The sequence below is a fragment of the Condylostylus longicornis genome, unplaced genomic scaffold, assembly GCF_029603195.1.
Source record: "Condylostylus longicornis isolate FDR11 unplaced genomic scaffold, ASM2960319v2 ptg000163l, whole genome shotgun sequence".
In the NCBI taxonomy this organism is placed as follows: domain Eukaryota; kingdom Metazoa; phylum Arthropoda; class Insecta; order Diptera; family Dolichopodidae; genus Condylostylus; species Condylostylus longicornis.
Genome location: NW_026578131.1, coordinates 1,185,323 through 1,307,218, shown reverse-complemented (window position 1 = coordinate 1,307,218; position 121,896 = coordinate 1,185,323). Strand labels below are relative to the sequence as shown.

The 121,896-nt window shown below is 24.8% G+C and overlaps 5 protein-coding genes across 10 annotated transcripts; 4 read left to right on the top strand and 1 right to left on the bottom strand.

Moving 5' to 3' along the window:
- The first annotated feature begins 303 nt into the window (after nt 1-303).
- Nucleotides 304-37,989, top strand: LOC129616237 (histone-lysine N-methyltransferase, H3 lysine-79 specific). 5 transcript variants are annotated; one of them, XM_055531770.1, is made up of 10 exons: nt 304-490; nt 20,154-20,821; nt 21,090-21,673; nt 21,954-22,129; nt 22,392-24,359; nt 24,440-27,239; nt 27,306-28,396; nt 28,735-28,884; nt 30,783-31,166; nt 34,614-37,989. In XM_055531770.1, the coding sequence occupies exons 2-10, from the start codon at nt 20,546-20,548 to the stop codon at nt 36,179-36,181; spliced, it is 8,997 nt and encodes a 2,998-aa protein (XP_055387745.1). In that variant the 5' UTR covers nt 304-490; nt 20,154-20,545; the 3' UTR covers nt 36,182-37,989. The 5 variants fall into 5 exon arrangements, with proteins under 5 accessions (XP_055387745.1, XP_055387747.1, XP_055387749.1 ...); XM_055531772.1 differs by having other exon boundaries at nt 304-1,010; XM_055531773.1 differs by lacking the exon at nt 304-490 and adding an exon at nt 1,020-1,376.
- Nucleotides 37,990-42,879: 4,890 nt separating this feature from the next.
- Nucleotides 42,880-44,935, top strand: LOC129616210 (GTP-binding protein Rheb homolog). Its single transcript, XM_055531716.1, has 5 exons — nt 42,880-43,117; nt 43,260-43,331; nt 43,988-44,195; nt 44,281-44,410; nt 44,484-44,935. The coding sequence occupies exons 1-5, from the start codon at nt 43,069-43,071 to the stop codon at nt 44,571-44,573; spliced, it is 549 nt and encodes a 182-aa protein (XP_055387691.1). The 5' UTR covers nt 42,880-43,068; the 3' UTR covers nt 44,574-44,935.
- An 886-nt stretch (nt 44,936-45,821) lies between these two features.
- LOC129616235 (B9 domain-containing protein 1) lies at nt 45,822-47,140 on the top strand. The gene is made up of 5 exons (XM_055531765.1): nt 45,822-45,972; nt 46,078-46,186; nt 46,254-46,336; nt 46,437-46,664; nt 46,964-47,140. Exons 1-5 carry the CDS (start codon nt 45,918-45,920, stop codon nt 47,059-47,061), a joined length of 573 nt encoding a protein of 190 aa, XP_055387740.1. The 5' UTR covers nt 45,822-45,917; the 3' UTR covers nt 47,062-47,140.
- A 1,230-nt stretch (nt 47,141-48,370) lies between these two features.
- LOC129616254 (atrial natriuretic peptide receptor 1) lies at nt 48,371-102,736 on the bottom strand. Of its 2 annotated transcripts, none has more exons than XM_055531810.1 (9): nt 102,673-102,736; nt 63,948-65,196; nt 57,430-57,544; nt 56,488-56,632; nt 55,903-56,323; nt 55,122-55,838; nt 54,881-55,036; nt 52,090-52,279; nt 48,371-51,791 (listed from the first exon to the last, which is right to left on the bottom strand). In XM_055531810.1, the coding sequence occupies exons 2-9, from the start codon at nt 64,849-64,851 to the stop codon at nt 50,069-50,071; spliced, it is 4,371 nt and encodes a 1,456-aa protein (XP_055387785.1). In that variant the 5' UTR covers nt 64,852-65,196; nt 102,673-102,736; the 3' UTR covers nt 48,371-50,068. The 2 variants fall into 2 exon arrangements, with proteins under 2 accessions (XP_055387785.1, XP_055387784.1); XM_055531809.1 differs by having other exon boundaries at nt 63,948-65,319; nt 101,753-102,723.
- LOC129616255 (cytochrome c-like) lies at nt 52,548-53,052 on the top strand. The gene is given in 2 exon segments (XM_055531811.1): nt 52,548-52,758; nt 52,761-53,052. Coding segments are annotated over 2 exon segments (303 nt in total). The 3' UTR covers nt 52,853-53,052.
- Nucleotides 102,737-121,896: the final 19,160 nt, after the last annotated feature.

Genomic DNA, 121,896 nt, shown 5'->3' with positions numbered 1-121,896 from the left:
AATTCAAAGAGTATTTCCAAATTTTTGGAATTTTATTAATTTAAAAATTATGAAATGCGTTTTTATAAATAATATAAAATAAAATATAGAAAAGTTTTATAAATTGTTCAATTCAGGGAAATTAATATAGATGAGTATATTATATATATAGAGTATACATACAGTATAAGTTAATATACAAGAGTTTTTCTAACGCTAAGTTCATCAGGAAAAAAGTAATTTGTAATTTCAAGCATATGATTATTAATACGAAGTAACTTTATTTGACAGATAAAAATTTGGTACCTATATATCGATTTGACTTGTATTCATTCGCTTTTATCAAGAAGTCCAAAATTTGGACGGGTGCAGTAGCCGCGTTTGGAAAAGAAATGAAAAAATTTGTAGACTTAATTATTTTTTTTTTCAATTTTAATGCAATGTTGTTCAGAATAATTAAAAGAAATTTATAAAAAATAATAAAATTTAAATTTAGTTACGTAATTCTGATGTAAGTGTCTATAATAAAAGGTGTTTTAGAAAGATAAAAAAAAAAATCAGTGAAAAAATGTCTTGTGTCTTCCTCAAATAGCGCTCCTACTACCCTAGCAAGAAAAATTAAAATATTATAGATATAAAAATTTTTAGAAAAATTTTTTTTGTGTGTTAAAATATTATTTGCCCAATGAAATTAAAAAAGGAATTCGATTTCACTTAAGACTTTGTTATATAAATAGACTATTAATTTATATTTTTGGAAAATGAAAAATAAAAAAGAAAATTTTTATTTTTTATGTACGACTAAGTTTTAAAAACAATTTAAAGACTCGTGCTTGTGAAAAACTGAACCTTTTCCCAATCAATTTAAAAAAATTTAAATTAATTTTTTTTATTTTTTATCTAAAAAGTTTAAATTAATGCCAGCCAGTTACAGAAAATAAAAATTATTAATGAAAATGATAATCATTTTTACAATTATTTTCGAAAATTTTCACCATAAGGCAGCAGACATCTTGGATCATTTTTTTTCGGTTTGTGAATGTGTTTGTGTTTATAATTTTTTAGCTTTTTTTTAAGTTGAATAATATATATACATGTGTAAACATATAATTAAATGAGTGATATATATATAGTATATAATATAATATGGAATATAATATGTACATATAAAAGTACATATGATTAAATATGTATATGCATCATAAAAATAAATATGTTGAAAAAATACAAACGCAAGTATGTAAGCAGCATAACAAAATAAAAAAAAAAATAGAAAACAAAAATAAAAAGTAAAGAAAAAAGTATTCTGTAATGTTACACCCGCGCCGCGCCTGTAGAAAGTTTGAAACTTCTACTACATTATATACAGTGGTGGTGAATGCGAAAAATATGAAGAGGTCAATTTTTAAAGAAAAATGTGGGTTTATATAATAATATTAATTTTTTTTTGTTGCATGATAATCAGATTTTAATGTTTAAAACAAAAATATTCTACACGTATTAATTTTGCTTGTTTTATTAAAAAAAATTTATGTATATATATATATGTGCGTATACAAAAACAACTATAATATTTATTGTTTACAATATACATATATCTTTAAAGTAAAAAACAATAATAAAAATTACAAAATTTTGTATTTATCATTTTTCCTTTCTATCAAATCCCTATTGTAATCATTTTAAATTTTTCAATCATTTTATATATTATTTTATATTAAATATTCATTTTTAGAATTAAATAGCTACCTGCTTATCTATCTATATACATTTGGATATGTAACAATGCAGTAAGAAAAAATATATAATCTAAACATGTTTTGTGAAGATGATTTCAGTCTTAATAAGAATCTGTACCTGTAAATGTGAAATCAATATTTATTTTTGCATTACTTATTTATATATACATATGTTTTTTGTTTTAAGTTTTAATTTTATATAAATGAATAATAAATCTTTATTTAAGCGTGAAAAAAGTGTAAGTAAAAATGATTTATATATTGTCATATTCATTATTTATTACGCCTAATATATTCACGTATGTATATATATGTACGTATTTGCAAAGAACATTCAAACAACCAAAAATTTATAATTTAATTTAATTTTTCAAATATTAAAATTGAAATTCATTAAGTAAAGTATATAGGTAGCTTCATCCTCACATTTAGGTAAATAATGTAAGTATTAATATTTTTGTAATTTGATCCATATACATATAAAAAGTGTTATGAAAATTTGTTTATTCCAATATGTCCAAAATATTCATACGATATTGATTATTTTTAGGCTGGTTATTTTAGAATAGTTGAAAACGTTTGTATCCTATTTAACAATTGAATTTGAAAAAAGAATGAAGAATCTATCTACTTAAAGATGAGAGGAGAAAATTATACCTAGTTATTATGTACCTATATTATTCTTACGAAAAATAAAACTGCTATATGTATTTGATTTTATAATTTTAATTTTTATTTAATTCCTATTCTAATACCACTTATCAGTTTTTTTTTTCTATGTTACAATGTTTTTGCTATGCAAAAGTGTCTTTAATAACGCACATATCATGTGCATACATTAGTTTTTCGATCTTGTTTTGTTGTGGAAAATGAAAGCAAAAATTAAGTCCCTAAAGTTTTTTCCCAATTCTGAAACTACTAGAAGAAATTCAAATATGTAAATTTTAAGTAGAAGTAATTATTTTTAATATAAATTTAACATTTTTTATTATTTTAATTAAATTTTTAAAATTCAACAAAACTTTAACTAATATATTAATACTCGTAATATGAAGCTATCCAGGTAAGTTGTCCGTAGGCCATATGTATCTATATTCGGATTTGCATCATTGATCAAATGAATTAATTAAGTAAAAAAAAAATTTTTGTTTTAAATTGGAGTCTTAAAGATGAACTGCCTTAAAATATTTTGTTCTAATTAGTGGTAGATACAAGTACTTCGGTAAATTTATGCGGTTTGCAGCATCGTATTAATTTCAAACTGATTTTTAATAATTTACTTAGTTTACAAGAACATTTTTATGCGATATATGATTTCTTTGCGTCTAATACTAAAAACCTCATTCCAACATTTTTGTAGAATAAATTATTATTTTATTCTTAATAAAACTTTATTCTTAATAAAAACTGCTTAATCTAGATTTCAATAAACAAAATTGAAATTTGAGAAGGTTTAATGTTTTTTTATTGTCATGTTTGTTCGTATCACAAGAGAGTAAGTTATTGTGTGTTTTTCTGAAACATAACACATTTTGGATTCCTTAGGTTTTAATAGATGTCTTTCTTCCAATATAGTCACCATTTATATAAGAAATTTTCATTGGTATATATAAACATAATGAAATTCTGTTGATTTGAACCTCCAAACAAAGTTTTGTTTTTTCATTCATAAAACGAGGATAAAGTTGATACTTAAAGCGAAACATAAAATGAATTAGACATAAAATAAAAACAACAACTTTGTTAATTAATACAATTACTAAGGCATAAAGACTATATATTACGCCTACCCCAAATATTATAGAAACATATTCATTTTCTATAAACAAAAACAGTTATAAATAACATATATCATGTACGGCAAACCCTAAGGTTAAGTCTTAACTTTAAGGTTAAGTCTGCGATGAATTGTGATAAAACCCAAATAGGTCACAAAATTAGGAAATTGTGCTTGGAATATGTACAGATTATGTCAATGTATGTAAACAATGATGAACACACTAAATTTTGGCTCATACGTATTTGTTATGTGAGTTATAATTTTGTTATGTGAGTTATAGTATACATATTTTATATACGTACAAATATGTCTATTATACGAGTACATTATTGTAAAACGCATTAATTTTTAACAGCACGTTATTCATTCAAAGTAATTAAATCAAAATAAATTTGCTGGAAGCTAAAATTCTTCACAATATTCATCACAATCATAATTCTTTTTTAATTTTAAATTTGAAAATTCTGTGAAGCAGGAACGAATTGCGTGAAACAGGTGTACATGTTTGGTTCAAATTTCATATTAAGATACTATTTTATTTTGGTTGCACTCAACGTAATATTTTTGTTACTAATTTATTTTCATCGCCTTTAATATTACTATGTGATATTCATCTATATATACATAGACAACAGTATAATATAGGATGCAATACATGCCTAGAAAAATCTTCACTTTATGATCTTATCACATGTTAGTTCTTCAGTTTTCTAATGTTTTATAGTATTGGATGTGTACTGTAAAACTTCGTGTATGTATAGTTTCATTATTTATATACATATACATATGTTTAAATATAAGTGTGTATATCACTTATATTCTTTTAATTGTCTTTCGTTTTTTATTTTTAGTTTAAAGTTTTTATTTATAAAAAAAAGTGAAAAATAAAATTTTTATATTTATTTCTCTATCAACTTAAAAATATTTTTAACCGATTGTGTTTATGTATACGTTTAAATCAACTGTCTCTAAAGTTCATTCAACTGTCAAAAATTAAGAATTATACTTGTATATGATGAATTTTGTATACCTTCGTATAACAAAAAAAAAGTTATTTCGCGTTTTCATACACAGTTACAATTACGTGATCTTGACCGCAAGTTATTTTTAAATTTGAAAACATATTAGGAATTGGGAAGACATACGAAATGTGATTTTGTTATCTACTTTATTTTGATTATTACTTTAGTTGATACATAGGTATCTACTCGTATTAGTACAATTTTAGTGCATTGTTGTAATTTACATTAAAATAGTTTCAATATTTAGAGTATAATATTTAATAAAAAAAAATAGTAAATATTATACATAAAATAAATATTCAACACAAAAAATTAACAGAAATATTCTTTTAGGTGGTAAACTTCTGTTTTTAATAAAGGTGCACATTTTTGAGATTACCAGTTGAGCTAATTAAAAGATAAGAACAAAATTACTTAACTATGCTCCTAAGAGTGAAGAAGGAAAAAATTTGCAATTAATTTTTAAAAAATTACAAAATGCTTGATTGCTTAATTGCAATCATACAGTTGCATGTATGCACGCTTAACTATGAACTGGTGGAATATAAGTAGGCTATTGAATACAGTCACAAAACAACAAATTTTCAGTTGATGCAGCTTATTAAATAAGGAATTTTAAAAATTTTTATGTTTCGTTTTTCATTGCCAGCAAAAAGAATAAATAGGCTTGCATTCTCGGGTTCGGTATGGCAAGATTATTAGTAAAGAGAGGCAAGATCAAAATTTCTTTCGTTTTAAATCAGAATAAATAGATAGATGGTTTTTTGTTATAAAATATACTAAGAGTAGTGGATTTGAGACCATTTTATAGTATTTTTCAAATCGCTTGAATGCAAAAAACAGAGAAATTTTCGTTTGTGAAATTCTTGAAACATTTTTTCGAAGGAACAAATTTATAACACAGATTTAATGCTTATACTACTTACATATTTATATTATGTTTGTAACGTATATGTATACATAAAACTCTTTAATGGACTATAGGTATTTAAAACAGAAAGACTTTTCTTTTATAACTGAAAAGTTTTAAAAAAATAATTAATAAAAATGAATACGAATATTTGAAAATAAGTATAATGATTTAATTTTGTACATATACGTACTTGTATTTGAAAGTATGTAATTTATTTTTTATATATATATATTTTCCTGAATGTTTAAAAAATATTTTATATTAATAAATAAATTCTTGAAATTCTTAAAAAAGTATGTAATTCCATATACAATGTATTTATGTGTTTGCTTGTATTCTTATATCGAAAAATTTAAATAATTTTACATATTTATGTAAGTAAAAATATTCATGTGGTATTGTATATACAAATGTATATGCATATTATTATATACAGAAATTTGGTTTTATTTACGTAAGAAACATAATTGATGTAAATACATATACTCGTGTATGTATAATTGAGTTTATTTCGTACGTATGTACATATATAATTTGCATATTTGTAACTTACACTTTTGTAAAAACTAAAGAGACTGTATATGTATATACAACTTATGCAGTGTAATATAACGGTTATACAAAAATACTTTCAAAATATAAATTTATTTAAGGGAAAAAAATTGCTAAATTTTTTCAATCTTAAATTGTATATTTTTTTTTATTTTTGGTTTTGTACGTTACATTCTAAGTATATTAAGAGCAAAGGCCTACAATCATGGATTACTTACATAAATAAAGGCGCACTAAGCAAAAGAAGAACAAAATTCTAAAATGAAATTTTACGGTTAGGATCCTTTTTTCTTTATTTTTTATATCCTTACATTTTGTATTTACGTAATATGTATCATGTTATTATGTTTATAAATATATATAATGATATATATATGTATATATATTCATATATAAAGGGATATATATATATATGAGTTTTTGTATGTACAAATAAGAACTCAAAATGGAAAGCTTTTCCAATTATTTACGTATATATATATATATATATATATACGTAAAATATTAAATATTTACATATATATACATTATGACTATATATATGTGTATACGTTATGTATTAAGGTTGATAAAAAGAAAGAATTTATGAAAAGGCTTTTTACATTTAAGTATATTAAGCAACATGAATTTTAATATAAAAATCTTACAAATATCTACATTTTGTACATCGTAGGTACGTACCATAATTTAATATGTGTATATATTTATATTTGTTTATATACATCCATATATACATTTGAATATAGTTAAAAAAAGGTACATAATATTATTTTTGTTCGTTCTTTAGAAATTATAAAAAAGTTCAAGAGAAAGATCAGATATTAAGATTATACAAGAAAATTTAATAGAAATGATGGTGAACATCTCACAAATTCAACTTGATATTGTACATACATATTCATATACGTATGTGTATATGTATACATAAATGAGAAACTGGTATATAATATAGAATATGTAAAATTGTCTTAGAAAAAATTTAATATTAAAATAAATAATAGAAAGAAGAAACGACAAATATATTTTATTTCATAAATAATATATTCACATACGTGTACATATATCTACATGCACGTATAATATTTTTAATATTGCCATGTTTCCGCAAATATTAATTAAGTGAAAATTAAATGTGAAAATGAAAAAAATTAAATTCAATTCATATTTTATTAAAAGTATACTTAATGAACAAATTTTCATAGGTTGTACTCTTAAATTCCTGTTTTTTTATTCGCATAGAATTCAATGAAGATTTTGCGTGTAAAGTGAAAACTTAAAATATAACTAAAATTAAAATATAACTAAGTTCGAATTATGGGGCTATGTATTTGAATATAGTGTTGTGGTAAATTCTTAAACGTCAAATTTTACAAAATCTGAGTTGTCTGAGTTTACGGATACTCTACTACGTTTTTACTCTCAGTCAAAGTTTAAATTCTTAAACGTTTAAAAAAAGTCAATTAAGCGTCAAAATTGTAGATTTTTTTTTTACATGCACACAGTCTGACGTAGTAATTCAGTAAATAAATTTGATGTATTGAGTGACTATCATTACGTTAAAAATAATATAAAAAATACTTTTTTTATTAATTTTTAATATGTAAGTATAAAATTATTTTAAATCTAAAAAAATTTTTTTTTTGACGTTTACGGATGATCAAAATTCAAAGTCAATTACGGGTAAAAAGTTTACTACATTTCTGTCCGTAAAAGTTTTAGTTTCAGACAGTTTGCAGACTAAAATCAAAATTTTGACGTTAAAGAATTTGCGGTTGAACTCAATAAAAACTAATTTTAAACTCAAATTTTAGAACAAGATTTCTTTTATAAAATTTTTACCTAGAAACGAGATTTTTAATTTAAATGTTACTTTTATTCCACATCTTTCATATTAGAATTTTAAACTCAAATCTATTTTAGACTTTTTTTTGTTATTATTTGTACATTTCTTTGCTTGTATAATCTCGTATAATTTAAACGAATTTTAGTATTCAAAATTCTGAAATATTTCTGAATGTTATAAAACTACCATAATATTTCAAATTGTATTCAATTAAGATTGTAGGATATAAAAACTCATTTTATTGAATGCGAAAATTGAAGTTAATAAGTAAATAATGGACATAAAACTACATACTTAATACTTCAGTTTTATTCAAGACTATTAACATGCAAAATTTTAATACATTAAATTTTGTATATACATACATATATTTAGGTTATGTTAGATTTTCTTCAGAAAATTTTCTCATTCTTCTTTCGTATAATATCCATACATATGTATGTATCTATTATTTTGTAATGTGTTGTAATAAAAAATATATATATATATTATATATATATTCAAAATGAGTGAAAAAAGCAAAAAGAGTAAAGCGAGAAGAAAAAAAAGAATAAATAAACTTTACATATACAAGAAGTAGGAGAAAGGAGGCGGGAAAAGGAAAAGGAAATAATGTGGACATATTATATACATACATACCTATAAATACAAATTGTATAACTAACCACCTTATATACTTAAGTTTATGTGCTTGTTCTATTTGCTAAGAATAAATATAGTCAGGAAAATCAATAAAATCAAGGACAGACAAAAAATGTGTGTGGAAGCATAAAAATTTATGAGAAAAATTTTTTTTTGTATTTTCTTTATGTTTCCATTTTTTTGTTTTTTCTATATATTAATGAAAAATTTGGTACAATACATTTGTTTTACTCTTATTTCATCATTTTTTCATCATTTTTTTGTTGATGTTTTATGCTTTTTTGAAACTTTTTTCCTTTAATAAGTGAAAGATACCATATTTTATTTTGGATGCTGCTAAAGGATAAACATATAATAAAAATAATTTTGTTGTTGTTTTGTCATTATGTATAAAAAATTATTTAGGAATTTTTTTTTTGTTGAACTTTTTAAATTATATACATAGTATGTATGTATGTATGCATGTATTATGTAATATGTGTACGTTGTGTATGAAGATTAAAGGAAATTATGTTTTAAAATATATTATGTATGTATATATGGAAGAGAGTATTATGAGCTTAATCCTTAATTTAATTTTTTTTTAAATATAATGTAAATACTTATAAATATATATGGATGTGTGTTTATGGAAAATAAGAAAATGAATAATGTACGAAATAACCGAAGTGAACCAGAAATTAATTATAATTTTCCAATGTAATATACACACGAAATTTGTTATTTAGGTACCTGTATGTACATATATGCACTTTATTTACTTATTTTAATACATAATACACATTTATTTATGTTTTTCTAAATAATTTACATAACGTGATTTTAAATATGCATTAAGATTTTGTTCACTTTTTTTAAGTTTATTTCTTTGAAAAGAACACCAATATGCAAAATTATTCATTAAATTTTATTTATTAAAAGTAAAGAGTTTAAAAATTTAAAGGCAGATTTATTATTTTAGCTTTGCTATATGAAATACTTTGTAAAATTTTGAAAAATTCTAAACAATCAAAAGAGAAAGAATTCTTTTCTAATTTGATTTCGTCTGTAATTGGTGGTTATTCAATATTCATGGTTCGATTGGAAATTAACGTAAAATCGATTATCGAAAAAAACTGACAAAATTAAATTTATTATAAAAATTATGATAGGGATGTTTAAAATATTAAAAATATTGAACGCAAACCCATAAAATATATATTTATTAATCCGTGAACGTGAATTTGCCTCTAAAATTTTAAATATGTACTAAGTATGTAATAATTAAATGTTTCTTTTGTCACTTTTTTAAGTATGTAATATTTAAAAAGGGAAAGTTAATAAACAAGTGGTTTCAGCAATTTATTTTGTTTTTTATTCATTTTATTAAGAGATGAATAATTAAGATTAAAGATATCGTATCTAACCGTTTAACCTTCTGGAATTTAATTAATCATTATAACGCGCCTTTCTACGACAAACTTCACGAACTGCTTTATTGCTTACAGATCTGTTACTATAATTATACTAACAAATTACTATAAAATTTCTATTAACAGTAGAATACTGTTACGTATACTAATAATAAAATTTATTTTGAAAAATTAAAATTAATCAGTCAAATTGTAGAGAACCATACAAACATTACATAATGTACAATTCGGTGTAATTTCTATAAAAAAAAACATAATACTTGAAAATAAAATTCAAAATAAGTAAATAAAAAAATTAATAATTAAATAGCTTCACATTAAAAAATTTTTCAATCTAATTCGGTGTTAGAACATTAAAACCTGTTTGAAACGTGTTTAAGGAAACATCTCAAACAACCTTATCTATGTATTTTATATGTTGAAAGAGAATTTAGTATAAATTTTAAAATTGGGGAAAAGTGAAAAGTACCTAATCTTATAAAATTTCATTAGACAAATGCCAGAAAACTTAAAAAATAATTTTCTTTAATTAAAATTGTTGTGCTTCCATTTCCTTTTTTATTCTTGCAAGTCAATTTTTTTTGTGTATTTACCATTATTAAACCTAAAAAAAAGCAAAATGACAATTTTTTGTAGGAAACCAAAAATTGATTTTTCCACTTTATATACATACATACATGCATACATACATTTATATAATATTACACAACCACCACATTGATGATTGTGAACTTATAAAATAGCGAGATACTGAATACTGATGCTTTTAACATCATAACAGTATGTGTTATTGTCAGAGTTACCACCTTTATAAATTCATACAGTAAAATATAAAAATGAGAATCAATAATAACATAAGATTTTTATGAAAAAAAAACACTAAGAAAGAACTGGTTATTTTTATTGTTATTGGAAAGAAAAAAGAAAACAAAATTTTTATTTTTCTGCCTATTATTTTTCTTACATTATATTCAGTTTGCTTTTAGAGACTTTAATTCAAGTAAACATTAATATGATTATGTCACTGACTTTAAATGTATATATAAATACGGGTATGTGAAACTTTAAATGGATTATGACCCGTATTAAAAACAAAAAGAACTAGAAATTGACCGAGGGTCATTGTACTGCTGTCAAAAATTTTTAAATCAAGAAATCAATGTTAGCCACATTACTAACTTCTAGTAAATGCTAACCTTAAAAAATTGAGGAAAAATTCAGTAAACACGAATTTTTTTTAAATCTAATTAAAAATTTGATTACTAATGGAGTTAAGTATGACCTGGAACATCATCATTAAAATTGACCTCAACCGTAAATTGTCTTGTTACTATTCTTATTTGATATTATTCTTGACTTGTTATTGCTACGCCTTAGTAAAAAACCTAGTACGCTCATACATTACATATGCATATATATATTGCATTGTTCATGCAGGTTATACAACATGCATGAACAATGCTATATATTTATGTATTACAAAATATTTTTCGATTCTATTTAATTAGTCTTATGCACATTTAATTTCTGCATAAATAGTAATTTGAATTGCAGCCAGTGTATGTGTGTTAATAAATGATTGTTTTGAGAATTTTGGACTTGAAAAAAAAGTTTGTTACTGTATTGTCTAATCCACATCTAATATTGTAGATGTGGTAACATTATTTAAAAAAAATGGTGGAAATAAGGATAAAATGCAAGACTATTTGAATGTCCTTTTTTGCTTAGTTTTTTTCACAGTTTTTTTTATAAGTTTTATATTTGTTTTTTTTTAAGGGTGCCATGATAAATATTAAATATCAGGCAGAAATTTTATGTTGCCTGTATATATTTTTAAATGAAAATTTTCTTTTATTAAAAATTTTAATTCAAACACGTATATTTATGTAAAATTATTCTATGTATGTAGGTCAGGAGACAAGAAATGATTTTCATTTTTAAATAACTTTAATAGCAGTTCAGACCTGCTAACTTACTAGGGCAGGGACGTAAATATTAAAAAAAATCATTGACACTTGGATTTGTCTAGATTTATATCACAGTGGAAAAGCTAACTTTTTCCGTGACTTAATTCTTCCCCATGGGAGATCGATAAAATTAATCTTAAAAATTTTAAAGTCTTATTGTTCTTTTTTGTTATTCTAAAATCTTTGCATATACTGCGGCCGTTTGATTAATACTTTAATTTTCTCTTACTCTCTGCAAAACTTAAGTTGTTGATAAAACTTCTATCCAGGATACATATAACATTCTCGTGAAAAAAGCCCAATTCGAAAACTTATTTAAGTACATATTTATATTTTCTTACAAAAAGTAAAAAGTTTCAGTATTGAACAGTAAAGTTGGCAAAATGTAACCATATCAGCTGCTGCACCTTTTGCTAAAAAACGTTTCTAATTGCCTTTATTCTAGGGTTTTAATTTTATTTATATTTTCAGTAATTAAGTACTTCATTCTATTGCGTCCTTTATAAATAGTATGTTTTATTACTTTTATATTGATTGTATAGAAAGTTTCATATTTCGCAACTCTACTATTTCAATTTGTTTATTTATTTGTTGTTGTTTAAACTTACTTTTCAACAATTAGCTTGAATTTTTTAAGAGAATTGGTTTTAGCTGAATACAATTATAGAAAGGAGATGAGTAAAACCTCAATCAGATATTTTGCGGTGGTATTCGAATGCGTATACTGTTTCGCGCCGTTTTGCAGGAGGCAATTTACCCGATCAACCAGAAAAATTCACCAGTAATAATTCAAAATATGAAAGAATTGAAATTTGATGGTGACTTTGGAAAAAAAATTGTAGTTCCATTTAGCTCTGGATTATCTTCTATTCAAACACTTTCATGTTATACATACCAAAAAAATTATTGAATATTTCTAGTTATTTTTAAAAGATATATGTAAATGTATACATTTACGGATAATTTAAAAATTCTATTAAAATTTAATCCTCAACAGTGTGATATTTTGTGCTTTCTTATTTAATCGAACGTCGTTTACGTCGATTTTCCATGTTACACCATGTTACTATAACTATTATTTAATTATATTTTCTTTCTATAATGCACAAATATATTTATATATCATACATACATATAATAGAAAAATATATATGTTTGTGCATATATGTGCATATATAGCCATATAATTTTCTCCTTCTGCAAAAGCATATTCTGTTATTGATTTTCTGTTTTCTGATTCTGCCCTCAGCCTTGTTAAAAATTTATGTGTAACGAAAAAAAAAATGAGGAAAAAATAAAGAAAAAGAAAATTAGACACAACAGTAAAAAAAATCTTGTACTTTATGGTGAATATAAAATTTTTTTTTAGGGAAAAAGGAAAATGTTGAGAAAAATGGGGTAATGTGGGTTGTTGTAATGGTCCTGCTGTAACGTTGGTAGTATTGGTAATAATGATAGTGGTGGTGGTGGTGGTTAATGTATTGTATAATTATATAGAAAAGATAACTTATTTTCATTTTACATAAGTATAAACAGAAAATCTACGATGTAAAAAGGAATGTAAGAAGAATTTTCACTAAATATGTATGCCGTATGTATTTTTTGTACTTACAAGTCTGTATGAGTATATTTTGCTTTTGTATTTTAGTATGCATATATGTACATAAATATTTTGCTTTTCTTTGTATTTTTATTTGATAAATGATAAAAGCTAATGACAATATAAAGGGGGTGGTTAGGAATAGGTTTTTTTCCTTCAATGTTGACTTTAATTTTCGTGTTTTTTTTTTGACTACATTCATATTTCATTTAATTAGGTATAATATATAAAGTGATTCTTATTAAAATACTATAAACTGTATATTTAAAAAAAAACAGATACATACATAAGTACATATATATACAACACATATTCTGTGTTATTTTCTTTGTTCTTCCCTAAAATTCGAATTTAATAATATCAAATATATAATGTAAGTAAGCAGGTAGGCAACAAAAGATTTTCATATAATACTGTAAATTCTTATATGTACATACTTACTTACCTACTATGTAATATAATTGTAGCTTAACGCAAAAATGAAGTTTAAAAGGAAAAATAATAATGATAAAAAAATGTATGAAATTCGAATAAGTACTGAATTTTATATTGTGAAATAAAAAATACGCACGCTTATAAAAAGCAAGACACAAGGCATACACAGCACTTGTAACCAGTATATTTTACGGAAAAAGAAAAGGAAAACAAAACAGAAAAAAACTTACTTATATATTTTTGTTTTTTATTGTGCATAAATATATTTACACGACAATATACATAAACACAAAAATATATTATTATTACGCTCTTTTTTTTATTTTTGTTTTTAAACTGAAAAGTCATTTACCTACAGTGCATTTCTAAATATAAAAAAAATTTATAAACAAGAAAGTTACAAAAAAAAAAAAGGAAAAAATAAAAGAAAATATTTTCTCCTTAATATTGATAAACAACAATAACAATAACAATTTTATAATGAAAAAGAAAAAAATATGAAAAAAGAATAAAGAAAAAATGTGAATGAGAACGAAAATTCAAAGTAAAATTTTATTTAATACTTTAAGGTTAATTTTTCCGCGCTTTCATACGCATACACAAATATTATACACTATAAATAGATATATGTATCTATGTATATATAAATGTGTGTTTATACAAATGTGTATGATGTATTTCTATAATTATATTATTTCTTTAAATAGTTGATAGACAAATTCATGTACCTAAATACAGATTTACAGAAATAATAATATATTTTAATTGTACTCATGTATTTTTATTACTCATGTATTTTTATTACTCATGTATTTCATGTATAGGTTCTAATTATATCTGTTCTTAATATTTAAAAATAAATATAACTTATGCATACCTACATGCATAAAATAGGTAAAATTTACATACAGTGTTTGAAATCCAAGTAATCAATATTTTATATAGGTACGTACATAGGTGCATACATATATAAATGTGTGAAGGGATTGTATAACACAATTTTTCGAATTGAGTCGAGTAGTTTAATAACTTTAATTTTTAAAATAATTATGTAGTAAAACTTTAATTTTAATATTAATATTTTCTTGAAATTTCTCAATATTTTTGTTTTTATTACAATTTTACATTGAAAATTTTAAATTTCAAGAAACCTAATTGCGTATAAACATACATATTTACGTGTCACTAGTGACAAAATTAACCTACTGTTTTATGAATGAATTGATTTTTAATTAATAATAATAATTATACTTTTTAGTCGACTACTTAGTATTGCTTAAGGTGGTATGATGAATATTGAAGGTATGATGAAGTGTTCATAATGAATTAAAGCAGAATAAATCAAAATAAAAAAAAATTATCTGAATGGAATATTTATTTTATATATTAGGCTATTTCGTTATAATAATAATTATAATAAATTATAATAACCCACGACAGCTCAATTACCAGCTCTATTACAATTTGGGACAGAGTAAATATCATGTCTTCATCCTAAAATTTGCTTAATATTTCATACAGAACAGATAGACATATTTACATACATATTATGTACGTTCACCAAAAATATTATTCACTTTTATTTTATTTATAATTTAAACTTCACAATAAATTTTATTTATATGATGTCAAATATTAAGTATTAATCATTTCTTTAAATATATAAAATAAAACTACATTGATACATCCAAAATTTTTGTATACATATGTATGTATGTTTATTATTGGTTTAAGTACATACAATGAAATTACTAAACTATTTAAAATTTTGAATTTTATTTTTAAATTTATGAAAAATTTCCAAGAAAAAAAATTTTATTTTTGAAATTCATTTTGCTGGAATTTCATAGATGTTTTTAATATTATTATTGTTGTTTTTGTTTTCTTTTGTTATCGAAAAATGTTTCATGTTACAGTTCAATAAGTCAACAGGTACCCTATGTTTTGGATAAATATTTCGTGTATTTTCCGTAGAATTGAAAATTTCTAAATAATAATGAATTTTTTTAATGAAACTTAATGATTTGCAAAATATTGTTTGTTGACGCGAGCTTAGGGAACCCCTAAATATTTGCTTCAAAAACGATTTTAAATAGTAATTTCAAAAATTATTCACATTTTTTTATTAATAAAATTTTCTTTTTTAAAAGAAAAACATTAATCTTAAATGTGTAAAATGTACTTATTTAAAATATATACAATATGTATGTATGTATGTATTATTTAATATAAATATTGTTTTAAACTTTTATATAACATGTTCAGTGTCTTATATAGTTGAATATATGCATTTATGAGTAAGTATATATTATTAAATTGGTTTTTGTTCAAGAACATAGCATTTAAAATGGAGCGATGCATACATGTAGGTATGTATGAATGAATGTGTTTCTGTTTTAGTACCTCGTTTTCTTTTAAAACCTGAAAAAAAATACATATATTAAAAATATAAAAATTAAAATAATTATTCAAAAAATAATAAAATGTTGCGTTAGTTATATATATAGTATATGTATATATAAGTATATATAAATATGTATATAAAATAAGTATGTAAACAAAAAATATGTATATAAAATAAGTATTTCTTTATCTTTTTGTTTTTTCCTAGTTTTTACATTTTATATTTTTATTTACTTGACCCCATTTTTTTAGCTTTATGGAAAAATAAAAGCTATATATATAAAAAAAATTTCACTATGCTTTTTTTTTGTTATTTTTCTCACTGTAGACGATGATTTAAAATTGCACACACTAGTCATACATGTACATATTATATTTCATAAATTCTATTTCTAGGGTTATTAAAATTGAAGAAGAAGATGAAGAAGGAAAAGGAAAATAAGATCTGTATTTTTACCCCAGTTTTTCTTTTCTCTTAACTGATATACATACTAAATTTATATTAATAAATTTCATACTACTAATGTAAATACTTCGTATATAAAAGTATAAATAAAATATTTTATAATACATATATAAGGTATATTGTATAAAATTATATAAGATATATATTTACATATGTATGTGCTTATGCTATACATACTTAAAGTCTCAAATTGTGTACATAATGTGTATTTATGTACGTATGTATGTATAGTACGAATTATTGTGTATGTATACCAATTTTAAAATATAAATTCTGAAAAGTAAATATTTTCTCTTTAAAAACTTTAGTACTTGTTTCTTTAACTATAATGCAAACAATATACATATATGTATATACTTATAATATAATAGATGTATGTACATATTTAAGTACATAATATACATTTGTACATATATTTAAATTAAAAAATAATTTTTAAAGTTCAAATAAGTTTACTTGAAGTCTATGAAGTTTTATACAAACTAGAAAATGAAAAGAACAAAGAAGTAATAAAAGAAAAATTGCATTTAATTTTCTTTTTAAATCTAAAGAAAATTGAGTAATTTTTTTTTATTTTGTGTTTTTCTACACAGAAATAGAAAAATTCAATCTGTACTGAAATAAGAATGAATTTAAAATGATATTTTAATAGAAAACAAGAGATAGAGGGAGAGGAAACAGACGGAAGCGAAGAGAGAAATATTAAAGATAGTAACGTTATGACACTTACGACGATACTAGAATGAAAAGATATATGAAATTTCTATTGGAAATTTAAGAAAGCAAAAAACGAATGTGTCCATTGATTCATTTGTGAATATTTTGTGTTTGTAATAGGGGATAATTTTCTTGAAGGGCGACACAGATAAACATTCATACGTATAAGTATATATATATATATATATATATATGTATGTATGTGTAAGAATATAGATATTTTTATTGATTTGTATAGGTGACATAAAAATTATCAATTATTTCATTGAAATATAAATTGTGTTATGAGATTTTTTCATAATAAAACAGAATGAGAATAATTTAAATAGTAAAATCAAATTTTTTAATCAAATATAAATAAAAATAATAACATATGTAAGTGAAAAGATTTGAAGAGTAAAAAGTAAAAAAAAAATAGTCTTGGTCTTTGCTAAAATTTGGAATTACCGCCAATTGTAATTTAATTTTATCTTAATCAAAAACTTTAAAATTGATAAAATCGATAAATGTGTTACAAATACTTTCGAATTAAAAACTAGATACTAATTATTGAAATTTTATTTTTAAAAGAAAATTCTCAGCAAAACTGAAACTTTGGAGGACCGGTTTTTTTGAGATTTCGTAATGACTTTTTCAAATCTCGTTATGGAACCTTGTACTTGAGGAACCAGTTCCAGTTCTAGTGGGTTAATCTTGCCCATTTTTAATTTGCGTTTGCCTACTTGTTATGATTTTATTTGTACCAATTTCTATTACTTATCTACCTCTTCCCGTTTTCGATGGAGTAGTTTGATTCGGAGCTGAGCTAAAACTTTATGAGATCGTAAAATTTTTCTTCTTTGCGTCATATGAAGTATGACAAATTTAATTTATTCTGTAAATACTTATAAAATTTGAAGAATATAAAAATCTTGTAATTGGAAAAAATTAGAAAAGCGAGAAAGCTTCTGAAAATCTATGAAAATTAGTAATCTTCAATTTAACACACTTCGAAAAATTTAAATATTGTTCTTAGTTTGTGTGTTAATATGGCTCATATTACCACCGGACTCTTTAAAGGGCTGGATGTTTGTTCATTTGTTCGGCTGTTAGAAAATATGTTTAGTAAGGGTTTATTACTTTAAATTTGTAAAAATTTACGATATTTTTTCAGTACATCAAAATTTTATCGTCGTCGTTTCTATAGTTAATTTATATTTAAAGTTTTCAATGTATTCAATTGTATTGAAAGTTCATTAAATTGTTATTTATAGAAAAAAAATTTTGATAAATAATCAATTGGTATAACTTTTAATAATGCCTACAATAATTTAATCTATTTTAAACGTTAAATTGAATTTTTTTTTAAATTACGTAAAATTGTTAACGTGATCATTTCGAAGATGTTTAATTATTTTATTTGTATGTAAGTATCCTTATCAAAAAAAATTACATATATTGAGCAATGTGAATAGCAATTAATTGAAAAAAATAAATGGAAGTTTTCAAGTATGCAAAATTGTATGAAAAGAAAACGGTATTATGTATTAACTATACAAGAAAATATAAAAGTTATTAAAGAACAATGCAAACAAATTAATTAGATAAATTTATTTACTTATAAACGTGATTAATTGGTGTTTAAAATCAAATTGAACAGAAGTGAATCAAATGTGTTTGGTAGTATATATATATATATATATATGTATATATATATATATATATAATATATGATATACTATATCATAAATATATAAAAACATTAAGTTTTCAATAGTTTAGTTTTTCTGAACAGCAGAATTGACATTATTGTGTGTTGAATTTTTACTTACATAAATTATTAATATATCAAAGGCACTATTTTGTGGTTAAAATCAATTTTTTTTTGAAATTTAATTTTAATTGACAATTTATTTGATATGATTAAAAGCGTTTTTTGTTTTTTATTAAATTTTGTATATTTTCAAGTTTTATACAATATTCTGATTATATGCATATTCAAGGACCAAGTTATTAGAAATGTTGTATTAATCGATTGTTAAATTTTCCCTTAAAAAATTTAACTATAGGTGATTACTTTAGTAATTCGTACAAATAATGGTTTCGAAAAAGCGGATTGTTTTCTATTAATTTTCTTTAGGGTGCATAAAGAACTAAATCAAATAATCCTGATTGATGAAAAAAGGCAAATTGTTCATTTTTGGTAGTCATTTCACTTTTTAAAAGTTTTTAATATGGGTATTAAAGAACACTAAGACTTTTTTTATATACATTTATAAAATTTGTATTTATGTATGTATATTAAGGAATATTAATTTTCTATATACTTAAATTATAATTTTATGATTTCATATAATTAATTTTTTTATCTTTTTTTTTAGTTTGAATCTGCAAATTGCTTTTAATTTTTAACTTATATTCAGTTCATAAACATATTATTAATGAAATATAATTAAGATGTTTCTTATTTACAATAATCAAGTTTTAATTTCATTTCAATATATTAGACTACGTTCGCAAATCTAGCATAAAACGGGAAATGGAAAAAAACTATTTCAATTTAACAGTCAAAGACACAAGACACAAGTCACAATTTCTTTACATAAATATTTTAGTTTTCTTATTTGTGCTATGCTTAAATTTTTCATTTTATTTTACACTTATTCATTTAGTTATGTAATTTTTATTTTGTTTTTTCTTACAGATTTTTATTCTAAAAAACCCCGAATAAGATAAAAGAAAAAAAAAAAACAAACAAACAAAAATAAATAGTAAAAAAATGCCTTATTTAAAACCGGCGATCAGGATGTTTTTTATACCAGAAACGTAATTAAGACACAAACAAATAAAATATCTTAACATTTAAAAATGTATTTCATGAAAATTAAGAACATAATAGCTATTAAACGTTTATATTTAATATTAGGAAAATATTAAATACGTTTTATTTAATAAGTATAAAGGCCAAATTTTGATAAATTTAAATTTAATATATAATATATATACAATTTATACGTAAAAAGATACAAACCGTAATAGAAGTAAAGTTATAAATAAAACACAAAAAAAAAAAATAAAAAAGAAAAAACAGAAAAAATGGCAACACCACAAACAAAAGACTTAATTTTACATTCACCAGCTGGAGCTGAAGTAATTCGTTATCCTTGGCCACTTCAAATTGGATCTGGTTCGGACAAACATGACAATGGTATTGATATTATTGAAACAATACGTTTTGTTTGTGAAGATATACCTGAAATTAGATCAACATTCGAAGAAATTAATTTTAATGAACTGGACACTGCCTGTTATAAGACTATGACATCATTTGTCGAAAGATTTAACAAAGCAATTGATAGTATTAAAAATTTGGTAAGCCAGAAACTAATTTAAAATTACCTTAAAGCATAACCCTGTGGTGAAAAGAAAAACAAAAATGGTGTAGACGTGAAATTTAATTTAAAGATACTCTTAAACTTATAATATTAAGTTAAACTAGAAAAAAATATATGTATCTAATTTATTTAATGTATGGTTTTAAAAATTAAACACCAACACCAATGGGCTAATATTTATATTGTGAAATAAAAAGAAAAAAAATTACATATTCAACAATATATTTCTAAAATTTACTTTTTAGGAGAAAGGAACATCACTGCCAACGCAACGATTAAATAAATTTGCTTCTCCAAATCTTCTAAGACATATATTGCAATTAGTTTATAATGCTGCCGTTATTGACCCAGATAAATTAAACCAATATGAACCCTTTTCACCTGAGGTATATGGAGAAACATCTTATGAATTGATTCAGCAAATGATTAAACAAGTTAATGTACAATCAGATGATACCTTTATTGACTTAGGTTCTGGTGTTGGCCAAGTAGTATTACAAATGGCTGGTTCAGTTGAATTAAAAGCATGTATAGGTATCGAGAAAGCTGATGTACCATCATCATACGCTCAATTAATGGATTCACATTTTCGATTATGGATGAATTGGTTTGGAAAGCGTTTTGGCGAATATCATTTGATCAAAGGAGATTTTTTAGCAGACGAACATCGCGAAAAGATAACTTCATCAAGTTTAGTATTTGTTAACAATTTTGCTTTTGGTCCTACAGTTGATCACCATTTGAAAGAACGTTTCGCTGATTTACGAGATGGGGCCCGAATTGTTTCGTCAAAAAGTTTTTGTCCTTTAAACTTTCGAATAACGGAAAGGTAAAGGTTTTATTTTATTTATCATAAGTATAGTTATAAAAGCAGCATAATCTTTAATTTGAATTTTAATCAAGATATTCGACAAACTGATCGGCTAAATTACAATCAAAACTATTAAAGTAATATTTCGAATATCTTATACGAAGCCAAATTAAAATTTTTCTGTTCTTAAAAAATTATTTAGGTAGTAACAATGTATTGGTTTTGTTGAAAAAATTGATTATAGGAAATAAAATATACAATAGAATTTTGTTATTAAAGCACTTCGTTTTAATTTTAGAAATTTAAGTGACATCGGAACAATTATGCATGTTAGTGAAATGACCCCACTTAAAGGTTCTGTATCTTGGACTGGAAAACCTGTTTCTTATTATCTCCATAAAATTGATAGAACTAAATTAGAAAGATATTTCCAACGTTTAAAAATACAGAAAGGAGCTGAGCATGATTCTAGTGGTGAGTTATTTCAATTCAAAGAAAGTTCATTTTGTAAATTTTTTTGTTGACAGTCATCAAATTCACGCATTATTATTTGCTTTAAAATCATTTTTTTAACTTGTTGATTCTGTAAACTAAATTCAATGTTTTCTTTATTGGCCGTTGAAATTATGTGAATGTATTTTATAATATGTCAGTTTAGTTTTGGTATAATTTTAAAATAACGTTAGAAAATAGTTTATATTGAATATTGCTGTAATGAGCTTTTTAAAAATTTTAGGCACGACCACTCGTACAACTAGAGAGCGTTCTAAAAGGAATATGGCGAACAGTGCTGGGAACAACAATCAAAATAGCCATTCAACTAACAACGCTTTTGGCAGTAATAATAGTAATAATAGCACCAATAATAACATCAATATTAATAATAGTAATAATAACAACAATAACAATAATAGTGACATTAATATTGATAATACAAATAATAATAGTAACGACATTTCAAATAATAATAATAGTAATAATAATAATAATAGTGATAATGATAACAATAATAACAGTAATTATAATAATGATAACAAAAATAATAATAACGACAGTAATAGTAATAGCAAGAACAATATTATTAATAATAATAATAGTAACAATAATAATGATAACAAAATTAATGTAAATGATATTTGTAATAATATTAATAGTGGCAATAATAAAAATGACAACAATAATAGTAAAGAAAATAATAACCAAAATATAAACAATGGTGAACCTTCACCAGTAACAATCAATAATAACAATAAAAACAATAATAATATTGCTAATAAAAATGATAATGATAATAGCAACAGTAGTAATCAAAGCAGTTGTCATGAAAACAGCGGTAAAATCAACCATGTAACTAATAACATCTGTAACCATGCCAATAATAACATCACTACTAATAGCAATAGTAATAAAATTAATAGCAATAGTAACAGTAATAGTAATAATGACAACAGTAGTAATAATAAAAATAATAACAATAACATTAACATTAAAAAAAATGCTAATGTTAATAATACTGTAAATAATAATAATAATAATAATGATAATAGTTTTGATAAAAACATTGGCAATAATAATGATAACAATAATAATCAAAATAATAAGAATAACAATGATAATAGAAATAAAAATAATAACAATAATGATAAAAGTTGTAATAAAAATACAAATAATGATTTTGGTAATGAAAAAAATTGGAATAATAATGATAATATTAATAATAACAATAATGGAAATAAAAATAATAGCAACAATTCTAATAATAAACTTTATATTAATAATAATGGTAATAATACTATAACTAATAATACTACAAACAATAATAATCATATGTGTAATGATATTAATAATGAAAATAGTAAGGATAAAAATCATACTATTAATAAAAATAATAGTAGCATTGAAAATAATGATAGCAGTAATAATAACAAGAGTAATAATAATGTCAACAAAAATAGTAGTAACAATAATAATAGTAATAGTAACAATTTAAATAATATGATCAAATCTACCACTCCAACGCCTGTGGCAATACCGACACGAAATTCAACTCCTACCGTAACAACGTCTACATCTGCTTTACCAATAACGAACTCAGATAAACATTCAAATACAAGTATAATATGCAGCAGTTCCATAAACAATAATAAAAACAACAATATTGTTAAAACTGATGCTTTAGTTCCAATTAAACAAACTGAAAGTGATTCGTCTTCATCAGAAAGCGATACAGATCAGCCAGCTGGAACACAAACTAGGCGTGGATGGTATGAGTGGTATAGCAGTTCTAAAGATAAAAGTAGTCAATCAGACGAAGAAGAGAACAATAATTATAGAACAAATTCACGTAATAATGGTCAGAGAAAAGGTACAGTTACACAGAAGAAAAGAAAAAAGTTAATGAGAAAAGCAGCTATTACCGCAGCTACCAAAACAAGTCAAACTTTAAATAACTCTACGAACGTTAATAGTACACAAGAAAAAACTGCTCCGGCTATGCAAACAAATAAATCTACACCAGTTGATACAATTTTTCGTAGCACGAAACGCGGGCGAATGAAAAAAGGACGTGGAAAAAGATGTTTAAAAATCACTGGATTAGATATTCTACATACACAAACTTTGTTAAGCACTAGTGCTGAAATGATGAGTAAAAAATTACCTCCAGCTCCTGGTTGTGTTGATCAACAATTGACTTCATTGTCAGGTATTTAATTTGCTTATGCTATAGAATTTTTAAAGTAATTTAAATTTAAAATATAACTTTTTAATCAATTTCCATTTTAGGAAACATGTATCATGAAGAATTGGAAATACCAAAGGAAACTGATACTCCTTATTCATTACAAATTTTATTAGAAAATTTTAGAGCACAGTATATGGCTGTTTTAGAACAAATGAAGAGTAGTAGTTATAAGAAATCAATCAATGATGAAATTAAAAAGGAACAAGATCATAAAGAGATATTAAAAAATCGAATAAATCAGCTGGATAAACAAATAAAGGTTTTAATTGAGGATAGCGTCAATTTATTGAAAGCCAGAATGAATGAATTGGGAATCAGTATGACTTCCCAAAACGATTTGTTAGCCAAAGCAAAAGAAATCGTTGGACGACATAAAGAGTTACAGTTAACCACAGCAAAATTAACAAATCAAGTTAATAAAATTGAACAAGAACAGAGAATTCTCATTGAAAACAATTTGAGGGCATTGATGTTTAAAAGTAAACTCAAAGGAACTAATGGGTTACATTTACCCAATAATGATATCACTTTAACTAATGATTTGACTCCAGCCGCTTCGCATGAGTTGGTTTTAAAAGAAATAGCAAATACACTTTCTCAACGTAAAAAATTACATAATCAAGTATCAAATTTGGAGGTTGACATAAAATCCATAGAAAAGGCGGCTGAAGAAAAGAAACAAGCAGCATTAATTTTAGCACAACAAAGCCCACATTTGACCGTTACAAATGTTACTACAACGGTTAATAATCTTCATCGAGAAATTTTACGGGAACGAGACAAAGATAATCATGTTAATAATCAGTACAATAACAGTCATCATAACAATCAGCATAACAGCGGAAACAATACAAGTTCTCACAGCAGTAGTTCTTCCGAGCGGTCCTCAAAATCATCAAAATCTTCTCGTAGAAATCGGGAGCACAGAACTCGTTCGCAAGAATGGCCAGATGTTCCAGATGTTGGTAAAATTGAAGAAAATAATCCTGAAATTTTGGCACAAAAAATTTTAGAGACTGGTAGAAAAATTGAAGCGGGAAAACTAAATGCTGGAAATATTGGAGGTCTTAGCAATGCTACTTCAGTTACTGTTTCCTATTCTAGTAAACATAAAGATGAAAGAAAACATAGCAATAATACACCAAAAGATGTACATTATAATCAACATCTTCCTCAAGTTGGTCCCGACAGTGCTTTAATGCCAGCTCCTCCGCCATCTAATATAAAGCAAGCTCATTCAGAACATCATAGACCTAACTCAGATTTAGTTAGAGGAAATTTGCATCCGTCGCCGAATCGGCAATCTTCAAAGTCAAGTCCTATTGTTATTAGTCCCATTAATACCAACAATACGCAACCTCAATTGCAACAGCCACAAGTGCAGCCAGTATCTGTTACACCACCAACAGCACCCACAGCGAAATTAATACAAGAGTCTCCGAAAGTAGTTAATTTTGAAGATCGCTTAAAAAGCATAATTACCTCCGTTTTAAATGAAGATCAAGAACAAAGGAAACAAGCTGCTCATCAAACTGGTGACACCAGAAAACAGTCTCAACCACAACCTCCGACTGTTCCGCTTAGTGCTTCTAACAAATCTGCTTTAAACCAGCAACAGCATCAAACCTTGATAAATGATCAACAGAGAATGGTTCAACACCACCAATCACATATATCTAGCAATATAAATTCTATTTTAAACGTTGCCACCCAAGGCCCTACTCACTTGAATTCAACAACAACCATTTCACCCATAACACCACCACCATATGGAGGTCAGCCCCCTCCCCCTCCACCGCCTCCTGTAGTAAATCCTCATCGGCATGAAATAATATCTGGTGTGTACAAAGGTAATCCTTCAACATCTCTTTATGGGAGTGAAAGAAATTCGAACAGGGAAAAAGATCGTCCCGCGAATGTACCATCTCAATCCGCAGCAGCTGTTATGTCAGCCGCAATGCAATCTAACGTCGTTTCTATGCAACATGCTGTTCATAGTACTGTTTCAAACAATCTTCAGAAATATTATTCCAAGGGTTTGTCTGTTAATGTTTCACCAAGTCAACCACCTCATCAAGTGTCTCATCAACATCGTGATCCGGTTCAACATCAAAGTTCACATCAACTTCAACAACCATCTCAACATGCAGCACAGCATCAGGCTTCCCTTCAAACTTCACATCAATCTCCACGTCAGCCTCCTCATCAAGCCGCCCATCAACCACCTCATCCCCTTTCCCATCAACTTCCTCACCAACCTTCGCACCAATCTTCACATCAACCTCCCCATCAGCTGTCACATCAATCACCACATCAATCCCCACACCATCCACAACATCAATTTTCACATCAACCTTCGCATGCAACCCCACATCAGCCTACACATCAAGGTCCACATCAGCCTTCACATCAAGCACAACATTCAGTTTCCCATTCTTCGACGCATCAATCTCCACGTCAACCTTCACATCAAACCACCCACCAATCTCCACATCATCATCCTCACCAACCCCCACATCAATCCTTACATCAATCTTTACATCATACGACACACCAAATGCAGCATCAGACAGTACACCAGTCAACACACCAATCTCCGCACCAATCCCCACACCTGCCATCTCATCAACAAAATTCTGCACATCATATGCAACAGCACCATCCCCAACCACATCAAAATGTTTCAACTTCACATGGTTCTACGCATCCAGCAAATCAATCGCAAACTTTAGTGTACGCAACACAGCAACAAGTCACAACTGACCTAATGTATCGAAGAAATTATGAACATTGCTTAAACTCCCAAGAAAGATTAGAGTTTAAGACCCCAGAGCAGATGAGGTAAAAACTTTGAATTAAATATACTGAATTTTAATGCAAATTATTTTATATTTTTCTTAACTTCAGGTATGAAAAACAAGGATTTGTTGAAGAAAATGTTCGTAGTAATTCAGCTTCTTCTGACTCAGCTATGTATTATTCATCCAGAGATCGTGATCGCCAGATTTCAATCGGAAACTCTAATAATAATTCAGGTAATAACATACCTCAACAGTCGCAACAACAACCAAGTCGCCCAAGTTCAAGCTCTTCGCAGCCAGATTATACGCAAGTTTCTCCAGCTAAAATGGCGCTTCGTAGGCACTTGTCTCAAGAGAAATTAAACCATTCGGGTAATACTTTACCATCACATCCATCTGGCATGTCAAAAACCATTGGTGATTTGGTAAATGGGGAAATAGAAAGAACCCTTGAAATATCACATCAGAGTATAATAAATGCCGCTATTAACATGAGTACTGTTGGAACGTCATCTGAAAGACTACTAATCAATCCAAATGCTCAGAGACCAGAACGTGTTAATGTGCGCTTATTGGATGACGCGTCTCCATATAATTCTCAAGTGATTGATCCTTCTAACAGACAACATCCGCAACAACTTCCGCATCAACAACCACATCAACAGCAACCAACTCCACAGCAACAACCACAACAGCCCACACATTCTCAACATCAAATGCAACGAAATAGCAATGTCGATCTAGAGAGAAAGTCTCCAATGCAGTATAGTGGAAATTCTCAAAATTCAAATAGCCAAAATAGCTTAACAACATTAGCTCACGTTGCATACAATCAAAAAATACAGCCACATCAGCCAACTCTTTATAATAATAGTAATCATCACGCAAGCGGTGGTGTTATTAGTAACAATAGTAGTTCTTCTAGACGTCATGTTTCACCATCTTCTTCACGTAGCTCATTCAATTCAAGTTATGACAGACATTCATCGCAGCAACAGTTAATGCAGCAACAAACGCATTCTCAAACGCAAATTGAAAGAAATGCCAGAAACGTAGAAAGAAATTATTCGACAGTGTCGCTGCCCCGAACGGAAATCAAACCATACTTAGAATCATATTTTAATGATGAGCAAAAACCGTCAGAGGAACAGTTACCTTCCACGAGAGTATCTAGGATGATAAATCCCCCCCTTGAAGGTAAAAATTATTACAAAATTATATATTTTATAATTTTTTTTAAAGTTTTTGGTTTCTTAAAATTTTTTCTTCTTTCTTTGGAAAAGGGTATTCTGCCTTTATTTAAAATCTTAAAAATGATTCTTTGGTTTTACGTCGATTTTGTTCAAACATAGCTTTTTTTAAATTTCAAATTATGTAATATATAATTATTCTTTAATTTTCAACAAATTCTTCTTTCTCGTTGCATAATTTCTTCCTTCTCGCTAATTTTTTGTGTTTATTTTTTTTCACATAAAAATACACATAAAAAATAATCTAAAATTATAAAATTTTATTTTAAAAATTTTTAATAACAGGGTTAGCAGCTTCACTGCAAGCCCGTGTTATAGCATCTCTTAAAATAAAAGAAGAAAACGAAGAGAGATTAAGAAGATCTGAATCGAATTATTCCAGTTCAATTTCATCAAATATTTCATCAGTTAAAGCTTCCCATTTAAAAGCCGAAGGTAAATTAATAGCTTAGAAAATAAATTAAGTATATTTTTTAAAAATCACAATCGCTTTAAAAATTTGCAAAAAGGCAACAAAATTACTTAAATACAGAAACAATCTATGAATACATAAACACGAAAACATTATATTAGACTTCTGATTCAAAAGTTATTTTTATTATGTACAATAGAAAGAAAACAGTAATATATATATACTTGTGAATCTGAAGATCTAGCTAGTACTAAATTAATGCAAAACAATAGATGTTATCAAAATTAAAATTATTGTATTAAAATGATTTGGTATAAAATTCATACATACTATATGTTAATCATAAATATCTAAAATTGTTGATCAATTATTTCAGTTTATTTATTTTTTCTTTAAATGTTATAATTTTGCGTGTTGCATGATAAAGCTGTTACTTAAGTTATATTTTTATTCTATTCAGCATTTATTCTTGAATTATTTATTGAATATAATTGAACTTTAAGTTAACAAGTTATTAACTATAATTTTTTTTTAAAAAGGTTGATAAATTCATTTTTGCACATAATGCTGAATTCATTTTATATTTCTTTTCTGTAAGTCTATAAGTTATTCTGAATTCCTAATAATTTTATACTTTATAAGACGCATTTGTATAGGAATTTTAGATACACGACCTAAGCAAAAACATATTTTCGCTGAGTTATAAATTGCAAACAGACGTAATTTTTACAAAGTACCACCTTCCATATTCCGCATGAAAAATATAAACAAACTATTTCTAACCATATTTTTTAAAAAAGCTTTTCAATGCGTTGTAAAAAGCGTCCTGAAATTTCGTGTTTTTTATAAACTTTCAAGTAGTGTTGCAAGTTGGCAGTTTATTTTACTCATTCCATATTTTTCTGCCATAAGCCTTCTCAGATTTGTTTTACAATCCGCAAGCCACAATCTTTAATATACTATCTTGCAGAAGTAATAGACCAAATAATAAAATATTAAAATATTATTCGCTCGCAAGAAAAAATGCAAATATAAAATTAAACATGTTAATGTTTTGTTTGTCTATAGTGTATTTTTTAGTTTTGCTCTATTGCTGATGTTGTTTGAAATATATGCCCAAATTTAAACTGAACAATAATATTAACTTTAATGCATGTTGAAAAAATTAAAATGCAAAATGCATTTAAATAAAAATTTTATGCATTGGTGATATACATATCTAATAACCGTCATTTTTAAATATTTCCAATTTCTTGATTTATAGTAAAACGAAAATTAATATAATTTAACGTGTCAACTCTGTGATACCCGTACGAATAAATTATTTTAAATGTCGGAGATTACTTTTTACATGTCTAGTGCGGTTTTATGCCCATTTAATCTAAAAGAGTTTTACTGAAAATGATCGTCAGATCACAAAGTTCCTTTTTCAACATTCTAGCTTTGTAGACTTATGAAGTTGTATGGCAGCCATCACAGGCGGTCGAAAAATTTCAACAACTTTTATCAAACATAACCGCCCTTACAATGTATTTGCTTGTGTAAATTTTTAAAACTATGCGCTGAATAATTTCTGAGACATGGCCAAATAACTTTTGAAGTTGTCTGCCATTTTAATAATCGTTTTTGCAAAATTTCAGTACTGTAGGTTGAGAGTATAAATATGAGCAACAATTAAAAAATTTCAATGATGGCCACAAATTTTTAACAAATTTTAATTTGTCAAAGATGGACACATCACCACAATTTAGTGATACGGCCATCATCGTAATTGTTCAAAAAGTACTTTGTTCAACTAAAATATTCATTTTTAACATTGTTATATTTAAAACCAAGCATTTTATGTCACAGAATATTTTCAATATTGAAATTAAAAACAGTTTTTCCTTAATCTCAAACTTATCTTTAATTTCTAATTTAGTTGGTATGAAAAGAACATCTCCAATTGTTAATCATCACAGGCCACCAAAAATGCCTTATTATTCGGATCAACAAAATCTTGAAAATCTAACATCAGCGCCGGTAGTAGATATTTCACCTGTTAGACTTTCTAACAGCTCTATTTCAAGTTCTTATTCGAACACTACAACTAGTGGAGGTGGTTTAGGATTAATTGGAAATCATAATAGACATCAAATATTAAGAGAACAACATCCCAATTCAAATATAGTAATGGAACCGCCATTGATGAGCCCTGAAATAAATTCACTGGCAATTGAAGAACGTGTTGGATCTGCTGGTCCTGAAAGAAGTAATAGTGCTGCTTCAAACATGACTAATTCCCGAACAGGTCGTAATGAGGATGGTAAGTTTATCTACATTAATTCAAGTTAAAAATTAACTAGAGCTACTGTATACATTTTCTTGATTTGTTAATACTTTAAAAAAAAAAAAAGTAAAATTATATTATACTTTATTTTTTTATCTCATTAATTTTTTTTATTTGTTTTTTTTTTTTATTAGTTTAATATTATTTTTTAGTAGAACTTAAACTGATATGTATCTTTATTTTGGCAAAGGCATTTAAAATAGGGTGGTTCAAATAAACAAGAAATGAAATTGATATTTTTTGAATTAAAATTTTTGTAGAAACTGGGTCCTTTTTTAATAGTTACGGTATTGTAATATTTAAAATATACATATTCTAACTTTACAGAAAATTTTAATTTTCATATAACGTATGAAAAAAATTAATAACAAAGTATTTGAACCGTCCTTTTTTTGTAAATATTTATATTTTTTGTTACTAAACTTTGATTACTTTTAGATTGATTTTATTATCTGTATTCAATTAATGCAGTAGTTTTATTGAACAATAGTAGCACGCTTTCATTTTATTTTATATTAAATTTTTTATTATGGTTTTGAAAAGAAAAGCTGATAATAGTTGCAATTTTGTGAATTACTAACTTATTAAAAATAAAAAATAAAATTATTGATTTTATTCTTCAAAAAAATTTGCTTTTTGACTATAAATTTAATTGAATTTTTTCTCACATATCACAACTCATAAATCTTTCTGTACATACGTATTTCATAAAAGAAAAGCTATGTTCCGAAATGCTTAATATATATGAAATCTTATTATTTTTCGCTGGAAAGCATGAATATACGCATGGTATGCGTTTATCCGTATTAACTGCCTTTTTTCACAAATTTTAGAGTAAATTTTTATAGACTTTCAAGCAAAATTACAGAGTTATCTTATTCGAAAACTTAGTATTTCAAAAACAGATAAACATAATGAATAAAAAATTGCTTAAAAACTTATTATGCGTTTATTTAGTTTGGTCTTTTATTTTCACCTTAGCGTTAAATATATTATTTTATTATTTCCAAACTTAAGTACTTTTTAATAATTTGTTTTTCTATTTTGATTTGTTACAAGATCGTATAACAATTTTAATAATGCTTTCTTCTAATAATATTTTTTGCATAATTTTTTCAAAATTAAAATTCTAACTTCACTCTTAAATTAAACTGACCAACGGCAAAACCGGTAAAACTTAAAGGGATAGACATATATTAAATTGCCGTTTTATATGGGATTACTTTGCGAAAAATCTTTTGGAGGCGCAGTAACAGATATTTTTATCACAAATATAACTTCCATGTTTCTATTATACTCGTAACTATGTTTCTATATATATTCAAATTCGAATGTATTGCTTTTCATTTTTCACAATTTTCATTTTTTTATGTACATGATTTTTTCATACAATTACAACATTTTAAAAGTTTAACTAAATTTACTAGACATTCAGAATTGCGGGGTCTTTCCTAATATATTTGTCAAAAATCTAGTATATCTATTTGCAGTTTGCATTCCTAAAGGGGGCACTTATGTTGTTTATTTTGGACTTGATATAATTAAAAATTAGTTTTGTTTGACTTAGGAAATATTTAAACATTTTGTATTTTTTAAATTTAGGTACTTTTGTGTGTTAAATATTATATTCAAAATGTGATTTGAAACAGCATTATTTGGGGAAAAACTTTGTTTGAACAATAAATTTCAAAATATTTTTGACCACGTATTTATATAAGTATTTGCTAAGTTCATAAATTTATTTTATTTTGTTCTATTTTTTTTTTTCATTTCTCACATTTAGTTGTTCATCGCAAAGCAATTTTTATTCGTGAGATGAAGGATAACATTAATAAACGTGTATACATTCGCTGTAAAAATTATTATTTAATTAAGAAAATGTGAGATTATATCGTGAATAATCATTCTTTTTTTCCTTATGTCCGACCAGACGATGTACACACATCTTTAACTGAATTTGTATTAATGAAAGCTATTATTTTTAACTAAATAAATATTCATGTGAATAACTCTGAATTTTTGGTTACATTTCAAGAATCAACTAAAATATTTTGAAGAAAATTGATAATTAAAATAAACAGCAAGTCTAATTATTATTGATCCTTAAGCATCATTTACACGAGTTTCGCTTTATAGAAAATATCACACTAATAACAGATAAATATACAAATTTATAAACGAGATAATTATTCTTAAAATTGGTACCCGGATTGTACATTTACATAAAAATACATATAATAACTTTTACTATTTTGTATATTTAATATTTTTTAATATTTGATATGTATTTTTTTTCAATCTATGTACATACATTTATAAAGAAAGTATGGTTTTCTTTTCATATTGCTCTAAAAATATCTAATTTATAAATTGCAAACCTGGGATTTGTATCTCAAACAATTTGCGTGTTTGTTATTAATAGAGTTCAATAACATGCTTCTTCTGTTATAGTTTTTGAATATTATTGCTTAGTTGTTTAGTTGTGCCTATAAAAAAAGAATTTTTAATTTGTTAAAACATTTTTAATATTAAATTTTTAATATTTAAAGTTGAAATAATGTGTTATGATTTTTATTATTTAGTTTTGTTATTGAACAAAACTTTCATTTACATTATAATTTGTTTTAAAACTCAAAAATAAAAAATGCTCCTAACTTGACCAAATATTTGTTTGAATAAAAATGGTTTTGTAATCAATATACGTCTTAGGAAGTTCAAATATGTTTTAAGAAATTTTCTATTAAAAGATGTCTAGTACGATTATTATTATTATTAGATTACTAAAAAATTTACTTCATTACGAAAATTTTCATTGAATGCATTACAATATACTAAAAAAAACATCATAGTGCTATTAAATTAATTAATGAAAAATTGTTTTGAAACTGTATATTTTTGTTAAGTATTTTGGTAAATAAAATTTACTAAAAACTCATCCTTAAAGTGTTTAAAATTTTTTATTTTTATATTATACCAATACCTTAAGTCGTACCAATAAACTACTTACGTTTCTAGATATTTAATATGTTTTATAATAAATTATCGTTTAATTTTCAGATAATTGAATCATTTATGTTGCACCTACATTTAAAGCAAAAAAAAAAATCACTTTTTGTTTTTTAAATTTTTGGAGTTGGTTTTTTTCGTTTTATTTTTTTTTATTTTTTTTTAAATATACAATTATTAAGTTTTAATTGTGGTGTCTTGTGCCTTTTTCTTATTTTTTTTGTTTATTTATTTTATTTTCGCATGAATTATCATTGATTTCATATTGAAAAAAAAAGTTATGAAAAAAAAAAATTAAAAAAAGAATGAATTATTAACTGAAATTAAGATGACAATTTTAAATTCAAATAATTAACATGAAAATTGTTATTGAGTTAAAAAAAATCGTTAAAACAACTTCATTCAAAATCAAAACAGATGATGTTCTACCAGACGATGAGACTGGTTGGCAAGATCGTATCAGTTCTGGATTTGATCGTCTAGTTGCTTTTGCTTCAACGGAATTAGATAAAACAAGACGTTCAATTGATAATGATACAGCTCCCTCAATAAGTTGTAATACATCACCAGATTCTGGTATTGCACATAGTAGTAGCAGCGATGCCAGAACCTTTCTGTCAACATCATCATCTTCATCACATTTGGATTTACCAGTTGTACCTGGGGGTAATAGTAGTGGTGGTGTTAGTGGTGGATCATCTTCAACGTATTTGTTGTCATCGTCATCGTCAACAACAAACGTTTCTGCTGTTAAAAATGTAGGAAATGTACATGTCAATATAAATGAGAACTTATGTAGCGGTAATAGTATTTGTAGTGGGGTTAGCGCTGGTAGCAATAGCAGTACAAATAGTAATAGTAGTGCTGAGCAAATAAATAACAATAACACTATTATTCATAATAATTATAATATACATAAAGGACATAATAATAATAACATTGAAAATAGCAATAATAGCAATAACAATAATAATATCATTAATAGTAATAACAGTGTTAATCAAAATAAAAGTGATAATCAGCTTAATAGCATTATCAATAGTAATAATAATGGAGCTAATATTTATAATAACAATAATAATAGTAATAATATTAATATTGGGAATAATAACAATAGCAATATTAATAATAATAATAATAGCAGTAATAGCAATAATAAAAGTAACGTTAATATATCAACATCAGCAACCTCAAGTTCAATAAATTTAAATCAACATCGTTTGAATAATTATCATGGCAATTATTTAGATGTGAATTCGTGTAGTAAAGTAATTAGTAATAATATTATCACGAACAGTAATAATAATATTAATGAAAATAGCAGCAGAAATAATAATAATAATAATAATAATAATAATGAAAATAACAATTGTAATAATAATGATAATAATGGTAGAAAATTATTCGATCACACTCCTTCTATAATTAAAACTGTTTCAAATATTGATCGAGAAAGCCCTTCTCTATCTGAAGGTTATTTACCAAGAACACCAAGTCCATCAGCATCATTAGCATCATCTGTCTCCTTACTACCAACAAATTCATCTTCCATACTGAGTACTTCTACCGTAGGAAATCCTGGTTATGGACAAGTAAATTTGAAAATACCTTTGAAATATCAACGTCAATCTAGGATTCCGTCAGAAAAACATTATAAAAAGAAATTTCGGGAAAGAACATGGGAATATGATTATGATGATATTTATGAACCAGATGTCAATCCAAGTCAGCCTTCAATACCTCATGCATCATCAACGTGTAGTAGTGATAATTCCATGAATTCAGAGTTGATACCGCAATCTCAATACCATAATAATGTGAAGACATATTCAAGTGAAGAAAGAACAAATGCTGTGAGCAGCTATGTTAATAATGATACAACATTAATGCCACATAAAGCTTCTAAATTTAGACCAAAGGGTAAAGATTGGGGTTGGTCCAATGAGAAATCTAAAACGAATACTGAAGATTCTGTAGTTATGTAAAAAAAAATTGTAAGACATAAAAAATTTATTTCTCTTATTTTTTCACTTCTTGTTATGTTCCTTTATTCACTTAATTCAAATGCAAACAAAGAATACATTGTTAGGTTTCGTTATATTTTTAGTTAGACTTATATACATATATGTAAAAAGAAATACTGAATTGTTTTACTATTTTTTATTTTATAATATGATTAGCTTATTTTTATTTTGTTATAGTTTTTTCATTATTTTAAACAAAAAAGGTATCGTTATAAAGAAGATAAAATAGTTTTGATTTAAAAATTGTAAAAAAAATCATTAGTTTTATTTTCTTTTCTTTTAATAAATTTAAAAAGAAGGAAAAATAAATTCAATTGCAGAATGTATTTTTAATTTCAAATGTGATTAACAATTTGCTTAAAGGCAAAGAGAAAAATTATTAATGATAATTTCCTAAATGACGATGCCTTTATTAAATTATAAAAAAAATTGTAGGAAAACTTTTCTCATTTACCGAAACTATAAGATAAATTATAATGAAATAATCAGTATAAAGAAATTTAAAAGTAAAATTTTAATTATAAAACACAGAAATAATAAACAACAATAACTTTTAAGAATTCATATATTAGGAAATCTAGTAATAGGGACCAATGAGAGTACAAATAAAGCTACTTTTTCTTTTTTTTTTTAAATTATTATGTAATAACTTTATATATTGAAAATTGATAACAGGAATATAGATTAAATAAAAAAATAAAAAAGAAAAATTTTAAATAAGGAATTTAAAAAAAATTAAATGTATGTAGCATGCAAAAAAGGCGATTAAGAAAAAGTTTTCCTAGAATACACTTTTTAATAAAGATAAGAATCACTCAGATAATTTTTTTTGTTTTTTCGGAGTACGAATCTAACAATACAAGCTAAAAAAATTAGTACTAAATTCAATTTTGCAATTAAATTAAATTTTAATTGATTTAGCATTTTTTTGCAAAAAGTGACGTAGTTATTATTTCTTACAAGCACTCTAATAACAATAACATTTAATTCTCATACTCACTTTTTATATTTTATTATATGTGATCTTTGTGCAAAATATAGAATTTAATTTTTATAATACAGAGAGGAGTCGACCTTGTGTCTTTTTCTTATATAGATTTGGTTAACGTAAAATTAAATTTCGTCATTTTCTCTTATTGTAGCTCATTGGCTTAAAAATGATTATAGCATGATATGAAAAATATCTTTTTAGATGGAAACATTTATATTTTTTGTTAATTAGTGTATAAATATACTTTTTATATTATGTTCCAAATCTAATATGTAATTTTATTTTTTATTACAATTAGGAATGAATTGTAATAAACGCAGTTGACATGAAAATTAAATATTAAATTTTGCGTTTCTTTTTGTGTGTTCTATTAAATTGCTTAGATTCGTACTAAATGTTATTTTTTTTTTTTTTTCATTTTTAAATTCATATTTTTTATGTTGATTATAAATTCAATTTTTTTTAAACTTTTCTCTTTTGTAATAAGAAATATACATAATTTGTTTTTTTATTATTTTCTCGTTATACATCCGAAGTTTTTCATTAAGTTTTTTATTTTTTTTTTTCTTTAAATAATTAACATGACTTTTAGTTAGTATGTACAACTATTTTATTTCATTTGTTTGAATCTTAATTTTTTTATAATCAAATTAGGCAATTTGTAATATAAAAATTTGTTTTTTTTTAATGACCCTTACCTTTTGAGAGTAAGAGTATTTCAAAACTATGATTTTTTATGTTTTTATATATATTTTATTCAAAAATTGTACTTCAAAAAAAGAAGAAAAAAAAAGAAATTAGAACTAAATTCTAAAACGAAAAATTTATCGATTTATAATAATTAAATATATTTTATGTAGTTGAAATTTACTTAAAATATGGCGTTGAGGTTTGTTAAAAGAAGGAAAACAATTATTTATATATGTATAAATGTATATATGATGTGTATATTTAAATATATAATTATATAAATTACACAAATAAACATTTTAAATTAAAAATATCATTTATATAATATATACATATATGTTTGTATTTAAAATAAAATTAGATAGTAGTTGTAAGTAAGCATCAATAATTTTTGTAAAAATAGAAAAATAAATTAAATAATAATTTTAATATATCAACATGTAATTATAAAAGTGAGATTAAGTGAAAATTATTTATTAAAAAAAAAGTAAGTATTTTTAAAATTGGCATAAAAGTTATAATTGTTTGCTTTATTAAATAATTAAATAAAAAATTGACGGAAAAAAAGTTAATATTTATATGTAATAAAAAATTTTATTCAAAATTAACATCAATTTATTGCTTATTCAGTTGAAAAGTTTTTCTTTTTCCTTATAAAATAATTGTAACTAAAACATGTTAAAATAGATTTGTTTATTAAATTAAAATGAATTATAATATTATGTAAAACTTTGATACAATATTAACTAGTGTGAAAGATGAACCTCCTTCCTACAAAACATTTAACGATCCTATTAATTTTTTCATTCCGAGCTTTTATTGAAAATTCGTAATTTTTTTTAAACTATTGTAATTAGGGAAAATATAACATCTTTATTTAAATTTTTACGTACTATTTATCTTCATATATCAAAGTAAAATTTTCTTTTGAAATTCTAATTTTTTTGCACTTTTTGCGAAATTTAAAGTTTACGTAATATTTTTTAATGAAATTAAAAATTAAATTACGTAATATTTTTTAACGAAATTCTTTGAAATCGCTAGAATTAGTCAAATTTTTTTACATTTTAACTTAAAAAACATTCGCAAATTTTATAAATTTTAATATTTTACATAAAATTGAAGATTACTTCAATATATCATGTTATTGATCTCAAAATATATAAAAAATGGGTAACATTTTCAACGATTTTATTTAAATATTTACTCTTGTTTGAGAAATTTAATTTTAACTATAATTGATTTCTTCATTAGCATTTAATTATTGTTTTTGTTAGAAAATGTATTAAAAATGATTAAATAAACGATTTGAATTAAGTATTTAATGTATTTTTTTAAGGATTTTTCTTTTTATATAGAGAAAAATTCATATAATTTTATATAATGGAAAATTATTTTATAAAATTACAAATTTTGTTTAAATTGCAATAATTGACAAATTTTTGACAAAGTTTAAACATTAAATTTTCGATAATTTCTTCACTGATTTCTTGAATATAGACCCAAAGTTTCCTATGTATATTTTTAAAGTTGTTTAACTTAATAAGAAAATCTTTTAATGAAGTTTTAAAATTTTTTTATTTTTCTGTGTATTAAGTAAATGTGAGGCGTTAACAGAAAAAAAGGAGTTTAAAAAGTTTAACAAAAATTTCAAATTCAAATAAGCAATTCAGGAATATATCTGTTTTAATAATTTTTTGGAAGGAATTAGAACAATGTTCGAAAAATGCACTCTTAAAATATATTACATAAAAATATTAATTTTGCGAGGAAATAAAATTTTTTATTAGAAATTCTTTTCACTCATATAATATACATACATATTTTTTTCTTTTTCTGGTATTAGAAAAAAATCTCAATTTTTAATATATTTACTTAAAAAAAGCAATTTGTAGCAAAAAAAAAATTAAGTCCTATAAAACATTTAATTGCATGTTAACCAAAAGTTGAATTATATTAAGATTATACAATTTATAAAAATAATATAGACATTGATAATCAATGTGTAAGTAATCATAATAGAATTATGCTATTGATCCTTCTTGAGTAGTATAAACATTAAAATTTTTCAATTTTCACACTATTTGTTTAATTCTTTTTCATTTTATAAATTATTAGCGTAAAACATAAATTTGTATGAATTAAATGTCACAAATTGAAAATTTTATTTATATGTATTAAAAATTAATTTTTTATTAAAAAGTAAAATAATTATTAAAAATTATTAATATAAAGTTAAAAAAAAATTAAAAGCTAGTGTTGTAGTAAATATTAATTAATGACGTAAGAACAAAATTATAGAAAAATTACGATAAAAGAATAAGCAACAAAAAAAAAATTGAATAATTGCTGGAAAGAAAAATATGAAAACAGTAAATAAACAATTTATAAACATTTTCTACTAATGTTTTTAAAACTAAAAAAAAATAATATTAAAGAATTTTTATTAAAATTATAAAATTAAAAACAATAAAAAAAACATGTTATATAATGTGCACATCCTCGCAAATGCATGCAATTTATATGGATGTTGTTTAAAAAAAAATAATAATTTGTATATATTTATAACAAAAAAAATTAAAACATTTATACAAAGAATTCTTAAAGCATACAAAAGCAAAATTTTACTATATTAATTAATAATTAAAATAGTGTTGAAAATATCAGAATTAAAACAAAAAAAAAATAAGATCACACAAAAATTACGTTAAACTAAAATTATATTTATAAGATACTACACATCTACAACAATACTTACATAAATGAATACATATTTTTATGTATATATAATATGTTTGCATTAACATTAATCTAAATATTAAATTACAGTATAAATATAATCATTTATAAAATAATAAAACAAGAAAAAAACAATTAATAAAACGCTATTAATTAAATTTATTGAATACAATATAATTGGATTAAAAATAAATTATTTATTTAATTACTAATTAATTTCATTGTATTATGTAATTAAAAATTATATATTATATTCATATAGTTAAATAAATTGACAAAAATTAAAAATTATCATCTTAAACATGTTATTTCATTTAAATGATTATATTATGATTATATTTTTGGCTTCAGAAATTTTTAAAAAAATATGCAAATTCACTCAAAAGGGACGCAAAGGGTGGCTCCTTTGAGAAGTCCGATGATCTTCGAGCTACTAGCTTTGTTTATAGTGCCATTAAAAAGTTTTTATTGCTGCAAAAAATTTGACAAAAATAAACCAATAGTTTTTCTGGAAAGTTTATATACATACATATGTTGGAGTTTCAATAAATATCTTAAAGTTAAATATGTATTTTATTAAAATAAAGTTTCGTAAAACTATTTTTATCAACCATTGGTAATAATTCAGAATTAGAGCACTACAAATTAATAGAAACGAAAATAACGGTATACAATTGCCATTTACTTTTTGATTAAAAATCTAATCCCTGGACTAATGATATATACATATGTATATCTATCAGGCAACAAAGCTGAAGTTATTTTCCGAAATATTGCAATCTGAAAACGTTATCAATTCTTAATGTTTTATGCATGGATGTACAATGAAATATGAATAGCTAGTCTTATTGTTTTTCTTAAAAACAAAATGAAGCTAAAATATAGAGTCACAGTGTCCTTGACAGTTAAAAATGTTTTTCGTATTGCCATCTCTAAAAATTATTAAAATTTTGGGAAAAAAATTTATTTATGTACTTCATTTTTCATTGTACTTTTGCCACCGAAAATTATGTTTTTATTTAAAAACAATTATATTTAAAAAAACGCCGCGAGATTAGAAAATCCATTAGAAAAAACAGAGAATTCTGATTTGAAAGTGAATAAAAAGTGAGTAAAAAGGCAAAATACACGATCAGGTTGTACATACATATTTCAAGAGGAGGACAAAAATGGTCGTTTTTACCAATAGTCTGCAAATGATTTCATTTCAACCGATTATCTTTTACCCTGTTGGCATATTGCACATTATCCGCATTTTTCGTAATAACTTATTCTCACGAAACTTTTTGAGTAAAATATACAGACAGACGATCAGGCCCGTAACGTCATTTGGGGGGTAAAATTAAGTAAAAAAAATATATTCCTTTGAAAAAGAAATTTGAAATTTATAATGTATTCAGAATGTATTCAGAACGTAAGGCGAACATTCAATTTCATTCGATTTAGCAAATTCGTGAATATGTACAAAAAAATTTGCTGAAGCAAATTTTTTGCCCCGATTCCATTCGAGATGTTTTCGAACACTCTTCAATTTAACAGATTTAAAAAAATTTTGATTTAATTGGGTTGAATTTGTTTTTACACACACTTTATACACACTTATTTAATTTCAAATAAATTTCGAATGTTCGAATGTATAAAAAATATAAATTCCAAATAAATATTCAAAATATGATTTAAAGTATCCAAAAAATTTTGTAACTTTCTTTTTTTAAATTATATATATTTATTTGCTTTAAAGTAAATGTGAATTATTATTTGTTTTAAAATAATTATGTATGCCTGAAATTTTTTAAGTAAATAACAAGTCTGCCCAAATTCGAGTATAAATTTTTGAGTAATTTTTCACATGGTATATTTTTCTGTAAAAAAATTATATGAGTAGCTCACATATTTCTCTCAATTTTATGTTGTTATATTTCTATCTTGAACAGATAATCATTATAATAAATTACCTATCTTGGACACGATTAACATATTTTTAGTACATAACAAATAAACTTTCTGTTGACATTTACCCTTTGACAGATAAATATTCAAAATCTGCGGTTTCAATGTGCAGTCAATATTAAGTTGAATACATAATTTTATATATACGGCAACTCCTGAAAATTTTACTTTGTTTTCGATAAAAGAAAGCGGCAGTTTTTTAATATTCAACTTTCATATTATACAGACATCTTTGTTTTCTATCATATGACTCTTTTTGTACTAGAGTAAATGTCAAATACAGGTTGACGTGAATGTTAAATAGTAATAGTACACAATAGGAAAATACATAATCCCAGTTCGTGGAAGTATTGACCATTTAACAAAAAGAAAATTTAGAAGACGTTTTTATCAAAAAGTGGAAAAATTGTGCTTTATACAAATAACATATTAATTAACAAATATTCAATTGCTGTGATAATACTATTAATATCAAAGAATGCCTCCTAAAGAAAGAAATATAGCCATGATGGGGTATCGATCTGTTGGTGAGTACTATCAAAAGTTCACATTGATTTATCATTATGCATGCTGGAAAAATTAAAGAATGAAGAACTTAAAGCTAATATTACTATTTCAAATATAATACAATATTTTAAACTTCAATTCCAATTTTTTTTTTGAAACAAGGTAAATCATCATTGAGTATACAGTTTGTTGAAGGGCAATTCGTAGATTCTTACGATCCAACAATTGAAAATAGTAAGTAAGATTCCATTAAATAAATTAAATATTTCATAAATTTAAACAAAAATTAACTTCCAATCGTCAAGTACCAAAAATTATTGCTTGGGCTTACCTAAAACTCAATTTTGATATTTCGATTAATAAAAAAATTAAAATATTGCAAAGTTTATTTTTTTTTTGCTGTTTCTATATTTTTTAAAGCTGTTTAACTCAGGATACTTACCTATATGAGACTAAACTTTATTTTACGCAATTCTTTGTATGTATTTTAATGCGCAAAATATTTGTTCGTTTTGTGAGATCATTTGTATCACTTAAATTTTTTTTAAATAACAATTAGAAATTTTTCTGCTTTAAACATTATTCTTTCGTTATCTTTCAATGTGAGAATTTTCGAATAATCTCTAAAGTGATTAAACACCCGAGCAAAGTTAATATATAATAAAATAAAACAAACCTATCAATAGTAATTACAAGTTGGAAAAATTAACTGACCCCGTGGAATGTTGTTATTACGTTTTATCTATAGACACAGATTAAGGAAAACAAGAAAATTTTTTTACTGACAAGTCTTGTTATTATTCTAATATATTTTTTTGGAGTTTTGTAAGACAATATATGTATAATCGCAATTAAATTAAATTTATTATTTAACCATTTGATTTTTTTAGCGTTCACAAAAGTAACTCGCGTTAATTCACAAGACTATGAAGTTAAACTCGTTGATACTGCTGGTCAGGATGAATATAGTATATTCCCAGCACAATACAGTATGGACTTCCATGGCTATGTATTGGTTTATTCCATAACAAGTCAAAAATCTTTTGAAGTTATTCAAATCATTTATCAAAAACTTCTAGATGTTATGGGAAAATCAAAGTAAATTATTTTCTTTCGTAAAATTAGTATAAATATTCAATACTGCCTAAATACATTACATTTCACCTATATAATTAAATTTTAGTGTGCCAGTAGTTTTAGTAGGAAATAAAACTGATTTACATCAAGAACGTGCCGTTTCAACAGAAGAGGGTAGAAAATTGGCCGAATCCTGGAAAGCCGTTTTTTTGGAAACATCTGCTAAACAGAATGAAGTAAGCTATACATTTCTTAAAAATACAATAAATAAAGCTACTTACGTTTTCAATCATTATTTATATATTTTAGTCTGTTGCTGATATATTTCACAGCCTCTTAATTTTAATTGAAAAGGAAAATGGTAATTCCCAAGAGAAAAGCAGTTGTATAATTTCATGAAACAACTCTTTGTATAACTTTTTTTACAAATATTTTTTTTTTATGTTTAACAAATAACATTTACTTAGATAAGTACAAAATTGAACACACAATGTTTACAGGAAGATTTAATAAACAATAAATTCATTGTAAAAAATGAAAAAAAAATTTCTGCGTGCAAATTTCGTACATATCTTTGTAAAATTATTTTTTTGAAATTAATTAAAATGATTTCTAAGATGGTTACTTAAAAGAATATGTATATTACACTTTATTTTTGCTTTATTTCGTTTTAATAAAATTTTGAAATAATTTTTAAAATTTAATTTTTTTATTTTGATAAAAAAATTTTGAAACGCAATAAGAATAAATATAGTGGAAAATTAAATTTTAACAATCAATGTATATGTACGTATGCAGAACGTATTTGTATGTTTTTAGTAAAATATAGTTATAATTTGGAAAGAAATATTTTCAATTTTAATTTAAATCAATCTAATAACAAGAAATTTATGTTAAAAATTGTAGTTTTATTTCGAAGTGTTTAAAAATTGCAAATAAATATCTGGGTTGGATTATGGGCTCAGTTTTTTAGCAATTTTAAATTAATATCTATCATATACTATAGAAGATATTTTTATTTTAAAAATTTTAAAGCTATTTAAGATGTATGGTATAAACTTATGTTGTTCATTAAAACAGGTTGCTCTTAAGAACTGAAAGTCTTATAATTGGTGTTCTTATGGTTAGAGCTGCAATGCTTTTAAAGCGTCATGAACAAATTAAACGTAGAGCTTTTAAAGATCTGCAGTATTAATCTTAAGAACTGTATTTTCAAAAACACCCAATATGATACATATTTGTAATTTCCTGAATTTCAGAACTACGAACGAAATTCATAACATGGCTGACTATGTACGTTTATGAGTCATTTTTATATGTATATTTTCTAAAATTTGATTGGATTTTGTTGAATTTACTGAAATTTATAATGTGTAAAAAAGTTTAATTTGTATAAATGCACGCTTTCAAAAATATGTATTTGGCAAGCCTAGAAAATGTAAAAAGCTCATATCCACAATGTTTATGTACAAATGTATATAATATGTATGTTAACATGTATTTTGTTCATAACGAGTTGTAGTAAAATGGCAACAGATGTCTCCTTTTCTATTTCAATTGCATCTTAAATATCTAAATGCATGTAAATAAATGTTCATGGCATTTGTTTATTCACACTACAGAAAACGCAAACCGTTGATATGGAAACGAAATAACGAAGAACACTTTTCTGAAATATTATTTATGGTGGTAGTTTTGCTGAAAACGTATAAAAATATCGATATTTAAAATAGGCAATCCCAAATGGAAGAAGTTGCTTCCTGTTTTCATATATTTGTTACTGGTCAAATTGAATATGGTAAGATTATTTTAGAATAATTAATTTAAATATTTTTGAATTATATTTGAATAAATTGTGATTTAAATCTAATTATTTTTCAATAATTTTTGGATTTTCTTGTAGCTGCATTTCCTATGGGACCTAATGCGTCGGAAGTGTTTTGTCGTTTTGAAATATTTGCAGGAAAAGATTGGGAACATGTTAGTGGATTAAAAAATGGTATTTCACAAAGGTATGAAGAAAATAAATGCATCTGTATAAAAAAAATATAAACTTACCTTTTTTGTCTTTTTTATCAGCTCAGTTGCCAAAAGGGGTTGTAAAGAGATAACTTTAAATATGCCGATAGAATTTGTTTATAAATCTACAAACCCATATGGATGTATGAATGTATTTTAATTGAATATTTCGTTTTCTTTTTTAAATACTTTTTGTTATTATTGATAGACCATTATAAGAAATCATAGTTGAAATATTTTTAGGGCCAAAATTAGTTTTTTGTGTTTATGGGAAAAATTTTTGGGGAGCTGAAACATCATTGGGTTATGCTCTCATTCATGTTCCAATATTTGGTTATAAAAGAAAAATAAAAACGCCAATTTTAATACCAAGATGCTCAAATTTACTTGCGGAATTAAGCACTTGGATAACTGGCAAGAATCCTGAATTGAAAAATCCGGAGGTAATTGCAGAAGGAATTAAAACGAAAGGTGACATTCAATGCTTTACTATGTGTATGATTGTTAAGAAATGTTTTTTTTTTTCAAGTTTTTATTAAAATTTACTCATTTAAGAATAAGTACATATATACGCTAAATGCCAAGATTTAGATTAATAAAAGCTAAAAATTTTGCCAAACATAATTCTTTGTTGTTTGGTTTGTGGAGATTTAAATCAAAATCGCTTTAGATTTCCAAATACAAACATACATAGCACATTCAGTTCATTAAATCGAATATTTTTATTTAACTTTAACCTAATTTATTAAATGTTCAAATATTTTTTTAAGGTCTTCAAGTTGAATCTTACGGAGAATTAGTTCTGTCTCTACAAACGATGTCCCGTGGTTCAAATAGAATGGGTTATGATTCAGGGAAAATTCAGTAAAACAAAGGTGTAAAGGAAAACATAATAAAATAATAAGACGAAATTAAATCAAATTTTATATTATTTAATTATTAATAAATTTGTCTTCCGTCATTAACTTTGATTTATTAGAATGTAATTATGTTCCGTTTTAAATTTAAAAGATTCTTCTTTTTTTACGTCTTTATAACAATCAAGAATATAATATGCATACATTAAGCACTATTAAATTATTTGAAGATAGTTTTTTATTTATACAAACATGGTACTTGCTATGAAATAAAAAAAATTAACAAAAATTTAGTAGGACAAGGTTTTAAATTTTTGTTTTAAATACAAAAATATACAATATTTGATAATACTGAAATGCTAAAATTAAAAATATTTACATACTTTTGGATTCGTTAAGTTACCAATTTTACTTTTAATTTTTAATCGGGATTTTCGAAAATTCAGTTCTAATAAAGTTAAGAAAACTACAAAATTTTCAAAGGTAGGTAGGGTTAAAAATATTTTTACTACAAAAAAAGCACGTTCGAAAATCGTAGCTCGCTTAAAGTTCTAAAACATTTTAAAATAATAAAATAACTAAAAACATTTTTACTTGGAAAATAATCACATAGAAAAATCTGGAAAAGTAAATTAGTTAGTTCCTGTAGATCTGTAATAATGCAAAAAAAAAAAAAGAGTTTAAAGATATAAGTTAGAGCTTTAAGTGCTTATCTGAATAATTATCGAAAATTCCCGATATTAAAAATAAGCTCTAATAATTTGAAAATAATTAATTTAGATTATAAAATTTTTTGTGGAGACTAGATTTAAATCATATATGTATGTATGTATTTACATATTAAAGTTAACATTTCTAATATAAAAAACATAAAAATTTAGAATTCAGCTTTTAAGTATACATTAATACTACTATAATATAGACTAAAAACAATCATTTGTAAACATTTTTTAATTATTTTAATGGAAATTTTATTTTGCCTAAAATATTAACTAACAGCATTTATTCATTTACTTTATTAAATTGAACTTTGTACAAATTTTTAAAATTCGAATTTAAATTTATTTTCTTAAATTTAATAATTTAGAAATTTAATGAATTTAATTTTTACTTTGAGTATTCACTTTTGTTTTATAAGTTTAAATAAATTATACACCTATACTTTGTGTATATTTAATAATACAATTTTTTTTCTTAATATTTGAAAATTATAATTTTAACAAGTATTATTTAACATATTTTAAAATAATTTATTTCTTTGGTTTCATTTAAAAGTTTCTATCAAATTTTGTTTTAATATATGTACTTGTTTCTATTTACAAAAGTTTATATTTTTTGTATTTATTGAATTAATTTTTTTTTTAATATAAAATTTCCTCAATCATTGCGATAATCTTGATTTGATTTTATGATATTCTGAATAAAATTTATTTCTAGTAATTTCAAATATTTTCCTTGTTGAACGAAATTTATTTTTAATATAAATCTGAAGCAGTTTATTGTTTCTTTTTCAATAATTCAACTCTAACTTAAGTCATAATATGGAGCATGTTCGATAAATCTAAAATGCAAAATCGTCAAAATATGAAATTATAAATAGATATTAAAGATTTACCCGAGTATGTTCTAAATTTGCAAAAAAAAAAAATATTCAGTTTTAACAGATTTGTAAGCATGCGGGAAAGAACTTTTAAAATTTAATTTAGAACTTTCAGTGCATGTCTGAATTATTTCATATTCCCATGTTACGTGGAATATATACGTATAGTAAAAAAAAGTAGCATCTGTCATTTTATGTATAGTATAGAAATGTTTTTTCTCAGTGTTTAAGGTTCTGGAACCATTTTTATGAACTATAGAGTATGTTGCGTTTTAAAAAAAATCTAAATATAATATGGAGTATCTTTTCTCTAAAATATGCAAGCCAGCATTTTTTAAAAGTGCTAGCATTTATATTAAAATAGTAGTGTTAATGAAAACGTTATCAGTTAAAGTAAACTAACAGTAAATAAATATGTTTTATTTAATATTTTTCTTAAGGTAAGTTATTTTAAATGCATATATTTTGTAAGTCTTAAAAATACTATACAGCATGCTTACACCACATATTTGTATGAGAATTCAATTACGGGTTGTCATTTCAAAAATTTCTTTGCACTTAGTTTTGCTTTTAAACCAGCTTTTTACTATTTTATTTTTATTAAGATTTTTGTTTTTAAGTTTCAATTAAATCTCATTTCGAAAATATGCAAATCCAATTTTGTTTTAATGTTATAAGAATCATTTTAAGACTTTTCTCATTATAACTTAAAAGTACATCCACGGATCGTTTATACTCAAAATCTACATAATTTACGCTCTTAATAATTTGGTTGTATTTAAAAATATATAATAAATATTTTGTTGTCAAAATTTAATGTAAATGATGAGTGTTTGTATTATTTAATATTGTTTGCAAAAATGTACATGAAATGGGCCTCTGTTCCGTTGGTTCAAAAGTAATGTAAATCCACATTAAAAAATTATTATAAGTTAAAGTTTTTTAGCTTACTTTAGGGTATAAAATTTCTTCAAGTATATTTTTTTATTAAGTATTGTATTAATGTTCTTTTTTTTTTATTAATTCAAACTGAAACAAAAAAATATGAATTAAAACCAAAGATTTAAAATATTTTTGCAAACATTTATTGAACGGAGCTATTTATAAAGCAATTACGAAATAAATTAATATAAAACTAAATTGTTTAATTTATTTTAAAATACAGTTTTAATTTCAGTTCAAAAGTTGATTTCATTAAAATATCCAAATAAAAAAATATTATACGTAAATTTCTTAAAAAAGTTTTTAATGAATTATTATTCGTAATGGTAATTTTTTAAGATGATTTTTTCTTCACAATAATGAGTTTTATTTAATTTTTTTTATACCTAAGATTAAAAACTATTTTAAAATATTATATAATATTTAAGTATATATATGATGTATTTTAATAATTATACGAAAAAAAAAATTCATTCCTATGTATTAATTTTTGCTAGTAATGGTTGTTTAGCACTCTTGCTAACACTATCATCATTCGGATTACAAATTATTTTTAAATTTTTAATATTATTTGTTTTAACAATATTATTAAAATTAACACTATTATTGCAATTACTATTATTACAATAATTTTTATTTAGTAAATTACATTCACTACAATTATTATCATTTGTAACCATTAGATTATTACTACTGCAACTACTACTGTTATTACTATTAAATGATGTTGGATGATCAACCGCAATACCTAATTCAACTTGTTGATTATTATCATCGTCATTATCATTGTTGGGACCACTTGTTTGCGAGTTTTGTCTAGAAAAATTTTTCGATTGTTGATTTTGTTGTTGTTGCTGTTGTTGATGATGTGGTAGTTCATGTGTTGATGATAGTTGCTGACGTTGTTGCTGTTGATTTGGACAACTTGTAATATTATTTGATAATTTGTTATTATCACTAATGCATTCGTTACAATCAGCATTACTATTTCTTAAATTAGGTGTTGTTTTATTTAAAATATTTAAACTTAAATCATTAAAATATTTTTCATCCTCATTTTGATTTATATTATCAATATTATTATCAATTTTATTTCTAATTTCACTGGATATGAATTCATTAGGATTATTAACAAATACATTTGAAGTTGATGAATTATCAGTCTTAATTTTACCATTCATTTTCAATGGTGAATTTAAATTGTCAGCAGCATCAAAATTGATTGAATTTGTGATAGCTAACGTTGTTCCTGTAGGTGTTGATGCTGGGTTTGTTATTGAAAAATTTGGATCACTATTCATTGAATGACTATTACTTAAATCAAAATTATGTTTTAGGTTATTTGAATTTAAAACAATATTTTTTTGTGAACCCCCTAATAAACTTTGAGCACTACGTCGATTATGATTTTGTTTTAAAAAATTTCTGGCATCAGTTATCATTGGTAGTTTTTCACCTTCTAACCAATATGTTCTCATTTCACCTTTACCTTTCATTGGTACTAAGCCGCGTTCTTTCATTATAAATGAACCAAATTGATCTAACAGTGTTTTTGTACTATGACTTATATGAATTTTTAAAGCTTCACCATTTGATTCCATTCTTGATGCTGTATTAACGGTATCACCAAATAAACAATATCGTGGCATTTTCAAACCAACAACTCCGGCAACACACGGCCCTGAATGTAAACCAATTCGTAATTTCAATTGATCATTTGGTCTATGATGAATTTTAAAACGATGTACTGAATCTAATAAAGCTAGTGCTAGTCGGGCGATTTCTCTGACATGTTCGGTACCATTACGTATTGGTAAACCAGATACAACCATATAAGCATCACCAATTGTTTCAACTTTATATACATCAAAATTATTTACAATTGAATCAAATTCCGTATACAAATCATTTAAGAATTGCACAACTTGCATTGGTGTACTTTCAGCCGATATAGCTGTAAAACCAACAATATCACTAAAATATATAGTGACTAGATCAAATGTTTCAGCAAGAACTGGTTGTCCACGTATTAACTGTGCTGCAACACTCTTTGGCAATAATTGATATAAAACTTCTTCACATTTACGTTTCTCTTCTAAATAATCACGTGTTCTTTCTTGTACCAATCCTTCTAAATTGTTGGCATATCTTTCCATACGCTTCATTAAATTATCTACAATGTTACCAGTTTCATTTTCTCTGTAAAATTTGTAGAAAAAGAAAAAATAACAATTGTAAAAAAAATAAAATAAAGAATAAAAATAAATTTTAAATTAAAATTTAATTAAAAAGAAAAAACAATTTAAAAAAAAAATTAATTTTCAAAACTAAACACTTGAAGAAAGAAGGAAACATAAAATTAAGCGAATTAAGAAAGATCAAACGAAGAATTTGTAGAAAGAAAAATTAAAAAGTTTAAATTTTTTTTTCCGAAATTTTTTTTTTTAGATAATTTTAAAGAATATTAGAAATAAAAAAATCAAATTTTTATTTATACTTGTTAATTCTTCGGATAGTAGATTTTAGGCTTCCGAAATCTGGACGATCAAATGGATCTTCTGCCCAACATTTTACCATTATTTGATCAATATCGTCATACGTATTTTCACTTTCATCAATGTATGGTCTAAATGGTTGTGACGGTTGTTTAGCTGAAGAAGGTCCCAATGTCACCAATTCGATAATTTCTGTGTGAGAAAAAAAGAAAATAAAAAAAATTTTTTATATGAAGATTGTTTTAAAGTTCATATTATCATTTCAAGAAGACCAGCTAACCGTTTGTAAGGTTTCTTAGAAACTTGGAAATTAGTAAATATAAAACTTTTAAAATTGAATATGTACGTTACTTTTAAATTTTTACATTTTTATGAATGGTATTTTTATAATTTAAATTTCAATATTCAAAGTCAAATTAAATTTATAAAAAAGCAGAATCAAACAAATGGAAAGAAAAATATGTCAGCAGAAAATGGTAAAAAAATTTTTATTCAAAAATGTGCTCAATGTCGCACAGTTGAAAAAGATGGTAAAAATAAAGTTGGACCAAATTTAAGTGGTATTCTTGGAATAAAAACTGGTATGACAACTGGTTTTGCATACTCAGATGCAAATAAATCAAAAAATACTACTTGGAATGATAAGACTTTATTCGAATATTTAGAAAATCCAAAAAATATATTCCTGGAACAAAAATGGTTTTTACTGGTATTAAAAAAGCCGAAGAACGTAAAGATTTAATTGAATATTTAAAGAGAATATAAATTAAATTTAAAACTATAAAACCAAATTATTCTTTTTTTTAATTTTAAGGTTGAAGGCGTTCATATGCAAATTTTTGATGTCAATAATATTATCAATTTTTTTTTACTCTTCTGATAAAATACAATAGAGACAACTACACATAGGCCGAAACCCATTCAAAAATATTGGATACATAATAGGTTCCAATGTGATGTTACTTAATTTCCCTAAAGTTTTTTTTCAAGAAAAGTTGGTCTTTACATTTGACTTTATTAAAAGCATTTGGGTTAGAACATATTATATCATATCCATATTATACCCATATTCTTATCACATTGAGACGCAGTGGACTATCAAAAAAACCCTTCGGACTTACGCTTTCTTGTTTGTTTTATCGTTGATTAAAAAGTCGTTTATTTTAACAAAATACAACCTGAAGCAAAATCAAATATAATAAAATATAAGTTGGTTTAAATTTTATTGTTTTTTCGAAATGTAGCTCAGTTTAAAGATTTTAATTGATTTTAAAAAAAAAATTACTTTGGAAGTATGCACAAAAAATTCAAAGCCGGGTTATCGTAGCTTTAATTTAGATTATTTCTTTCTAACTTAAATAAATGGTTCGTTATTTACAAAGTGAAATAAAAGGAATCAAGCAACAAGTACAAAAATTTCCATTCTTCAATTTTTCATAGTTTTTATTATTTTTCCTTTTTATGTTTCTTTCATTAAGCGATATCCTGCAATTTAATCGTTTTAATTTAATAGATTTTTCATTTTCTAAATCACGGAGCCATTGAATACGACTTGTTGGATTCCAACCAATTTTATTTTTCCTCTCACAATTAACATTTGACTCGGCATTAATTATTTCCCAATCAGTTAATTTTTTATGTTCTTAAAATAAATTTCAATTAAATTTTCTTATTTAATTTAATTTTCTTATTTAGTTGAGAAGTAAAAATTTCATTTTATAAAATTGAATTGCAATGATTAATATACAATTTAATAATAAAACTTAGCTAAATAAATAATTAAGTTTAATTAATTGTATAATTAAAAAATTGTAATATCAAATCATTCTGGATTAAATTCTGAATTGATTTGTCTTTTTAATATTAAATTACTAAAGCATATTATTATAATTGTGGATTTTATTATTAATGGTGGGGTGAAGTTACAAAAATTTGGCAAATGCAATTTTGCATAACATTAAATTAATTAAAAAGTGTTTTATAGTTACTTGAATTTAGCTCACAAAATGAACTTGAATGTTGGACATGGAGGCGTAAATAAAATTCTTTTTCACGACGATTGTAGTGATGTTTATGATGATGACAATAGTGACGTTGAATGACCATTTTTGGTAAACCCATATAATTATTCGAAAAAATGTCATCAAACTTTCTTCTTCGGGAGTTGTTTTTCAATTTTCTTTTTAATTTAGGGGCATATATGAGTGTTCTTTCTAATTTTATATGCATTTTCCTAAAGAACTTTATAAATTTGACGCACAGATTTATTTGCCATGAGTTTTATTACAATAAAATTGTATTTTTTATCAAATAAAAAGTGAAATCGGTACAATAAATTTTAGGAATAAAATCTTTACGAATTCTCAGAAATTTCTAAGAAAGAGAAATTTCTAAGATTTTTCTTGCTCTAAATAAAAACTACATGTAATATGTAAATGAAAATTTAAAATGACATTGGGTTTCTGATTAATTTTTAATTGATTGATTTTGTATTTTTACTTATGTATTTCTTGGTTATAATCTGATTGTTGACTTTTTAATCAAAGTTAAGTATATTTTGTAAAAGCATGACGATGAGATAAAGCAGAATTTCAACAGGAAATTTAATTCGTCGCTTAAAAGCACATATAATGCTTCATAGCATATTTGAATCAATATAATAATTTTATAACTTTAGTTTAAAAGTGTAAGAAAACTATCAAAACTGATATATGTTTTATCTTTATCAATATCTTAGCATTTTTCACCATGGTCTTTTGTATAATTATAAAATATCCTTATTAGTAAATTTACCTTTTGGTGACTTATCATTTGATCCTAAATAAAATGTACCCTGTCTTGTAACAATTTCATGTACAATTATACCAAATGAATACACGTCACCTTTTTGTGTACCCTCTCTTGGTGTATTTTGCATTCTTAATAATTCAGGTGCAGTCCAAAGTAATCCTATTAAAGAAAGAAATATAAACAAATTTTTCTCCAAATACACAAACAATTTATGAATTTATTTTTAAAGTACAAATTGACTTACTCTTCCAATAAGCATAACTATTACAATTCTCTTCATCATCTTCTATACTGGCTTTTCTTAATTGATGTAAACCAAAATCACAGATTTTAAGAACAAAACGCGAATCTACTACACAATTTGAAGATTTTAAATTTCCATGAGATCTTATTTCAGAACAATGTAGAAAATGCATTCCACGTACAATATCATGCATTAAAGATAATTTAAACATCCAATCTAGTTGAATTTGTTCATTTTCCAAAATATCTTGAAGGGAACCTTTAGGACAATATTCTGTTAAAAGAAAACATTTTGGTGGATCTAAACATGCACCAAAAAATTTTACTAAATGCTCATGTTGTATATCTTTCATTCGTTTTAATTCTAACATAAGTGGACGATTTAAATTAACATTGGTTTCATTAATATATTTGATAGCAACTTTACAACCACGATAGAATGCAATTGGTATGTATAATTGACGATCACCAGGTAATGATACTTCTTCTGAATATATTGTTAGTTGACTGCCCCGTTTTGCTAAAGAATGCATTGAACCTGTTCTTGTATGGCGTTCGTTTGTTTCGCATGGCAAAACTTCATTATGATTTACTTTCCATGTCATAGAATTAATTTCAGCTTCATTTTTATAATAACGAAAACCAATGAAAGAAACTATTATTAAAACTATAACCGATATCCCAAGTACAACTGATAGTATTGCATAAATTGGTGGAGCTTAAATATTTAAAAATAAAAATATTTTTTATTTGTGTGATTTAAAGATTTTAATTATACTTACGAGCACATAAAGAACCATCGAAACCACATTTTGGTTTATCAGGTGGAGCTTCTGTTCTACCACCAGCCCAATGAATTGTTTTACCCTCAACAAATTGTAATTGATTATCAGAGAAATTCGCAACAATTTCAAAATATCCTGTTTCAGGATTCATATCTAATAGAGCATACGTTGTAACACGATCTCCATTTGAATCAATTTGGATTTTACCGGTAATGCCTTCAAATGTACGATTCCACATACGTCTTACCATATCACTGCCATTAATTGGATGATATATTGTTTCAACATTTTCAGTGACACTTTCATTCAATGCTGTTGCATATAATAGCACTGCATCATAAAATGATGTGACAAAAGTTGAAATTGATTCATCTGGTTCATAAGTTTTGTTATACTTTTTTGTTGCTATTGATTTGATCTAAATTGAACCGAGGAAAAATTTGGAAAAATATGTTAGTTTTGTATTAGTATTTATGCTTTTTACTAAAAAAACATCAATAAAAAAATTAATCCTTCCAAGTTTAAGAAAAATGTAAAATAAAACGAAAACATAGGTATCATTGCTAGGGTCTAAGTATTTACCTCCTCAGAGAACTTAGTATATTCATCGTTATCTGGTTGTTTTGGAGAAACAGTTAAAAGTGCAGAAAATGCTTTTTTCGCTCTTTCATTGTTTTCTTGAGTATCATTTGCATTAAACCAGGGTTGTGCCTTACCTTGCGGGACTCTATAAATAAAAACAAAAATTGAAAATAAAATTTGTGGGTATTGCAAAAATCATTTAAAGAACTAAGAGAAAGTTAGTACGAGTTATTTTTGTTTTAAATTTGCAATTATTTTGAGAAAACTGATGATTTTAATGAAGTATGTAGCTTCAATTGCAATGTTATCTTGACAAAAATATTATAGTATTTTTATAAAGTATATTTTAATAGTATTTCTGTCAGCCGTCGATGTTATGCATCATATTTTTAATATTGTATGTGTAGTAATATCCATACATAAATACTAATTACATATAACATATCCGGAACAAAATTGAGAGAAAATGATGACGTTTTCATTTTCTAAATGTTTAAAGTTTTTTCAAGTTTTGTAAAGTAAAATTCAGTGTTTTAAAAACTTTTAAAATCTTAGAGCTGTCAAAACATATGTATGTTTTTCTTGGTTATGTCAGAAGGTTTTTTTTTTTTATTGTCGAATAAGATTTTTTCATCAACGACAATTTTTTATTCAAATTTGTTTTTTAAATTTATTTTTTTTTTTATAAAAAATAAAATAAACCAAATGACTTTTTCTAAGTTTCATACTTTTATACGAGTAATCCAAAACCCAAATTTTGGGTTTCTGTATAACACAAAAATATTTTAAAATTTGACGTTTATCGCCTATTTACATAGTACATATAAAGTTTTTAAAAGTTTTTTTTCACTGTTTTCTTTTTCAAAGCTTTTTCAAGTTTTATACTAGACCAGTCTATTTTATTATGTATGAAATAACTTGTATTTATTTACGTAAACTTACCTGGAAAATAACTCAATGTTAATGAAGACATATTCTCCGCTATCAATCATATTTAATTCCTCAGCTACTAATAATATTTCTCTAATAGACTCTGGGTCAGCGCACATAATTACAACTGTAAAAAAAAGAAAACAACTCAAGGTAAATAATTTATGACGAAAATATTGCATAAAATAACTACTTATACTTATTATATAGATATAATTGGCAACATTTGAGTAAATTTATGTATACGTTATGCAAAATCAGAAATATGTTTATTACTTTCTTGCATTCATTTTGATTATCAACCTAGTTGGGGGTTGCATTCATTATAAGTTATTAAATAATAAAAGAAAATTTTCCTATTATTTTCTTGTTATTTCTTTTGCTTTAAAATTGTTACAATTTACAATTTTAGAATTCACCTAAAATAAAATTAAGTTAATTATAGTAATTTAAAAATGTTGTTTTTTTTTTGTATAAAAATAAATACATAACACTGGGATAGATTCATATTTTATAGTTATATAAGGTTTATAGTAGCATTTTTGCTAAATTTTATTTTGAATTTTTTAAATTAAGTAGTTTAGAAAATTTTCTCAGTATAAAATTACATAAAATTATACATTCAGATATATAAATGTGGGGTAACAAAGCTAGTTTAGTGAATAGTTTTTTTTTGGAAATCTGGGTTTATTATAAACTGTAGGAAAAATATCCTTTCATTCCCAAATAAGCTATAGGCGTTTTACAGACTCAAAGATAAATACCATACCTTGATATACATATGTACTTACATTTGCATAGATATCATCAGGATGAAATTGGAGTAAAATTCTTTTAAGAGAAATAGGGACATTTAATAACAATTTATAGGTCTGAATTGATCAGTTCAGTTTACTTTGATCTGAATATCTCATTTAAAAACGAAAATTGTTTTTTTTCAAAACACTTATTTTAAATATCAAAATGGTTTCGGATCTTGTTTGATATAGAAGAAACTAAGAAATAATAGAGATATTATATTACACATAAGAAAATCCAAATGAATGAGCTTTCGAAAAAACACGAATATGTTCCTTTCAAAATATATGAAAATTGCAGAAACGCATATACGAGTATACATATGTATTTTCCGAATGTTTTTAAACGCGTCAGCTGAGATTTTAACACTTTGATGTAGGAACAATTAAACTATTTAAACTATTGTTTAAAAAAGACTCATTTGAGAAGGCAATTATGGAAAATCTGAAGAAAAATTTCTTTTTTAATAATATCATCAATACAAAATTATTAAATAAATACGTATATAAATAAATAAATGAAAAAAATCCAATAAGAAATATTTCTGTAACAAAACTCAACATTATCACTCAAACACTTTTATTATCATTTGTTTATTCTATGAAGTTGAAAAGTTCATTTTATAAAATTCAAATTATGATAACAATAAAAAGTTAATTACACCTTATATAAATACCACCTATGTGGCTATAAATACAAAATATTAGATTTCTTAGTTTTACAATATTAAAAAAATAATTTTGCTGCTGCGCGCTTTAGGATTTTTAAAAGATAATTTTCTAAATCACGTCAAAGTGACAGTGACTTGAACATACAGTATTTGATTCTTTATTTTTAATTTTGACGTAAGTACCTAAAAATTTAAAAAAGCGTTAGCTTGCTAAAAGTGTCATAGTGCACATAACATAATTAAATAGTTTGTTATTAAATGAAAATGAAAAAATTTGGTTTCTAAATATAAAACATAACTTTTTTAAGATGTTACGATAGATATTAAGGTCTTTGTTTATTTTCTAAATTAATTAATAAATCATTTATTTAATTTCAGCTATAAATACACTAACCGTGCATATATTAACATATGTATGTAGATATATGTATAAGTATAGTATAAGTTCTTATATACAATTAGTATACATTGTTTATACAAAACGATGGTTAGAGTTTAAAATACAATATTTCTTTATTGTGAAAAAAAAGTGATTAATAACTTTAATGAACTTTCCCGAATTCTAAATGAACGAGATATGAGCAAAAAAATTAAAAAAAGTTAAAAGATTAAAAAAAAAAGTGGTAATTAATGTCCTGCCGAACATTTTGTTAAACAGTATCATCTCTACAAATAATACCAAAACAAAGTGGTAAATGAAGTGAAACGACATGTTTTAATTTCGTACAACGTGGGTTCATGGGTTTTACTTAAAAAATATTCATAAATAAAATATTTCAAATTACATTTTATTCAAATTTGATTGACATAAAATGTTATACTTTTATAAAATGAAAATACTTTTATAAAGGTGCCTTTATAAAATGAAAATAGGAGGCGGAAAATTACAAAAATTACGTTTTTCAAAATTCGTAAGGCAATAGAAAGGGGCGAGATGTGGTTTTGATACAGCAACCTGTCCAAAACGCCTTTCATTTTCACGATTTTGAAGAGTTATAACTGTTTAAAACTGTGAGTGAATTGATTTAAAGAGAAAGTTTATTTATTTGAAATTTTTACCTCTCCTCAATTAATAAAAGTTTCGTAAATTGAGGAGCAGAAGCACAGGCAAACAGATTTTTTGAAAATATGTTAAAATTTGTTTGAAATTAAAGAAGTAATTATTGTAAGGGATTTCCTAAAATTCACTATAAGTATAGTCAAGCATATTATGAAGTCTCACTTTTAAATGCTTATGTGGTTTCTGTTAAATTACCACATTTTGAGTAATGTTATAAATCGATGTTTCATATAAAAAGCTTATATTCATAATATGGAAAAAAAATTGTTATTAAAAGCTTGTTTTGATCTTGTTTTTCACCTGAATCTTATTGGGGCCCGTAGCCATATTATACTGTACAATGCAAACCTTTATTAATACTTAAGTATAAGATTTTTTTGTTTTAAATGTTAACTAATTATTTTTTTAATGGCTTTGAACAACTTTTTTGTTTTTATTTGATTTTTTTTATGGGAAATGTTCCGATAATGACCTTAAAGGTCGCGTTATTTAAATAAAATGTTACGAAATTCGAAATTATTATTATTATGATAAAAGAACAAAGATTAGACTCTTTTGAAATCGAATTGAGCATTTAAAATAACAATATATGTACATAAATATATGTTAAAAGATAAATTAACAGTTGCTGTACCTGTACCAGTAAGTATTTTTATTTTTTAATAAGAATTTGTGTAGAATGAGAAGAATTCTTCCAGTTCAACATGAAGCTTCCATGAAATCAAAAGTAATATTTTTTTAAAAATTATTGAGCAATTTAAAACTGATTCAATATTATTTTTCAGTTTTCAGAAAATAATTCTAATATTAATTTCTGACTGTTTGTATTGCATTTTAAATTTGCATAACGATTTTACATTCTTATAAGTGCTTGCGTCATAAATTAAAATAACAATATCCATAATAGCGTTGTACAAATTTGTTTTCAAATTTAGTTATAAACTTTTTCAAAACATATTGATAAATTTTTTAGGAAATACCTTTCTACCATTTTCCGCTAACCTTTAATAATGTTTTTTAAAAAATTTTTTTAAATATTTTTATTTTAATGCTTTCCTTTGATCTATGCGAAAACTTAAAATATTTATTTATTTATAAGGAAATCGGAGTGACCATAACAATTAAAATTGATAATGAAAATAGAACAGTAGGAGTATCTGAGTGAAGAAATAGAACCAATGCGATGTAAAGCGACGGCATACTTTTTCCATTTTTAACACAGAAAAACAGCGTCAAACACACATGGAAATAGACGACGCCAAAAAAAACTGCTAGCTATCAGTCATATTCGCGACTGTAATTTCGTTTCATTCTAAACAGTCCATTCATTTATGTGTATTATATATGAATTTTGACATTTCGCCGCCGAAAATCGTTCTTGTTCTGTTTTCACCTTAAAATAGAAACAGTACTTATGTATATACATATTATATTAAATTTCGAAAAAGATTAAAAATATAATAAGAATATTTTAGATCTCAATTCTTTTTAAAAAGTGTTGCATTAATGTTTGAGTTGCATACTGTTTTGACATACTATTTGCATACTATTTAATATATTATAATTAGTATATGGTGACTAGATAAATATAAAAGTTAAGTGCAAAACATTTTTGAATCAAAAATATTTCAAAATGTGCTAATAAGCACAACAAATATGTACGTACATGTAGATATATGTATATTTTAAAGGGTATATCAGTAGACTCACAAACCCTTAAAAGAAAGGTTTCAAATCTTATGACCTTATAGTGACTAGTATAACAGATTTGTTTCTTAAAATCAACTTGTCGCAAAATTTTGAAGAAATAAGGTATAATATTAACAACCGACGGCACAAGTGCAAATTGCACGATCAATTTTAAAGATTCAAATACTTTTTAAAAGGACAGAACAGTATGTGCTGCTCATTTAGTAAGTATGTACCATCTAAGTAAAAGAGGCACCTTATACTATTTCAATAAAAATAAAATTTTGTTTTTCTTCAGAATTTTGAAAAATTACTCAATAAATTCTAATACTTAGGTTATTTAAATTTTTTGAATTTTGCTTTGCTTTCGAACGGAATGCAATTGTTTTTAAAATTTATTCATTATTTAATCTTTAAAATTCTTTACATTAATGGAATAAAAAAAATGTTTAAATACATACACGCTTGTTTATCTTGACATGAGGTGCAGTTAAATATAAGGCAAAAATCTTGCCAAAAAAAACTTTGTACTTACATATATGCTTTCAGTGCAATACTTACAAGCAAAAATTTATTTTTTTATACATTAATACTATTTTAACGAATCTATGTATATATATATGTATGTATAGCAAATATTTCTTTATTAGACAAGTTGGTGCTACAAAATTTTTACACAATGTCAAATTTAAATTAAATTTAATTAAATTATTATAAAATCTTTTATATTACATTGACATAAATATATTAAATAAATATTTATATTAATTATATAAATGAGTAGAAACTCTCATTCGTTTCCATTGTAAATTGTGTATATATATTGTGCATGTAAATAGAAGGACAACTGTGTGGTTAATATTTTCGATTAGTCGATTGATTGTACTGAAGATAGATATGGGCAAAGGAACTCGTCCTCTTCGATCGCCGCAGCCACACATGACTTATTGTAGCTCTTCCATATTCCATTTATAACCCTCCGCTCCAAATAAATATGCGGAGATATCTTTCAGGGAGTTGGACGTGAGCTAACCAACATTGAGAAAGTACCACCCAAACCATTCGCGCCTCCTGATGGCCAGACCAGGACTTTCACACAAATTCGTTCCGGCAGAATCTACACATAGGGGAGTCCAGTTTAAGACGTTTGTGCATCCCCATAACAGCTTCGCATTATGATATCTCCAGTAGCCTCCCAGTGAAGGTTTAATTTCCCCTTAAGCAGAAAGCCAATGTTCTGTTCCTAATGGCAGACATTGACAGTCTCGTTGCTCCTGTACTCCGGCAATCAAATAAGCGTTACCCTGTTTGTTGATGCAAACTCCACCAGTGCGAGCACACAACTCCAAACCAATTTGGATGTGACATGAGCCGATTGGAGCGCCAATGGTGTGATTTTTATAGATATCACGCGTGTACGTCCGAGTTAATACTCATGTCACATGGACATGTTCATTTAATATATTCTTTAAAAAACCACTATGCTTGAACGTTTTCGTAACTATTGATAAATCAAAACTATATTTTTGTGTTCATTGACTTGTAATTTTTTGTTTTAGTGGAACTGCAATGTACGGTATGGTAGTAAGTAAATTCACTTACAAAATTTTCATTTATGTCAGCTTCAATTATAGTTATTTTACTTTTTAAATTTATTTTTTATTCACGATAAACTTTTAATTAGAAAGTTATTAAAAGTTTTGGCATTAAATGGTAGTAAGATTAAACCGTGAACAAAGATAATCGAAAAGAAGTTTCGTGAATTCTTAATTTGTTACAATTATTCATACAAGTAATCAATTATTAATTAAATACAATTATTTTTAGTAATTAAATTAAAAAACTATGAAATTTTCAAATATGTACTTATATTTTCTGATTATTATATACATTTTTGAAACTTACTTATGAAGCAAGTGGTGGATGAACAAGCTGTACTAATTATATGTATGTATGTACATATATAAAGCTTTTATTATAAAAAATAATAAAAGTGCTAATAATAGTGCTCTGTAGACTACTTGTGTTCCAAAAAGTCATTTAGTTAGTTGAATAAAGGACATGTTGTTTATTGAAAAAATTAAAGCAAGCAAGATCCTTGCATATTAATACAATGCAATCGAATCTTTAATAAAAACATAGCTATTGTAAAAATATGACCGAGTTTACTTATAGGAGTTTTAACTATTTCTTTATTTTTAAGGTTTAGTTTAGCTTAATCGAATTTACAATTAAAATTTGACATTCATAATTTATGTTACTGTGGTTGTTTCTTATTTAACCATTATAATTATTCATTAAAAATACACTTACCTCTTGTAAATTTTGAAAATCGTTGTAAATATTTTGTTGCATTATCCTTATCCATTTGTGTATTATAAAATTCATTAACAAGTGACATATCACCTAATGTATGTTTAACAGCACCCAAACAAAAATAACAAACTGAATTACCAGTTTTTGTTGGATCTTTAATAATATTTTGACCTAATATAGCTGTTATTGTCCAATTATAATGATTTAATAATAATTTCACAGCATTACCAGCCATATCGGAACTACCCATCATACGTGTTAATGTATCATAATGATTTTCTTTAACATTAAATGATATTGCACGTCCAGATGTACTTATAACTGGTATTTCCCAAACACCAGCATAACGTGATATCGGTGCTAATACATATTCACATGATAAACCAAATATAACATTTATTGTTGGATATTGTGAATAAATTTCAAATAGACCGATACCACCAAATGTTGATTGACAAAATGTATCACGTGCAATAACAGTTACATTTGGTTTATATACTAAATCACTATTTTCTTGAATTTTTATAATTGCCAATTCAATTGTTGGCATAACATTTGACATTATACAATCATTAGCATTATCGATTTCATCATATGTCAGTAATATAACAAATACTAAATTAACAATTGGTAACTCATTTTTTATACTATAATCATTATTGTTATTATTAACATTATTTATATTATATTTCATTGAATTTATATCATTATTATTATAATTATTATTTATTTTATTATAGCTTTTGTAATTATATATATCATTTGTTGGACTGTAAGTTTGATTAACTTGTGTCAATAAACTGCGATCTTTAGACCGTGTTCGTTTGGATGATGTTAAAAATAATGATGATGATGAGATCAAATAAAATATAATGAATTCGAGTTTAAATTCGAAATTCATTTTTTTAATATTTTCTGTTATTTATTTATTTTTTTTGAGTTAATTTTTATTTTTGATAAATAAATTTAAAATAAATTTTAACTTTTCTCTTCTTTGATATAATGAAACACTTCATATTTTAGTGTTTTGCTTTTATTTCACTCTTATCAAATTCTGAATATTGTGAATTTCACTTGTTTTATTTATTTTTAATATTTTTATTTTATACACATACATGTATAATTCTAATTAATTTTTTTCCATTTAGTTTCAATAAGTTTCACGTTATATTTATTTTTATTTCATTTTCATTTTCCTTCAATAATTCAACGTACTCAAAATATTCAAGTAATTTTCCGTTTAAATCTATTGAATTTTCATATACATAAATTATTTTTGCATTAATTTTACATAAATTTTAATTATCATTAATACTTTGAACACATTAATAAAACGGCTTGAATAAATTCAGTGTTATAATGATGAAGGCTATGTGTAGGATAAAAACGATATAAGAAAATTTATGTTGAATGTATGTACGTACATTCGTATTGTAAAAGTGTAAAGGTTCCCCGGCAAATAAAGCGTTTCATTGTACATTTAAATTTGTGTAATCAATAACAGTGACGTGACTTTATGACTGAGAAATGATTACATTAAAAATTTAATTTACAAATGTTCAAGTTTTGCCAATATGGTTTGCTTTGAAATTTACATTAAGACCGTATTATGTAAGCACCTAAAATTAAAATAAATTGTTGAAATCACTTTCCCGAATGATAATTGAATAGAAATATTTTGACACATTTTCAAGGTCTGTTCTTTATTTCGATCTGAATCTACAATGTCTTTTTACAGTATAGATAAAATTTTTCATGACTTTTAATTTTCATTTAATACTGTGCATTTAGAAAAAATAATTAGAAAACTCCTACAGTAGTGCGTTAGACCATTCATTTCTACATATTACTATGTAATACTATACAAGTATTCGAAATCGAAATATTAATTTTATTAAAAAGTATGTAATTTCATTTTCAAATCCTTCAATATTTTTTATAATATATTTAAGTATGAATAATAATTATTAACTTAATTACAATACACTTCAGATAAATATCAAAGAAAAATTAATTATTACTTTAAAATAAAAATTTTTTTACAAGAGCCACTCGATTTTTATATAAAATCAATATGATTTTCGCATTATTGGAAATTTTTAGGTCAATTAGATTTTATAAATTATTATTCTCTTTATTTTAAGCCACTCATGTATATAATTATAAAAAATTCATTTCAATATAATATAAAAATAATAATCATTTGGTTAAATGATATAAGAACCTTTTATTTTACTTTTCCAATTTTCTAAACTACATACATAGTTGTGTATACCAGTTTTACTTAAAGCAAATTGAATCGATCTGAATGAAGTTTTAAGTAAACTCAATTAAATGCCATATGCTCAGTATTGTCGAGAAATAGGTTGACCACGAAGATTTTGCTAAAATTCATTCTAAAAATAAGCTGTCATTAGTCAAAACTTCAAAAATGTCAAATGTCAGTATTCGTATAGTTCTTATTGTGCAGATCAGACGTTAAAATTAGAATTTTTCTGTATAAAGCAAAGCGTAGCTTTTATAATAATTATTTACTTTCGATTATCTACCTAATTCAATAATAATTTAAGTTTAAATAAAAGATCAATATTAATAGTTCTGAATTAGTAAAACCATGTTGCATTTAAAATAAGATTCATACAGTGTCTTGGTAATCATATCTCAATTTTAATATACATATGTATATATAAGTAATATATTAAATTATAAATCTTTACACTATACAAATAAATAAATTATACATAATTTATTAAAATTATTAAAAAATTTAAAAGAAAAATGTCGAAATTAAATTAGCATAATTTTTTCAGTAAATTAATCCGGAACATGATTATATTAAAAAGTTGCAAAATTTCAATTTAATTTTATGAAAAAAAAAAACTTATTTGTTGGTTTTTAACAAAATAATTAAATTACGCAAAAGTTGCATTATTTATTTTTAAATAAAAATTGTTGAAAAATATTACGCTCTAAGGACTTTGGTTCATTGTATGTGTAGGGGTCTTTGCATGCAAACACATACATATACAAATTATTTATTAATTATTATCAAGATATATGCATATAGTGGGTTTAAAATGTGATTATGGTTTTGGTCATAATACTCATAAAATTTTTAAAAATGTTTATTTTTTTAATTTAGTGATAAAAATTTGATTGCAATTAATAATTCTTTAAAACCATAAAAGGTTGAAGTAATTTTTTAATTAAAAATAAAATATCGTTTAAATTTAACCTTTAAAAGTTTTTTTAGGAATTTCCATGTTATTACTTAATTAATATTAGATGCCCGATATCCACGGAAGGTCTCTTATCCGTAATTCCCATTTATTGTTTAAAATTTTTGTCTCTTAATTTTTGGGTTTCGGACTCTACTAAAGGAAGTGTATGTATGTAGAATGTAGATCATAAAATTTAACATTTTTACTCATTCTGTAATTTGATTTAGTGTAAAAACAGAACGAAAGTGTAAAACGGCGAAAAATTTCATATGTTAACACAGAATAGAGAAGTGGCTAAATCACCTCTTCAGTACATTATCATTCTTATATAAACAAGGGTAAATTCGTATTAGTAATTTCGCTTAGTTCTTGGCAGTTCCATTTAAAAACATATGTGTATTTCATGTGAATTTTTATGTTTCGCCGCGAAAAATCGCTCTTGTTTTGTTTTTCCTGTTACGAGTATATACTTTTTTTTCTAAGAGTAGGAACATTTCAGTTTTTTCTTCGATTTTGATCTCCCATGAAGAATTTTATTGTGTGTATTATAAATAATTGTTTATTCATTTTTCAAAATTTATGATCAAATCAAATAAAATTTTGTATAAAATATGAGGTAAAAGTAAAAAAATCATAGAGTGTTTTGAAAGCATCAAATGTTTTTTTTTCAATAAATAAAAAGCAAGATATTAATCTACAAAAATAAACTTTGAAGGAGATAAAAATTTGTTTTTTTTTATGTTGTTTTCTTTGAATTTTTGTGCTATATTTTTGCTTATTTAAAAGTATTTTTAGATATTATGGCGAATATTTTAATTTCAGAATAAAAATAATCTAGTTGACTATAGAAAAATTGAGTTTTTCCTGAATTTTTTTTTCCTCAATACTAATATTATATTTTTCTTTTGTTGATTATAATGACACATATTATATTTTCATTGTCAAGAAAATCAAAACAAATTTTAGAAGAAAGTGAACCTAGACGGACCGGGAAATATTTGATAAATTTTTTGAAAAATTATAGAAGAAACAACAGAGAAAAAAAACTATAACATGTATAAGAATCTTGTTTAATAATTAGAAAGTAAACAATAGCTATATACATCATAGAAAGAAAATAAAAGAATTCAGATTTACATATGTACATACATATATCGAGAATGCTGTAATAATCCGAATGAAATGTCAACTTTAAGAAGAATGTAATAGGAGAGTGTAAATTTCGCAGAAGAAATTTCATCTTTTGCGGAGCGATTATTTCAGGGATTTGGAGAGAAAAGTTTTACATAAGTGCATTTGTACATATATATATGTATATACTTACACATAAATGTCTATTTTAAAACAGAAACTTCACTAAAAAGAATTTGCTTTTATCCTCCTTATTAATATTTAATTTTAATAACATTATTCAATGAATATCTGGATTTGAAACTTTTTAATTAATTTTATATTGGTAAACCTAATTTCTTTTTGAGTACAAATAATGAGACTAATTATCAAGAAATACAATGACAATTGTAATGCAATACTCATTTGTTCGAGAAAGTGTAGATGTGCTCCAGATTGGCAACTTATTAGTAGTTTGAACATGTACATAAATTAGACGCTGGTATTTTACTTGAATTTTCAAAATATACGGACACGTTTGTCGTACATGTCACTCTTAAGCGCATCTGAATTTTTCTCTTTTTGTTTGTGTGATTGTTATAGTATCGAAATTCTCATATAAAAGGAAAAAACTTGCCTATACTTTAAATGTTATTAAAGTAATTTTTCGATTTTAAATATCAGAAAGGTCACTCAATTTTTTGAGAGGACATTCATTATAATGGAAGAGTTTTACAATAAGCATAATAACCTTTAGTATTTTTTTTTTCAGTGTAAATTATTATATCACCACTCATCACAGGAACAAAAAGTTTTTTCGCTAGAATTCAAAGATTTTTTTTTTGAATCGTCTTAAAATAATTGTACAAAATATTTTTGATACTCAAATATAAATTATTATGTAAGTGTAAAAAAATCATTTGATAATAATAATGTATTACATTTATATATGTATATTATATGTATGTATACGTGTAATATAAATATTACTACATAAATATGTGCATAAGTAAGTGATTTTAATTCAATAAACTTTTAACAAAAATAATTTTTTTAATGCTTTAAATATGAATTTAGCACGTGCTATTTAATATGATACCACAAAAACTTTTAAAATTTAAATAATAAATAAATATATATATATAGACATTGTATTCTGCTTCATATACATATACATTAAATTTAATGCTCATTTATATAGAACGTATACAATGGACATGCGATGATATGTAAGCACTATGAATTTTAATGTACATACACATGTAAGTATATATGCATATGTGTAAATTTTTGCTTAAAACTTCATTAAAATTCTATTCGAATACGCGATAATAAAAAGAAAAACAGAAGCAAATTTATTCTAAAATAAGTAGAAAAAAAATTAAATTAAAAAACATAAATAAATATTTTTATTTTTAGTACAAATGAGACGCCTGTATTATGTTTAGATTTAGCTGTAGTCCGAAAAATTATGCCGAAAATATTTGAAGCATAACTACGTTTAATAATGAATAAAAATTTATTGCAATTGTTATGGGTCAAGATTTAAAAAAAAAATTTATTCAAGAATTTATTCATGTTTCTTTAGATTATGAATTGATCGCTTTAACTTTTTGAAAAGATTTTTGCAAAAATTTAAAAAATGCGCATAATGTTTTTAAATTCTCGTCGGTTTTAAATTTACTACGATAAAATTATTTTTATCATCATATACAGTTTCGTAAAGTTTAAAAAAAAAGGAGAAAAAATGGAGTTGATCATGTCAATTCTGTGATATCCGAAGTTATCATCCTATTGGCGACTTTATAATACCCATCGACATATAAGTTCGCACGAAAATAGTAATTGCAGTATAACCGCGCAAAATTTCAGTACTGTTACTTCAATAGTTTTATATATATTAAGTATATGACAAAATAACTATTGAATTTGTTCGACAGCTGGAGTCAAAAAATTTCAACGATTTGTATCACACATAACAACCCCAATAATATATTTGCCTGTGCGAAATTTCGATATTATAGCGTCAATTTCTGGGATATAGCTGAATAATTTTTTAGGTTGTAGGACACACTTGTAGAACCCGAACCACTGTCGCGACCAAATCCCATTTAAATAGGGTTCTGACACTTAACATTTTAAATTATTTATAAGAATATGGTGAACTTATCTCAATAAGTTTCTGAGTTATTTTTTAAAGTACCGATTTTCATTTTCAAGATGCAAAATGCTTTTTTTACCAACTTTACTAAAAGAAATTTGACATTTGAGTGCAAATTGCACATACATTTTTTTCCTGATGCGGAGGAAGAACGCAGCATTCATCACAGCATTTGAAACCTTATTAAGGTAAAGATTTTATTAAATACATCTTCTTATTAGAAAGAGCATTCATTTTCTTTAGCTGGAGTAAGATACTCCCCTACAATATGCAAGTTTTTTTTAGTTATTATTGATAAGATCAAAAAATGTGTAATATGAGTGTAAACTGTGTAATAGAATAAATTAATTTGATATTTTGTTGCGCTATAATTAAGTATACATTATATAAGTATATATATGTATATATATACATATTAACAGGCTTTGAATAAATTTCTTTACAAAAAACTATAAATGTAACAAATTTAAGTGCAAAGTTCATTAACATTAGTCTGCGTGGCGATCATAGTTTTTTTTTAAATTCGAACTCTGGTATATATTCAACATTCTAATTGTAGTTAACATTGTGTCGATAATAAATACCTATTTTCAGATTGATATATTTAATTAGAGCACCTTTGTTATGAAAATCTAATTGAATAACTGAGGCTTGTAGGGATCAAAACTGAAGCAATTTGATAAACATATTATTCAATTACGTGTGTATAGCTCAAAGCAACAATGAATCATTATTGTAAATCAAATATGAGATTTCATATAACTTTATATTTATATTTTCTTTATTGATTTACATACATATGTATTTCAAAATTGAAATATATAATCAGCAAAGTTTTCAATCAATTTTCGCTTAATTTAAAAAAAAATTATGTAATTAGTATAAAAAAAGGCATACGGTGTCTATTATATTTGAAATAATAATTAGCACTTTTAAAAAACCGGCACGCACATTAAGTATAATTTTTTTTATTCTTTTTAACTTTTACATGCTTCCTTATTCAGATTTCTAAAATATTGAAATAAGGTTGGGTTTTTTGTGAATTTCTGTTTTTGATAATTTTTTTTTTTCACTTTTAAAATAAACATTGAGCTATTTGTATTATTCTTATTGCACTTTTACTACTTTAACATTACAATCACAGTTATTTGTAATTTTAAATAATTATTTATTATAATTATTGTGTGCAAAAGTAAATGAATTTCTAATTAAGGAGGATGGAATAATTAAAAATTTGAAAACAATACTAAAATTTATTTAATTTATATACATAGGTGCTAGACGAGTATTTGTTTTCATGTAAAGATTAAGAGTAAAAGGGGAAGTATATGAGCTCAAGAATTTAGTTATGATGAAGTCATTATCTGTAGTCAACTTTAACAGCGAAAATCAAAGAATTTTGACTGACATTAATATTATAATATTTAGTATTCATGTCAAGATGTCAAAATATCATTTCATAAATAGTCCTCTCCGGGGGTCTACTCCAAGTACATAGGCTTGGCGATTTCCTTCCATATTCCGGAATGAGCTCTATTGGGGTTCTACCTGAAAAAGAAGACTTCGGAATGCTTCTTAGTACGTACAAGTTACTGCTACGTGACGGGGCAATTAAACAAGCCTATTACAGAAGGACGAACAGAACTGCATGCAAAAAGACCAGAGACTATACCCAAGTTAGGGTTTGGGTCGCAGTAGGTATCTGATGTCTCTCTAATGGAGTTGACATAGAGACTCTGGATCTGTGATAGAGGTCATCTCGAACGTCGCCTTATTGGCAAACATGCCAGGAGCCCTGCGAATTATCTCTGTAGAAGTTGCTGTATGGAGGAGGAGGAGGAGGAGGAGGCGGCGGTGAAAAACTCGGGCTGGATCTTGTGCGGGCGAGGGATTTAGTGGATCAAGCGGTATCACAACGGACCTATTTGGCATTTGTGTATCTTACGGTAGCCGCCTCAGCCTAACCAAACCTAAACAGTATTTGGAATTGTGTGTAAGAGATTCATTTGAAATGTAATGCCGTTCTGAAAATGAAGTTGATTAAAAAAACTATCATTGCATGGTTTTTGCGATTTCAATATTTAAAAGCAATTTGTTTTGAATTACTTCTCCTTTGTAGTATGTGATTGCTAAAAAATCTAGAATATAGAGAGTATATCTATACCACTTAAAGATTTATATGAATATGTATAGATATATGGGTACAGTTTGCTTATAGTAGTTAATTTATTTATATTTTTAACTAAAGGAAGGTTATTTTTGAATATTTAATTGCAATATACTGCACCAATTAATCTAATTATATATTTTTTCGAATTTAAATTTAAACTGTATGTATTTCAAAAATACAAGCATAAGAAATTCATTAGATATAGAAATTATTGAACGAGCCGCAATTTTTGTTCTTTTTTCTTTCTTTTGCTTAAATATGTAATTATAAATTTAAAATTTGAAAACCTCAGGAAATTTTCATGTAAGAAAATGGAATTGACAATGAAAAAGCTTATAAAAACAAAAAAAAAACAAGAATTTTAGTATTAATATTTTTGATTAAAATTCACACCTTTATTTTACCTATAATTTATTTCAAATTAAGTTATAATAATAATCATTGAATGTGTGAATAATCATTAATGAATAGAATAAACTGAGTTAAAAATTAAATAAATCTAGAGTAGATAAGTGTCGAAGACAAAAAAAAACTTATACAAATGTAAGTATACATATGTATATAGGAAAAAAATTTCAATAAATATTGGTTAATCCATTTTGGAAATTTACCGATTTGGTTTTATGAACCGAAAATAATAAAAATTTTTCATTCATTATCTGTAATAATTACATGAATACAGGTAATTTAATTTCAACTACAAAGTGTTTCGGCATTTATATTTTACTGTTACAGTAAAGCCTGTCTAAGAGAAGATTTGCATTTGCCAGGAGGGTCAAAAAAAATTCCGTCTAAGACAGAGTTCTGTCTAAAACAGACTCAACGAAAAACTGGCATGGACAAGTATTAGTGAAAATTCACTAGAAATAAAGTAAATTTAATGTCAGTTTAGATGTCGGTTAATGTAGAAAATGTGCCTACATAGGAAATAATAAAATGCTATTAAATGTTATAAATATTATACAATTTGTCTAGTACCTTTATCAATAACTCTGTGTCAATAAAAAACTAATAATTTTTAAATTAAAATTTCAGTCTCACCCACCTTACAAGTACGTATGTACATGAACATCCATTTTTGTTTTCATAAATGAAAGATCACCCTATTTCGATATTGCTATATACCTACTCCGGTTAATCATATACTCGAGTGGAGGAACTGAAAATTTAATGCATTGCAATTTTTGAAATAAATTTCTAATTAATTGCATTGCGCAGTTAATGTGTATACAAAATACATATGTGCATATCTGCATGCATGTACATATAATAATATACATATTTAATTTATTTTATTTACTTATATACTTATATGTATATACACTTTATATATGTAAGTATGTGAAATGTTTAAATATACTTTTAATATCTTGAATATTAATAGTTTTTCTAGATGGGCGCGTGTAATATGTTTATTTTATTTGAAAAATTTTAATTAAAATGTGCTTTCTGTTGATAACTGCGTATATTTACCGACCGCATTGTATACAATAAGGAAGGCTATGTGGTTGCACCGAATTTAACATGTCAAGTTATCGTCGGAAATGCAATTTTCAGTGAGAGGGAAGCATAAATAAACTTGTTTTAGAGAGATGTCTGACAGTCAGTCTGTTCTAGTGCAATCTATATCTCAATGGTTTGATCAACTTTTGGAATATGTTAGGTCTCCGGAACTTTAAGGACTGATAAATTTTAAGAAAAATATTCCATATATCCTAAATTCTGGTAAAAATGGTACCAGCAGTTGGATTTAAATTCAGCGTGTTAAAAAAATTAACTCACAAAGTTTATAAACCGAATCGGGAGCCGATTTAACGTTTTTTATCATATCTAAGGAATCAATTGACGGGATTTTGTTACTTCATTTTTTAATCAAATTAAAAAATTTAATATTTAGTTGTTTGCTACCGGAGGTAACTGACGAACTTTTCAGAGAATTCGGATGGTATAAAGTTAAACTAAGAGCTTAATTCACATTTTTCTAGGTATGTTAACTAAAAGCTTACAACCCCCTTAAAATTGAAAAGAAATGTTTAAAAGGCATTTTCATAATCTTAATTAGATAACACGCTTGCAGTCGGTTATGCGTGGTTCACATCAGCACATTATTTTCTATTTTAAATAATGATAAGCAAATAAGCAAATACGAAACAAAATCAGATGACTTTTTTTATTCTCAATGGCAATTGCATTTTGTTTAGGTATTTGTATAAAATTTTCATGTGTTTAATGTAAGCAAATTTGAATTTTTTGATTTTATTAACAAAATTGCCAGTTTATAAAGCAAGAAAAAATGAAATAGTATTCTATTGGCAGAAATTTAATTTGCAGAGTAATTTAAAATTGAATAAAAATTATTTCATTAAAGTAATTGAGAATGTTTAAAAATTTGAACTAGTTGTATTTGATTTTATATAATTACATTTGCATATACTTACAAATGTACATGTCCAGACATTATACCAATTTAATTAAAAAGAGAGCACTTTGAATTAGTTTTTATTTAAAATAATAAAAAATGTTTGCAGTTGGAAAATTAATTACATGCAACTATACGAGTGTAATCAAATTTTTATTGATTGTCTATACGCCAAGCGTTTAAGTTGCGTGATCAGTAGGTCAACTACATATAAGTAACATATTTTGATTAGTTTTTGTGCTATTACTGTGACGTACAGTAATTAATACAAATGAATTCACCAAAATTTACAAAAATTGCGTGAAATAACCAATGCTTTGAGTTACTACCATACAATTTCATACAATTACAATTTTTGATAGTAAAAATTTGGAACAATTGGTTGAAGTGGTTCGGGTAGTTACGTTTCAGTTTTAATTTTATCGTATATGTATGTGATCAAATTTACCTGAAAGCATTTTTAATACAAAAGCTTTACTTGACAAAAACTAAATTCGAAGTATTTATACATGTTTCTCTTTTTGTTTAATTCATAGATTTATATAGCCATTCATTTGGATACCAAAGAGTTGATATGGCCAGCTCTATCTATTTTCATTTTTTTATTGTACATACATATGTACATATATATTTATAATATACATCGAAATATTATACATATGTATATATATTATACACAATAATAAATCATTATTGATAATTTTTTTATTATATTCAAGTTCAAGTATGTTCCGGTTTTCAAACAAAGATATTTTCCATTAAAATTATAATAATAAATAAATAATAATTTTTGGCCACATTAATGAAGAATAAATGAGAATATACATATGCTTACACATATACATATGTATATAATATATACATATATGTAAGAACGTAATTAAATACTTGTGCATATATCCAAAATTAATATGAATAAATTTTCAAATGAAATTTTGCAAAAAATTCATGTTTTTTTTGTTTACAAAGAACATATTAACGCCTGTGTTTAAAAAAAAGACGTATGTATGTTAACTGTAAATGTAAATTTTCTTTTCTATCGATATACTGTTGGAGTTGTGCTGACTAGATATGCCGTTAAAGTAGCAGACTCATTTAAAATTGTTTATGATAAATTAATTTATTGTTTAATAATATTTAAATTAACATGAATATTACGCTACGAACAAGTCATCCACTTAGAGCGTGATCTACATACATTCATACACAAGAATACATTCATACAGTCGCATTCTCGTATGTTAATTCCCAATTTTATATACAGACATACATGACCATCTGTGCATTTGTGTGCATTGGGAAGAAAAAGTTGGCTTTTATGCATTTTAGTGATGATATTTTGAACACATTATATGTAGTTGTTTTACTGCATTATAATTTTGAAGTAGAGAATTGGATTGTTGTTAATATCGAATGTGTTTACCTGTTTTTTTTAATGTTTAAAGTGTACCATTTAGTCACAGACACAAATTAATTTTAGGAAAAAAACACGAACAATAATGAAATATGAATTTTGGCATGAACTGTGGCCAAGCTAGAAAATCATTGATTGAAAGTTCATAAAACATTTTGTTTCTATTACTTATGTATATTAAGCAGTACGCATTCACTGTTGAATGTAAAACAAGTTTGTATGTTAATAAGTCACATTTTTTAATTTGTTTAGTAGCAGTCTGAATGTCTAGTTAATTCATATGAAATTTATGATTATAAAGAATTTTTTATAAATACATATAACAAATTTGAAATAAGAAGTACGTTGCATTCATTATACTCAATGAAATGTAAATATTGTTGAACAAGTTTATATTAACATACATACATATGTACATTGTATGTATATAAACATATTTATTTAATGTTTAGGTTGTAATTAAAACTTCCACCTACATTCAAAAGATTAATTGCTATTTAGTTTAACATTTACATATGTATGCATGTATATATGATTTAGCATATTTAATAACTCACGTCATCCTGTTTCTTTTAAAAAATGCACAACTTTTTATAAAATTTTTATAAAGTTTCTTTTAATCTTTTATACTAAAATCGAAGCCATATTTATAAGATTTAAATTTTGAATAAGAGCTTACTAATACAAAAGTTCATGTCACTTAAAATACTGTAGAGATTCTAAAAACTTGAATTTGACGAGCCGTTGAATATGACGGATAATCTTAAGTATAACATCAGCCGTATTATATGTAAGAATATAACTTTGTTATGTGGCCGCGGGACTAACATAAATATTTCTTTTTTTTTCACGTTTGATTGTAATTTATAGAATGGTAGTAGGAATTAAATGATTAAAAAATTTTCCAAGAATTTTGTAGAATATTATTAAATGAATTATGTATGTATACAAAATTCTTTTTGGTATTCTGTTGCTTATGAGTAATTTGTCTATCTAATAATCTATAATCTGCAGGTTCTTCTTAACCTATATTCTTTTTAATCAAAATACGTACCTTATACGGTTAGTAATAAAATTACCTAGAAATGTAAGTTGAATTTTATAATTTTCATTTTTCATTTAAAATTCAATTATAAATTAAATGATTTGAGGGTAATTTAGTACATACATACATATTTATAAAGTAATGAAACTGTGTACTAAAATTTTAAACAACTTTATATCTGAGTTCCTTTATACTATGATTTGAGTTATTTTCGGTTGTGTGATTTAAAAATTTAGTAAAAAATAAATTATGATCAAATATTAAGAATTTTGTCAGTTCCTATATTATTACAAAATGGTGCAAAGAAATCGCGAAAAAATCACAAAAAAATGCATTCTATTTTTGAAACTCAACAATAAAAAAACCATCAAATTCTTATTCCTGTCTTTCAATATAAAAATCTATAAAAAGATTTGATGATGTAATTGGAATCTGTTAAAAAACACGAGATCTTATTCAGGTGAATACCTTAAAATTGTTCTAAAATTGATCATATTTTGCTACATCATTAAAAAAAAATTGTTTTCTTCTTTAAAAGTATTTTTGTCAGTATAGTCAGACGATTGCGGTCAATATACTCATTCATTTAAAAAAAAAGTTCTAGGTTATTTTTGTAGAATTATTTTTTATACCAAGGCCTTTAGTTGTACATACTTATATATATATATATATATATATATATATATATTTATGTATTTGAAAATGTTATTTTAAAATAAACTTCTCAGAAAAGTTCAAAATTGAGACTACGTTTTTTTTTGCAAAGGTTAATATACCATATGTTGTTTAATATCTTAATTGTATTTCATCAAAATGTTATTTTTCTAAAGATTTTGTAGAAATTTTTTGAATATCCAAAATTGATCATAATGATAGCAATTTTATTAAAAATAATGACAATAATGATTCATTTGATTTCTACTTTCCATCGATATATGAGTATAATAGTTTTCAATAATATGAAAAAGTTATATTAATGATATATTATATTAAATCGGCGGGTGTGTAACCTTTTTATCCAATGACAAAATCCAATGACACACGAAACTGGGGCACGAATTATATATGCTCCTCATAGGAGTAAAGCAGAGAAAAAAACTGCCGATATGAAACTTTTAAGTGTCAATTAAATATTTTTTTTATTTACACAATTATGCATTATTATTTCAATTTAACTTTATTTATTATGTTGAATTTGTAAAACAATTTGTAGCGATGCATGTCAATTGTCAAAACATTGAAGAAAAATGAGACAAAATAAAGTTGATCACGTGAACTCTGTGATATTTCTACAAACTTGTTGTTCTATGGGCGAAAAATTTGCCATTACTGATGATGGCACATCCATATTAATCCTTTTGCATCCGGCTGTATTCGACAATTTACTCAGGAAATAACGAAAAAAAATCACAGAGTGACGAATTTATAATACTCTTATAGCATACGTTCGTCCTCAACGATTTTTATCACACGATATTCAACGATTTTGATCACACATGACTGTCCAAAAACATAGTTAGTTTCACTATAGTTTTAATAATTTCTGTGTCTCTAAATAACCCTTTAAGTTGTAGGTAGCTACCCGCGCCACTTCCTCGGTCACATATAATTCAAATTGGGTCCCAACATTTATTATTATAAATCATTTTTAAAAATGTGGTGAGCTTAGCTCAATAAGTTTTAAAGTATCATTGGGACGAATGGACAGATGTCATTAAAATAACTCGGAATTCGATGATTATCAAATTCTTATACACTTATGTCTATATCTCACACCATTATTTCTTAGCGTTACAAATAGTAAGGTAAATTTATAATAACTTTCGAACATACGTTTGTATATGCAACTACATATGTGATAGTTGCTTACTTTCTTCTCACTTTCCGAGTAAAATAGCGAGATAGACGATCAGACCCTAATTAGAAGGAAAAAAATGTGGTATTAAGAACTCACCGTTGAGAATGTTTAAAAATGAAGTTCAAAAAGGTGGTATTCTTAGATTAACAGTAAGCTTGAAAGGGATAAAAAGAATAATGACAACTGTCAAGTTAATATTTTATAAAGAGAAAAATAAAAGTTTTCAAATTCACAAAAGTGAATTTGTATTTGTCAAGTAATTTAAAAAAAATTGAATAATTTAAATTAAAATAATTTTCAATTTAATTATTTTTGGTATAATATAGATACAATACTGCATGTGTTAATGTATGTATATAAGTGCATTATTTAATTATCATTAGCCAAAAGTTGTAGTTATGTACATGTATTTAAATTTAAATTGGTGTATCACAATATCAAATTTTATTTGTTATAAATTTTTTGGTTGGTTCATTTATTTTAACGAATTACAGTTCATTAATTTTAATTAATTTACCATTAACTTATGGCCACGATATTTTATACTTCTATGCAACATACATACATGTTTATGTAGTTGTATTGTACAAATACATATTATAATGCAAAACACGAAAATCTACTTTGCAAAAAATTGTGAATTTTCTCTTATTGCTATAGTATAGAATATTGACATTAAAAAAAATTAAATTATAAAAATAATTAAAATTATTTATAGCCTTAGTTATTTGGAAAACGTACAAATAATTATATTTTCCTCTAAATTATCTATAATATTTATTCATTCAAAAATTTAATAGAACTATGAGACAAATTGCGGTATTTGAGCAAATATTTAATTTAATTTTGATTCATAGATTCATTTAATTTCTTTTTGATTTGACTTTATAGGAGCAATATAATTATATGAGTGTTCAAACAAGGAGCATGGTAATGATAGTATTGTATTCAAGGTATATTCACAAATCATGGTAAGAATTTTTTATTAACATGTTGATATATGTACATACATATTATATTATTCTAGATACATATCTGTCATTTTTAATACTAAAAATTTATTGACAGAATTTTAATAATCATATTAATATTGTAAGTTTACAATTAATTTGACATATTACAGTCAAGGCTGTTATTTAATTGCACAAAAATATCGAGTAATTAATGCTAACCATATAATGAAGAAAAAATATTTCAATTGTAAGGATTTATTTCCTTTTTAATCCAGTATTGGAAACCGTAAAATGATTTGTTTACAGCATTTTTTAAAAAATTGTTTTTCCCTTATTTAAATTTGTAAACAAGAAAAACGAAGTTATTGTTTCTAAGAATGTACACGCAGGAATTTTTTAAATTAAAAGTTTTGAAATTAGAAAGAAAATCTCTTAATTAAAAATATGGAAATTTTAGTCAAAAAAAAAATTTTAATCGCGGCATTTTGATTCAATTATCTAAAAAGAATTTGAAAAATTAAAAATGAAAAAAATCTAAAATGCATGTGAAAAACGGCTTTTATTGTCAAATTATTTTCTTCTTCTGTCAAATTGGTGGCTTCATTTGCTGGAATTAAAGTATCTGTTTTCCAATAGACTTCGTATTATAGACTACAAGAAGGATAAATGTATGTATGCAATTGCTTGCCGAAAACTTGTATTTTTTCTTTCCCCTGCTGTCAGATATGACTGAGCGAATATGTATGTACATTACCGAAGAATATATATAATCACGATTGTTAGAAAGAAAAATGTATGTATATAAAGGTATGTTACATCAATAACAAAAATTGGAAAGTTTCTTTTGTTCTCCAAAAATTTTTTATACTACAATACGGAAAATATGCAAATTGAGGATTTTTAAAAATTAAAAAAAAAAAACAAAAACTTGCAGGAAATAATAATTCCCAATTTGTTTATTTTTTAACTTTAAATTTCATGGAAATCCATAAGTAATTTATATTTAGGAAATGTATAGACTCATATTCTATAGCTATGGATAAAATAACAATAAAATATAAAAATAGAGCGCATTAGAACACAAAGTTCAACTTAAATTGCTTCTGCAAACTTTTGTTTGCATTCTAAATAAAAAGTTACTCAAGTAAATATTGAAATAATTTTAATCTATATGTATGTATATGTGAGTAAATATTAACATGTTTAAAAAAAAGAAGTAAATAGTGTACGACCATAATAGCTTAGCTTTTTTTGAAAAAGTTATTGTTACCGACACCGCGATCGTCGCGATATTTGGGTGGTAGAGCTTCCCACTCAATACAAGCAGTTTATTCTGTTCGCTTTCCCAGATGTGGCGGAAGCCTTCAATAATGTTAGTTTGTGGGCTATTGGTTCGATAGTATATATATACTGCAGTTTACGACCCATTTTCGGAGCTAACTGGCAGCTGCACATCAGTAGAAAGACGCCCCCAAGAAGTGAGAGGGGAGGTTCTCTCACCGCTACTGTGTTTTATAGTATTGAACGACACCATGGTGAAACTTGATGTGAGGCGAGTCAAGACGGTTGCATATGCAGACGATCTTGCTATACTAATTTTAGCGTTTGACTTTCAACGATCAGCAGTGTCTGGGGAGGATAGCTGACCGATAAGAGCTGTCGGGGCGAACATATTCTTTGAATGTAAAAAGCCTTGACCCTGAGTTATAAAGTCGACTCCAGTGATACATCTGTTTAACATTTAATAATTGGAACCTAAATTTAAAATATTTGATTGAACTTGTTGTGTATGTTACGAGTATTCTTTGGCAAAATGTTTTTTTTTCGTAGTGTGTAAACCAAAATAGATGAATAATTTAATAATTTTACGTAAAAACAAAAAATACCAACAGTTTTGGTAAATATGTATATGTATAAGAAAACTATAAAAATCTCATTTTATTTTTGATATAAACTACACAAAATAATATTTTCTGTAGGTGTTACATATGACAGTTTATATTTTGACATTTTTGCCCGTTTAGCTTGCTAAAATGCGAGAAAAAACTAATGCTTTTTCTTTGAAAAAAAAAGAACAAAAAAAAATTTTGATATACTAGATTTATTGAATTTTATTTTTTATTTGATAATATTTTTCATATTATCTAAATATTAAAATACGCGTATGCCAAATATCATATGTTTTACACTGTTATACGATACACACGCAAATCTATTTATAAAATAGCATATTTTGTTTTTTTTTCTCCTTTTTCCTAAATTTTATTAGTGTTCTTTTCCCGGAGTCTGTTAAGTAGCAAAATAATAAATAAGTAAATATTTAGCATTTTTTTTTAAATTCATGTATTTAAATTAATATTAATTTTTTTATATGTATGTAAATAATACAAAATGAGAGCAGTTTATAACTTAAGTAGGTGATGGACGAATGGAGGATTTTAAATTTTAATAAAATATCAAAAGTAGTAATAATATTTCAGTTTTACAAAACGTTAGAATAATGCAGGCAAAATATATAAATGTCTTTTTTCTTACAAATTTTCCGGTAAATTTTGGAGTTTTAGAATTTTCAGATTGAAATTCGAAGCTAAAAATTCCAAGGTGATTCATCTTCTCTCTACACTCTCTGACGTTGGCAACTGTAAAATTGTTTTAGAGGTTCTAAAAATTTAGGGTGTTTTCAATGAGGGAGGGAGAGCAAAGATCCGCCCGAACTACAACTAAGTGGTTTAAGTATAGCCACAATTATTTTTATTTTACTGTTTGACATATACTTAATATACATTTAGGCATTAATTGAAGAACTCTTTGAATAAAAGAAGTTTAAATTTACGTCCGGCGAGAATGAATGTTGTACAATTCATTCCCTAATTCAGGACAGAAAAAGAGCGTAGCAAAAAAAATATTTCTAAAGAATTTTTTTCTGACATTCTTTAAATATAAATTTTGAGTGTAATATCAACAGACTAAAAAAATAAAAACAGCAGTCTTGGGTAAGCGTATGAATTTGTATAAGTAGCTATAATTAGTATTGACCAGAATAATTTAAGCCTTCGCCGAAAATTCAAAGAGAATGAATGTTCAAATATCTAAATACTTAAGTTTTTCTTTAGACAAGGTACAGATCACTCGTTTGTTTATAAATTGACAAGCTAACATACATTATAAAACGAGAGTTTTTAACCATGTCAACTCTGTGATACCCGTACATCAACTCTGTGTTTGGCTTTTTCGCAGAACGTCATATAATTTGTATACAAATGAATGAAGCTGTACGGCAGTTAGCACAAGCAACCGAGAAATTTCAACGACTTTTATCAAACAACCACCTTAACAATATATTTGCTTGTGCAAATTTTCAAAACTATGTGCTGAATAATTTTTGAGGTATAAGTTTTCCAAGATTTTTTAACAGCACGCTTTGTAATTTTAATAGAAGACCTTCGATTTTGACCGAAAATATTTCGAAAGGGCTATTTGGCGCTCGAGTTTCGGAATGCTCTTTCCTAAGTCCTATCGAATGCAAGCTCTAAAGCTTATTCGTTATTTATATGGACGATAGGCCTACACTTGTTAATTGTTCTCAATTTTGTTTAAATCTTATTTTATTAATTTCTTTGCGATCTTCATATGTATGTATGTATGTATTTAACAACATTTGTGATTTTTATATACGTACATATTTTGAACATAATTAAGGTTTCTTTTTTACTCTTCCATAGTCAAATATAATTGAATTATAAGCTTTTGCATGCTTTATTCTTTGCTTTTAAGCCAGATAAACTTTAATTCTTATGTGAGCACACAAAAAATGTATTGTCACTTTATTAGTTTTACTGTCATTTCGACAGATAATTGAAATTTTTGTTTTGTTTAATTCATTATTTGTGAAAAAATTAAAAATTTTTTACACATGTATGTATGCATGTACAATAAAACTGCTTCCAATTATACCTATTTATATTTATTGAGTGTAAACACTACGAACAAAAATTGCTACCAGATTTTGTAATTGCGATTATAATAGTGTAGTGCTTCGGAGAGTTTCAGTTTCCGAATTCTCACTTTCTGAAAAATCCATTTCAAATTCGGAATTTTTCGAATCTATTCACTGTCAAAGCTTGTTTATCTACAATATATGTATACATACATAATCAGTATGTGTAAGTTAGTGAAATTGAGCGGTTTGAATTTCTTATGGATGGACATTTGTTGTACAACTAAAATCTTATAAAAAACCATTTTTTTTTTAATTTTCGAACTTTTCCAATAATTTAATCTTAAATGTTCCTATAGCTTTTGAATCAACTGTAAAGTATTTCCTTATTATTTCTTTTAAAATTTAAATTAAATTAAACTATGAACAAGGCGTATTATATGATGACTAGATATTATGCTTGTGTTCGAATTCAATGTCAAATATTGATATTGTTTGGTTCATTATTAAAAAATATATGTAAACATTCTGTATATATTTGCCATAATTTTAAATGTACATAAGTTGTGCTAAATATAGAACAGTTCATAGTTAATTAATAAAAAATAAAAAGAATAAAAAAAATTTAAATTATGTTCTTTTTTTGATAGAATTATTCTTGTCTCTTACTTATAGATCATTTTTTTAAACGTGGGGTATGTGGTAAATTAGCTTTGCTAGAAAAACAATCGCAAAGATAACAAGATCGCTATATAGATAAATACATGCTGTATTTTAATTGAATGTCATATTTATAGAAAAAAAAAACAAAAAGAGAAAAAAACAGAAGCGATTTGGCGAGTGTCGAACTCTCGGATAAAAAAAAACACAAGATTTTTTTTTCTTATTGTCATTTAAATGTTTGTTAATAATTCTTTTATTATAGTCAAATTTAATTCGTAGGTTGTGGATTTTTGCCATATTTGAGTATTAGTGTGTGCAAGTTTAAGAAATTTTTTTTTGTTATTTTAAAAACTTTTTGTAATTTATATAGGCAAAAAATATTTGTTTTATTTATTTAAATTTTTATTTTCTCTAATTTATGTGAAAAAGAATGACAAAAGAATTGAAAACTTAAGCCAACACAGAATTATTACTGTAATAGAAATTAATATGTGAGTGGAATTTGTAAATTTTAAATAAGACATTGAAAAATTGTTTATTTAAAAGTATCGGGTCCAAGAATAATCATAGGTACAGGTTATTGCCATTGAAGAAAGATACTAAGCCTTTGTAAATTTTAGATCAAATCTTCAACTAAAATTTTGTTTCAAATTTTATTTGATATAAATTTATATTGAAAATTTCACACCACCTCCCTGGTAAGTTAATTATCTTATTAAAAAGAACGGTTTATTGTCTCTAAAATCGATATTAAACGGTTCAAATTCAATTTTATTTACTTTTGTTTTGTTTTAATTTTCTTTGTATATTCTGTTTTTATTTTATGGTTTTATTAACAATTTAATTTTAGTGTTGCCATTTTAGGAAAACATTTTTCTTAAAAATTTATTCAATTTAAACAATACAACAATTTTCTTTTTTTTATTTATTTGGAATTTATTTGTTTATATTTTAAATTATTTTTAAAAGTCATAAATTTTTGGAAAAAAGAAAGTTTCTATTTTAAAAAAGTTTTTTTCCAATTTTTATATCAAAAAAAGTTTATTATGAAATTGTGTGCAATACAACAGAGTTTTTGTTTAATTTTATTGACGGAGTACAGAAGTAGGTTAATTAAAGCATTAAATTTAATTTTATTTAATGTTATGGTCATAACTGGCGAATTAATTTATAGAAAACTTGTATTTTTTTGTTGTTTCTTTTTTTTATGTAAATTTGAATGATATTTTCGATTGTGTCCCAAAAAATTAATATTTGAATATACATATAAATTAGGGAAAATATTAAATTTTTTGCAAAAGAATATGAAATTAGTTTGGTAAACCAAATTTTGGCAATAAACATGGTTTCTTAGGCATAAATGTACATATGTTTTTAATTTAAATGAAGAGCAATTTAAATGAAGAACGAATGGATTTCTCGTTTAATTTTGGCAATTTCTATAAACGGAAACTTCCTTTTGAAATTCGAATCTGCAATTTGAGTACTCGTAATATAAATAATGAAAATTATAAAATACACATTAGTCTTTGATCAACCTTCCTAAAATCAAATTCTTGCAACTGATTCAATCCTATACCAAAATCAGTTGAATGAAAAAGTGAATGAAAAAGTTGAATGAAAATCAAATGAAAAAGTTTTCTAGGTATTACAACGAGGCATGCATTATGAATAGTTTACATCAGTGCGCAGTAGTCTATGGTTCTCAAGTGCCTCGTTAAGCCACAGCGCATTTTAAAGGAGCCACAGAAAGAAAGAGTAAAATTAGAAAAAATAAGTAATTTGAATAAATGACAACATTTGTAAATGGGAATAGAATAAATGTATCACTCAAAGCAAAACGCAAAAATCTTTTTCCAACAGTCTCGGCAAGGCACTCAAACCTTATATATAATCTTATTTTACACTGAGGTAGTATGGTACACAATACATAATAACCTAAAATCATTTTGTAATTGCAAAGATCCTTTAATTACCTCAATTGTTTTCTCAATTTGGATGTCACCAGAAAGAGGTTTTATTTGTACATTTCATTTAAATCTTTTTAAATTGCACATAAATCCATAATTTAAATGAATATCTTGGCAGCAAAATATTTCGATAAGCCGTAGTGAGGTGCTACGAATTTTTATTGACAGCTTTCAGATAATGTAAATAATAAATTTTGTGAGGCTCTTAAATCACTTTTCTATTTCCTTATATAAGTAATAAAAAAAATATGAATTATGAACTTTTTATATAACATACATTTATATCCTTTTTTATTACATTATTATCCTTTAATATTTATTTCAAATTATTTTCTGCCCTCACTTTTTTCTATATATAATAACTTCACGATTAAATTAATGTTTCCTCATTATTATTTTTTCTATTAAAAATAAAATCTTTTGCTAAAAATAGTTTGAAAGAATAAAAAAGGAAAAGGAACCGGAAAGTAAAAATAAAATGATTGAATCACAAAACTAAATTATAACTTGTAATAAATATTTTTTTTATATTATAATATCTTATGTAGCTTAATGTATATGTATATAAGGATAATGTAGATAAATACTATATGGAACTCAAAAATTGTGTGACCAATTCTTCTGCTACTAAATAAGAAACAATTGGTATAATATGGTATGGTATGCTGTAAGATGTGACAAATTTTTAAATATACAGTGAACACATGTAATTACTTCATTAATGATAATTGATATTTTTGCATAAAATTTTAAAATCAACATGAGATTGAAAGAACGTCTTCGCCATGTTCAAATAATCTAATTATAAGTTAATTAGACCGCTCCAACTCTATCATACATGCATGCGAATTTTTCGTTTTATGAATTCAATGAGAATAGCCATTGAAATTTAATGAATTCTCAAAGCTCAATTGAGTTTGGATCGTCGCTGAGATATGAATTGAATCAGGAACGGATCTACATAGTTAAATTGATTTTACAGAGTTTGACGATGGACAAGAACATATAAAAGTGTTCATACGTCATAGATCATTATTTTAGAATCTTATAAACGGAACCGTATAAATTTACATAGGTTCGTATAGCATATACAATACAATTGTGTAGGTATTTTGTTTTACATACACTCGCATGTATACACACCATTTAAATAATAGTGATTTATACTTACATTTATTTTTCATTTAAAACTGTTCAACTGTGTCAAGATTGTCAATGTCATCATCTATATCGCCTTTAAAGTTTTCATTTAGTATAGTGGTAGTTTTAGTTACGATAAAGAGAGATTATAGAAAAAGTTTTAATATTTTTTCATTCTCTTCTCTTTTTCCTTCTATACGTACATATGTATGTACATATTATATATTTTGTGGTATATAATTTATTTTAAGGATTTCAAGTTATTGTACAAGAAATGTGCTTAAATTATAATAAGGACGTTATCACAATGAAGTGAATTATACACTGAATTGTAAATAAAATATATAAATGCGTATGTATATACATATATAATATTATATAACATGCATTATTACTGTTGAAAGCGGAAAACATAATAAAATTTTTCATTTATCATTTAATTCTATTTACAATATTCTATAGAAACTCAATGTACATATGTGCATAGGTATTTATTCTATATAATTATGTAAGGCTTGTAAGTTTTAATATACAATAGAAACTTCATAATAACATTGTAATGTAATCAACAAACATCATAAACATTTAATGAGTGTATACAATTATACTTTTTTGAAAATGAACTGTCATATTTGATATCCTTTGTAATATAAGTAAGTAATTCGTTCTGGAGAATTTTATGCATAAGTCCTTCAGTTTATAATACTTTATTTACTTTAGATAAATTTATAATATATTATGAATTCATATGTCATACTTTTACACATGAACCGACATATGTCAAAAATAGTGAGTTGTTATTATCTATGTCAAAAATAGTGAGTTGAGAAATTTGAACTTATTGGGTTTTCAGAGCACAATCAGAGTCGAATTATGTAGTTTTGCTTAAAAACGTAAAATTAAAAAGGTTCTGAAAAATTTTGCAAATTTTGTTTTGTACTATGACAGTCGATATCTTCTTTCGTGAAATTTCTATTTTAATGAATATTATCAACATTTTTTTGCAAAACTGATCAATATTGCAAGTTACAACATTTCCATTTTAATTTCAAATATTGCTTGTATTTGTAATAATATTCTAATATTCTTGTTTGTTTAACACAATTTTTCATTTAGAATGTGTACCTAAATAATTTATATGATTAAAGTTGATGGAGAAAATAAATATGAAGTCTTTTATATATATAATTAAGCATTACCATATAAGAATAAAAATTAAGTGACGATTCATGTATACGAATGTACAAATCTGTTTATATTTGATTAAACTAGATATAACATGAATTTTCAGGATTGGAGAGAAAATTATCATAAATTGCAGAACTTGTTATGGCTATGGTATTTCTAAAAAATACCATAGCGAATGCAGTAATTGTATCAATTCAAATATATAACTATTATTTCATGTATACTTAGTTATAACTGTGATAGTTATATTATAAAATATTGTTAATAAACACGTGAACATTGTATTCATGGTTATAATTTTGTATACTAAGTGCATACATATATGAAAAATTCTAGTATAAAATCATTTTATAGAAATAATTTAAATTGTCCTGCACACTAAACGTATGTAAGTACGGTAAATTTTATGAGAAAGAAAAAAAAAGAATATGAAAATGATTTCAAATATTTTATTCTCTCATGTATCGTTTTTAAGGATACATGTTTTGTTTATATCCTTAAAGGATACATGAAAATAATATATAATATAGGAATTTATTTTAATAAATAGTTTTGTATGCAAAATGCAATCAAATAATGTTAACTTGAAGTAATAGACTTGATTGTAAATTTTAAAGCTTTAAATAAATAGTAAAGAAGGATGTGGAAAAATTTATGAGTTAATAAATTTTTGAAATTATAATAATTTTAATAAATAAGAAGGGCAAAAAATAATTATTTTAAATATAAAATACAAAAGCGGGTAATTTCTAGTAAATTGAGAAGAAAATTTTAAGAGGATTAATATTGCGAATCTCTTACAATACAACAGTTCATTCTCAACAGGACGATTCCGTCTCGAGAAGTAAATTTTTTTCAATTTTAATTACTATAAGTAATTAAAATTTGGTTTTTTTTCAATGTTCTTGTTTTTTTAATTTTTTTTTTCAATTTTAATCTTTTCAAAATTGAAATGTTGGCATAAATTGGAATTTAAAGTATTTTTGTCAATGCAAAAAATCGGAAATCAAATTTCAATTTTTCTTCTTCTTTGTTTTTTGTGTTGTATTATTTGTGAAACATTACTCTTATGGTATTCAGTGTTTAAATATATATATAATATGAATTACCCTCTGAGATTGCTTCCTTTTATGAAATTTGATCGATTAGTTTCGAAAATTATAGATACATTGTGGAATATATAGTGGACTCGTGTTAATATGATATACTTTTTGAAGCAGTTTTTTCTCAGTACAACCTTGAAAAAAACCTGAGTAAAATCTGTGTCAACGCCATATTGATTAATATACTGAGAAAAAATCGCGTTGAGTTCAAAATAGACTCATCAAATGTAATTTATTAAATGATGAAATCAGAAGGCTATAATTATATATAACTGTTTTTAATGCAATTTAGATTTTGTTAATAAAATATTCGTGTTTATATTTTTGGTCTTTACTAAACGTACTTGAAGGGTAAGTTCACTATGTGTAAGTAAATTTAATTGTAGTATTTGGTTTTGAATTAATTTCATTGCCATTCCGTTTTCGTAACCATACTAATTCCTGTCCTGCGTTTTTTGTAGTAGATTTTTTTGTTTTAAAAATGTACTTAATGCCAAATTAAAATATTGCAAATTACTGCTAAATGAAGCATAAAGTGAAAATGTCTTTTGTGTATTAATTCAAATATTCCAGCAAATTTTCTGACTTTCTTTACCAGCTCTAATATTTGTATTTTATTACATTTAATTTATTCGTTACATTTATTTTTATGGGTTACTGGAATTTTAAATTCAATCTTCACGCATAACCACGGATAACCGCGCATATATTATGCACGCATACAAATGAAAAATTGCTAAATAGTGTCAACATGTCAAAAATTCGTAAAATATTGTCTTAGGTCAAACATTGTTCTACACACATAAGTATAGTAAAAAAATGTATAAATTCATCACTCACATAAAAATTGAAATAAAACAAACATCATAAAGAATCATCATTTTTATTTCTAAAACTAATAAATAAGTAAATTAAAATTTTATCGAAATTTCATGGCCTTCGAATCTATTTTCGCATTGAAAATAATATGGTTTTTTATTTTAAAAATACCCAAAAAAATAATAAAACTAAAAATTAAGAAAAAAAATGAAATTTTTTTAGGAAAAAAAATGAAATGAAAAAAAAAAATATGTTTTGAATTGTTTCACCTAAAATAATTTTTTTTTATTTTTTCAAATTTAATTTAGTAAATTTGTCAATAAAAAATTCCAGGTGTTTTAAAAGAAAAATTTTTTAGAGATTTTTCAATTTGAAAATCGTCGCTTCGCTGTCGCAGGGTGGATTCTGATATACATAATTTTTATTCATCAACTTGCTCTGGGTAACGTGGTTGTCCTAATAATTTTATGTCGGTTGAGCTTTTCCGCATCACAGTACGGGATATATGAGCTAACGAAGCGTATCTTGAGCGAAATTAACTTGTATTAGTCAGTTTTTTATGTGAATATAAGTAAAAGGAGACTTAAGCTCATATTCTACGGTTGCATTGATTTTATTTAATTTATTCTTAAAGCTTTATCGTGTATCTCGCTTTTTTAATCTTTTTTTATTCACTTCCAAATCAGAATTCTCCGTTTTTATAATGGATATTTAACTTTTCCAATAAGATTACTTATTTTTTCAATTGAATTTTTCGTCAAATTATCCACTGTACGTCTCACTTTCAAAAACGAAGTGAATAAATTTTGCATACGTTTTAGAAAAGAACGAGATACAAATATGTCCATGTGATAGTTAATCACTTTCTTCTCACTTGCCTAGTGAAATAGCGCAATCTGGCCCTGTGATGCTTTATTTTATTATATTATTAAATTGCCGTGCAGTAGTTGCAAGTATACATTTGGATTTGGTTATTTAATTTATAATATATAATATTTCACATTCATTAAATTAATACTACTAATAATATTTTTCCTTCCCCCTTACCTTTCCATCTATAATTAATGACTATTTTAGATGTAGTAAAAGATAGGTAGCCAAACCACGTTTGTTGGCTAAGTGATATTTAACTTTGCTAGATAATTAAAGCAAACACTCTGAGTATATTAAGTGATCAAAGAAACACTCTTATAAAACCACAATTAAAAAATAAAATTTTAATTATGTGTTCCGATATTTTATTTAAAAAAAACAAAGTAAACCTAACCTCAAAAAATAAATTCTTCAATTCTATTGTTTCACTTTTCTTTTTTTTTTGAAGATAAATTAGTAATATAAAAGAATTTACTAATGAATTTACTGATACAATCATTATAAATTACATTTTTAATTAGTTTTTCAATAGAAATATCACTTTCAGTAAAATGCAAATTCATTACTTATGTATATACTTATATAAGTAATTTTTTTGTTTTGCACTTAATCATAAATATTAACAATGGTTTGAGTTCTTAATTTTTTTTTTGCTGTTTATTTTTACGTAATAAATTAAGTATTATTAATAAGCTTTGCATAATAAATAGTGTCACCATTCAGTATACAAATTTAAATTAAAATATTTTTGAATTATTTACTTATATAAATTAACACAAATATATTTAGATTCTTACAAAAAATAATTTTGAGTATCGTCAAAAGGGGTTTGTACACATAAATTAGAATTATTGCTGATAATTTGACGTTTTAATTATCAAAGTAATCTTAGAGTTGAGTAACACAGCGGATTTTAAATGAGATTAAGTTCATCTTCTATGTATAAACTTAAGTCTTTAATGTAAAATTCTTATATAATCTGCTTCTTTATAAGTTTTACGGATTTACTTTCGTACAGTGACAAACGGATAAAGCTGTGTTTTCTAACGCAAACGGAAATCCCTAGTGGCAATTTTGAAAACTATAATATGTATTTAAGATCTTTCAAGAAGTATAGTACGCTTGGTTCTCCTTCTAGTTCACAATAAAATAGAACTTTCTGCGCATATATTCGGGAATTTAATAGCAATTGGGTTAAAAAAGGATTCACATATAAGTAGTAGAATTTAAAACTTTAAAAGGTAAGTACTCTTATATTTTCCTTTAACTTTAATTATTTTGTTCTATTGTGATATTATTGAAGTACAATTATTAAATGTATCTAAGTAAATAAAACTATATTACCGATTTTAATACACCAGATGGCATCATCCCAGAAAAAATTATTATTTTTCTAATTTTTTTTGAGATCATCCAAATAAATTTAATGATTAATTTGAATCAAATTGTTTGGATTTTGTTACAAAATTGCATTACCTATAAAATGAATATTACAAGATTCTGAAAATTTCTAAAAATATTCTTATTTGTGTAATTTGTAGGTGTGTGGCAAATTGGCAAACTTATGAGATTTTCTGATGTACATTACATAAAAATGAAAAATGCAATATTGTATATTGAAATAGAATTTATTTATTTTTTAAAGTTGTCGCAATAATTTTAGTCACCTTTCAATAAGAGATTTTTTGGGCGTTATTTTAAGTGTAAGAAACATTTGATGGAATATAATAGGATTACAAATGAGAAAGAACGTGATTTCGCGGTCCTCATTTGGCAACGCTCCTCAATTAAACATGCAAAAAAAAAAACGAGAAAATTTGGACGATAAAATTTGGTTGTCATAAAAGTGGATTTTATTTTCTGGAATGCTCCCTAATATTCGCATTATTTTCTCATCTACATTTTAGTGGTGCCTTAACAAATTGAGTATCGGAGATTACAATTTTAAAAATTTCTTATAATTTTTAATAACTTTTGTTTAAAAATTTCTTTAGTGATAACCTTTATGTACATCTTTAAATACATTGTAAAACACAAATTATAATTTATGGCAGATTTATATACGTACACGTACACAACTACATATGTATGTATATACTCGTTTGCATACAAGTATAAGAAGTTAAAATGTTGATAAAAAACTGGATGAATATTAAATAAATTTTAAAGATTGTTATTTATTGAAATTATAATAAATTAAAAAAAACAGAAGGAGTTATTGATAATATTTTAATTAAAGTCTGAAAAAATTATATTTAACCAAGTGTTAAAATTAGATTTTTAGGTAAATGTACTCGTATGTGTGTATATATGCATATATACCAGGATTATGAGTAGGTTTTATATTTAAAAAATTCTAAATATTTGATTAATTGTTATTTATTTGTTAATTTTAATTTGAATAATGAATTTTATAAAACATTCTCTCTTAATTATAGACTCTAAGGCTAATGAAAAGTATCGCAACTCGCTACAAATAGCACATGTTAATTGTTACTATTTTTATAATAGAATTAGGGATTTCAACTTATTTTTATTATTAAATTAATTTTGTTTTTCCAGTTGTTTTTATTGTACTTTTTTAAATATACATAGAAGAATTCAAAATGCAATCTTAATTAATTTAGAAATAAGAACAATTTTTAATAGATTTAGAAATAGAATAATCGTTTATGAAAAGGTTTGGTCCAAATATTTTTGTTATAGTTTATAATTTTTTAAAATACAAGTAGAATCATTGAATCAAATGAATAGAAATGAGTAATGCCATATATATCTAATATAAAGTAGATATATAAGGCATTAAAAATGAGTTTTAAAAAATTATAAAGGGCAAGTAGGCGAAACTTATTAAGAATCTTTTTATATAAGTATGCTTACAAAATCGAATTAATTTGAGTGCTTAGCACTGTAAGTAATTATTTGGAATTTTGTGGCAATTTTATTAGTATTGTGCTCTTCACTTGATAATTTTTTTGATGAGTCAGCTATTGGAGACCTATAATCGGTTCAAATTAAACTCAATCCTTGATTTATGCCGGAGGCTAAATATAATTTGCAATAAGCTGTGAAAAATCTATCACAAGTAAAATAATTTAAGTTTTTTTGAGTGTTTTCTATTCTTTGTTCAAAATTGTGTGCATATGTAAGCATAAAGTATTACACTGAATCTTATTAAAAGTATTAAATTCTAATGCTGATGATGAGTAATACCGCCTGTTATTTGACTTTATAACTTTGTAAATTTTTTTTCATTCATTAAGTGAAGGAGGAATATACTAACAGCCACAAAGAAACTTTATAACAAAGGAATAAAACTTTTTTTTCATTTAATAAGCAGGTACATAATACACGTTTTATTTATTTGTATTTTAATTTGTAAATAATTATAACAATTAATTTGAAAAACAATAAATGGAATTATTTAAATAGGTGTATTTGATTCTAAATATGTACGCTTTTAACTGTATACATATTTTATGGGTAGGTTGATTTTATGAAATTTTATTAATAGAATTTTATTAAAATAATAAAAAAAATAATAACATAATTGAGTAAATAAAACAAAGTATCAATAATTTAAATAACGTAAACAAAATATCAGAGATGATTGCACATTACAAATAATTTCTGAAATCGAATACTTATGTGTCAGTATAAAACATTTGTATATATGTAAAATATTACACTGGAGATAGACAAAAAATTTTCAACATATCATTTAAGGTCTAGGCGAATCATTTGCATGAAAAGAAAAAACGGATATTATCAAAACTAATGAAAAAAGAAATAGGTGCACAACACAATAAACAACGGTAGCACTTGTAAGAGAGCGCTAATAAGTGATACCATAAAAAAGGTTTGGCGAACTTATGAGGAAATAACAGAGTGATGACACATGAGCTTTAATTAAAATGGCGAGTTGACCCGTAATCGTGTTGCAATGCCGACATTTGCATTAATATAATTAGTTATTTGCTTTTATTTTTCAATATTTAAAATTTTTAATTGTTTTAAACGTATACGTGCCCGCCACTGCAGTAAACATAAAATTTTGTAAAAATAATTGCTATTGCAAAAAGATTTTTCATATTTATTTTTAGAATAATAAAGTTACTACGCACTATTTTTAAAAATAATGAAATTCTGATTATTTTTAAATCAAAGTGATAAAGGAATGAAATAAAAATTATTTGTAATTTTCTCCTACGTTATTTTTTACAATCCTTTCAAGTTTCTTTTTTTTTCACTATCAGCAGTTGCATTTGTTATAACAGTTTATATTCTCACTAATTTGGAAAGGAGAATAAAAATACTTGCGACCTTTCAAATGGTTTTCAAAAGCGCAATTTCAAAAACAATAATTAAGGATACTGTTATTATCAGTATTATTTTTTAATAATTATTGTGTATGTACTTATGTACATGTTATATTAAATTAATTAATAATAAATATAGGGAATTTGTATTTCTCTAACCCTTAATAACATGGTGAACGATTCTTATAGCTAAGTATTTCAATCGTAAATTTTTATTTTTAAATCATTTATTTCTAGCGTGTATTTGATATTTTTCATAAAATTCTTTCTGTTATTTTTGTTTTTTGAATAAGTAAACCTATACTTATGTGTGTACATTTGCCTGATAACACTTGTGAAAAAAGTCAACAGTAAAGGTTGCAATAAATAAATAAAAAATAGAAAATAATTTTTTTAATGTGCTTTTTTTTCGTTTTTTAAAATTATTACTTTGCTGATTTAAACACTATTTCCATGTTTATGTATGTATGTATATTTTTAAATTATGTATATTTTATATAGATATATGTTATATATTATTTATGTATGCATGTATAAATTTCATGAGTTTATACATATATTATATTTTATTTATAAATTAAATGCGTGTGATTTTAAATTAAAGTAATCGTCTACATTTACAATTTTAATATTAACATACATTGTACAGCCGGACGCGCATATAAACAACACGCTGAAAGGTAAACTTGCTTAAGGAATCAAAAATTTACCCACATTTATCCATAGCGGGTTTTAAATCAAAGTTTTTCTAAATTTTGGGTTTATTTAAAAAAAAAAAACAATACAAAAAAATCTGATGTGGTCTGCACATAACCGACCGCATTGTGTATTGTCTAGTTGAGTGAAAGTGTTACAGAATATTAAAAAAATGTCTGTTAAGTACTTCTTTCCAATTTTAAGAACATTTGTAAGCTTATAGTTAACATACCTAGAAAAATGTAAATTTGGCTCTTAATACAGTTTCGTTTTGTGCTATCCGAATTCCCTGAAATGCCCACCAGTTAGTTTTGGTAATGTCCAGAACTCAAATATCAAATTTCATGAAATCCCATCAATTCGTTCCGTATATATGGTGAAAAATGTAAAATCGGCCCGCAAATCCGTTTTCGAGCCCTGATGTTTCCAAAAAATTTATATGTTCATTGTTTTAATACGAGGAAATTCATACTTATATTAAATTTGAATGAAATCGGTTGGTTATTTCTCTTTATATTCACAAAAATGAATATTTGGCCCGTAGTAAACGTCTAGTTGTCGATGCCTGATCTTTCCAAAAAATTTACATGTTCATTGCTTTAATACAAGCAATTTAAATATTAAATTTCAATGAAATCGGTTGATTATTTCTCTTTATATACACAAAAATGTATATTTGGCCCGTAGTAAACATCCAGTTGTTGATGCCTGATTTCTTCCAAAAGTTAGAAATTTTCGCTGACGGTCGAGCAAAGCACATATATGAAATTTCAAGTAAATCGGTGAAATATTTTCTTCAAAATGGTGAAAAATGTGAAATCGACCCGCAAATCAGTTTTCGAGCACTGATCTTTCCAAAAAATTTATATGTTCATTGTTTTGATACGAGGAATTCATATATTAAATTTCAATGAAATCGGTTGGTTATTTCTCTTTTTATACACAAAAATGAATATTTGGCCCGTAGTAAACGACTAGTTGCCAATGCCCGATTTCTTCCAAAACATACGAATTTTCGCGGACGATCGAGCAAATCTTATATATGAAATTTCAAGTAAATCGGTTGAATACTTTCCTCAAAATGTTCAAAAATGTAAAACAGGCCCGCTAAAAAGTGCAGTTCCCGAGGCCTGATATATCCCAAAAGTTGATCAATCCGTGCCATGGTGGAAATAAACTTACATATAAAATTTCATCAAAATCGGTTCAGCAGAACTTGAGATACACGTGTGCACACACAGACCGACGGACCGACAGGTTGCTAAAAATAGTTTACTTACACTTCCCTACTATGGAGAAGTGCATTCCCACCGAAAACTCGATATGCAAAATTTGTTGCCATCACATAACCTACCTATTGTTTACACAATACGGTCGGTAAAAAGTTTAATATTAATATTAAAAATGAGATGAAAAACAATTGCAAATAAATTACGTGTTTGTGATAAGTTCACATTAATTGCATGTATCCGAAAGTTTTATGCTCGGTAAATGCAACGAATTTTCTTAAAAAAAAAATAGTGTACGTGTATATTCGTGTTTTACTGAATGTGTTGAAGAGCATTTTTATTTTTTTCAATATACATACATACATACGTTAATTATTAAAAGAGAAGTGTTACTTAAATATAAGAGTTCTAAAGTCTACCAAAAAGTTCAAGTGCATTATTTACAATAGGTTATTTTGTCAGCAGCTACATACATTTATTAAATTAGTATTACATTAATTACTTATACGTCGCATATTTTATTAATTTAGATTTTAAATGCTGCAGGCTTAAACATTACTAAGATATGGGTGATACTATATTTGCATAATTGCAAAATTCTCAAATTTATTGGAGTTCTCTACTTAATTTCGGTAAGATCAGTTTGTGTGAATTTACACCAGTTAGTAAATATTAATTAATAATTTTAAAACAACAGTGTTGCTAACCTTTTACATATGCATAGGTAAGTACTTCATTTTGTTTATAAAATCCCCTTAATTTTAATAACATCCGTTTTCAAAATATTTTAATAAATTTATAATTGCCTAAAGTCATTAAATTTTTGTTAAAAATTCTGTTTTTATTTAATAACAAGGAATATTTTAAGAAAATATCAACAATGATCAGCATATTTTTCCACCTGAAATATTTGTATAATAAATTACATATATAAGTAGGTGTTAAAGTTTAAATATTAAAAATTCAATATGGTATGTTATTAATTTTATAAATTTATTGTATTGCAATATATGTAAGCATACAAGCGAAAAGTATATCATATTCATATAATTGTGTACACAATTTATTTCCTCAATTAAAATTAATTATTGTTATTATTGTAATTGTGATAAGAACCGCGCAATTTATGAGCTGTCTTGGTGAAAAACATAATAAGTTCTAATTTTCCTTAGAATTAAGTAATAATATTAAATAAAATTTATTATTATCTTATTAATTTTCAGTTAACTTGCATCTCTTAGCTTATAAATAATAATGTAAATCAATTTATTTTTTGTCAAGATATTTTTAAACATATCTACATAAATTATTTTTTAATTAAGTAATAAAAGAAAATTGTTAATTTGTATGACGAATGGAATTTTATGCTACTGGATTGTCATTACAATGAGATTTAATTTTTAAATATTTCGGCCGAGATTAATAGAAATAATTGAAAATAGTAGAAATTGAAAAACATTAGAATTAACACTGAATAAACCAAATCAGGAAAATTTTATAATTTAAAATGTACTAAACTAAACAATACTTTTCTTTTAAATAGTGATCGGGGCCTATATTGGACCATCCAATTTTACTTTTGCTTTTACTTTTTAACTTAAGAATTTTTATTCATACACTCAAGAGCAAATTATGATAAAATTTATTTTTTACATTTCAGATATTTTTTTTATTAAAATGTTTGAGAATCCTTGACTTTTATAACGTTATGGTTTTAATTTTGCATGCTTTAATTGTACACAATGCAAACTAGAACATTGTGTCAAAATTTTAATAGTGAATAGCTTTTTAAAAATTATTTTATTTTTTATTAAATATTTTTTTTTCGGCGTCATATTATTAATATTCCATTAAAAATGCAATTTTATATGAAGGTTCTTGGCGTATATACATACATACATGCATAGATATATTATTTACGGTTTACATTTTGTACATAATTCATGCATATCATATAATTCATAAGTATTTAACATATGTGTGCAGTATTATGTATCTATTTATGTATATACAAATTCTATATGTGTGTATTTGGATTTTATTCTAGAATCTAGATTATAATAAACATAACTGGGTATATATCTTGCCATAACAAAAATATGTATTTCTGTCAGCCGTGTTATATATGTAGGTAGTATAGTAAATCAATATCTATAAGTGTTGTATATACAACGTATACTCATATGTACGTATGTATCACCATACGTATAATAATAAATATGTATATTATTTTAATGCATATTTAAACATATTCAGGTGTATTATATTTGGTAACCCCTTTTTTTAATTCAATACTATGTACATAATAGTGGCTTTGTACATCTACCGTGTAATTAATAAAACGTACTTGTTTTAATAAATATATAAGTATATGGAAATGCCTGTATATATAATACGTATATGTAGGTATAGGTATGTACATCTTTTTCCATGGTTGTGTACAGCCTTTTGTGTAGCGATATTTAATATAATATTGACTACATTTTAATCATAAATGTATGTATAATTATTATATACCTTATGTATGTAAATATATCAATACATATCTATATCATGTAGTCTGTTAAAGGTAAAATTTATTAAGCATAGCTATTTTAAAGTTTTCGCTTAATTCGCGATTTACTATTTCAAAAATAATAAAATTCGGCAATATTTCTAATCTAAACCGGCGAATGAATTGTTACGAAGTAAGTTTAAGGAGCTGTAGGAAGAGTGAATAAGAATTAATACAAGAAAAATACATACTTATATCATTCAGATTTTTAATTTAATTTTCGAAAAAATTGAATGCCTTGTTATTAAAAAATAAATAATATATAATTATAAGTTGCCTCTTTCATTTTTAAGTTTTCCATTCCATGTAAATACATATGTATGTACATGTGTATAAACTTAAACATAACATGCATACATAAATATATACATATGTATATGTATATATTATAATGAATATATATATAATATATATGTATGTATATAATGAAGATTAATTTTATTTACAAGCTCACTACGTACTTAAATGAATAAGAAATTATTATATTTACAGTGGAATTCGCGTAAAATCACATCGGACAGCATCACAACCCGATTACTTTCAAATAAACTATAGGTATGACACAAAAATTTCTATAATTTTCTATAAATAGGGTAACATGTATGTACTTGGTACTCTTTTAATTTCACAACTCGCTTAAAACCGTCTATTCTCATTTCAGGTATGTTCAGGTACTTTATTTCAAGTACCTACGTCATTTAGAGTTACATTACCAAAATTTATCAAAATATACCAAAATAATTTACCAATAATTGTAATTTTAATCTATTGTCAAATTCAATTTAATGTCAACTAATGTTGGCTGAATTTATGTTGTGTATAGATTTGAGAGAGTTTATGAAATTTTTTTTGTAATTTTTTATTAAAATAGAGGTAAGAAGGCAAAAATTATTAAGTTAATTTTAAAATTAATTTCATTCCATTTATTTTTCCAAAACTCTTATGTGAAATTCAAAAAACCACGTCTATTTTCCCAATATGTGTTATTATAAATGGATCCTGTTTATTTTCACAACTCGTATGACGTCACAAATGTCTGTGCGTTGTTCGATGTGACATAATCCAGATCCTACTGTATATGTGTATGCTACGAATGTATGTACGTACATAAATGTGTACATTCCCATATTTAATTTACACGTAATTTTTTTTACAAATTTTGCTGTACTTTTTTGTTTAATGATTTTATAAATAAATTTTTTTTATTTAATTAATTTTTTAATTTAATTTATTAATAATTTTTTTTTATACAAAATATTTTTGCAGTTAACAAAATAATTTAAGTGTATAAATATTTTTTTTCTTTCTTTTGTTGGGTGGTTATAACTAGCAATGGTGTAAAATTTCGGTTATTTACGAGAACTTTACAAAATTCCCAGATTTTTTTTTTATATTTTAATCTTTAATTATATTTATTTTTAATTTTGAGATCACATAACACAATGAAACCAGAAAAAAAAGCAATAAATTATTTTTAAATTCTGTGATATTTTTTTTTTATTTTAATATACATAAACATATTATTCTTATTTTTCTTTTTTTAATAAAAAAAATATTAAAAATAATAAAAAAAAAACAATTTTTTTTGTTAGAAAACGAAAAATAAAATTGTAGCGTAGCGTAAACGCGCTTCAAAATATCATAGCTGTGGGCATTATTTTTTCCTTTGTTTTTATTATATTCAACGTCTTAAAGTTACGGAAATAAAAAAAAATTAAATATTAAAAACAATTTTTATCCGCTATACGACGAGTACGATGTACAAAACCAAAAAAAAAACAATACAAAAGTAAAAACGAAATAAAATAGAAAAACCGAAAAATAGATCGATAAAAAAACTAACCAAAGAAGAAATAAAAAAAAGAAAACTTTTCAATTACCGAAAATAAAACATGCACGCGACGCTTTTCTTTCCAATGCTTATTCATTCAAAGAAGCTTAAATCTATACTGCGAGACTAAACTATTCGCGTCGCAGAAAATACCATAAGAAAGATGAAGAGGAGACAGAAAAAAAACAATTTTACTTTTAGTTATAAAATTTATAAGCAAAGCACTAGCACAATCGAAAAACACTTTAGAACGTTATATAGTAAAAGAGCAACAATTATAATTATAACAGCTGCAAAAAAAAATAAAAAAAGAAAAGAAAATATTAAAACAACAACGACAAGACAACAACTATTCAAACAAACTTATGAAAGTTCGTTGAGAGAATAAGAGAACAAAATTAAAAATATTTTTTTTGTCGATAATTTTCTGTCTGACACAAAATACTAGTGATGCTCAATGTACAACGAAATTGTATCAGTGCAGCTACACATTAATGTCTAATTTTGTTGTTTTTTTTTTAAATTTGAATGGTAAATTTAATTATAAAATAATTTTTTATACATATAGTAACTTTTTAGATATATTTATTTCACTTTTAGAATAATTTCAGAATAGGTGGATTCAAGCTTTATTTTTAGGACGGTTTGTAACTTTACCTACAATATTTAAAGCTTTATGCAGACGAATTTCAACTAACTTGTTTTAAATTAAGATAAAACGAAACTTGAAGTTTTTACTTTCAATTACCTTTCAAATTTTATATCTTTATGGATTGAGTGATATAATGGCAAATTCTCCAAATTTCATGTTAAAAAATTATATAAATAGTTTCTACTTTAAATCTAGAAATATATGCAATTAACAAAGTGTAAAAATTATTTTACTGCAAACAAATATTTAACATGTGGTATTTCGAGCTCTATAGCCTAAAAGTAGTAAAGAGTGATTTGATTGACGAACAATCTTTACTTTTCTAAACTTGAAGTCAACACTCTGTTTTGATGTATTAAGTGTTTTATTTTGTTTTGATTTAAGCTTCGATGACTACTGATTAAGTACGAATTGAGAGCAAAGAAAATCACTACACACACTACATAAATAAATTGTTGTTCAAAAACTTCTTAAAACAAAAGAGTACTTAATGAAAGCTTGAAAATAAGAATAGAAAAAGAAAGAATAAAAATAGTGAAATACTTATGAGTATGAGGAAATCGAGAATTTTATGTAACCTACAAAAAATATCATGCGACTAATTTTTAAAGTGCGATAGATTTTCTTCCACATTTTTTACAAGAACTTTAACATCAAAATTGTTGCATGATATTTTCATACTGTGTTTAGTGTTCTTTTAATATTTTGAGTGCTTGAAATTTTTGTAAATAGAGAATGGTTATGTTGTGTATTGTAAAAACTTTAAATTTTTTCAATAAAACCAAAACTATACGATTTTATTGAGTTTTTTTGTGTCCGGAAGATCACAATATTATAGCAAAAATAAAAAAAAAAACAAGGCAAAATAACATGCTGTTTGTTTTTTGTCAGCGCTTTTGAGCAACTAAAAATGAGTAAACAAACCAAAACAAGAAAAAAAAGTTAAAACAGAAAATTAGAAGATAAAATAAATTTTTATTATAGCTATGTACATTTGACGGTCATGTCAGTAAGAATTTCGACGTTTGGTTTTGTAGGTTTTCACAGGATACACATCATAATGGCTATTCATTTGAAGAGGTCACGAAACGCAAGAATTTAAAAATATAGGAAGCCCAGTAATTTGGTATGTGTGAATACATTATGTGTGTTTGTAGTATTTAGTAATAATGTGAATTTTGAAATAGGTGCATATGTTTGTGTATTATTTGTATACAGTTACACATATAGTTAATTACGTAACTGTAATTGCAAGTTAGTATTGTCAGAATTCAGGATATAAATGATAATGGTCAAATTGAACTTGACCCAATACGATATAATTTCTTTGTTTTCCAAAATTTTACTATATGTTCTTTTATGGGGAAGCAAACTTAACTGTATTCAGTTTAAGCACCATCATGAAGCAGCATTATTGACATACATAACTATAAAATCTAGTTATATTACCATCACACTGTGTATAATTCCAAATATATTAGTACATATGTATAAGTATATAGTTTAGATCTATGTATACATACATATATGTATGTACATCAATTATGAAAATCAAAACAAAGCATAATAGAATATCATATGCTACGTAACAATCATAATGATTAAATACAAATAGTGTGATAGTAAATTATTTTTAAAAAGATAACTAATAATAAATGATGTCTGATCCATATATAAAGCAGGCATGTATATGTATGTGTATACATAATTGTCAAGCTGGGATACGCATACCAATATAATTATTTGAATTTATTATTATAAAAGCTACATACTTTTGTGTATAAATCGGTATTTAAAGGAACAATGTAAAGTGGTGGAATGGAATAATTTTTATTAGATATACATAGAGAGTTAATATTATATTGTGTATAGAATATCAAAAATTATTCATTTTTTATTATTTCTTCTTCTATACATTTAAAAAAAAATGATTAATGACTGACAATGAAAAACATTATCAAGTTTCTTAAGTTAACATTATATTGTACGTTAAGTGTTATGTCGTCGTGTTATTTTTGGTAAGCGTTACTTTTGGTTTTACTTGGTCTTTTTATTCTTTCTTAATTTTTGCTTAAAATTTTTAATGTAATTTTTTTCTGTTCTAAAGTATATAATTTGGTTTTTTGTTTTTATTATTAATTTATTATAATTTATGTAAGTGTGCGTGTATTTCGGCGATCAACCATGTAAAATGCTTAAGCGATCAGTCATTGTATATTTAAACAATTTTTCTATTTTAAGAACACATAAAATATATGTATATACATATGTACATTATGTACATAGATAAGATTCTTAATAAATAAAAATAAAAATTTTACTATTTGTGGTTATAAAAAATTTATGAGTTTCTTTTATTTTGTTTACTTTCTATCGCAATAATAGTTTAACATTTGATGAAACATTGTTGCTTAAAATTTCATTGAGGCAAGGCATTGTTGCATACACATATGGTGTTTCGGTTGTTTTTATTGGCTATTTTCATTAATTATTATTTACATATATATTATTATTAATTTAAAGGTATAACATACATTGTGAAATACATACATAGATAAAATAGAAAAACTTAAAATGTTTTAAAGACGGTACTTTTTTAACAAATAAAATTTGCAACTTTTGTAAACCAAGACTTTACCTTAGAAATTTTTTTAGTTAAGTTGCAAATATTTTCATATTATCTAATCATTACTCAAATAAAAAGGTTATGACAACAGATTTTTTATGTACTTTTATTTGCTTATATGTATATGCACATATGTATATACATACATGCGCACAGAGATGTGTTCAACTCTTTATCAAAAATAAATAAATATAGAAAATAGATAGAACCTTGAAAAAAATGCAATATTTATTTGTATTTTTGTTTTTTTTAAAATATCGAATAAATTTATTTTCCATATAATAAAATAAACTATAGTACCTATTTCTCGTGGGAAATTATTTCTCAAAAATTAATAGTAACTTGAGAATACTATGTGAGCTAGATGTGCATTTAAATAAAATAATGCTGAACTATAACCACTTTGTTAATTGGAATATTTAAGTTAATCTCGTAATTAAATATGTATTTTAAAAAAATAATAATATTATGATATTTCTGGAAATTTAAATTTGAAGCTGATAAAAATTTAATCTTAAAAAATGAATTTTAAAATAACATTGTCTATAAACAATGTTATAACAATTACAAATGCACAAGAAGATTTTTACATGAGTATTTACATGCATATGTATGTATTTAAATATTGTCAAGAAAAAAAATGAATTGATTACGAAGTTTTTCAGTTTTTAATTCAATACTTGATGATCAATATTACAATTTTATGGCATATTACGTAACAATAATATTTTTAATGGTGCATTAAGTGAACGCGGGGTGAATTTTCAATTGTAAACATCCGATGTTGGAGTTTAAAAACTGTCTGTTACCATCATTTTTGATGTTTTACGCAAATGTCAATTTTATATTTAACAAAAAATTTATATTTCTATGCGCTACAGTTACGGTATGTCTGAGTGGCAGAGCGAAATTCTTGGGAATCGCATATCGTGTTCACAATACTAAGAATAATCTACATAAGTTTTCCCTATTTTTAAGTCAATGTTAACAGTTCTAATGGCAAATTTTATAGTTGTTTTTTAACCATATGGTATTAAAAATGGCCATACATACATACATTTTTACTTGTAGGTTGTATTTATGGATATATTATTGTAATTACAAAATACAATGTTTTGAAAATATATTTTATTTTTATTTAATATTAAATTTTGATACGAATACAAGGTTATTGCTTTTACAATAACCGCTTATTAATTCATTTATTCTTAAATATTTTCGAATCATTCTGTAATTTCTTCTTAAATTAAAATTAATGTCTATCTAATGATCATTCGTTTTTGAAAAAATTTTATGGTTAATTTCAATGCTTTGGCATTTAGATTTAAGCAAATAACAAAAAAAAATACTATTTTCCTTTGTGTACTTGTTCATATACAAAATTTACTTTTGCCTAAAAACAATTCTTTTTTCTTTTTCCTCCAACAGAAATTCAATTTAAGTTTAAAGACCTTTTTGGCACGGGAATGGGATATTGTTTTTAAATTATTTTGAATATTATTTTAAATATGATTTTTTTTGTCTTATTGTTTTCATCGTACCCCTAATAGTAAATGTTTATGACATGATTGCTGTTGCTTATTGTTTTAAACTTATTTTCCATTACAGTAATTAGGTATGATGAACCATTAAGTTTGGCATCTAATGTTGTACAGACAGTCTATAAGAGCAATGTGTAAAAAGCTTTTGGTTATTCACGGTATGACGATTTTTTGAAGTTATTTTTACATTCCCTAATTTAAAATAATTTACAATTTAAGGTGCGATTATAGTACATTTCTTGTACAATGTAGTTTAGGAAATTAAATTTTCATAATATCAAAGTGTGTAGGTGTGTATTATAGAATGTAAATTAAATTTTGTAGCAAGTATTACGTACATATGTGTTATAATAATGTCTCACATTTTAATTACATATTTAACTTAAAAAAGTAATTCGTAAATGACTTCATGAATTGAATCAAAGTTTATAATTTTTTGTACGCTTTTTTGTATGAAAATTCACTCTTTTGACAATAATATGAATCATATTAGAGGTTTCTTGTCATAATCTACTCATGATTATCTACTAATTTTTATCTTTGTTTTTTTAATGATCGGCATTATTGATTATCTAAAATGTCATATTTTACTGTTATTAGTTTATTAGTATATAGGGATCAATGTAATTATTATAAAATGATCAAACCAAGTTCAAGTTGAAGTGCAGTACAAAACGTGTTTAATAATTACATTATAAGTTTTTTAAATGACAATAATTGCCAAGGATGCCATTTACTAAAATTTTTTTGAATAAAAATAGAGAGAGAAAAATTCTCAATTTTTGTATGTGACACTTGTTGACATACTGTCAGTTTTTCATACATATATGTAAATGTAAGTAAAATGATTGCTCTCCTAATGGTAATTATTAAGCGTATTATTGTGTTTATTGAAATAAATATCTTGTTTGTGTACATATGTATGTATGTATATTAAATTTGTTTTCTTGTATAAATTATGACACTTTTCTATTGGCTTGTTTTACTTGCGTGTTTTATCTGTAAAAAATGAAGCGAGTCACCTATAAATTTCACTTAAATTTAATTCAAACAAACTATAGCAACTTTACCTACTGAAACTACCTACTTATAGCAAATTCAATATTTCAATTAAATAACCGCAATTATTATTCTTTAATCTTATAGTTTTGTTACAGTGTGTATTTTTATATCACAAAATAGATAAAAATTATAACATAGTGGATTTTGAATTATATTTTTTTTGAAATACTTTAAATATGTTATCATTACAATATTTTTAATTAATATTTTTTTCAATTATTTATATTTCAATTAAAAAGTTTGAAAGGTTGAAATTTGGTGCGGATATTTATTTCAATTTTACAAGTTTTATTTATTGGATCAGTAAAAAGCTTTTTGGAAAGAGTTTTGTAATATACTATGTTCATAGGTACGTAAATATTTATTTACGTACACATTGTTTATTTATAAAATAATATAAACTGTAAGAGCCATGCCATAATTAAAATAAAATCTGATTGTTTTTTTTACAGAATAGAGAGCAACGTTATTTATAAATGGCAATGTATGTATGCATATGTATTTAAAATGCATACCTAGATTTGATAAAAAACGAATACAAAATTTATTGCAAATATAATCAGTTTATTCTCAGTCTTAATTACTATAAGTAAAGTGGAATTACGAGATTAAAAAATTTCGGAGATTTTGGAGATTTGACATCGGTTTTATTTATTTCTAAAAGTTTTAAATAAATTAATTTTGAAGCTAGAGAAAATTTAGGTTTACAAACGTAAAAACATGTAAAAGCAAATCAAGTGGTGAACTCTAAGGAAGTATTCGAATGTAAACTTTTCAAATAAAAAAATTTTAATCTGAGATTAATTCACTCATATTTCATGAGTATGTGGCGGTGGTATTATCACCTTTTCACAATCCTGTCAGAAGGATATGAAAGGTGCATTTTTCATTGACGTCAAAACTAACATGTTCGAATTTCAGCCAGTCGAGATTTGATATTGCTACATGCTAATTAAATTGCAATATAAAAATTTATCTTATCGTTTAATTGGTTGGTTAATTCTTTTGGATAAAATATTCGGAAGATTTATACATATATGTAACTCCAATATGGAATACCACGATAAGTGTATTTACAATACGTGATTTCGTTAATTTCTTGTGAATATACTATCTCAGGAATAGAATATTTGGTTCGAATTTTCAATTTCATGTTGACTCGATAAAATTATTTGCTTGACTTGAAAATCGATTGCATATGTACGAGGATTGAAAGATTGGAAATGACAAATAATAATAATATGTACATACATGTAAATGAAGTTTTAATGTAAAACTCAAGTCGATTTCAAGCAATATTATTTCAATCTATACAGTTTATACGCAGATTGAAAATTCAATTCAGATTCTGGATCAGCCATAAATAGTTGACGAAAACGAAGTAGCTGACGTCATCATTCATTCGTAATACTTTCATTAGTGGAGAATATTTTCCAATTTAATTTTTAGTAATATTGAAAATTTTCTAAAAATCAAAAGCATTTGCTTGAAACAAAAATTTTCTAAACGTAAAAAGAAATTCGCATAATAAATAAAGTCTTATTTACCTTTTCGTATCTTTTATTTACACAAACAGGTGAAATTTAATAAAAAAAATACTTTGTTAATATTTTGACATTAGATAAACGATGTGCTGAAATTTTAAATGATTTATTGTCATTTAGAATAATAAAAACGTTTTAACATTGTTAATCAAATTTTAGATTTTATCATTTAAAAAAGTTTTCAGTAATTAAATTTGCGCGCTAAATCTAATTAGATATATGTATGTAGGTATAATTGGTATTATTATGCATGTTGTGTATAAATTTGTAGAGTACATATAATTAATTATGCGGGTTTTTCTTTAATGTTAGTTACAGATACATGTCAGTACTTATGTATGATTTATGTACTTTAACAATTTATTTTTCAGTTTGTTTAGTACATTACAATATTTAATTTTATTTGTTTTTTTATTATACGTGATTATGTTATTAGAAATCTGTATAAATAATAAAAAAATACAAACAAGAAAAAGTTTAATAAGGTTAATTTCAACTTACTGTTTTAGAATATGACAATAAGAAGTCGATGACGTTTGCTCTAAAAGTTGCAAGATTCGGTCAACAAATGCTTTAAATTGTTTTGAATTACATATTATATACATATTTTACATGTAATAAAACAGGTATAGAATAGTTTACATAATGATAATAGAATACATTGTATGTATAAATTATCTCTGTATGATTTTTCGTAAGCATGGCGTCTGGCTTAATTGTAATCCTTGTGACATATGTAAATACAAGAAACAAATGTTTAATTTTCGGCATAATTTAGTATAAGTTTCATTTAATTTGGTCACAATTCTTATCAAATAAAACTTCGAATGATTTTCTGGAATTCAATTGCGACAAATGTCATATTTTCAACAATTTATTTATGACTTGAATTTGATATTCCAAGTGACGATCGCAATGACATTTTTCGGAGAATAGCGAGAAACATGTGTTTCAGCCATATACCAGTTGACGTTCTTATGCGACATGAGGCGTAGTGAAGCGATGTTTTTGTTGAAAAGTATTTAGCAAGTGACAAGCAAGCTGGATGTACCAAAAATGTAAGTTTAAACTAAGAAATTTAATAAGAATTATAAAAAATAAATAATTTTTTAATGCAATATATATATTAATTCTCATATGTATGTATGTATGCATAATTAAATTTGTCATTTTTATCATAAAAGTTATAAAAAGAAAACAATTTGAAGAAATCGGATTTTTTTTTAAATTTTGGAAAAAATTTTTGTAGGAAATTTTGAGTTTTTTGAACTTATTTTAACGCAAAATAACGCAGTTTTTTTCGAAATTTAAATTAATCTAGTAGCAACTCATTCTTGTAATCATATACATTCAAAATTTGCGAAGAATAGGCAATTAGCAGTATTTAACAGTCTATGGCTTTCTATAATTGCCATTTATTTAGTGTATTTTTTTTTTTTCATTTTTTCTTTAAGAGTGTGCCTTTACGAGTGAAGTTTATTAAAACTTTTAGAAGTCATGTCCATTTCTATAACAGATTGACAATTTTTTTTTGGGGATTTTTTATTTTTTTTTAATTTCTCGTTTTATTTATAAAAAGAATTGTTTTTTATTTTTAAAAATTTTTGAATGGCATTTCCATATTTGTAATATTATTTTAGAATATTTTGTTTTTCTATGATGGGATAATCAATCGTGTAGGCGTGTTATTTAAAAGAAAAAACAAGAGATACTTTGATTTAATAAATTGCAGAAGAAAAAAGAGATCTTTAACCTTAATTGAAATGTTATTTAATTAAGATTGAAAATAAAGAACGGAATTAATCAGTTAGATTTGAGCTGATGATTGAAAACTATTTCCAGATAAAGCTAGTCAAAGTCAGAAAACCCGAAATTTCTCGAAAATTTGTGTTGTTTTTTTATTTTTTGTTTAACCCATATAACATTTTATTCTATCTCTCATAGTAAATGGGTGTGACTTTGAACCTGAAATCGATAAGCAAAATTCAAAGAATGGCAATGGTATACATAGTTCAAGTTCTGCGCTCTACCTCCACTCAGGTTTTTGAAATTTCCTTGCATCGGAATCCGCAGTCTGATTGCGAGCCACATTACAGTGGGCTTCCAACATGTAAAGCGAGGTTGGTGGGACGAAGTTGTGTGAAGGCGGATCTGTTCTATTTTACATGGATGGATTCAAATTTGATGCAAAGGTAGGGGGAGGGAGTTTACTTTGAGCAATTGGAAGTCGAGCTCTAGTTCCGTTTTTCAGATCACTGTGGTGTCTTTCACGAACAGGCAGGCAGAGATAACGACGCTAGAGTCTGAAACCTTTACGTTCGGAACGTTAGTAGATTGTAAGCCGCCTCTTAAGGAGGTGGCGGGCCAGTTCGAGTTACATTTGATTTGAAACCCGGACACTGAGGGGTTCCGGGGAACCGTAAGGGGGACGAAGTTGTGAGGCATGAAGGAACCTTCAAGATGCAGTGGTAGAACGTATCAGCCTCAAATTAGCGAATGGAATAACATGAAACGCGACGAGGGAATTGTACCCAAAGCTTGACTTGCGCGCACAACGGATTTGATATACATCCTCTTTAAGCGTGTTACGGACTTAGTGAATGTAAATTGGGAAAAGTAAGATATCCAGCAATACCAACGACTGGCCTAAATGTCTTAGTAGTGTATCCTTTGGTTTGCATCAACCCAACTTAACCTAATCTAATTATATGCAGGGAAAATCTGGTAATATTGTTTTTTCAACAGACTGTAGCTCGAAAACGAGCATATTTGCATCCCCCCTCTCTCACACCTATACGATTTTTTGCTGCAAATTGATCAAAGAATCATCCCCGAATTGCCACCTTATGTTAAACACCCTCTATACCTGTATATTCAAGTAATACATGTACATATATAGCTGTGAGGTTTAAAGGTCATAAATTTTAATAGTTAAAATAAAATACTTTCATCCTCAAATACTGTTCATCATCTTCAATATTCCATTTTATATATAAGTAATCGCTTTAATTTACACTATTATTACAATACATTTTTCTTTTTTGAAATACATATTGTAATTTTATTGACAACATTGATTTCTTTTTCAATTGACAAGTTATTTATCGAGTCAACTAATTGAAAATCAACTTTTTCAATTGTTTTAACAACAATTCACTGGGACTGAAGTAGGAAAGGCATAATAAAAGTGAATGAAAATGTTGTTTATAAATAATAATATTGTATAAGTATAACAAACTTATGTATGTATGTATAAAAGTATGTATATAGCAAAGTATTGCAAAATCATTTTTAAATTGAATGTTAATTTAAATGTTTCTATACAAATTATAAAGAAAATTTGATTGAAGTACATATAAAAATTGGCGGAAATATTTTCATTTAAATTTTTCAAAGCGTGTGAAATTTTCTATAACAGATTTTATATTTTACTATTAAGATTCTAATATAGTTTTGTATATATGTAAGTAAAATTGACTATTTAATAAAGTATGTAATTGAAAAATTATTAATATATTTTTTAGGTATTCTAGCTGCTTCATATAGAATTATAGATTGAAGAGTGAAACTGAGTAGAAGGGTATTGAGGTTGTGAATATTATTCATAAAGTTATTGATTGTGTATGAAAACCTCGGCTGTATTATTTAATTAAAATACATTTAAATGTATATTTGTGTGCTTTAATATAATTATTATATTTATGCATACAGTTTATGTAAATTGGATAAAATTTCTATTTTGAACTGAATTTGTATAAATTTATTTGTATATTGAAGTTAATTAAATCAAAATATTCCATTATTATTTCGATTATCTCTAAAAAATAAGAAGAAGATGGGTTTATTGAAAAAAAATTATAAATTGTTGGCATATTAATATATTAATACTATACATTTTGGTTTTGGGATAAAAGAAAATTGATTTTCTCCTGAATTAATTAGCAATCTGATAATATTTTTTAGAAATTTGTTTATAAATTAAATAATCTGTATTATTGTTTACTCAATATTTTGTATTTTAATAAATTGGTAAGTAAATTAATTGTAACAAATCATCTTCGTTTAAAATAGTTCGTTCGTTCGATAGGAGTCAAAATATATTGTTTTATATAGCTACGTACAACATATACAGGTTGGCGCCTATGGCAATAATATGATGAAGATGAGAATATTGTAACTTGATAAAGTTGATATTGATAGTAATAATGGTGATGAAGATGAAAATGATAATGACATTGAAATATTTAAGTAGGTATATACATATAAAACATGATTGAGAAATTAATATAGAAAATTAATTGGAATTGTAAGTGAATTAATTAAATTGATAAGTAATTATGAATTCTATTAATAAAAAATGGATAATTAAAATAAAAAGTTAATAAAAAATATTTTAAATATTAAGTTTCGCTATGTTGACCAATTGTATGCTTTCGTTTTGCTTTTCGTTTTCTACAGTTCGAATTTTTGTGTGAATGTAAGTAAATCTTTAGAGAATGCATGAATAGTAAAAGCTTTTATATGTGGAATATAGAGAATTTTGTGCACAGAAGCAAATGATATGAATGTTTTAAGAATCTCCCTTCAAGAACGTATGAATGATTTCTTGAAATTTTGTAATTTCAAAAAAAAATTAGAATTTAATCTAAAAGATAATTTATATTTAAATACGAAAAATAAAATGGTGTTTTTATTATAACTTTTAAGCAGCCTTTAATTTTCACTGCTTATGTTACACCTACCCCTACTTACACATATGCGTAGGTTCTTTATGGTTATAAAATATTATTATTGGGATATGAAAACTTTTAAGGATTATATTTTATCACTTAAGCAAATTTGAAATTTAAGGTTTAGAATATTATTTCTGTTCATAATTATAAAATTTTTATTACACTTATGTATATGTGTAAAAAGCTGGAAAATTTCACATAAAAATCATTTTAATTTTTGGTAAAGCGCGATAAAAAAATATTTTTTTTTTACCATTATTAATAATGTCACCCACCATTATTAAATTTAATGCTATTATATAATACTCACGCGTATTCATACATACAACATTTAAATGAGTCGATGAAACACATAAAAGCATCATTAATGTTTAATTTTCTTTTGGTTCTTTAACATTTTTCTTTTTATGTGGGTATGAATTGTAATTTTTGTATTGTTAAGAGCTTTTTAAAATTATTGTGGTGTCATTATTATAAGTGTAAAATAATTATCCATTAATGAATTTAATTTCTTGTTAAAGTCAAATTTTGTATATAATAATTATTTTGATTGCAAGATACTTAAACTGGAAGAACTTGCAATAATTATCAAGAAAATATTTTTATTGTACTTAGTTTAAAATTTTTATGATTTTGATGACAAAAATTCCCAAGAAACAGATAAGAAATACCGGTGACATAATAATAAGTAGGAAAATACGTAAAAAGAAAATGAATTCTGTAATATGTGTGCAAAATTTGAAGCATCAAATACAGTAGGAAATTGAAAAATTTCATACTCGGACTTGTGTAATTTTATTGGTTATTGATGAAACTTTAAGTATAAGATTGAGGAAGTCACAAGAAATGTGAATTTCGATTTGTGATTCAAATAAAAGCAATTTAAACAACATCAAAACTTAATTTCCTATGCAATTTTTTTTCCATTTAGAGCTGTTGTATGAGATCGTAATAGAGTCAGTCATCAATAAGTTTCGCTAGTCATTGAGTTACTTAAGTGGACGACTAGTCTGCACTCTCTTTTTCTTATTTTTTTAAGCTTATTAATCATTAAATTTCTCGTAATATCAACAGTATGAAAATTAGCGAAATTCAACCTAGGATACAATATGCACGTTACATAATGTGTGATTCCGTTTGTAAAATCTGATTTTTAAAATAAAATTTAATAATATTTCTTACATAATTATAAAAAATTCATATTTTTGATACAATTTAAAAAGTTTGCAGTTTTAAAATGTTTTTTAAATGGCAAGACCAAAATAGATTTTTTTTTTGGGATAATTTCAATTATTTTCCAAATATTAATTCAAAAACTTTTTTAACAAAGAAACCTTAATGTATACATGAATTTCATTATGTGAAAAAATTCATGTATGATGTGAAGTGGAAAAGCTAACAAGAAAAAAAAACCCTTGTTATAGTGATACACCATTAAAAAAAGGCATTTTTTTTAAAAATGCTGTTTACGTGCTGTTCTTCTCCCTTATGTACATAAAACGTGGTCATAATAGAGTCATTGCATTTACAGCATGTAAAGATGCTTGAAAAAAATTTGTAAAAAAAGAAAACTGTTGTTAATTTCATTTTGTTTTTTTTTTGCTATTTTTTCACCATAACATAACATTTTTCACAACTGTATGCATTTTGCTAACTGTAAAGGAAATAATTAAAAAAAAAATGTAAAAACTAGATAATCTATAGGGCTAGTTTAAAAATTGTAAAAGTGCATAACGTATAAATTAATAATTTTTTTTTAAGATTTTGGAAACGTAAAAGCAAAACAGTCTTGCAAAACTAATGCATTGCTTGCAATTTGTATTTCGGATCATATAATTTTGAACTTTTATTAGACGTCATCAACTAATTGTAGTACTCTTAAGGCCATGTCAACTACACTAGCAAAAAACAAAGCATGTATATATGTATGACTTGTTTAAATTTGTCAAACACTTTGACAATTTGATAAATGAAGATAATGCTAACCAAATGAAAAAAATAAAAAGTTTATTTGAGTAAAGGTTCATTTTTAACATTTTTTTTGCATTTTGTAAATGGATTTGTGATATTTTTAAAAAAAATTTTTGGTTTGCAACTTTGATCACGTGACATTGCTAGTTTTATGTTTTATTTGGAAAATGAATGCCACGGAAAATAAAATAAAGGCCGAAATTGATGTCAACGTAACGACGGAACATTATTGTAATATGACGAAAAATATTGCAAAATTATTTTCTTATATCCAGTATTCAACTGCATTATTGTGTTTAAGAAATTTTACGAACACATTCTATTCAAATTCTCCTACCAAATATCCAAAATAGTTAAAAAATACAAGTGGTTTACAAAACTTCTACGCAAGTTCATCATAACCTGCACATTATTTTGGTTTCGTATTTCTATAAAAACTAATTTGACACGTCATATACACATTACATGCATGTAATATCTTCCAAATTATTGCTTTCACAGAATTCCTGGATATGCCATTCACAAACTATTTAAAAGAATCACTTAAAATTTTCCCATATCTTCTATAGTTTAGCCAGAAAACGTAATTAAGAAAGAAAAAAGAGCAGATAATAATTTTGTTTAAGTGTGTAAAGAAGAATTTTTATTTTTATGGAAAATTTCATCCATGACATTTAACAAAAATTAGTTTTACTCTTCCGGGAATAATTCTTAAAAGGATTTGAAAATAAAAAAAAAATAATTTCATTTCAAATTCTAATGTTAATTTTTCTAATGACGAAAAAAGTACATTTTTTCAATTTTTTAACTATTTTTTTACTAAATTGAATTCCTTTGATGTAAGCTGTACCATGATCTTATATTTGTTGACTGGAAATTTGATATAAGTTCCAGTAAGGTAATTTGAATTTATTTGCATTGTGAAATTTCGCTTTCAACACCAACTTAAATGTATTTTAAAATTTTATAGGGTAACATGTTCGTTAAATTCTAGCATTAATCGTTAAATTATAACGGTTATTGAAAAAGCTTTAAGAGAGAACAAGAACTAAATTATTGCACAAAACGATAATAATTATCTAACATGCGTTGGAAATTTAAATTGTCAAAAGCTATCAACATTTAAGTTTTGTTGAGAGAAGTGTCAAATTTCACGCCTTTAAAGGCTAATTAACAAGACCTATTATACAAAATCACCCGATCACCAAATTTTGAATTCAATAAAAGGAAATCTGATGTCGGCGTAAAACGTGAGAATTTCAAAAACTATTCGAATACATCTGTAAAAATTCTCATATTTATTAATGAAATAATTTAAAGAAATTGTTTTAGAAAAAAACAAGACTGCCACAAAAATGCTGATTCATTTGTTCTTATTAGAAAAACTTGTAAGGGTTTAATAACTAAATCCAATTTATCCCATTCCATATGGCAAAAGAAATGATTGTTTATTCTTCTTTTAACTACTCTTAGAGGTCGGGTTATTCATTCAGTTTTCTTTAAGTAAATTGAGAATATCATTTTCTAATAAAGAAAAATGATATCTTAAAAAAAATAATCATATCCAATTTTTTTTTGCAATGACACAAAAAAAGGCAGTCATGCTATAATTGGAATAGTAGACAGTAATGATAACAAAAAAAAAAATTGAAATTTTCTAAATTATTTTTATTTGGAAAGACCAAATTTGCATCATGATTGCCAAAAAGCAAAAAAAAAATGTTAAAGGTCTTGAACATTAAATTTAGATTTACTACAAGAATTTTTTTTAAGCTTTTATAACTTGGGGAAAGTAATGATACTTTACTTTATCTATGATGAAATTATTTTTACCCCGATAACATTACAGGATTTTTGGAATATTTTTGCTCAATATATTTTCGGTGAATCAATAATTAAGTATATCAGTATACGAAAGTAGGAGATATACACGTTTATTACCAAAATTCCATTATATTAAATTATGGTTTTTATTACATTTTCATTTTTAATGCTATAAGGTTAAAATATATATTCATTATAAATTAGATACGATTATGATACCCTTATATTGCCCAGATGTTCTCTTAGACTACGTGGCAAAAATTAAAATTATATTCTTTCTATCTATAAAAAATTATTACCTATGGGCATATTTTGGTGTATGTACCCAGAACTATAAAAATAAATATGTTGATGCGTTTCTAATATTATAACTAGGAATAGGAACAAAAATTGTTTTATAAATTAAGAGCTAACATTTCTGTAAGCGTACCTTTATTTTTATTTATGTCCCATTAAATGTAAGCTTCACACTATTTTAGAATATTAAAAATGAGAAATGTGCTCTTCATAAGACTCGAGTCTTAGAAAATATGTTGTCTGTACTGTTAATCATTTACAAAATAAATCGATAACCTTATGTTATTCACATTCATTGTTAACATTTATTATTAAGAAGTTTTTCAATTCTGTATAAAAAGTAATTCTCTTTACAAGTTCTGTCAATTATTCTACTCCTCATTAGATTCGTATCCCGTAGAATTCGATAATAAATTTCGTTAGGTAGTCACATTTACTTGATATGTGTAGGAAATGTTTAACTTGATAGTGAAGAACTACCTATACAAGTTAAAAATAGTGCAAATCTGAATGGCATTCATCCAAAACAACTCTAAAAAGTTCTTGGAATATGGAAGTTCCTGGAATAGCTTCAAAATAGCTTGGACATTTATTTAAAGGTCAAGAATTGAAGCCCTCATGCTGCGGTCGTCAAGAATTTTCACATCGTTTGCTAATTTTTCTCATATTCACTACATTTATTCTCTCTAGTGGCTGCGTCGACTTTGTTTTTAGTATCTCAACTACCCGTGATCAAATTTTTATTTAAGCTATATGAATATCCTGAAGTGTGTGGGAGAAAACCTCGTTTCTATTTATGCTTTTTATCACAAATAATAATAGTTTGCTCTTTTATCTCAATTTTGAATTCAAAATTTTTTTTCTGAAAACAGGATACGCCATAAAGTGGGGTATGTGGAAAATTTATTAATGTTTGACTCAAAACATATTTTTGATTGCTTATTTTTTTTTTTAAAAAAAGGACTTTTTTCAATAAGATTTTGTTATTGTTTTCTGTTTCGATTTTGTGTTCTTATTGTAAAGTCTTGGAAAATCTTGGAGAATTTAAAAAAAGGAAAGAAAATTTAAAAAAGAAAATTCTTTTATTCACTTTTGTCCTTTTTTTTTATCAGTGCGGTAAAAGGTCGTATAGAAAAATAAGAAGGTTATCGATATTTATTGTTTGGTTTTGATGTTGAGGATATTAGTTAATTATGTCGAAAACTTTACTATGGCAATGCTCTGTGTAGTGATTTAAATAAAAGTCCTTAGTTCTGTTTAACATTCTTTGGAATTTCAATGGAAATTAAGTTTGGGTTCAATTTTCGAAGGGTTCGGAATTAAAATATTCGTATAGTAAAGTTTGTGTAGCAATATTTTGTTTATGTATTTAGGTATGTAGGTGATTTATAGGCTCGTACTTTAAAGATTTTGCTGCATTAGATTTTTATCAATCGATTCCCAGTCGAACAATCAACTTAAAAGTTTTTCCCTCATGACTATTTATTTTTGGAGCTTTTATTTATGTTGTATTAGCATTGTGGGAAAAATAGAACTGTGGTGGACATCTTGAAATTTACTTCGAATCCTGAGCTCATCTTTGATATGGAATACGCAGTTGACTAAAGATGATCTCAAAGAAAAGATCTCAATCAGAAGTGAAATTTACTGTGAAAAATGTTATAAGAAAAATGTCTTATGCCAGTAAAAAAACTGTTATAATTAAAATTCAGGCAGTTAATGTATCCTTTGTGATGTTTCGTAAAATATATTTGCAAGTTAAAAGAAAACCTTAATAACGTTTTGCTCATGATAACCTTTAAATAATCATAAAAACATAAATTTTCAAAGTTATGGTCAAAGACTTGCTGTCCATATTTTTTTTTTATTTTTGAGTTACAAAAATGTTTTGGATATTTATTTAACATCTTCTTAGCTTTCAGTTGTTCAAATTTAGTTGAAAAATTTTAGTAATTCTTTTTTCTCCCGTTCTTAAATTTATTTGTGATGCTAGGATTTTGATGGCGTAACTTTGTTAATGCTTTTTCTCATGCTTTGTTTTTTTAAATAAAATAAAATATTATTTTTTTAATTGCACAAGACAGTAAAAAAAAAGGCAAAGCGAATTGAAATATTTCGGGAAAGGATTTTGCATTTATCATTCAAAGTTTGTCAACTAAAAAAAATAACCAAATTGAGAATGGATAGTGTTGTACGAATTGGCTAAATAAAGATGATTAAGACGATGAATTATAGACTTTGTTAGTGGGATGTTAAATGTCCTTTAGACGTGGGCGTGATTTAAGTTTGTTATTCAATCAAACATAGTTTATCCTATATTTTCGTTTGAGACCGTATTTACTTCAGAATCAATTTTTATTTGTCTCGTAGAGATCTCGATTTCTTAAATATTTGCACTCTCGTTTAACAGTTTTATCGAAATGAATTGAAGCTGACCGGTGATAATTTATTATAACTATTTTTTTGACCACATCCATTCAAAATCCATTCAAAATTTAGAATGCATAAAATTGCCTCCTAAGGCAACATGCTAAGACAGACGGATTTTGTACGATTCTGAAGCTTAACTTGTTCCTGAATTGACAAATTATAAAAATATTTTAAATTTTCACATTTTGTAGTTTTCCACTATAGCTATTATGAAATAGTGTCAAGTTTTTATATACATATAGACAAATTATCTATGAAAATATTTGTTTTTTTTTTTTTTTTCCAAAAATGACATTTTTTATATAAGAAATAATAAAAAAGGATTACTCTGAAAATGTTGAAGGATATAAAGATGATTACAGAAGTTTTTTTAGTGAAATTGTAAAAACACAACAATAAAGCTCATATGTTCATAAAGAGTTTTCTTTATTACTTGAAAGGCTCAAGGAGGAATATAAATGTTTACTTTAGTGGTTGCGGGACCTTATGTTTTAATATCAAAACTTAAGAAATTTACTTGAAGAAAAAATTGTGAAAAAAATGCCATTTATAATATTTTATTTGAAAAATTTGTCTCTTATAATAAAAACAAA

Bases quoted from the DNA above. Each gene is read 5' to 3' on its own strand.
- LOC129616254 (XM_055531810.1), bottom strand. From the start codon at position 64,851: ATGAATTTCGAATTTAAACTCGAATTCATTATATTTTATTTGATCTCA. The intron at 55,839-55,902 runs GTAAGTATAATT...TAAATATTTAAG, and splicing joins CGATGGTTCTTTATGTGCTC to CTCCACCAATTTATGCAATA. The intron at 51,792-52,089 runs GTATAAATAAAA...CAAATTTTACAG, and splicing joins ACTATCCGAAGAATTAACAA to AGAAAATGAAACTGGTAACA.
- LOC129616210 (XM_055531716.1), top strand. From the start codon at position 43,069: ATGCCTCCTAAAGAAAGAAATATAGCCATGATGGGGTATCGATCTGTT. The intron at 43,332-43,987 runs GTAAGTAAGATT...TGATTTTTTTAG, and splicing joins CGATCCAACAATTGAAAATA to CGTTCACAAAAGTAACTCGC. The intron at 44,196-44,280 runs GTAAATTATTTT...ATTAAATTTTAG, and splicing joins GATGTTATGGGAAAATCAAA to TGTGCCAGTAGTTTTAGTAG.
- LOC129616237 (XM_055531770.1), top strand. From the start codon at position 20,546: ATGGCAACACCACAAACAAAAGACTTAATTTTACATTCACCAGCTGGA. The intron at 22,130-22,391 runs GTGAGTTATTTC...TAAAAATTTTAG, and splicing joins AGCTGAGCATGATTCTAGTG to GCACGACCACTCGTACAACT. The intron at 31,167-34,613 runs GTAAGTTTATCT...AAATCAAAACAG, and splicing joins AACAGGTCGTAATGAGGATG to ATGATGTTCTACCAGACGAT.
- LOC129616235 (XM_055531765.1), top strand. From the start codon at position 45,918: ATGGAAGAAGTTGCTTCCTGTTTTCATATATTTGTTACTGGTCAAATT. The intron at 46,337-46,436 runs GTATGAATGTAT...AAATATTTTTAG, and splicing joins ATCTACAAACCCATATGGAT to GGCCAAAATTAGTTTTTTGT. The intron at 46,665-46,963 runs GTGACATTCAAT...TATTTTTTTAAG, and splicing joins AGAAGGAATTAAAACGAAAG to GTCTTCAAGTTGAATCTTAC.